This window comes from Euleptes europaea, chromosome 10 (assembly GCF_029931775.1).
Source record: "Euleptes europaea isolate rEulEur1 chromosome 10, rEulEur1.hap1, whole genome shotgun sequence".
Classification (NCBI taxonomy): Eukaryota; Metazoa; Chordata; class Lepidosauria; order Squamata; family Sphaerodactylidae; genus Euleptes; species Euleptes europaea.
In genome coordinates, this window is record NC_079321.1 from 10,013,372 (window position 1) to 10,157,550 (window position 144,179).

Sequence of the window (144,179 nt, forward strand, 5' to 3'; positions counted from 1 at the left end):
TGTAAACAGAAAGTGCGGGAGACGTGTACAGTTCCTGTTAAGCTTGCAACACCCCTGCCCCCGGGTGATTGGTCGTTTTCCAGGGCAGGGAAGGCCCTCATTGGTCAATTTGAAACGACCAATCACCGGGGGCGTGGGGTGTGTGCCAAACTAAACAGGAACTTCATGTCTCCCGCACTTTCTGTTTATATGGATCGATTGGCACAGTTTCATCCCTGCTTTTCAAGGTACTGCGTACAGTTTCCCCCCCAGCCCGGGTAAACTTGATCCTGGCTGAAACGGAATAAAGTGGGTTAAGGGACCATGCGTTTTTGGCCATTTTCTCTGCCATTAATATTATTTTCCCACTATCCACAACTTTTTTTTTTTTTACCATTCTGTTAAGATTACCATGTACTACCTAAGCAGAAATTTACTCAGGGCACAAGCCTGCCAATGATGTGCACTTTTACAGACTTTCACACATGCTGAATGATGCACTTCCAGTCCACTTTCAATGCACTTCAGTGATGGTTTGCAACTGAATTTTCCCGTTTCACACAGTAAAAACAGGTTGCAAAGTGCATTGAAAGTGGATTGAAATTGCATTATTCAACCGGGAAGTTTAGCACATGATTAAATCTCTTGCACAGGATTTGAAAGGAAGTCACATTGGCTGCATCATCATATTTGATCCTATCATACTTTAAATTTTGTATTTCCACTTTTTATCCCCCTCTCAGTTTTAAATTATAATTTTAGATGCCTCCCGGCCATATTTGTATTTCCTCTGTATCTTTGACCAAAGCAGAGGTCTTGCACAAGAGTTTCCATGCTCCGTTAAAAAATTTTTTAAAGGGCCAAACTAGATGTTACAGCAACTGTGGGTGGATGCCATTTTAGAGATGAATTCTGCCATTTAAAAATGTTACAAGAGCCCGATCTTGATTGATCCCATGGTGCGGTGGAAACAGGAGATCCTGTTCCCCCCCCCTACAAATTTTCAAATGCCAAAAAAACTCCTCACACAGGTTGGGCCCATGGACTCCATAATGTCTAGTTTGGCCGTAAGATACAGGCCATTAGGGACATTTTGGGGAAACAAGTTGTTTCTTCTCCAAGCCAGGTTGTAGTAATTTTTTCAATGTCAGCCTTATTTATATATTTAGTGGGAAAATCTAGTTCAGTCAAAGCTTGAATCTGAAGTATTCCAACACTCAAATCGTGCAGTGAGACAAGAGACCTCAGAAATCCTTAAAGATAATATGTTTTGAGACATCAAGAAAAATCACTGGAGGAATCATGATCTTATCAAAAACTCGCAGAAACTATTAAGTGTCTTTTTTAGATGATACAATGCAGAAAAGAGCAACCAAAATGATCAGGGGACTAGAGCAACTGCCCTATGGGGAGTTAAGGGGAGACCTGATAGAGGTCTATAAAATTATGCATGGTATGGAGAAAATGGACAGGGAGACGCTTTTCTCCCTCTCTCATAATACTAGAACGCAGGTTCATCTGTTGAAGCTGGAAGGTGAAAGATTCAAAACAGATAAAAGGAAGTCTTTCTTCACACAACACATAGTTAAATTGTGGAACTCCCTGCCCCAGGATGTGGTGATGGCTGCCAACTTGGAAGGCTTTAAGAGGGGAATGTACATGTTCATGGAGCAGAGGGCTATTCATGGTTTCTAGTAAAAATGGATACTAGTCATGATGCACACCTATTCTCTCCAGGATCAGAGGAGCATGCCTATTATTTTGGGTGCTGTGGAAGACAGGCAGGATGGGATGGTGCTGCAGTCGTCTTGTTTGGGGGCTTCCTAGAGGCACCTGGTTGGCCACTGTGTGAACGGACTACTGGACTTGATGGACCATGGTCTGATCAAGCATGGCCTTTCTTAAATTCTTAACACATAAACACACAGAATTAGGCACAGGTACCCATTTTGCTGCAGAGAGAGATAATAAAACATTTGCCTCTGTACATGTTCTTGTGCTACTAAATACCGTACATCTGAGACCGGGTAATTGGTACTGTACCCAGCATTAAAAGGTGTGGCTGTATTCTGAATTTATGAAGTGACATTATGATACATATTCTGCATTAGAGTCCTTTCCACTAATGCATTCTAACACATTACTAGTCTTTTTATGTGCCACCATATATATATATAAATTGCTGATAATGACTCAAGAGTTCTCGTTTGTAAGTAGAAATGGCCAAAAGAGAAGCCAGAATTGTAAATACAAGAGAGTGCATTTCCCCTTAATGGGTAGTACTTTGCTTCTAAAATTAAATTTCATCTATCATTTTCAAGTTTTGAAGGTCCCAAGATCAAATAAAAGATGATGCTCTGTCTCCCAACTGGAAATATAAAAATCTGTAGGAGATTGTAAGTCAAGTTTTGTGGAGTTTTGTTTCTAGGGTGATTGCAGAGAATATAGTCCCCTTCTTCATTTACCACATGCTTACCCTGGGAAGGAACTACGTCATGGAGTTCTTGGTCTTTTTCCTTCATGGAGAATAGGGTCGTTTCATTCTGAGAACCTTGTTTCTCTTTGTTGGACCTGTATATCAATTCTTTCCTAGATTCTTGTAACCATGAACTGCAACTCAAACAATGAAGATACGCTTGAATGGCAGGTGACCAGCTGTATCATGGCAGATCCATAACTCCCAAACATGGTGCTGTGAGAGATAAGTGCATTTTAAGACTTCAGGGGGCCTAATGTACCAACCCACAGTGGTGGCTTCCCACTGTATCTGTGCATGAGGTACTTTGGGGGCCTTGTTTCTGGCAGTTAGCTTCTGCTGAGGATGGCAATTCCAGGGTAGGGTTGCCAACCTTCAGGTGGTAGCTGGAAATCTCTATTACAACTGATCTCCAGGCGACAGAGATCAGTTCACCTGGAGAAAATGGCTGCTTTGGAAGGTGGACACTATGGCATTATTCCCCACTGAAGTCCCTTCCCTCCGCAACCCCTGCCCTCCTCAGTCTCCACCCCGCAGATTCTTCAGGTATTTCCCAACCTGAAGTTGGCAAGACTATTCCGGGGAGCAATTGGTGTTGCATTTCTGCATTGAGGTGAAGGGATCATCCAATTAATCCTTTTGCAGAGATGTGGCAGAATTACGTCTTCCTCCGAGGAAGCCTCTTGTGTAAGTTATTGCTCCAGGATTGCCTCCTTCCAATTCAGAAACACACCAAGAGCAGACTTAAGCAGTAACAGTAGTGGAGGGAGAAGAGAATGTGGCAATATTATAATACTGTAGGGTTTGAATACAGGCGTAATATTTTTTTAAAGGGTGCATAAGGAAAAAATTTAATTCGAAAGAAATGTAAGATGTTTAAAGCAGGAGTTTGAGTAGAGGAAGGGAGTGAAAGGGCTTGCTTTCCATTGGATAACAATGACCAATCAAAAAGGAGCTTGGAGCTGATTGGATAGAATGGAACAGAGACCCCTCCTTTTGTCTGCCCATGCTGGGAACCTCTGCAGTCACTTTGAGTTTCATGATGTTGCTTTCTCAATGGCCTTTGTGCCCAAGCAAGAAAGGGTCCCATGCACAGCAATGGCAAAAGGCACCAGTGACTCTTCGTTTCATTCATTTTATTAACCTGAAGGGGCTAACTAAGGCAAGATGTGAGAATTCCTTTTCTGAAGTCTTAAATGTTACAAATCGGCCAACAGTGGAGACAAGTCAAGTCAAATTGTGGAACTCCTTGCCCCAGGATGTGGTGATGGTGCCCACTTGGAAAGCTTTAAGAGGGTGACTGGACATGTTCATGGAGGAGAGGGCTATCCATGGCTACTAGTCAAAATGGATACTAGTCATGATGCGTACCTATTCTCTCCAGTCTCAGAGGAGCATGCCTATTTTATAAGGTGCTGTGGAACACAGCCAGGATAAAGCAGCTGCAGTCGTCTTGCTTGTGGACTTCCTAGAGGCACCTGGTTGGCCACTGTGTGAACAGACTGCTGGACTTGACGGGCCTTGGTCTAATCCAGCATGGCTTTCCTTATGTTATTATGTTCAGATCTATAATGCAGTGCAATCCCACCTATGTTTACTCCAAAGTAAGTCTCGCTGACTTCAATGAGGCTTACTCGCTGGTAGCATTGCAGCCAGATCCTATGCTTTCTCAAAATTAAGTTCCCTAGAGTTCAGCAGGACAAATGCTCATAGGACCACAGTATTCATTTTGCACATGAAGATTTATGGGAGGATTGTGTAAGAGACATGTCACTGCCAAGCAAACAACTTCCTTGAAGATCGACTAAGCTGCAATTCAGCCTCTCTGAGCCAACACCACTCTTTTAAAAATACTTTTACCATTTGGTTCCAAACTATTTTGTTTACTTAAAAAAATGTCTTCTGCTAATGCTCTCCTATGACTGTCAAAGCACAGCTAGAAGAGGCCACAGACACAACTTATTTCTAGAACGGGTCACATCTCGTTGATGACACTTCTGACAAGGAAGTAAACAGGAAGACAGGGTTTGCTTGGGCTCCAGGAAGACGGAAGAGAAAGGCTCCATTTCCAATGGGAGAGGACAAAGTCGGTACAGAAAAGCCAACTTTATTTTCAGCTTTGCTGAGAAGGAAAAACAAAGAGTCAAAACACAGCTCTAAGTTCACTTCTGTGCCACCAATATAGCTCTAGAGCTTTATGAAATGTGATTCTTCTTGTACTGTGTTTGACCATACAGGCTCTGTCGATCGGTTAATACAAACCGGCTTACAATCACCTTCCCTTCTCCCGACACCTTGTGAGGTAGGTGGGGCTGAGAGAGCTTTAAGAGAGCTGTGACTAGCCCAAGGTCACCCAGCTGGCTTCATGTGGAGGAGTGGGGAAACCAACCCAGTTCACCAGATTAGGCTCCACCGCTCATGTGCAGGAGTGAGGAATCAAACCCGGTTCTCCAGATTAGAGCCCACCGCTCCAAACCACCACTCTTAACCATTAGACCACGCTGGCTCCCATCCAAACAATAACCAGGGCCGACCCTGCTTGGCTTCCAAGATCTGATGAGATTGGGCCATCCTGGGCCATCCAGGTCAAAGCAAGAGATGAGCAGAAGTGGTTTGCCATTTGCTTGCCTCTGTGTAGCAAAATTGGACTTTCTTGGTGGTCTCCCATCCAAATGCTAACCAGGCTGACCCTGCTTAGCTTCTGAGATCTGATGAGATTGGTTTAGCCTGGGCCATCATTACTCTTTCACACTGAAGTCAATGGGACTTGAAAATTCTGAGATTCTATTGGACGAACTGGTCTTTTAATATATTTTATTCAATTTATACCCCACCCTACCCTGACACAATTCGGGCTTAGGGCAAACCTAAGCAGGCCCACTTAGAATCCTATTCAAGCCTACTCAGCGGGACTTACTCCCAGGTAAAGCGTTCTTAGGTGGGCACTATTATAGTTTCTAAACAAATTTGGGGAGCTGGAGGTCACCTTTAGAGGGCACCTGGATATCAAAGCCTTCAATGTCCATCAATTTCAGGGTGTCCTTGGAAATATATTGTTGAATCGTCAAAGAGGAAGGCGGCGAGGGGGTCAGGAATAGCCTAACCATATGAAAACAATAATCACATAATATTTATTGTCTGAGATTGAAATGTTTCAAGTAACTCGACGTAATAAAATGTCAGGAAAAAGCTAGACTTGCGGATGCAAAACAGCAATAAATTTCTCCGTTCACCAGGCACAAGGTAGGAAAAAGGCAGAGATGTTTTATGATAAGCAAAAAATAATAATAATAAAGATCTCTAAATTAAAGCTGTACGTAACCCTCAGAGGGCACAACAGACTTACCTTTGGGAGTCTGAAGGAAACATAATGGAAGCCAAGTGCACAATCCATGTCTAATAAAATACTAGGAAGTTTCCGATACAATTTTAGCAAGCCATGAGGTATTTCTTCTGCATACACCGGCTACAACAACTTTTCTTTTCAGTATGGGGGTGATAAAAATACCAAACAATTGCCCTCACTGCATAGGTCAGCAAACTTTCCCGAGTTCTTTCTTATCTTTGATTTTCAAATCATTTTATTCAATTGTCTTTTAAATGCACCCATTTATTTCTTGTAAACCTTTTTAATACCACAGGGTAACTTTGACTCTTGACTCCTGCACAAGAAGCCAGCTGGGTGACCCCTGGGCTAGTCACAGCTCTCTTAGAGCTCCCTCAGCCCCACCTACCTCACAGGGTGTCTGTTGTGCGGAGGGGAAGGGAATTGTAAACTGGATTGATTCTTCCTTGAGTGGTACCGAAAGTTGGCATATAAAAACCAACTACTCTTCTTCTTCTTCTTCTTCTTCTTCTTCTTCTTCTTCTTCTTCTTCTTCTTCTTCTTCTTCTTCTAACGTACACAGTGCTGTGAAAGGAATCATAATACTCCACAACAGCCTTCAACCAACAACTGTGAGCGTGATATTTGGCTCATCAGACTCGGGATGTATTTCAAGGTTGTGCCTGTATTGCAGAGATATATATGCCAACAGTATGTCACAGTTTTTTTTTGTGGCAAGGCCAGGATTGATATTTTTGTGTCTTGGATGACCCATATTCTGTAGGTTACACCTGCTCTTCCGATAAATGTATTCCAAGAATCACCTAGACCTACGTAATCCTCCAAGAAATTATTGGCCTCCCTAGCGGAAGGATGAAAGAATCCCACTCACACAGCAGAACCATCAGCGAGAATGGAACACAACGATGCAACATTTCCCCAAATTTAAACGTAGTACAATGCCAGTCACTGGAGAAAAACAAACCAGAGGACCAGGAGGCAGGGGTTGGCAGGAGGCCACCGTTCTGCGCTTATCAGAAAATTGGAATGACAAACGCACTTACAGTGCAACCCTAAAGAGAGTTACTTCAGTCTCAGCTTGTTCATTTCAATGGGCTTAGACTGGAGTAACTGCATAGGATTGCGCTGTTGCTATCAAAAACTATATCAGTTTTTGTAAAAATCAGGGAGGTTAGCTCCTGTGCGCTGGTTCAGTTTCTGAAGAAAAACCATCTATACTGTCAGCCTGTCTTGTGCCGTCTTTTCCTCATCAGTTGCATAGGTTTCAGGGACTGAAATAAAGAGTTGAAACATGTTTATATTCAACCCACCTTGACACGTTACAGAAGATGATTGTATAACCTCTGTGTGAGCGGTACTACAACATAAGATTCCCAATGCTCATCCTCCATGCTCATATTTATGCTGCCGTACTTAGGGAGAGCCAGCATGGTATAGTGGTTAAGAGGGGTGGTTTGGAGCAGTGGACTCTGATCTAGAGAACCGGGTTTGATTCCCCACTCCTCCACATGAAGCCAGCTGGGTGACCTAGGGCTAGTCACAGAATCTCTCCGAGCTCTTTCAGCCCCACCTACCTCACAAGGTGTCTGTTGTGGGGAAGGGAAGGTGATTGTAAGCTGGTTTGATTCTTCCTTAAGTGGTGGAGAAAGTTGGCATACAAAAAACAATTCTTCTATCTCATTTATGCTTCACAATGTCATAGTTAAGCATCATAGAAATGAAGGCAGCACTTCCGACTACATCAAAATATAACCTCTCCCTTGCTATCTAGCCCTTTCCTTTTTTCTGCTTTTCTAATCTCACCCCACCCACTTCTAGCAACCAAGCAAAATCAGTCCCTGCTATACAGAGAGGGCGATTGAGGCTCACTAGTACTGTGCAAAAAAATTATTTGGTAAATTTCGGGTTTGGGTTTATTGGACCCGGAGAAAAATTGGGTCTATTTTAAAGGTAAAGGAAGTCCCCTGTGCAAGCACCGGGTCATTCCTGACCCATGGGATGATGTCACATCCCAATGTTTAATAGGCAGACTATGTTTATGGGGTGGTTTGCCAGTGCCTTCCCCAGTCAACTACACTTTACCCCCAGCAAGCTGGGTACTCACTTTACTGACCTTGGAAGGATGGAAGGCTGAGTCAACCTTGAGCCGGTTAGCTGAAACCGACTTCCATCGGGATCGAACTCAGATCATGAGCAGAGCTTTTGACTGCAGTACTCCAGCTTACCGCTCTGTGCCATGGGGCTCTTATGCATCCATTGTAGCCTATGGGAATTTTTTTCCAAAGCTCCTGGGGGTGGCATTTTTAGAGGTAGAGTTTCTAAATTTTCAAGGTAGCTGCAAGGGACACTCCTTGCATGAATCTCAAAGTTTGGTAAAGTTTGTGACAGGGGTCTAATGTTATGGGGCTCCGAAGGGGTCGCCCCCTCCTCTGAAATGTCTTTTTGGGGGTTTATTTTCAGGTCGGTAAACTCGATATGCACAGCCCTAATGCTCCCTCCTTGTGGATAATAGCATCCCTAGGAATAAGACTGATGGCTTCCTCTGAATATGGAATCCTCTGCCTTTTTAAAGGTTGCTTCCATCGCCAACACGTCCATGATTTATGAGCGTTCACGTATCCGATTCTTGCCTTCCCACAACTTATATATATATATGGGCTTTTAAAAAAAGCATCATTATCTTAAGAGACCATTTAAAAAGTGGCGTTAGAAGACCTGCCCTTAAAAACAAAACAAAAAACCCAAACATAACTATCCTCATTGGTTTTAAAAGCCATCTGGCCTTACTTAAAGCCACCAAATGTACATTCGATTCCTCCAGGGATGGTTTTGTTGCATAACGCTGGCTTGTTGCTCTCTGAAAAAGTCAAGGATTTAATGCATGCCACCGAGTTTCCCTAGCTGTACTTCTGTTCTATACAGACATACTGGTGGGGTTTTAAAAGCCTAACCTGGTCCCTGGACTTTAAAAAAAAAAAAACCCTAAGAAGATTCACTTAGGCAATAAACTGTAACAGAATAGTCTTCATCTCGGGGCAAGACCTGTGACAAATGTCACTATCTATTTATCCTTAAATTATCTGTGGAAGTGTTTATGTACTATGAAACATTCCGCATGAGCTAGACAGGAAGCTATAAAATATTTTATGAGAGCTGCACATGGCTGACGGCAGAGTTTTAAATGCAAACGTGGTCCCATCTAAAACCAAGGAGCGCCAGAAAAGAATTCTTTCCACTGAAATCCTGCTTTGGCCCAAGGTGCCCAATTGCCAAAGGTTATTAATTCCAAGGCCTGACCGTGCAAGCTGAGGTAAAGTACCATCCTCTCGGACAGCCTGAAAGGGGAGAACATTGCAGACCTGCGATCCAGCAGGGAGAGAAGTATGCTCCCATCACATAAGTACAGGAATGTTTAATCTAGAATTCATACTGGCGGCTGTCAGTTCGAGCTGCTGATAATGCCTAAAGCCCTAATGCCCTAGCATGAAAAACAGTGGCCATTTATGCAGGGTCGATTCTGCTCCTCGCTCAATGCTGATTTTTTAAATCCGACCTTTAAAATGACTATTCATGGTCCCCATGCAAGAGGAGAAAGTCAAACAAATTCCACCCCCGCTCGCCTGCTCCTTCGTTTGCATAGCCATTAGCAATAATCGTTTGCATAACTAAGCCAAGGCTGGGATTCTGCATACATCCTTCAGCGAATGCTTCGGGGCGGAGCAAATACAAAAGGTTGCATTAAAGGGGCTCTTAAGAAATGCGAAGCCGGTATGTGCCGGCTTCGCAGTGACGTCTGGAATGATGGTTCAGTGTGAAGAAATAAATAAAAATATGGGAGGCACTTCAGCCTGGAACGCGCTGCTAATTACCAACCATAAACGGCCTGTGCCTCTTAAGCACAGTTAGGATTCTTATATGCATGGGAAGTTGTCTTGGATTTGCAGCACTCTAGATACAAATTTTCCCCATCCAAATTCTCAAAATTCTGAATTTTGAGAATTCGGATGGGGAAAATGTGCATCTATTGAGTGGCAAATCCAAGGCAAAATCTCCCATGCATAAATGACTTATATGTTTTAAACTTGTGGATGTGTTGCTTATTTTGCAAGAGAGCATGCTGAAGCATAGGCAAGCCGGTTGTAGGCACAGTTGGTCTCCTTCAGTCCTATTATCTAGGCACAGAGAAGGACATCTTGAGTACAAATTAACTTTGGCAGAACCACTAGAACTGAATTCATGACCAACTTCTATTGAAGAAGAAGAAGAAGAAGAAGAAGAAGAAGAAGAAGAAGAAGAAGAAGAAGTTGAGGAGGAGGAGTTGGAGGAGTTGGTTTGGCTCATGTGGAGGAATGGGGAATCAAATTCGGTTCTCTAGATCAGAGTCCACCACTCCAAACCACTGCTCTTAACCACTACACCACAAACAGACAAAAACATGGCTTGCTCATTGTGCATGAATGCTGCCTCCCTTCCTCTCCTTGCTCATGGAATGTGAATGAAAACTTCAACAAGCAAAAACCGGTGAATATACAACAGGGTTATTAGTATTCCTCCAACCCTTCTATCATGTATAGCGAATGACCCATCTGTGATAAAGTAGAAGAGCCACAAAGAGCCAGTGTGGTGTAGCAGGCAAGAATGGTGGACTCTAATCTGGAGAACCAGGTTTGAATCCCCACTCCTCCACATTAGTGGGGGACTCTAATCTAATGAACCAGGTTGGTTTCTCTACTCCTCCACAAGAAGCCTTCTGGGTGAGTTTGGGCTAGTCACAGAGCTCTCTCAGCCCCACCTCATAAGGTATCTGTTGTGGGGAGACGAAGGGAAGGTAATTGAAAGCCAGAGTGAGACTCCTTAAAGGCAGAGAAAATTGGGGTATAAAAACCAACTCCTTCTCCTCCTCTTCTTCTTCTTCATCTGCTTGGCATGTAGAAGGTTATAAGAATATAAGAAAGGCCACGCTGGATCAGACCAAGGCCCATCAAGTCCAGCAGTCTGTTCACACAGTGGCCAACCAGGTGCCTCTAGGAAGCCCACAAGCAAGACGACTGCGGCAGCATCATCCTGCCTGTGTTCCACAGCACCTAATATCATAGGCCTGCTCCTCTGGTCCTGGAGGTCCCCGATTCAATCCGCCGAAAGCTCCAGCTAAAAGGACCAGGCAGCAGCTGATGTGAAAGACCTTCACCCAAGGCCTTGGAGAGCTGTTGCCAGTCTGCTGTAGCCCAGACTGACCTTGATGGACCAATGGTCTGATTCAGTGGAAGGCAGCTCTGTATGTACATATATGTAAATATATGATGTGGCAGTGAGTCCCGAAACAATTTTTGTTATTCCAGCCCCTCAATGTTTAAAGGATCTGGGGATAAGGATAAAGGTTTGTGATGAGGTGATACAGCAAATGTGAAAGGTTCAAAGAATGTTCCATTCACCCATTATGCAAATACATACTGGCTGGTCCAAGATAGTAAGACAAAGCGGAGCTTGTTTTCCTTATAATTTTTGCTTCTTGGCTTATGGAGAGAAGAGAAAGGTTATTATATGGGTTTACTGGGCAAACCTAGATTTTATAAATAATTGCCTGTCAGAATGTTCGAGATAGACAAATATACAGCAGACCAACAAAAACATGATCTGTCACATTTCTGAGAGAAATATATATTGAGTCTTCATTCTTTAGGACTGTAAGTGTACCAGCAAGAAAGAAATGCCAGAGCTTTTCCTGCTCATGATTTTGTAAAAATGTAAAATCTGGGAGAGACAGCTAGAGAAGGAATTTTTATTCCAGTTCTTCTGCCCTGTGTGCCTGCAGATCGAAACCAAATACAATAAATGCTGGTGTCCTTTTTAAAAAGTCTGGATGTTTACGGCAAGTGTATAATTTTCCATCATTACGGATGCCAAGGAAAATAAGAAATGATGATAAAAAGAAAACTTTAATCATACATTTCAACAAGCACAGACAGATCCGAAAAGTTTCTCTCGCTTTTTAATATGCTGTACTGCACATGATATTTTTATTTCGTTAACATGCAGATTAGATCCAGAAGAATGGCGTTCCAAAGCAGATTTTCTAAAGTAGAAGAAAGCCACTATGGACAGTCGAAAGTCATTGAGTAGACTGACTGCCAGGTTTCACAAAAACGGGAGCCACAATTTCAGATTTGAAAGTTGTCCTGAAAGGATGTTGGAGATTACACCATGGTCATTTGTGCATGGGAGTTTTACCTGAGGTTCATTGCTCGCTGGACCCACACTTTCCTGTTGGGAATCTCTGGACCGGCAGTCTCCAAGCCCAAATCAAGTCCCGCCCCTTTAAATGCTGCTTTTTAATTGGCTTACTTGTAGTGCTTACTGTGAGAGAAAATCCCCCCACCAACCCAATCGCCACATAAAAAAGCATTTTAAGAACAACAACATAAAAAACGGAGCAATCTGAAAGGAAGGGGGGGTTGAAATCCAAGCCTTTGTTTTAAAAAGATTTTCTTCTGCTCAGAAAGAGCTCCGAGGAAGCAGGAAGCAGGAAGCATTTCAATCCCCACCTCTGGACATGCTGCTTTGTAATTGGCTGTAAGCGAAACCAAGCTTGTGTGCCCCGCACTTTGCCTTCTGCATGGGGATTACACCCAGGCTTTGCTCAGGGAAATTGGAAGAGTCGAGTTAACAGAGGAATGGGAAGACCTGGACATTGCGAGGGCTGGGCACAAGGTCATCTCTAATGGACAGAAAACTCATACATAACTCCAAGGAACAACTGAGACAGACTGGAGGTGAAAGTGAGTGAAAGTACCCATGCATAAACGACCCATGAGTGATGGCTCTCAGTTGACTGTAAATGTCCCGGGTTGAATTCTTTACATCTGGGGCCTGGGTTATTAATTCTACTGCAGGTGCATTTGTCCATGGGTCACTATTGGTTTTTTTTAAATAGTTTCTGGTCCAGAATTACAGCCGGAGTTTTTCCCTGTTCCCCATAGAACTTGTGCTTCATTGCTACAGCCTTGGCATAGAAGAAAGAGAATCCTGTAGGGAAAACACAAATGGAATAGAAAGAAAGGCAATACATGAGATTGTCCGGGGAAGAGACCAGGTAGCACCAACTGAAAAGATACAAATACACGGTCTTTAGTAGAGCATAACTGGGATGGGATGGAGGTTTGATTCAAGGAAAAAAGAGAAGGGGAATGAGACCCAACCTGAAAAATAGATGCTGGGTACCCAAGGTTGGGTGGGATACATAAAATAAATAGATAAAGAAAATATCATTTATTTAAGGCGCTATGTTAGGATAAAAATTAGAAGAGTTGGTTTTTATATGCTGACTTTCTCTACCACTTAAGAGAGACTCAAACTGGCTTACAATCACCTTCCCTTCCCCACAATAGACACCCTGTGAGGTAGGTGGGGCTGAAAGAGCTCTAACAGAACTGTGACTAGCCCACGGTCAGGTCACCCAGCTGGCTTCATGTGGAGGAGTGGGGAATCAAACCCGGTTCTCCAGATCAGACTCCACCACTCCAACCACCGCTCTTAACCACTACACCAGCACAATGGCATATCAACATATTTAGATACCAACTAGTTGATAACTGCACACACATTTTATATGGGAGACGTATACAGCCCAATATAACAACTTGTAGACAATCTAACCAGATTGTCAAAGGCTTTCACGGTCAGAGTTCATTGGTTCTTGTAGGTTATCCGGGCTATGTGACCGTGGTCTTGGTATTTTCTTTCTTGACGTTTCGCCAGCTGCTGTGGCAGGCATCTTCAGAGGAGTAACACTGAGAGACACTGTCCTTCAGTGTTACTCCTCTGAAGATGCCTGCCACAGCGGCTGGCGAAACGTCAGGAAAGAAAATAATTGGAATAATTGCATAATTGGAAATATATCAATTGACCACTGAGGAAGACCAAACAGACCAAAACGCGTCTGGCATGTGGTTACAGTACATCAACCTAGGATATTCCTCAGTGGTCAATTGATACCCATGTAAAACATACTCATAGCTGAGACTTTCATCTGCTACTTCTGGGCTCATTACTTCTGTGCTTAACCACTGCACTTGTTTTTGTTTTTTAATTACACTGAACAACTAACTGCCTTCTTAGCTTGGCTGAAACAGCAAACGTGGTAATGAAAAAGCCCTCCAAAATTCTTCACTTGATTAGAAAAAAAGCAAGGACCATAGTCGGTTTCATGAACAACACAAATAACATCCTGGCTTTTAGGGGTGGGTGGGTGGTCCTAAATCTGCTTTATAAAAGGACATTTCAAAAAGGATGTGGGCAGAATCGAATGGGTGCAGAGGAGAGCGACAGGGATGATCGGGGCCTGGAGACCAAGCCCTATGATAGAAGGGAACTTTTAGTCTGGGGAAGAGGAGGTTAAGGGGGGACATGATGGCTCTCTTTAAGTATTTGAAGGGCTGTCACTTAAGAGGAGGGCAGGGAGCTGTTCCTGTTGGCACCAGAGGACAGGACTCACAAGAATGGGTTGAAACTGAGGGCGGAGAGGTACCGGCTGGATATTAGGAAAAATCTTTTGACAGTAAGAGTTGTTTGAGAGCAGAATCAGCTACCTAGGGAGGTGGGTGAGCTCCCCCTCCCTGGCAGTCTTTAAGCAGAGGCTGGACAAGCACTTGTCAGGGATGCTCTAGGCTGATCCTGCATGAAGCAGGGGGGTTGGACTGGATGGCCTGTACGGCCCCTTCCAACTCTATGATTCTATGGCATGTAGCAACAAACAAACCCCCCAAAAAGGCATATAAGTTGAAATGTGTGGGCTGTCAGCAATAAATCTATTGGAAAACTGGAAACTGTATGACCTGCTTTCTCATCCACCTACACAATATCCCAAACATCCGGTCGTTAATTAGCCGAGCGTTCCATCCAGAAAACATGAGCTGGGGCTGAGGGGGCCGAGAAGGAGAGAGTCAGCTAGTTGACAGTCACCAAAAACACACATACACACACACGCACAGGCGGTGGAGGGTTTTCATTATTATTTATTCCCCCCCTCCGTGAAGGGGACAAGGGGGGGGGAAATCACCTTAATATAACTCTGCCTTTCCGGTTGCTCTGGCCACATCCACATTAGCAAGCGAGAAAAGTCATCCCGTTTCTGCGGTAGGCGCTCTGTCAAAGAAAGAGAAAAATCTGCAATGAATTATCACGTCGACTTAAACAAGGGAAAGGGGGCAGAGAGCAGAGTGAGGCTTTTCTTCCTGTTTTGGAGACTCTTCTGGCTGCAATCTAATAGCGAGCTTAATCTGAACATTTCTGGTGGGGAAGTATTAGGCAACCGCTTTTTCTATTAAAAGATCCGTGTGGTTAAGCCAGCGGCTGGTGATTCTATTTCAACATGTGCAAATATACGACTTCCTATTTTGTTAATTACCTAATATATAAATAAATGGGGGTGTTTAAAATCACTATTATAGAATAGAATCATACTATCATAGCGTTGGAAGGTTCCACCAGGGTCATCTAGTCCAACCCCTGCACAATGCAGGAAATTCCGAACTACCCCCCACACCCCCAGTGACCCCTACTCCACGCCCAGAAGATGGCCAAGATGCCCTCCCTCTCATCATCTGCCTAAGGCCACAGAATCAGCATTGTTGACAGATGGCCATTTAACCTCTTCTTAAAAACTTCCAGGGAAGGAGAGCTCACCACCTCCCAAGGAAGCCTGTTCCACTGAGGAACCGCTCTAACCATTAGAAAATTTTTCCTAATGTCTAGACAGAAACTTTTGATTTAATTTCAACCCGTTGGTTCTGGTCCGACCTTCTGGGGCAACAGAAAACAACTCGGCACCCTCCTCTATATGGCAGCCCTTCAAGAACTTGAAGATGGTTATCGTATCACCTAATCTGTTCTTTATAAACTCGTGTGGTTTCTCTACCGTATACAAGATTCACTTCTGCCCGGAGCTACTTGGCTATTTTAGATTTCTCGCACAGTAATTTCACAATCTGGGATAATCTTTCAGTTATATAAACAATCCTCAGCAGCAGGACAATACCCATGCAGTCACCCATCACATAATCCACAAGACAGCAGCTTCTCCATGGTATCATAGTTTCTGACTTTTGATTTGTGTCGGGCACTTTGGAGAATGGGCAGAGGTGACCTCCAAAGACACTGCTACGGTGTGAAAAAGGCATACAATCACAACAATTACTGAGCTGTATTGGTTCATGGAAGGAGCCTTCTTGGTGTCTGTCATTCTTTTTAATACTGGGAAAGACATTCTGAGCTATTATCACACCATCAATATGCTATGTTTCATTGTAAGGTTGCCAGTCTCCAGGTACTGGGGGGAAAATTAGACACCACTGTACATATATCAAGAGATTTGGAAATTAGTACAGGAGCGAAAATACTATTAAACAAAGTGCAAAACTTTATAACTAGCTACGTGCAATGACATACCGTGTAGGACAATATATACAAAGGACCTACAACAATTGTTTACAAATATTCATATTCTCAATTGTCCCAAAGCTGAGTACAAAAATTCTTCTTATGCAGATAATGATCATGTAGTATGATGGATGCCACTAGTGGCAATTGTTGTAGGTCTCCAGGTACTAGCTGGGGAACTCCTGCTATTACAATTGATCTCCACGCGACAGAGATCAGTTCCCCTAGAGAAAATGGGTGCTTGGGCAATTGGATTCTATGGCACTGAAGTTCCTCCCCTCCCCAAACTCTGCCCTCCTCAGGCTCCGCCCCAAATATCTCCTGGTATTTCCCATCCTAGGGCTGGCAACCCTATTTCTTTGGTATCCCTGAGATAAAGCGGTGGAAAGACGGGAGAAGCTGGGAGAAATGATTTTCTTTAAACCAGATACACTGGGATTACTGTTCAACCGAGAGTTTTGAATAAACCTAAACCAGTTTTAGTTTGCCAAACTAAAACAAAACAAAACAATGCAACATGTCTATAATTCACAGCCAAAACAGATATGATGGGAAAGATTTTTAATTAAGATTTACTGTCTTTTTCCTTTAAAGAATAGCTAAATAGCAGCCCTGCTGGGGCTGCCAGGAAGATATGAGAAGGGTTGCTGGCTGGGAAGGCATTTAACCCTTTCCTCCAAGGCCTAATTCATTTTATGAAAAAAGTGCAGCACGCCATCATTATGGCTGTTTCACATCAATGTCTGGTTTAGCCCACAGAGCTGCAGGCAAGCAGGGGCTTCCAGTTCCGGTTTATAAGAAATACTTGGTACATCAAATAGAAAACGTCTCAGAAAGGATACAGCATTTCTTTTGGATCCAGCCAGTGTGGTGTAGTGGTTAAGAGAGGTGGTTTGGCGTGGTGGACTCTGATCTGGAGAACTGGGTTTGATTCCCCACTCCTTCTCATGAGCGGTGGGTGCTAATCTGGTGAACCGGGTTGGTTTCCCCACTCCTACACATGAAGCCAGCTGGGTGACCTTGGGCTAGTCACAGCTCTCTTAGAGCTCTCTCAGCCCCACCTACCTCACAGGGTGTCTGTTGTGGGGAGGGGAAGGGAAGGTCATTGTAAGCCAGTTTGATTCTTCCTTAAGTGGTAGAGAAAGTCGGCATATAAAAACCAACTCTTCTTCCCCTTCTCCTTCTTCTCACAGACAGGAAAGCAGAGACTGGGGGCCAAATGACACAATATGCCCAACATGTGCTGGGTCACGAGAGCGCAACTGCACTCAGCAGTCTGACATGGTGTAGTGGCTAAGAGTGGTGGTTAGGTGCGGTGGACTCTAATCTGGAGAACCGGGTTTGATTCCCTACTCCTCCACATGTGCTGCAGACACTAATCTGGTGAACTGGGTTGGTTTCTCTACACCTCCACATGAAGCCAGCTGGGTGACCTTGGGCTAGTCACAGTTCTCTTAGCCTCCCCCTCAACTTCCCCCACACCTCACAAGGTGTCTGTTATGGGGAGGGGAAGGGAAGGTGGTCGTAAACCAGTTTGATTCTTCCTTAAGTGGTCGAGAAAGTTGGCATATAAAAACCAACTCTTCTTCATCAGGGGAACTCACATTAGAAAGTGCTTGTTGGCTTGATGTGGGGAGGGGGGGAGCAGGAACATCCAGTTTCCCTCCTACCCTACTTTCGCCAGTTGAAAGGGTGGCAGGGGGGCTTTTTGCCCCCTTTCAATGGTGAAAGCAGGGAGGGAGAGAAACACTGTGCCAAGAGAAGTGCTTTTTAAGGTGAGTTCCCCCGATGTACGTCTGACTGTCGGTCTGGTTGGCAACTGTGACCTAACATGTGCCAGGCGTATCATGTAGTTATGCCCTGAGTGAGGATCCATAAATCACCACTAACATTTCCTCATAACCCAAAGCACATTCTGTGGAGGGGCTGTGGCTCAGCAGTAGAGCATCTGCTTGGCATGCAGAAGGTCCCAGGTTCAATCCCTGGCATCTCCAGTTAAAGGGACCAGGCAAGTAGGTGATGTGAAAGACCTCCGCCTGAGACCCTGGAGAGCCGCAGCCGGTCTGAGTAGACAGTACTGACTTTGATGGACCAAGGGTCTGATTCAGTAGAAGACAGCTTCATGTGTTCACATGTCCAATCAAGAAAAACAAACAGGTACTGGAATGATCTGTGCATATTTGCCCCCATGGGGCAAATGGCAACTTGTGTGTGTGTAGAGCGTTTCTGAGTCTACATAAGGAAAATGGGGCTAAAAACTCCTCTTGCACCCCCAAGTAGGTGCTCTGACCCAAAAGCAGAACAACAGTCTAGTTTATTAATTACTATGAGTTAAAGAATATAAGCTTGAACATACAGAGCACTTCAAATGGGGAGGGGGGAATGGAGACAATGTCATAAAACAAGGTTTTATAGCCTAGAGAGAACTATTCAAAGTTAGGTCAGACATTAACCATGTAAAAGAGATCCGCTCCACCACAACAACCACAAGTCCAACGATGTCAGAGCTTCGTAGCTGGCCCAAGCTATTAGAGCTCACATTTTGAATTTCATACAAAAATAATGCATTTACCTTCTTGACCTTGGGGTTTTAACAGTTTTATAACCACAGCGACAACCTTGAAAACACAAATACGACGCGTCTAAAGCTACTGTGCAGTTTATATTGAGATAAATGGACCCGGAGTATAAACTTGGATTCAGATTAAAGATAAATGGTTGAATTCTCCACTGTTCAGGAACGGATGTTTGGCTGCAACGGGCCCTCAAGTTTGATTCAAGTAACCTAGGAAACAATCAAGTCTGTTTCTCCAATATGTGAAACGGAGTGGCCTGTCTTCTAGGAGAGGGAAACACCTCCTCAAGTCATTCTATTTTACTGTATTTTGAAGCGGTTTTTTTCCTGTTTTGGTAACAGAGAAACAGCATAGCGCCAGGCTGCCCTTCAATTCTATATCATTGAAATGTGTGTGTGTTAAGTACCGTCAAGTTGCTTCCGACTCATGGCCACCCTATGAATCAAAGTCCTCCAAAATGTCCCATCTTTGACAGCCTTGCTCAGAAATGGCAAATTGAGAGCTGGGGCTTCCTTTATTGAGTCAGTCCATCTCTTGTTGGGTCTTCCTCTTTTCCTGCTGCCCTCAACTTTTCCTAGCATGACTGTCTTTTCCAGTGAGTCTTGCCTTCTCATGACGTGACCAACATACGATAGCCTCAGTTTAGTCATTTTAGCTTCTAGGGTCAGTTCAGGCTTGATTTGATATAAAACCCACTGATTTGTTTTTTGGGCGGTCCAGGGTATCCGTAACACTCTCCTCCATCACCACATTTCAAAGGAATCTACTTTCTTTTTATCAGGTTTCTTCAAAGTCCAGCTTTCACACCCATACATAGTAACAGTAATCATTGAAATACCACCTCAAAAAGATCTGGAACAAAAACTATTCCGATGGCAGACTTATGATGCAATTTCTGGAGAAAAGTTGGATTCGGGAATTGATCTAAATGAAGTAAAATCTGATGTATCTCTTGAATGGGCTACAAATATCATTGCCAGGCCTTCAGCCATTGCAGGAGACATCCCGGCAACCTTGTTCTTTGCCCGCAGGGGGGAACGGACGGGGGCGTGAGCTGGGATTGCACCGGTGTGCCAGTCCCTGCCCCCTCATTGCTCCCGGGGGGTGCCGGGTGCCACCTGGCAACCCTAGCTACAGCAAACAAAAGCTTTCGCTACAATAACTCTTATTAGTTTTCGAAATACTGCTGGCTTTTATTTGCTTCTACCATAACACACTCATGTGGCCTCCCCCATGGGCACTGGAAGGCATGCTCGGGCATGTATTGGGCCTCAGGCCAATTGAAGCAAGGGTCCTGATCCAATAAAAAAAATACGCTGAGCCTACTAGATTACTTCTTAGAGCCAGTGTGGTGTAGTGGTTAAGAGCGGTGGACTCTAATCTGGAGAACCAGGTTTGATTCCCCACTCCTCCACACGAGTGGCGGACTCTTATCTGGTGAACCAGGTTTGTTCTCCTGCTCTTCCACATGAAGCCAGCTGGGTGATCTTGGGCTAGTCACAGTTCTCTCTGAACTCTCTCAGCCCCACATACCTCACAGAGTGTCTGTTGTGGGGAGAGGAAGGCAAGTCGGTTTGATTCTTTTTAAAAGGTAGAGAAAATCAGCACATAAAAACCAACTCTTCTTCTTCTTCTTGATGTGGAGCAGTGGGGAATCAAACCCAGTCTCCAGAGACCACTGCTCTTAACCACTGCATCACATTGGCTCTCCAGGTTCAGAAGAGGGGTTAGAGCTGAGAAGCAACAGAGTCGAGAGGAGCTTCTTGCTTTCCCCGAGTGGCTTTTCTGCTGCAAATTCACCCCAAGCCGATTGTGCCCCCTGTAGGGTTACAGACCCTGACCAAGCCGGCTGAGGCCAGCCTGATCTCATCAGATCTCAGAAGCTAAGCAGGGTCAGTCCTGGTTAGTATTTGGATGGGAAGACAACCAAGGAAGTCCAGGGTCACGAAGCAGAGGCAGGCAATGGCAAACCACCTCTGAACATCTCTTGCCTTGAAAACCCCAAGGGGGTCACCATAATTTGGATGCGACTTGACAGCAAAGGGGGGGGGAAGGATTGCAGAGGCAAGCATGCACTTGGAACCTCATGGGAAAGAGCGGTTAGTGGGAGGGGGCAATTTTAAACACCCAGCAGCCCACAGTGAAAGCATTAAGGATCCCCCTCCCCACGGCACCTCTGCTCCAAATCACTCTCCAGAAGGAGTTCGGGTGGACTGTAATTAAATATGAGCAGCCAATGCGATGCAGCGACAAAAAAGGCTAATGCGATCTTGTGGTGCATCAACAGAGGCATAACATACAAATCTCAAGAGGTCATAGTCCCACTGTACACTGCATTGATCAGGCCGCACCTGGAGTATTGTGTGCAGTTCTGGAGGCCTCACTTCAAAAAGGATGTGGACAGAATGGAGCAGGTGCAGCGGAGAGCGACGAGGATGATCAGGGGCGTGGAGACCAAGCCCTACGAGGAAAGGCTGAGGAAGTTGGGAATGTTTCATTTAGAGAAGTGGAGGTTGAGGGGGGGACATGATTGCTCTCTTTAAGTAATTGAAGAGCTGTCCCTTAGAGGAGTGCAGGGAGCTGTTTCTGTTGGCAGCAGAGGATAGAACTCACAATAATGGGTTTAAATTGAGGGCGGAAAGGTACCGGCTGGATATTAGGAAAAGTTTTTTTTACAGTAAGAGTGGCTACGTAGGGTGGTGGTGAGCTCCCCCTCACTAGCCGTCTTTAAGTAGAGGCTGGAGAAGCACTTGTCAGGGATGCTCTAGGCTGATCCTGCATTGAGCAGGGGGTTGGACTAGATGCCCTTTATGGTCCCTTCCAACTCTATGATTCAATTATTCTATTCAGCCTGATCTTTATAACTGGGCCCTTTGGCACTCCGCTCTTTCCTCACCATCAGGCATTTCTATGGGTTGATAATAGAAAATCTGGAGGACAGACTTTGTTGCTCTTCTTACAAAGGGAAGGAATGCAATAGAAAGAGAGAGACCACTTGAGTCCTGGATAAATATTTCTGTTAACTGTAATCTCAATTCGAGTACATTTATTTTGTGTCACACAGAAGCCCCAAACGCCAAATTGCACTTCCTTTCTGAACAATGCCGCTCATTCTTCATCATCATTTAACTGTAGCGTAACTTCATTTCTCTATAAATTGACACTTCTTGAGTGTGGTTTGACCAAGAAGGCCAGGGGAAGTAACAGCGGTAACTTATGAAACGCTTTTAGGGGGAGGTGACATTCTGTATGTACAAGCAGGCTATGAATCTGTCCACAATAACTTGTTTGATATGAAGAGGGTTTACGAAATCCAGAGTCAATGTTCCGAAGTAAAATGGAAAGAAGAAGCTGAGAGAGAGGAGGGTGTTTGTAGGTTCCGGAGTATTTGGAATGGAATGAAAGAGTGAAAGCAACATCCCTTTCCCGGCCTGCTAGTGTTTCATCCAAAAAATGGCTCCAGTATAACGGGCAAGATGCCCTCCTCTGCTTTTAAAGGAAATTTATTTTTCCCAGGGCTGCTTGCAAATAAGTTGTTCAGGTATACCATTTGTACTTTTGGTTTAACTCTGTACCCCATAAATGTCTCAGTTTAGCCAGAACAACCCCATGTTTCAGGGGGGAAGCCACGCTTTCCAATATATGTCTTGATTTTAAAGCAATGGTATAGTTTGTTTGCATGCACTAAAGATTCATCACATCAGTATTGCATCCATCCGTCTCTCTCCCCCTCTCTCTCACTGCCTCCCAAACGTAGAGTATTTAATTATGTGATGTAAAGAGCCTCCAAAATCAATGGCCACGTTCCATGTGCACACGACTGTAGAGCAAATTTGTTTCTTCTGATTGTTGTTTAAAGTTTACATTTTAATAGTTCTTATGGCCTTCTGCATGCCAAGCAGATATTGAAGAACAAGAAGAAGAAAAAGAAGAAGAAGAGGAAGAGGAAGAGTAGTTGGTTTTTATACCCCAATTTCCTCTAACTATAAGGAGTCTCAAACTGGCTTACAATCTCCTTCCCTTCCTCTCCCCACAACAGACACCTTGTGAGGTAGGTGAGGCTGAGAGAGCGCTAAGAGAACTGTGACTAGCCCAAGGTCACCCAGCTGGCTTCAGGTGTAGGAGTAGGGGAAACCAACCCGGTTCAGCTGAAACAAAAAAGTCTTCCGTGCATTCCTGAGGGGGGCAGTGCTCCTCCACTAGTGCAGTCTCCCCGTGGTGCAGACCACGGCGGAGACTAGCGGTGCCGGTGTGTGTGTGTGTGGGGGGCATTCCCAGGGCAGGCTGGGGGGGAGGAGCTGCCGGTAGGCAATTTCCTCTCCCTTTTGCCCCATTATGCCGGCGCCAAGAACAGCGTTGCTGCACATGCTTTTTAGCAGGCACAGCCTTGCTGTTCTCTATGGGGTGAAATGCCCCATATAACAAAAACAAAATACGCGAAAAGGCTTTTTTGTGTTTTTCAGCATAGGGTGAACAGTTTTAGGAGGCGGCTTGCCTGCACCTTCTCCCCGCCGTTCCCGTACGCCGAATCTCGGGAATGCACGGTTAATCTGCCAGCAGAAGACAGTGACAGCAGGGGACAGATTAATTTCCCTGGGGAGGGAATTCCATAATTTTGGTGCCACAACTGAGAAGGCCCTTACTTGGGTTATCACCCACTCAGAGGACAGGGTCACCTCAAACAGAGCCCCAGAAGGTGATTGTAATGTTCGTATGGGTTTGTATGGGAGTAGGTGGTCCTTAAGGTATGGAACCGTGTGCAGATACTTTGCACGCAGTGAGACTGTATTGCACTAATGGAACCATATGCCAGGGAGGGGGTGTTAACATATAGGGACGCATAGGCCATTAATGTTCGCTGTTTTGTCCGGGGAAACTCCCGGGCATGCAGCGAATTGACCATGTCAACACGCATGGCGATCTCTGGCCTGCACGTTCGACCCAGCCCATCCCGGAGCTTCCCCGAGTTTTAAGTTGCTCTGATATTGCAACTTTAACCCAAACTCCGCTACAAATGCGAGAACTTGCCAGAGCATATAGCTTCCGGGTCGACTCCCTGCCACCTTTGTCCGCCTTCCCACTGCCTGCTTCCCCTCACCTCCAGTAGGCCGGCATGCTGTGCGGAGTGCGGAGCTGTGCCGCCGCCTCCACCCAACCCTGGACACCGTGCCTCTCTCTCTCCCCAGCAGTGTGCCTTATTGGTCCATGTGTTCAATTTTTTGAATGTGTGATCGATAGGGGCACTACAGAGGTGGGACAAACAATACAAAAATGGACCATGCATTAATGGCCCCCAACAGATGCAATCACAACATTTTTGGGAGGAGGGGAATCACTGCTCTTTCTGCAGAGTTCCTGTTAGCAGCTACTATGTCTTCTGCTCAACCATGAGACAATCTCTGGCCTCAGTCAGTCCTTGGAGGCCAGCTTCAGAGCAAGTCTAGCCTAATTCTCCTTCCCGATCCTCTGCTTCCTTTGCCTGGCGTTGCATCAAAAGCATTTCGCAAACGTTGTTCCCAGGGCTTGGTCCAGTATCATCGCGAAGAAGAAAAACAAACCAACAAGACCATGGCATCTGCTCCAGTAAAAAAACCGAGGTGCGGGAAGAAAGCCTCCACATTTGCCAAAAGGAGAGAGAAGAAAAACGGGGAGGGAAAGAACGGTCATTTTAAAATTTCTCAGAGGCTACTGTAAACAATGGCGAGAGAGTCTTAAAAAAATATGGAGCTATAAAACAATACTTGGCAGTCGCTTCTGCAAAACAAACAGATTGATGCAAAGTTCTCCCCACCACTGCCACAAATTTTAATAGACTTATTTTTCTGAGGAAGAGAACTTCTGGAAATAAAGTTAAGCTGGAAGCCTTAAGGGAGACATACAGTGAAAGAACGCGACGGCAAGGTTGCGTTTTATGCAAAAATCAAGGAACTGCATAAAAATTCAGACATGGACTCTGCTAACACAAGACCTCCCACTGAGTACAGCCAAAGATTATTCCGTACAGCGCGTCACGGCCTGATCAGGCCCTTTGTGAAATGCAGCTGCTTCAGTTTTCAGCAAGCTTACAAACATTTATTTGGGGTTGCTGCTCCAGCCAGGGCCAGACAAATGAACCTGTGTCCTCGATATTGTTATTCCTGACAAATTTGGTCGAGGGTTTTAAGGCAATTTGCTCGGGAAAGAAACAGCGTGGTTCAGAAAACCGAGCCCAGGAAGGGGGAGGCCTGCAACAGCCAAAAGATGCTAGGATTTAACATTCGCTTCGCTGTGTGGCCTCAGAAAGACCACTTACCCCTTGACGATGTTTCAGTTCCCCTGTCTTTAAAAAGGTGATTCTGTTACTTTCCAAGGGTGTTTCGCCAGATTACAAGGAGCATGTTTGTTTAATGCTTTCAAAATGCAGCATGTCGTATAACGATTATTTGCATCGGGCTGTGTTTCTCTCCCCCCCCCCCCACCATTGTTTCTTATGGCCAACTCCCAGGATTACTGAAGAGGATGTCGAAATAGGCCGCTACTGGGTTACAGGAGTGGAAATTTTCACGTAAGCAACTGAAAGAGGCTGGAGAGAAACAGATATCTTCCGTTAGATGCTACAGTTTACTGGGGCAAAGATTTTCATTCTCTTTTCTATCATCACAGCATTCATGCATACATGATTAAAGCAAATATTCCAGGGCTCTGGCTCAGTGGAAGAGCCTCTGCTTTGGACGCAGAAGGTCCCAGGTTCAATCTCCCCATCTCCAGCTAAAAGGATCAGGTTGTAGGTGATATGAAAGACCTCTGCCTGAGATCCCGGAGAGCCAATGCCAGTCTGATGAGACTGTATGGACTTTGACAGACCAAAGGTCTGATTCAGTATAAGGCAGCTTCACATAAGTATTGTGTTCAGTTTGAGGCACTACAGTTTAAGAAGGATGTAGACAAGCTGGAATGTGTCCAGAGGAGGGCAATAAAGATGGTGAGGGGTCTGGAGACCAAGTCTTATGAGGATAGGTTGAAGGAGCTGGGTATGTTTACCCTGGAGAGGAGATGACTGAGAGATGATATGATAACCATCTTCAAGTACTTGAAGGGCTGTCATATAGAGGATGGGGCCGTGTTGTTTTCTGTTGCCCCAGAAGGTCAGACCAGAACCAATGGGTTGAAATTAAATCAAAGTGTTTCCGTCTAAACATCAGGAAGAACTTTCTAACCATTAGAGCAGATCCTCAGTGGAACAGGCTTCCTCGGAAGGTAGTGAGCTCTCCTTCCCTGGAGGTTTTTAAGCAGAGGGTAGATGGCCACCTGTCAGCAATGCTGATTCTATGACCTTAGGCAGAAGATGAGAGGGAGGGCATCTTGGCCATCTTCTGGCCATGGAGTAGGGGTCACTGGGTGTGTGTAGAGGAGGTAGTTGTGAATCCCCTGCATTGTGCAGGGGGTTGGACAAGATGACCCTGGTGGTCCCTTCCAACTCTATGATGTGTTCATTGTGTATATAATTCATTCTTGGGATGTTCTGATCTTATAAAAGGTGTGCTCAGTTTATCATATGTTCATTCTTACTTTCTCTTTAATCTGAGAAGTCTTGCTTGTTGGGAAAAGAAACCCCCTTCCAGTACTTCTGGCATAGAAAACTGTTCTGCAAATGGAGAGATTTTCTCAGGCTCGAAGGCCCTTCACTGGCAGAGGCTGTGGGTGTGGCCAGTTCTATTACTGACTGATGTGCTCAGTTTCCAGTGAGACTCTCATTCACCAAAACAGTGGGAGGTAAGAGGAGTTAAGGTAATGTATCACTGGTTGCCAGTGGTGGAGATGGGAAGTAGTTTTTTAAAAAAAGCAAAAAGCAAAAGGAATATACTATTTCAATCAAAGTCTGAAATTTGTAGAAGTGGTTTTGGTCTCAATATAGAAAAAATATTTATCCAAGAAACTCCTACTCGGGTGCGAACATCCTACTTCTACTGGGATTTTGTTTGGCAAAGCACTGGGAAAGAGTGGAAGCGAATACAGAACATGTCTATAAACAAATATATTTTTTTAGTACAGACTGACACATTCGCGAGAGCGTTGCTGTGACCGTTAGGGTAAAACTATTTCCGAGATGGATTTCCTTTTGTGAGTCTTCTAATTTACTCAATCCACCCCATTTTTTCCATGTGCTGAGGGGTTTGGGTACTATTTCAATCAGTCCTGGGGAGGCAGGGGTTTGATGGCCTGTATCCCCCCCACACTTTTCACAACCACCTTCTGGTCAAGTCACTTCCACTCTCTGAAAAGCAGGGTGGTGCTGAATGGGCCAGAGGTACTTTTTAAAAATAAAAATGCTACCTGCATGATGCGGGAGTGTTATCCTGTTAAGAGTGCAAACAGCAGTACCACTCAAGCAGGCTATTTCAAGGCCTTCTTGCTGAACCCTTGAAAATGTTTGTTTTTAAAACCAGGATAGATTTTGTGAGTGTGTGTGCCGTCAAGTCACAGCTGACTTATGGTGACCCCGTAGAGTTTTCACGGCAAGAGACGTTCGGAGGTGGTTTGCCACTGCCTGCCTCTGCGTCACGACCCTGGTGTCTCTTGGAGGTTGCCCATCCAAATTCTAACCAGGGCCGACTCTGCTTAGCTTCTGAGATCTGGGGCTATTCAGGTCAGGGTTCAGGATAGATTACAGAGCAATTGGTCAAGTCAAGTTTATTAATACTGTCTATTTGACGAGCTAGAAGTTAGTTTATCATATTGTCCAACTTGATAAAACTGTAAAAACTGTTACAAATTACAAAAAATTGATTTAAAAAATCTGGTATTAATATGATATACAAAATTAGTGCATGACACAAAAGTGACATGCCAATTTAAGATTACTAAAAATATAAAAGTAGAAAAGAGTTTAACCGTTTTTTCCACCCTATTTTTGCAAATTTTAATTGCAATGGCACAGAATTTAGCAGTTGATTGGATCGAAAATATGATCAATTAGATTTAATTCCGGATGGACGATTTTTTACCACAACTAAAAGAACACAAAAGAAATCAGCCAATGCTAGGGTTGAAAGGAACTCCTTGCTGAACTGCATGAAAATTACGTATCCAAAGTCTGCTTTGTAACAAATGTCAATCCCACACCTTCCCTGCTGTCATGAGCGAAAACATACGAGGCTCAAATGGGACTAGGCCCCCAAAACCGCTACGGCGGCACCCACTGGTCCGAAGACGCAGCTCTCATCTTGCTCATTTACTTTCGATTGCAAAGCAGTTTGTGGTAAGTCTTGAATGTCGTATTTTTAGTCCTACAGTAGCTCCCAAACTGCCGCGGGTTTGTGGGTTTTAAAACAGACTCTTAACATCACTGATGTGGCATTTCATTTTCGGTAATTGATATTAATTTTCAGGTTGTGCTGTTGGCTTGAATCTGAAGAGCTCTCTGAGGACTGCATCTAAAAGGTCCACAGTAAAATGGTATCATTTTGTTTCCTTTTATTTTTGTCTTTTTTTGGGGAGGGAGGGGGAAATTTAAGCCGCCATTGACTCTCCCCCCCCTCCTTGTTCCTCTTGCATTCAATTTTGACCCAGCACAATACGAAGCATTAACGTCTGTCTGGCTGAAACAATTATTTGGGCATTTCGGCAAGTGGCCGAGGTCTGGAAATCTGGTGATAATCAACATCTCCACAAACTCAAGTTGATACATTGGACCTGTATTACACACTTTAAAGTGACTATGAAAACAGCAGCACATTTATTTATGGGGAGATGCTATGCCAACAGAAGATGCTTTCCATATGTAGAGCAGAAGGCCACAAGCAACCCCTTCACCATTGTTCTCGCCGTAGAAATCATCCAGAGAGGACTGCCTCCCCTTCCATTGTGCAGCAGAGGAACAAACCAGTTCTCATAAGGTGAGGAGGAAAATGCACACGCGCACCATATTCACAGTGGCATTTCCAGGATTATTTAGAAAGCTGTGCTTAGAAACACTGAAAGACACATAAAAATCAGGGATTTCTACTCATGTGCTGGTAGAAGTTTAGGCTAGGGTTGCCAGCTCCAGGTTGGGAAATACCTGGGGATTTTGGGGGTGGAGCTTGAGGAGGGCATGGTTTGGAGAGGGGAGGGATTTCAATGCCATAGAGCCCAATGGCCAAAGCGGCCATTTTCTCCAGGGGAACTGATCTCTATCGGCTGGAGATCAGTTGTAATAGCAGGAGATCTCCAGCCACCACCTTAGGGTTGCCAACCTCCAGGTACTAGCTGGAGATCTCCTGCTATTACAACTGATCTCTAGACAATAGAGATCAGTTCCCCTGGAGAAAATGGTCGTTCTGGCCACTGGATTCTATGGCATCGAAGTCCCTCCCCAAATGCCGCCCTCCTCAGGCTCCGCCCATAAAATCTCCCGCCGGTGGCGAAGAGGGACCTTGCAACCCTATACCACCTGGAGTCTGGGAACCCATGTTTAGGTGTAGAACTCAAACACATTATGTATATGTGATGTTTCCTTACAACCACAGGGGTCAGAATTTGTAGAGATTTTCCTTTTATCATTCTGGCAACTCATGGAACTGGGTATGAAAATGTCTTGCGACCAAAAGACACAGGCAATACAGTTATCAGGAGCTACCAATTGTCCTTTTGCAGAGGTTTTCATAAACACTGCTAAGACCGCTGAAGACAAGCCAACTTCATTTTGAGACGGCAGCAAAAAAAAAAAATGTTTTAGTCCAGCAGAGCAGCAGGATATGGGAAACCAATGCTCAATGGGAAATCACTAGATCTCAGCCTGACATTTCAAAAGTTAAGCGGTGTTTGCTTGATTCAAATAACGTGTTTCGTACTCTGAAAAGTGCTTAAATATTCAAGATCATCTTGTGACCACTGGCTCTTCAGCGTTAGTGGCGCAGAAAAGAAAGTGCACCCCCATTAAGTTTGTAAACAGTTTACACAAGACAAAAATTCCAGGTTTCATGTTTTCTTTATAATCCATCCCAAACAGCGAGTATACCAAGCGAGTGATATTTTGCTGCTATTTTGGTCAAGACAGATAGGGAGAACCTTGGCTGGGTTTCCAAAAAACCTATGCAGTTTGGGACAAGGACTGAGATATCGCTGAATTCCAGAATGTAAGCAGGGGCAGGACGAGCATGTACCCACAGACGCAATTAAAACATTCTTAGACATGACACATTTGTTGCTGTGCAGTGCATACTCACAAAAAAATGCAAGAATAGCCTTGTTCTGCTGGGGAGAAAAACGAAAAGGGAAAAAAATGGCCAACAAAGGTCAATAACTGTATGCGCTAGGAAAAGCATGCTTTGACGATTGTATAAATAGCTTGTGAACAGTTAGTATCTTTGCGCATATGTTTGTTTTAAACTTTTCCAGGCCTGGAGTTTTCATCACAGAACCTCTGGACCAAGAGCATGACTTTGTTATAAGAACAAACTAATTCACAAATTATACATGATTGCAATCATCTATTTGTCTTTCACTAAACTGTCTGTGCCGTTTCTCCTTAGTTCCCTACTGCCATAAGTCAAAGGGGACTGCTTGATTAAGGCTATAGTCCTAAACATAATAAGACTTGCAGCCAAGTAAATACTTTTAACCTTGGGGAATGAAGTCTACTGAGCGGTCCTCGTGAACCAAGACCTCGCATATGACAGGCGAAATCCACCTCTGAGAATAGCATGAGAACAGAAATTCTAAGAAGGTCTGCTCAAAACCAACATGGTGTAATGGTTAAAGAGGACTCTAATCTGGAGAACCGGGTTCGATTTCCCTCCATAGGAGCAGCAGACTCCAATCTGGAGAGCTGGGTTTGATTCCCCACTCCTACACATGAAGCTTGCTGGGGGACCTTGGGCCGGTCACCGTTCTCTTGGAACTCTCTCAGCCCCACCTATCTCACAAGGTGCCTGTTGTGGAGGGTTGGGACGGGAAGGTGACTGTAAGCTGCTTTGAGACTCTTTATGGTAGAGAAAAGTGGGGTATAAAAATAAACTCTTCTTCTTCTATTCAGGCTTATTCAATAGAGCTTATTCCCAGAAAAATGTTCTTTGAACTGCACTACAGATTCAGAAGGGGGGGGGTTGGGCTAGATGGTCTGTAAATCCCCTTCTAAATCTAGTATTCCATAACAGCAAAATGCCAGGATCTCATGTAATCATGAAAACTGAGTTTTTGATGAACATAAAACATTGATCACAGAAGCAGAGGAAGCATTTTGATTATTTCACAAAAATCACTGTTTTGGCACACATCAGTTTCTTCACTTTGCGAGTCTGAAAAGTCTGTGAACCCTGGGAGGATTACAGTTCTGTAGCAATCATTCCAGAGGGGACAGCCTTATTTTTTTCTTCCTTTCCTTCAACGGTCGACTCATTTGACCAAAGGTCTCAAATCAGGCCATACAAAATTATTCCTGTTATTAGTTCAAGGGGACAGCCACATTAATCTGTGGCAGCAAAGCTAAAGAGGGGTCTTGTATCACCTTAAAAACTGATCAGATTTTATTCCTGCAAATGCTTCTGTGGGCTCCACAAAAACTGATGCTGGAATAAAACCTTGTTCCTCAAGGAGGAGGAGGAGGAGGAGAGTTGGTTTTTATATGCTGACTTTCTCTACCACTTAAGGAAGAATCAAACTGGCTTACAATCGCCTTCCCTTCCCCTCCCCACAACAGACACCCTTTGAGGTAGGTGGGGCTGAGAGAGCTCTAAGAGAGCTGTAACTAGCCCAAGATCACCCAGCTGGCTTCATGTGGAGGAGTGGGGAAATCAACCTGGTTCACCTGATTAGAGTCTGACGCTCATGTGGAGGAGAAGGGAATCAAACCCGGTTCATCAGATTAGCGTCCATCGCTCATGTTGAGGAGTGGGAAATCAAACCCAGTTCTCCAGATCAGAGTCCACCGCTCCAAACCACTACTCTTAACCACTACATCACGCTGACTCAAGATTCCTGGACTCCCCATCCCAAGAATTCAGGTTTCTCTTATCTTTTTTTTTTTGTTCCAATATGATGATTGTGACTTCTGAACTTACCGGAAGACCCTGCTGCATACTCCTGGGTCCACTGAAATACACCATGCCATGAGCAAGTGAAGTGCCATAGAGAATGGACAGGGCTATACCCATCCTTCCCTCTCTTGGTGGAGCAGCTGTAGTTCCAAGTGGGGTTTCCAAGCAATGAATGGAAAATCAGTCGTTTCCTGACAATAGATGCCTGAGACCCTGGAGAGCCGCTGCCGGTCTGAGTAGACATTACTGACTTTGATGGACCAAGGGTCTGATTCAGTATAAGGCAGCTTCATGTGTTCATGTGTTCTCCCATCATTGTGTTGCCAAGCCCCAGGGGTTTGTGTGCATTTCAGCATCTATGAATAACTCACTTCAGAAATGAATACGTGGAATAAGAACAGTTATTTTTAAGTTTAGAAACTTTTGCCTACTTATCATGAACACATTCCCAAAACAAACATGCTGTTTAAGAGTTTGGGGGGCATATAAAATAGAGAAAGGGGCCATAGGAATAACATTGAGATGTGAACTCTTGGGGGCAGGTCAGGCTCCAGTGTATAATGGCATTCAGGTTCTGGAGTAACCCAGTAATTCTTTTCTAAGATCTTTTCTAAGATCACCACCCCTTAAGTTATTCTTTACCATTTTAAGCACTGTTCGATACATACAGCCATAGTAACTAAAAGGAGCCTTCATAAAATGAGGAAAGGTCATTACTAAAAACAACGTTATCCATGAATCAGCTTGGAAAGTTACTTATTTTCTGGGAGCTTGGCAGAGGATTAGGAATACCTTAAAGTGGTGAAATCTTGAAAAAGATCTGCCCTCTAAATTATACCTTTCCTTCTCTGGCATACTTTCTATCATGGTAGCCAAAAGAGAATTTCTTTCAAGATTTGAACACATGGAGTTGCCTTATACTGAATCAGACCATTGGTCCCTCAAAGTCAGTATTGTCTACTCAGACTGGCAGCTACTCTTCAGCGTCTCAGGTAGTCTTACACATTAACTATTACCTGGAGATGCTACGGATTAAACCTGAGACCTCCTGCATGCCAAGCAGATGCTCAGCCTCTGAGCCTGGGCCCCTTTAGATCTGAAAAGCATGCTTCACATGAGCCGGGGGGTATCTTGAGTGAGAAAAGCTTGGTGGAGTTTGGAACACTTGTGATTTGGGGACTTCCTCCAGTATGTCTAGCCTGAAATAGTCCTATTGTGTAAACAAGGTTGCATTCCTTAAATGGAAACTGACATGTCACAAATTCGTGGGTGGTTCATACCAGTGCCTTAGGTGTACTGGAATCATTTGCACATCCTAGGTAAATGCCTGAGAAAGAATATGACAGAAGATTTGTGAAGCGAATACAACCAGAGTGGGATCTCTTGATTGATGAGGAGCAAAACCCAGAAATTTTGAATTTAGAAGAAGAAGAAGAAGAAGAAGAAGAAGAAGAAGAAGAAGAAGAAGAAGAGTTGGTTTTTATATGCCGACTTTCTCTACCACTTAAGGGAGACTCCAACCGGATTACAATCACCTTCCCTTCCCCTCCCCACAACAGACACCCTGCAAGGTGGGTGGGGCTGAGAGAGTGTGACTGGCCCAAGGTCACCCAGCTGGCTTCATGTGGAGGAGTGGGGAATCAAACCCGGTTCTCCAGATCAGAATCCACCGCACCAAACCACCGCTCTTAACCACTACACCAGAGAGCACCAGTGCACTATAATTGACAGACCAGCTAGTTTGAATTGTAGAGATCAAGGTTCAATGTCTAGATCACATATGAAACTCACGGAGTTACCATAGGCCAAACCCTCTCATAGAGATATTATATCGCTGGATTGTTATGAGGATAAACGAGGATAACTCTATGAGCTCCTTGGAGAAAGGACACATTTGATAGATGGCTAGATGTATGAAGGCCCTTAAAGACATTTTATTAATTATTGTCATACTTAGATAACTACCAACTTTATGCATCAGTCTTTATACTAATGCCACCAAAAGTGAAAAAACCCAACCCAAACAATAATTTTTGATTCACACTTTGATTCACACAAACACTAAGTTTTGACTCATCTTATTTCACTGCTCTGTATTGCTGCTCTAACTGTTCTGTTTTGTTGCTGCTCTTTTATTATTATAGCCATGTTCCTAAACTTGGGTTCAGGGCTGTTTAGGTATCAGTCAGTTTAATGGTCTGATAGTCTTTGCCTTTATATCCATTTTCATGAGCAATAGTGGGGCATTCTTAGGGATGGAGAGGAGGAATATAATATCTTAAAGCAAACAAACAAAATGCAAGCAAAGAGGCAAACACCTGCTACTCTGAAGTAGCCTAAATGCTGAAAGAATCAGACTAAGAAACAAAACCATCGGATCTAAGGGTAGTTTTACACAATCGTGTCCCCAATTCTCATTTTAACAGCCAAAATGTCACATTTTAATCTGAAAGCAAAACAACAGACTCTCCGCTATCTGAAACTTGGTTTCAAAGAATTCCATGCTCTCTTAATCAACTTGGAGAACAACCTGTGCCCAACTATGCTTCTGTCTGGTTCCCATCATTTCAAAGAAGCTTATGTAGAAGAAAGTCCCAGCGGGTTTTGCTCTTGAGGTTCATCTTCAACGCAGCTCCCTAAGTAGGGAAATGCTGGGCAAATGTCACTTCCCCATTTCCCGAGATCATTTTGATGTTCTGAATGCCCCCAAAGCCATTCATGGCAGCATAGCATAACACTATCCATTTCAGAAAAACAAAACACATCTCGCCGCAAAATGTTCAACTCCGTTCCCCCAAACTGAACATTTCAAATAAGCGAGCCCTCTGCCTAACAGGCACTTACCGAATTTAGGGGTGATCAAATGTTTGAGGTTTCCTTTAAGTGGAGAGATGTGGAGCTCTCTGCAGACAGCCACTACAAAGAAAAACCAGTGCTGCCTTAAAATAAGCTACCCCAGCAAGGTGCTAAAACGTAAAGGAAATGGAAAATCTACTATCGCCAAAGGTCATCTACAAAGTATTTGACCTCCGAAATTTCATGGAGCATTCGTTTAACATCAGGTAATCACCGTTGTAAACAATCCTTTAGGACTGGGCTTTTCCATCAGAGTGCAGTTCTACTTGACAAATCATGACTGACAATATTGACTGCAACTCTTTGGAAAAAGAACCATGCTTCATTCTACACCGAACGTTTTTTGAAACCACAGAGGGATAACCTTCCATCCTAAATATACTTCCTAGGTAGTGTAAACTTATAGATCATTCTTCCTGGGGAAAGGAGGGCTCCTTTACAACCTGCTGGGTTGCATAGTCTATCGGTGCCTTCCCTCCAGCTCCTTCCTCTGCTGCTTCTGGTGCCAATATTCACAACAAGATCCAGGTTGCTGATATAACTTTTTCTCCCTCAACCAGGGATCTTCTTCCTGAATTGAGTAACAGTTGCTGGTGCTAGAATGACTATTGCTGCAAGGTAGGGTTGGCAAACTCCAGGTGGGGCTTGGAGATGTCCCAGAATTACAGCTGATCAGATGACAGACATCAGTTCCCCTGGAGAAAATGGCTGCTTTGGAGGGTGGACTCTATGGCATTATACTCCACGGACGTCCCTACCCTCCCCAAACTTTGCCCTCCCCAGGCCTTTCTTCCTTTCTCTCTCTCTCTCTCTCTCTCTCTCTCTCCTTCAAGTATTTGACGGGCTGACATATAGAGGATAATGCCAAGTTGTTTTGTGTTGTCCCAGAAGGTTGGACCAGAACCAATGGGTTGAAATTAAATCAAAAGAGTTTCTGGCTAAACATCAGGAAGAACTTTCGGACAGAAAGCGGTTCCTCAGTGGAACAGGCTTCCTCGGGAGGTGGTAACCTCTCCTTCCCTGGTTTTGAAGCGGATGTTAGATGGCCATCTGTCAGCAATGCTGATTCTGTGAACTTAGGCAAATCATGAAAGGGAGGGCAGGAAGGGTTGCACCAGTGCTTGGCTCTCGTGGCCCTTTCTTGCATGGCCAGGGTAGTGCCAGTCACCACTTTGGGGTCAGGAAGTAATTTTTCCTCCAGGCCAGATTGGCCAGGGATCTTGGAGGGGTTTTTTGTTTTGTTTTTTGCCATCTTCTGGGCATCGAGTAGGAGTTATTGTCTGGAGCAGGGATGCCCAATATGATGCACATGGGCACAATGATGCCTGCCAACACCTTTCCTGTTGCCCACCAAGTGTTTTTAGAAAGCAGGTGGAGAAGGGTTGCCAACCTCCAGGTACTAGCTGGAGATCTCCTGCTATTACAACTGATTTCCAGCCAATAGAGATCATTTCACCTTGAGAAAATGGCCGCTTTGGCAACTGGATTCTATGGCAGTGAAGTCCCTCCCCTCCCCAAAACCCACCTGTAATGTATTTAGTTGGTGAAAGGACTATGCTGAACTACTGAACTGTTGAACTCAGTTGTGCTGAACTGTGTTGAGCTTGAGGCTCTGCTCCAGGTTCCATCATCTTTCTCCTATTGGACGGTGGACTTGGGCCGTCCAACCACGGACTGGGGGGTGGCTCCGGGTGGTTGGGAACTCTATATAAGTTGGTTCGTTTTGCAGTTACGTTAGTTCTCTCTTCCCTGTTAACTGAATAAAGTGGTTGCTGTTGGAACTCTGTCTCCGGCCTTGTGCGTAACCTTAAAGCACCGGGTCATTCCTGACCCATGGGGTGACATCACATCCCGACGTTTACTAGGCAGACTTCGTTTATGGGGTGGTTTTCCAGTGCCTTCCCCAGTCATCTACACTTTACCCCCAGCAAGCTGGGTACTCATTTGACCGACCTCGGAAGGATGGAAGGCTGAGTCAACCTTGAGCCGGCTACCTGAAACCAACTTCCGTCGGGATCGAACTCAGATCATGAGAAGATTGGACTGCAGCTTACCACTCTGCGCCACAGGGATCATGCCTGTAACCTACGCATACATAATACCGCCCTCCTCAGGCTTCGCCCCAAAAACCTCCTGCCAGTGGCGAAGAGGGACCTGACAATGTTAGGGTGGAGCCATGTGCGGCTGTTGATTCGCTATTGGAGATTTGATGGGCGGTGCAGATTTTTGAAAACATTGGTTTGGCGGCAGCAGTTACCACAGCACGAGGATATTCCTAGTGTGACTGACGGTAAGCCATGACAGCCATTTTGTGTTGGGCTCAGCCTCCTGTGGCAGCCATTGTGTGGCTACGCCCATCATGCTGTGCCCGAATTCCAAAGATGCCCGCGGGCTCAAAAAGGTTGGGGGCTGCTGGTCTTGAGCACGGAAATGTAAAACTCCTGACTCAAATTTGTGAAGATTCAATTCAGAAGATATTTGTAGTACTCCAGAAATCAATTCATTTCTGGGGAATCTGCACAGCCCATCATGGGTTTGGTAAATTTCACTGTTGGTGTTTCAAGAATTAAAATACCCCAGGCTCAACCATGCCAGAACTACAGTAATTATATTTTCTTGCTCTGTGCTGGCTTAACTCTTTTAGTTGTTTGTTTTATTTTTCCCCCCAAACCTCCACCAAGGGCACATATGGCTGCCCAAAAGCAGGAAAGCACTTCTGCCAAAATTATTCTCCTTTAGTAACAAGACCACAAAAGACTGAAACATACAACCCTGTCAGCCACCACCCTGTTCTAGATGATTGTATTTTAATAGCTACAATAAAATCCATGCGAGGAAATTATATTCCACATTTTTTACTCTCCAGGGCAGAATACGGACAATCCTCGAGGAAAGCGGGTCTTAGATGTATCTGCTACTTTATGACTCAAACAGGAAGCTCCGTCCCCCTTTTCATTTGTACTTTTTGACTTCTGAAACCCTGCCCCAGTTTCAAGTTCACATGAAGCAAAGTTATTAATGTCAGAAAGCCAAGATTTTTCTTTTGCTAGGATCTGTAGAATGAGGAAGAAAACCGATGGTTTGTACTCAACAGTCCTTTGCTTCTCTAGTTCAAATTGCAGCCCAAAGCAGCAGAAAGATAAACATAAAAAGGATGATTCTCTTTTTTAAAAAATCACAATGTGAAATAATAAGTGAAAAAAGATGATTATCCTACTTAACAAAATCACAGTGTCCTACCACTGCATCTTTAAGATAGATAGTCTCCTCTCGGGAAGACGACAAGCTAATTATAGTGTTCCTGCCAGAGGGAACTCACACATGCAAACCATTATGTAAAATATAAGGGTTTTTTTCCCCCCTTCAAGAATGCTCAAGATCATTAGACATGGTTTTCTCAATGCTAGAAAATCAAGCCAAAAAATGAAAATAAACAGTTTCAAGTATATGCAACATAATTCCCTCAACATTTATGGAAATATAGTAAAAAGAGCCCTGCAAAAATGTGGCTTGACATTTCATAAGTTTTTAGGTTTTTTCACCTCCGCTTGCAAGCGTAGGTCTTCTTGCCCTGTATCTTTCCCAACTCGATTCCATTTTTGCAGAGGGAGGAGGGCGGCAGCTGCGGCCATTCACTGGCCCACGTTTCAGCCCAATTTTGGCTAATAAGCAGCCCGGGAAAGCAGAACTAGCAACCGCTCAAGAAAACACGACTCCTTGTAAAGAAAAGAGCCACTCTAATAAAGGTGAGCGATGCAAGGCATGGAAGACCCTAGTGAAAGGACAAGGGAGTCACAGCGAGGCTTCCTCAGGGAGGAGCTGTGGCTCAGAGGTAGAGCATCTGCTTGGCATGCAGAAGGTCCCAGGTTCAATCCCCGGCAGCTTCAGTTAAAGGGACTAGGCAAGCAGGTGATATGAAAGACCCCTGCCTGAGACCCTGGAGAGCTGTTGCCGGTCAGAGTAGACAATACTGACTTTGATGGACCAAGGGTCGGATTCAGTATAAGGCAGCCTTATGTGTTCCTCACGGCAGCTGCAATAACTAGTCACAAAGGTGATGGATCTGTTGACTGAACGACTAAGCATGGGAGCTCTCGTAAATTCTGCTGTAAGTTATGAGCATACCAACAGCAAGCTGTCCATAGAAACAGCTGTAGGGAAACAAAATTTTGGTTCAATGAATGAGGTCAATGAAAATGTGAATTTTTTTAAGCTGAAAGAGAAGAAGAAGAATTGGTTTTTATATGCCAACTTTCTCTACCATTTAAAGAAGACTCAAACCGGCTTATAATCACCTTCCCTTCTCCTCCCCCACAACAGACACCCTGTGAGGGAGGTGGGGCTGAGAGAGTTCGGAGAGAGTTGTGACTAGCCCAAGGTCACCCAACTGGCTTCATATGGAGTGGGGAAACCAACCCAGTTCACCAGATTAGCCTCTGCCGCTCATGTGGAGGAGTGGGGAATCAAACCTGGTTCTCCAGATCAGAGTCCACCACTCCAAACCACTGATCTTAACCTGCTTAGCATGGCACGGTCCTGGCTCCCAGCAGGTACAAACATTACTACCCTTTAACTCAATATGGTCCAGAGCTCACCAGGAGGAACATCTACAAACAGCCCCCATCTGCTTTTTGAATGCTGCACCCATTTTTTCTTCCCATAGTGGGCCAATTGAAATGTAGCATTGGGATATCTGTGATGAGGCTCTCCTACCTTAAAAAAAAAAAAATCTCAAAGCTTGCATTTGCATTTATTTATATCCTGCTTTTCTCCCCAGTTGGGACTCAAAGCAGCTTAGAACTTCGTTCTCCCCTCCTCCATTTTCACACAACAGCAGCCCTGTGGGGTAGGCCAGGCTGAGAGTTTGTGATGGGCCCAAGGTCACCCAGCAAGATTCCATGGCAGAAGTGGGTCACCCAGGGGCCAGGTCCACCACTCTATCCACTACACCACACTGGTAGTCACAGGAGGGCGGCTGAATTGGGTTGGAGGGGTGTTGATGAACCATTCCTACCAAAAGGGGTCCAAGAAGATTTACATAAAATATTCTATTTGTTTGTTTGTTTATTCGATTTCTTGCCCGCCCTCCCCAGCTTAGGGCCAGGCTCAGGGCGGGTCACATCATTTAAAAAATATATCAACCATAAAAATTTTAAACAATCGAACAATATCATTTTAGCTAAAACCAAGCAAGTCTCAAGATGATGCTCCAGTTCTATTGACTTGACCAAGCAGACAGGCAGGCTGCCCCCTCAGATGGATTCCAGCATATAATACAGAAGGGGGGGATAGGGAGGCCAGCTAGGGTTGCCAGGTCCCTCTTCACCATTGGCGGGAGGTTTTTGGGGCGGAGCCTGCATAGGGCGCGTTTTGGGGAGGGGAGGGACTTCAATGCCAAATTGAATTCCCAGTGCCAAATTTTCTCCAGGTGAACTGACCTCTGTCGGCCGGAGATCAGTTGTAACAGCAGGAGATCTCCAGCCACCACCTGGAGGTTGGCAACCCTAAGGCCCTGGCTCTCATTGAGGACAACCACACACTCTTAGGGCCAGGGACCACCAGTAGATTATTATCAGCAGATTGTAATGTTCTTCAGGGGTGGGGGTATACCAGGAGAGGCGGCCCCGGAGAGACGAAGGTCCCACACCATGTAAGGCTTTAAAGGTCAAAAGGTTATGCACGGTGACTTTTTGGGTGGTTTAGAACAGGGAAATGGCAAGGGGGGAGCTCCAAGCTCTTGCCCCCAGCACTACTTCCCCCAACCCACAGCTGTTTGGAACTTGGGGGGGGGGGGAAGCGGGACACCCTGATCATTAACTTCCCAGCGCCAGGTCTGGTTTGATCCGAAAACTGTAATCTTCCGCTGCTGAGCGCTGGTGTCCTACCCACAAGGATAGCGCTGTAACCAGCGAGCAAACCCCGGGCTCTGGCTGCCAAACCATTATTCATCAAGCAGCAGCAACAGCGGGCTTGCCGCTCAGGATGCCTTTGGTGAGAGAATCTAATCCAAAAGGAAATAACAGTCATCTCACTGAATTTATTTTCAGCTTCAGCTGGGAAAGGATTCAATCTACCGTTGCTTCCAGTGCGGAACTTGTTACTTTAATCCCAATGTGGAAAGAATTTGCCATCAGGCTAAAATGCAAGGGTTATGTTATTTTGGAGATGAATTAAATGCTGCCATTATATCAAGGCGATCTTTTATTTTTGAAGGGCTTTCAAGACATATATAACATATGCACACATTCCCTCTTCAGATAATATATCTCTGCATATTTGGCCCCCTTTAGGTAAGCATTACAGAGCCAGCATGGTGTAGTGGTTAAGATGTTGGACTAGGACCTGGGAAACCCAGGTTCAAATCTCTACTCACGCCGTGGAAGCTTGCTGGGTGGCCTTGGGCCAGACACACACTCTCAGCCCTGACCCTGGCTAGTGGTATAGTGGTTAAGAGCGGTGGCTTGGAGCAGCGGACTCTGATCTGGAGAACCGGGTTTGATTCCCCACTCCTCCACATGAGCTGCGGGGGCTGATCTGGTGAACTGGATTTGTTTTCCCACTCCTATACATGAAGCCAGCTGGGTGACCTTGGGCTAGTCACAGCTCTCTTAAAGCTCTCTCAGCCCCACCTCCCTCACAAGGTGTCTGCTGTGGGGAGGGGAAGGGAATTGTAAGCTGGTATGATTCTTCCTTAAGTGGTAGAGAAAGCCAGCATATAAAAACCAACTCTTCTTCTTCATGAACAGACAGAAGTTTGTCATGAATTCAGTTCTAGTGGTTCTGCCAGCGTGCCGTGGAAGCTTGCTGGGTGACCTTGGGCCAGACACACTCTCAGCCCTGACCCTGGCTAGTATTTGGATGGGAGACCTGCAAGGAATACCAGGGATGTGACGCAGAGGCAGGCAATGGCAAACCACCTCCAAATGTCTCAGTGTGTGTCGATAGTTATCTGAGAAACAAACCAGATTATTAAGCATTACTTAGCTAAATAACAAAAACGGCCCATTAATCTTACGAAAGAGAAAAAATATGAAGGAAATAAAATTTAGCTTTTTCAGTAAACCATGCTTAAATGACAGACAACTTCTACTTATTCTACCCCCATGGTTCTGTGGGGGACTCTCTGTCTTCTGGTCACATTTTTATCCGGCCCTTCCTCCGAAAAGCTCACGATGACAGACTTTGCTCTCTGTGAGGTAGGCTAGGCGAGAGGAGGGTGACCGGCCCATGGTCAGCCAGGCAGCTTCATGACTGAGTAGTCGGTCTTCCATGCCCTAACCCAACCACTGCACCACACCAGCCTACTGAGGAAAGTTTGAGGACTGAATCACTCTGGTTAGGGTATATTTTATATATCTTACTAATTTTTTAATGCTTGATATAATATGTATTTTATTTACATTCCTTCATTTTCTCCCCAATTTGGACCCGAAATGGCTGAGGACATTCTCCCCTTCTTCCTTTCATTCTCACAACAACCCTGTGAGGTAGGCTGAGAGTGTGTGACTGGCCCATGGTTTCCCAGCCAGCTTCCATGGCAGAGTGGAGATTTGAACCTGGGTCTGCCAGATTGCAGTTTGGCACTCTACCCACTACACCACACTGGCTTTCCACAGTGGGAACATTTAATATCACTTTGATCCATATGTGAAAAGCAGATTCTGATTTCTTAAGTAATAAACGAACATTCATAAATTAAATCCACACAGGAGCTTTAAAATCTGACCATCTTTTTAAAAAAATCCCTGCAAAAGATAATATTTTCGACTATGGTGGGAGTCAGAAAAAGGTTAAACACCGTTACAGCTAGGTTTTTCCTCGGTTTTAACTCACATGTGATGACATAAAGCTTAGGGAAAAAACCAGTTTGGAGTCGAAAATTATTTCAATTTGCCAAACGTTGAGCTTTTCTGGAAGCTCGCCAGGCTTAATTTGGACTTTGGCGTTTCAAAGTTTGCACAACTCTAACTTTAACCTGCTGCAGCCTAAAAGAGTGGACAGGGTAATGGATGTGAAAATATTCCATAGAAATCCTGCACAACCGGCAGTCTGTTCCCAAGATAGCCAAGCGCACAACGAGAAGGCTTTGGTTGTCTCTCGCCGGGAGAGGGTGGTGGCTGTACTGTGACACTCTGAGGAAGAGGACCGGTGACAGAAATACCAGAGGGGATGAATTTCCAGCTCTAGATAAAGATAATGAGAGCAAGAGGGAAGAAGGCAGGTTTTCTGGCAGAGGACGTTTTCACTGCGGTGCCTGTCATGCCTATTTGCAAGTTTCTAAATTCGGCCATTTTCTTCACTTCACCTCATCAATTTCTTGCCTTCGTAAACTTACAGAAGGAAAGCTGAAGTAAATGATGGGCAAGCCTGGTCCCTGAAAGAGGGAGGAGGAGGAGGAGGAGGAGGAGGAGGAGAGTTGGTTTTTATATGCCGACTTTCTCTACCACTTAAGGAAGAATCAAACCGGCTTACAATCACCTTCCCTTCCTCTCCCAACAACAGACACCCTGTGAGGTAGGTGGGGCTGAGAAAGCTCTAAGAGAGCTGTGACTAGCCCAAGGTCACCCAGCTGGCTTCATGTGTAGGAGTGGGGAAAGCAACCTGGTTCCCCAGATTAGCCTCTGCCATTCATGGAGAACAGGTCTCATGGAGGATAGGCTTCATGGAACCTCCACAATTCAGAGGCATTAAGCCTCTGGCTACCAATGCCAGGAGGCCACATCAGGGGAAGGCCTCGGCCTCTGAGCCCTGTTGTTGGACCTCCAGAGGAACTGGTTGGGCACTGGTGAGACAGGATGCTGGACCAGACGGACCCCTGGTCTGATCCTGCAGGGATCTTCTTATGTTCTTGTTATTTGGTTAAAAAGGTTGACTTCTCCCCTCATCAGTAACACAGCTGGATTTCAAACCAGCACTAGAAGTCAAGGCAACAGTTTCACTAAAGAAAATTCGTGTCTGCTATATAAGTGCAAGAGAGGATTTTAGAAGACTTCAAAATATTGGTAGAACAGTAAGTGTTATCTTCCAAGTTAAGACAAATGTAAGTAAATCTGACTTTGTGCCTGGATTTTTTTTTTTTTAAAAAAAACATGTTTGGACCCATAGGAAAACAGGGAAAACCACAAAACAACAAAATAGTATTTAAAATAATTCTTCATGAGAAAATATCTCAAAGATGACCTTGAAGTCGGGGGGAAAACTGTTTACCATCTCTCCCTCTCCCTCTTTGTGTAATTTTTTGTTATGAACATTCTATCTCAAAAAGTTATTTTAAGACATGAGCCTTGGTGAAGAGTCATCCATAAGATACCTTATCACAAGGAGATGAAGCAACAGAAATATCAGTAAAAGTCTAGTATCCATGATACTCCTTCACAGAAAAACAATTAGTACCCTTAAAAAAAAAGCTTTATACAATAGTAGAGCCTCTGTTTGGCATGCAGAAGGTCCCACATTCAATCCCCGGCATCTCCAGCTAAAGGGTCTAGGCAAGTAGGTGATGTGAAAGACCTCAGCCTGAGACCCTGGAGTAGGCAATACTGGAGTAGACCAGTCTGAGTAGGCAATACTGACTTTGATGGACCAAGCATCTGATTCAGCATAAGGCAGCTTCATGTGTTCATTTCATCAGTGAACAAGCCATAGTAACATGATGATTCCAGTTTTATAAAATATTGTCCCTTTCAAAGTACACAACATCGGATTTTGTGAGGTTTTTTAAAAAAATCCCAATATTAGTCCTTAATTATTAAGGCGATAAGTGCACTGTGGTGGTCTTGCTTCGGTTTGTGTGAAACATGTAGTGCCATGCACAAGTCATGACATTCCAGAGCAAGCACCTCTCCACTGTTCAGAAAGATATGGGAGCAGATCCAGCAGCTTGAGAGTATCCAAATGTAAGAACATTCCAAGATGTTTTTACAATAGACAGGAGGCCTGGTGGAGTTGTCCACCAGTCCAAAACAAAGGAACAAGACTGCTATCAAATCAAATCATCTTGGGCCCAAACAAAGGATCAATGAAAAAGACTGTGGGAGTGATTCATCTTCCCAAACTGAAACTCTGACTACTGTTACCAAAGTTTTCTATTTGTCTGTTCTCCACTTCCCCTAAAGAATGAAATGAAAGGTATTATTTTAAGGCAGAACATGCATTAAAGTAGAAGAAGAAGAAGAAGGAGGAGGAGGAGGAGGAGGAGGAGGAGGGTATTTGGGGTGGACATGAGGCAGAATATCATATGAACATTGAACAATTCTCACTAACTATTCACTCCCATACCTAAGGCAAAATGCTGGTTGTGTCCTCTAAATTTAAAGGTCTGCCAGTCCCGTGTTGTCCCTCACTCTTTATCTCAGGTCCTGCTCAAGGTCCCGCCCTCCACCCCATCTTCTGAAGTGAGGATGTGTCCATGAAGGGCAATGCCTTTTCGAGGGCTAGTGCCTTCTCCCTGAGTCTAGCACCATTGTTATCCATCTTTCAGTTCCCAACCAAGACATTTATATTTCCCCTTAATTGACTGACTGATGTTTGTTCTCTGATGTTGGTTTGAATTTGGTTTGAAGTGGCTGCTATGGTTTTCGTTTTGATTCGTTTTAATTGGCTGCTGTGGAGTTTTGTTAATTACGGCTGTTTTAGTTGCTGTTGTAGGTTGTCAGTTTTTGGAATTTGTTATATTTTTAGGGTTGAAGGGATTATACCGTCTTTTGAGACATGTTCTATAAACCGCTTCAACCACATGGGTGGAGAGGCAGAATAAACATATTTTAAATAAAACAATGGAAACACATGTGTGTAGAGGAAGAGGGAGAATAACCTTCGGTCAACTTTGTATGTTAAAATTTCCCAATTTCCAGACAAATAATGATTTTATTTAATCACACAGAACTACAGGTATGCCTCATTTTATTGTGCACTGCTTTATTGTGCACTGAAGATATTGTGGTTTTTTTCAGTCAGCAGTCATCAACATCTAGGCAAGACCATCAGCAAAAACATTACATCTCGCTGAAGACTTAGATGATGGTTAGCATTTTTTAGCAATAAAGTATTTTTAATCATAGAATCATAGAGTTGGAAGGGACCATCAGGATCATCTAGTCCAACCCTCTGCACAATGCAGGAAATTCTGAACTACCCCCCCCACACACACACACCCAGGAACCTTTTACTCCATGCCCAGAAGATGGCCAAGATGCCCTTCCTCTCATGAGCTGCCTAAGGTCATAGGATCAGCATTGCTGACAGATGGCCATCTAGCTTCTTCTTAAAACCCTCCAGGGAAGGAGCGCTTACCACCTCCTGAGGAAGCCTGATCCACTGAGGAACCGCTCTGTTAGAAAAATTAATTAAGGTATGTACATTGTTTTTAAGACATAATGCTATTGCACACTTAATAGACTGCAGCATAGTGTAAAACATAAGTTTTATATGCACTGGGAAACCCAAAGATTCGTGTGACTTGCTTTATTGCGACATTTGCTTTAATGAGGCGATCTGGAACCAAACCTAAAAAAAAAATCCTAAAATGTAGTGTTTCCAAAAAAAATCAGGATAATAAAAACAGTGCCTTAATTTTAGATCCGAAATAATTTTTTGGAAGTACACCCAGGATTGCTGAATCATGTGCCTTCTCCCAACCACCTGTCAGAACCAGATATTTTCAAACTCTATGTTATTTCATTGTTCATCTGTTTGCTGTTCTGATAGCTTGAAGCTTCTTGGCAATCTTATAGAACTTGACACCACACACGAAATCTTCCTGGAAGCCTCATGGCAATCCCTTCAGTTCGGGCTTAATTACCGCTAACAACCTATGCCACATTTCGCCCTTTTGATACATTTTTGCACGGGCTCCAATGCAAGTTGAATAGGACAACAGAAGAAGCCGGACAAACACGGTTATTGAGAAAGGCACTGGAGAGGAATTAGTGTGAAATCCTGAACTGTCGTCAGTTTGTTTGAGTACACAGTCCAATAAGTAAAGCAAATAAAAAGGGGACCAGAATATCACCCTGTAAAACAGTGGTAGCCATAGTAAAAGTAATAAGAAAGCACTGTATGGGGTACTTGGCCATGCTGATCAATTACTGCCACGGCTGTGTTCATCTGTGGTCAAATAACCAGCCGCCCCTATGAATATGGATGCATCGCACAGAGCACCTAATTATTTTAATTACATAAACCGTCCACAATTTATTAAGCGTGGCCAATGGTCAAAACAAGTTATCACACCAGCAGTGTACACACCGTTAAACGAGAATGCTAAAAAATATTCACTTCTGCCAAATTAGAATGTCCTAGGTTTTTACCATTTAAAGCTTGACTCCAAAGTGGGAAATCGTGCTAAAGATCAAGCATTCTACACCGAGCAATGATTAAATTTATACAGTCAGAGACAGAACTTGCTTGGGGGTAAATGTAGATGACTGGGGAAGTAAAGTGTAGATGACTGGGGAAGTGTAGACGACTGGGGAAGCCAGCGTGGTGTAGTGGTGAAGAATGGTGGTTTGGAGCCGTAGACTCTGATCTGGAGAACCAGGTTTGATTCCCCACTCCGCCACATGAGCAGTGGAGGCTAATCTGATGAACTGGATTTGTTTCCCCACTCCTCCACACAAAGCCAGCTGGGTGACTTTGGGCAAGTTACAGCTCTGTTAGAGCTCTCTCAGCCCCACCTACCTCACAGGGTGTCTGTTGTGGGGAGGGGAAGGGAAGGTGATTGTAAGCCGGTTTGAGTCTCCCTTAAGTGGTAGAGAAAGTCGGCATATAAAAACCAACTCTTCTTCTTCTACTGGGCTGCTTGGTCTTATCTATTGACGGGTCTGTTGATGATATTTCAGTTTTGTTTCTTCTTCTCCTTCTTCTTCTTCTCCTCCTCCTCCTCCTGCAAACCAGACCGTAAACATAGCCTGCTTAGTATAACATCAGGATGTGATGTCACCCCATGGGTCAGTAATGACCCAGTGCTTGCACAGGGGACTAACTTTACCTTTACCTATATCCTACCACTCTATTCAGTCAAGTTTGCTGGCTTCCTCTGGTCCTTGGAAGAGGGTTTTCCAAATCTGTTCCCTTGGACAAAAGCTCCTTGGGCAGGAGAAAGACTCAAGATAAGCCACAGTTGCTAGACTCTGGATGAAGATGTGCAATAGGGTTTAAGACAATTTAAGACAACTGATGAGGGCATGAACAGAGGTATTCTGAGTTTGGGCTTAAGCGCTTGTTCCCTTTGCCCCACTGTCCTCTCTGGGCAAACAGGTATCACAGGATTTTGAAGCACTACCAAAAACCCGTAAGACCTGCAAACATGACCTATAACTGGCATCATCCTAACTTTACTTCTTTGGGGGGGAGGAATGTGCTCTTCTCCAGCCTATGTCAAATGCCTTTCCTACAGACACCTACAGCCCCACTTCAAAAAGGATGTGGACAGAAGCGGGTGCAGAGGAGAGCGATGAGGATAATCGGGGCCTGGAGCCCATGCCCTATGAGGAAAGGTTGAGGGACTTGGGAATGCTCAGTCTGGAGAAGAGGAGGTTGAAGGGGGACATGATTGCTCTCTTTAAATATTTGAAGGGCTCATTGGTTATTGTAGGTTATCCGGGCTGTGTAACCGTGGTCTTGGTATTTTCTTTCCTGACATTTCGCCAGCAGCTGCCTGCCACAGCTGCTGGCGAAACGTCAGGAAAGAAAATACCAAGACCACGGTTACACAGCCCGGATAACCTACAAGAACCAATGAACTCAGACCGTGAAAGCCTTCGACAATAATTTGAAGGGCTGTCACTTAGAGGAGGGTAGGGAGCTGTTCCTGTTCGTAGCAGAGGCTAGGACTCGCAATAATGGGCTTAAATTGAGGGAGGAAAGGTACCGACTTTAGGTGTTTTGTTTTTTTTACATTAAGAGTGGAATTGGCTTCCTAGGGAGGTGGTGAGCTCCCCCTCACTGGCAGTCTTTAAGCAGAGGCTGGACAAGCACTTGTCAGGGATGCTCTAGGCTGATCCTGCATTGATCAGGGGGTTGGGCTAGATGGCCTATATGGCCCTTTCCAACTCTTATGATTCTATTATTCTAACCACACATCCATCTCCCATTTCAAATATACTAGGAGGTGTTGAGGAAGCAGTGGCAACAATTAACTCTCCTTTGGAATGGCAAAAATATGGCACCGGGGTTTTCCATCCTTCAGGACTGCAAGAAACAGCAGCCATCTACCAAGCATTGTTAGGATCCATGGAAGAGGCAAGTCTGAAAACCATACAAAGCTGAAGAGTTTGGCATTAGAACAGAAAAGGGACAAACTCTCTGTCTCTGGCTACAGGTTCTGTAAAACCACCATAATGATTGCAACTGGCTTATGTAACCGAATTAGCATGGATGGCTCACTGACATCACTATTGTTCTGACTTTTGTGAGGACAGGGAAGGCCTGTTCTGCCAACACCTTCCCCCAGCCTCTTCGTAGCAGCCAGAACTCATTCTTCTAAAGAATGGCAGCAGTAGGATATGCCAGTAGGAGTAGCAAAAAGCTACTCTCAGAACCACCAAGGAATAGTGGGGCTGCTATGCAGAAGAAGGCAACCTCCTCTGCTCATCTCTTGCCCTGAAACCCCATGGTCCTGGGGCTGCCATGAACACATAAAGCTGAATCAGAGCCTCAGTCCATCAAAGTCAGTATTGTCTACTCAGACCGGCAGCAGCTCTCCAGGGTCTCAGGTAGAGGTTTTTCACATCACCTACTTGCCTAGTCCCTTTAATTGGAGATGCCGGGGATTGAACCTGGGGCCTTCTGCATGCCAAGCAGATGTTCTACCACTGAGCCACAGTCCCTCCCCAGTTAGTGGTTAGTGGAGAGCCAGTGTGGTGTAGTGGTTAGGAGCGGTGGACTCTAATCTGGAGAACTGGGTTTGATTCCCCACTCCTCCACATGAGCGGCAGACTCTAATTTGATTCCCCACTCCTACACATGATGCCAGCTGGGTGACCTTGGGCTAGTCACAGTTTTCTTAGAGCTCTCTCAGCCCCACTTACCTCACAAGGTGTCTGTTGTGGGGAGAGGAAGGGAAGGAAATTGTAAACCGGTTTGATTCTCCTTGAAAGCTAGAGAAAGTCGGCATATAAAAACCAACTCTTCTTCACAGTGCACAGTTATTATTAAAGCAAGGCAAGCCATATCAACTATTTGAAAGGGGAGGAGGTTACACTTTGAACATGAAACTGTTCCTTGGGCCTTTAACTGTTAGATACAGAGATTCTGGCCTTATGGCATTACTAGCCTATGGGTCAAGGTACGTGTATTTTGTACATCTGGATATGTGGTTAAAGAGCATATGCACAGCAGACAGTAGATACTGAGACGCTACCCAAGTCCATAACACACATGCTTTCAGCACATTGAATCCAGACTTCCCTACAGCTGCATGTTGTAATATACATAATTCCATACCTGAATAATAATAAAATATATTAGTTTTCCAAATTAGGCATTTATGACCTAATTTAGAAGAGTATTATATCTTTATTGCTTTTAATAGAGCCATTTTGATAAATAAGCAATACTAGTGGTAACAAGCTCTGTTGGTGCGCTCTTACTTTTAAAGAGGGTATAAAATAATAATCCATTTTATAACTTTTCAAAACAATGTGAAGTATTAAAAATGATATTAAAAACTTGCCCGAACACTTTTTTTATTTTATTTTTCCATTTTGCAAAGTTTTGGTAGTTACTGGATTAGTATTAACTCAGTTTAATAGCGGTGATACCTGGAAATGAGCCAAGGACATCTGAAGGGTGAGCTTGTTCGAGCTGACAGTATGATCTCTGCAGTGACAGATGCAAGCGGTGTACTGCGGCATCTACGACATCTTCGCACCTGATCTGGAGAACCGGGTTTGATTCCATGCTCCCCCGCTTGACCAGCGGAGGCTAATCTGGTGAACTGGACTGGTTTCCCTGCTCCTACAAATGCCGCCAGCTGGGTGCCCTTGGGCTAGTCACACACTCTCAGCCCCACCTCGTTCACAGGGTGTCGGTTGTGGGGAGGGGAAGGGAAGGCGATTGTAAGCCGGTTTGATTCTGCTTTAAGTGGTAGCGAAAGTCAGAATGTAAAAACTAACTCTTCTTCTTCTTCTTCTTCAGGGATGGTGATTGTAAGCTGGTTTGATTCTGCCTTAAGTGGTAGAGAAAGTCGGAATGTAAAAACTAACTCTTCTTCTTCTTCTTCTTCAGGAAAGGTGATTGTAAGCTGGTTTGATTCTGCCTTAAGTGGTAGAGAAAGTCGGAATGTAAAAACTAACTCTTCTTCTTCTTTGCAGTGGATGTGATTATTGTCCACGTGACACAGGAAACCGACTGAAAGGCGAATGCGGCCCATAATAATTATAATGGTGATTCGCTTTAATCTTTTTTCTTTTTTTGCAAGCTTTCCATCTCAGTTTATTTGTTCCACAAATATTATGTCTGCCCTGTTCAATTTTCTGAATCTTAATATGGCTATCATTGCAACTATTTATGCTCAAAAAAAGTATATTCAGTGTATTTAATAGTCATCTCAAGCAAATATTTTCACAGCTGTACAGGAATATAAAAGGGGGGAGGCCTCAAAAATACTAGCATCAGCATTTCTCTGAAATGATGCATGGGATTAAATGGTGACAAGTGCTTATATAAGACATTAACACAAGTGCATTTTCGGGTTGGGCAGCAGTGCCAAAGAAACACACACAAAATCCATATCTAGCACATATTTCATGCATACATTTAAAGGTCAAGTGCCTTGCAGTTCCTATAGCCTGCTGGAAGGAAGTAGAGGCGAGCCAGCGGGGTGTAGTGGTTAAAAGCGGTGGTTTGGACCAGCGGACTTTAATCTGGAGAATTGAGTTTGATTCCCCACTCCTCCAAAAGGGGCGGCAGATGCTAATCTGGTGAACTGGGTTGGTTTCCCCACTCCTCTACATGAAGCCAGCTGGGTGACCTTGGGCCGATTACAGTTCTCTTAGACCTCTCTCAGCCCCAACTACCTCACAGGTTCTCTGTTGTGGGGAGGGGAAGGTGATTGTAAGCCAGTTTGATTCTCCCTTAAGTGGTAGAGAAAGTCGGCATATAAAAACCCACTCTTCTTCTTCCTCCTCCTCTTCTTCCTGATCACTGTACCAGGCGGGGGTCACCTGGGAACACAGCTCAGGAGGACCAATCCTAAGGCATGTCTGTAGATGGCCACTACCATTTCAAGGTTGGTTTTATAGCTTTATTTCACAGGAAGCTAGCTGAGAAGGAGGCACTTTCTTTCTGCAGTGGCTGGCAGGACCAGTCTTGGGGCTATGGCTCAGTGCAAGAGCATCTGCTTGGCACACGGAAGGTTCCTAGTTCAATCCCCAGCGTCTCTACTTGAAAGGATCATATAGTAGGGGATTTGGAAAACCTGTGCCTGAGACCCTGGAGAGCCACTGCCAGTCTGAGCAGACAATACTGACCTTGATAGATCAATGTTCAGATTCAGTATAAGGCAGCTTCAAGTGTGTTCAGGTGCGATCATATTGGCCTCTAAAGCAGGGATGGGGAACCTTTTTCCTGCCAAGGGCCATTTGCACACTTATAACATCATTCGGGGGCCATAACCAGGTGTAGATCTCCCGGCGGGGGGGAGGCTAGGGTTGCCAGATCTCCAGCCACCACCTGGAGGTTGGCAACCCCAGGGGAGGCCACACAGAGAAGGCCTGGAGGGCACCCCTGCTCCTCCTGTCCTCCCCCCCCCCCCCAGGAAGGGCAGCCAGCGGTGGGCCTGAGCAAACGAGGCGCCAGGGGTTGCAGCCCACAGCTGATCCGCAGGGAAGGAAGGGAGGAAGGAAAGAAAACAGAGAAAGAGGAAAAGGGAGGGAGGGGAAAAGAGAGAAAGGGAGAAAGAAATGGAGGGAGGGGGGAGAAAGAAAGAAAAGGATGGAGGGAGACAGACAAAGAGACAGAAAAAGAGGGAGAGAGGGAGAGAAAGGAGAGTGACAGAAAAAGAGGAAGAAAGAAAAGCCTTCCCACACACACATGCACCCGCGCACGCCAGCCCCACACGACCAGGCCCCAGCCTCCACGCCTCCCACACACACCCGGCCCCGAAGCTCCAGAGGGCCACAGAAAATGTCCTCGGGGGCCGCATATGGCTCCCAGGCCTGAGGTTCCCCATCCCTGCTCTAAAGAGTGAGCTGAGCACACTGCAGCTGAAATGGTAGACTCAAGCTTCTTCAAGCCATAGATAAAACCACGCAGAATTAAAACTGGTGCATAAAATGGCACAGCACTGACCGGGGTGGTGGTGGTGATGGTAGGGTTGCCAGGTCCCTCTTTGCAACCGGTGGGAGGTTTTTTTGGGTGGAGCTGGAGGAGGGTGGGGTTTGGGGAGGGGAGGGACTGGGCCCACTGGGACCAAAATCACATCCTCTTCTTTTTGCTTGCTTGGGACTGCAAAAAAGCAGGGGGAGGGGCTCATCCAGAATTGTCCCGTGGCCACAGGACTTTGTTTATGAGCTTCCTAGAGGCACGTGGTTGGCCACTTAGTGAACAAACTATCCGTGCTCCATGAAAATTCACTGATGGTTTTCTGATTTTAAACAACAGCATTTTAAAATCAGTGTTTCTAATGAGAAGAAGAAGAAGAGTTGGCTTTTATTTGCCGACTTTCTCTACCACTTAAGGAAGAATCAAACCGGCTTACAATCACCTTCCCTTCCCCTCCCCATAACAGACACCCTGTGAGGTAGGTGGGGCTGAGAGAGCGCTAAGAGAGCTGTGACTAGCCCAAGGTCACCCAGCTGGCTTCATGTGGAGGAGTGGGGAAACAAATCCAGTTCACCAGATGAGCCTCTGCCGCTCATGTGGAGGAGCGGGGAATCAAACCTGGACACGAGAAAGGACATAGGTTTTGAATTGGTATTGAATGCTAATGGTCAGCCCTAGAATTTGTTCCTGTGAACATGTGCAGAGGTTTTTTTTACACCTCTGTATAATCACAGCTAGCCCCATTGTACATAGGATTGCAAGTAGTGGTTTTCCCACTCCCAAAGCTTAAGAGACTGCAACACCCAGCCAAGAAATTTTTAAGTTGAGAAATCAGGCTCTAAATATCATTTACTCAGGTTTCTGAGTCAGTGTCCTTATTCTAATCCCTTAATTAGTAAAATTTTGTGGAGTACTAATGTGACTCCCAACAGACAATGTTGGAAACCATAGCATAAAGTCACACAGCGTTTTTAACGACCAATAAGCTACTGGAAACCCAAACCAAAAAGATACATCATTGTATCCCAAGCAATGTTAAGCAACGTGTGTTTGGTCTAACGCTGCAGAAACAAGAAACCCATTGAAACTATGAGTCGAAGCCAGTGTACTTTTACATTACTGTAAAGTCACCTGTTTTTCCAAGTCATTCTTGTAAAAAAAAAAAGTCTACATTAATCTTTTTTTAAAAAAAACCTTTGGTTTGATGAGACTACTTAGTTCATAAAAGTTCCTCCTGTCTCTGAAATAAATGCTTAAGTTAAAATATTGTTAAATTTATATTGCTAAATTGTAATTCTATTTTTTTAAAACTAACATGTGTACAAAGCAGACTTCTAGCACAGCCATCCTAAGCAGAGCTAACCCCTTCTAAATCCACTGAAGTCAAGGGGTTTAGAAGGGTGAAGCTCTGCCTCGGATTGCGCTGTCGATCTGTTTTTAAAGCAGTACTTAACGTCGGTTTTAACCCAATTTCGCTCTACAAACCTCGCTTTTTAATATTCATCTTCCAGGTTCCCATTTTCTATATAACTCCACCTCTCTTTTTTGGAGGTAATGAGCCCCTTTCAGAAGGGAGCCGCGTTTGCAAAGAGAAATCCAAATGTCTATAAATCCCAAACCTGTATCATATACCCCATCTCTGCGATTCTATTTCTGCTTACTTTTGTCTCCGCGGTGAGCGACCGCGTTTGAAACAAAGCAGGAGACAACCTGATTCCTCTCGCTCGACAGCTTTGCCGAAATGGTTCCACAGTGAGTCTGGTAAGGACAAACAGTAGGAATGTGTTTCTTATCCGCAGGCAGCCAAAAATGTACCATCTCATCTTGGAATAATTTATCCAACGAGATGATTTAGGGGACAGTTCAGTGGCACCAGTTTTGGAAGGCAAAAGCAGAGGGGAAGGGGATATAAATCCAAGTTGACTGGCAGGTTAAGGATATATGCAGCAATCAGCCAAGCCATGTGCACCCTGGCACCAATTCAACACGATCATTTATAAAAATTTTAAGTCAGGAATACACTAAAGGGGGGGGGTCTGGTGCTAACTAAATCCACAGATAGATTACACGCCACTGAAATAAACACTTCCAGATGCTGGTGTACAAAAACCTTTCACAGAAAGAAATGTTTTCTTTCATAAATTTGAAGGGAGGAACCTTGGGTAAAGGGGAGAGGAGGGGAAAGGACTCCATACGGAGACTCAACTTCCTACTGCTTTTACAGAATCGGTCGTTTTCTCCCCCCAAATACAAAGCGTAATGTACGAAAAGACAATATCATGAAATACAACACTAACTTTGTAACCTTTTTAATATAATCACATTTAGGGAGTGAAAAGAACACCTAGGGGTATTTTTATGAGGCGCTTAGAAACGATGCAGCCCCGTTGACTTCGAGTCCGGCTTGCAGGGATTTCGATGCGGCAAAAAATCTGAATCCCCTGAGGCGTTTTCTCCATCTATGGACACAAATGGCCTTACACATCTGACAAGTGATTCATAAATTATGAACCAATTTTCTAGACTCCAATCCACAAAGGCTGCTCAAACCGGGTGCCGTATAATGCTGCCCTCAACCTACTTTTGAGAAATCGTGAGCATCAAACTTCACGCTCCCTTTCAAATTAATAAAGCTAACTTTCAAGAGACAAGGAAAAGAATATTATTTTTATCTGATGCCTTTTTTATTCCTACATGTGGGTGGCTGATTTCCCCCTACACCCTTTCATGGGCCTAACAGTTCATCACGAGCTAGACAGGGCCGTTTAATGGGCCCGACAACAACGTGCTTCAGCAAGCCTGTTTGCACGTTTTGCAGGAGATGCCATTTTCATTCGGGACAAGTCATCCCAGCGTGATGACAGAGATGGTTGTTCATGGCTGTCAGTCGGAATAGCGTGAGCATCTTCCCTAGCCAGCTGGTATGTCCTCAGCCCTCTTTCTCCGGCACAAAGCAATAAGCATTCAAAGGTCTAAACAGATTCTTCCCGTTCTTTGGACGTCTTCAGATTCAGGTTCAGCAAGTCATGCCCCGAACACCAGCGTGCTTCGGTTCAGTGTGCTGAAAACACATCATGAGCCTTAAAGGGGAACTTCTGGGCAGTCATGGACCCCAAGGGAATAGTTTGGAATTGCCTCTTATTTTTCTGGCCATATGCTGAGCGCACAATATTATTTAAGCCTTAAACTAAGCTGGTAAGTGCATTAACAATGCAGACTCACACTGCCTGCCAAGATCACCATTAAAATACAGACCGTGTATAGGATACACGGTTTAAAATCTGAGAATCGCTGTTCTAAGTGAATGTTCGACATAAAGCAAAAAAAAAACCCCCCAAAAAACCCATGGCAACATGGGGGCATAACACAGCCCTGGGAAGCAGAGAGCACTCACTGGTTTCCCAGTTCCCTTATGTGAATTGTTCATATATTTTGACGCATCTGAAAAAGAGCCGGGGACTTATGAGGGGGGAAAGCACACACACGTAAAAGAAAGCGGCCGTCAGCCCGTAGAAAAGCCCGCAGTAGGCAGCGGAGACAGCCTTAGAGAGAAGGAGGGCCTTCAAAAAAGAAAGAAAAAAGAAAGAACAGAACAATGAGGAAGGTAGCCAATAAGAAGAATTGGCGGCTGGACAGCAAGATCTCCCAACACCCTGTGCAGGAGCGGATGATTTACCACAAATGGAGTAAGGGGAAAGAAAGTTACCGGGAAAGCGTGGCCAAAGAGGAGGAGAAAGAACTTACTATATTATTTTATATGCACAGGGCAGATAGAACTTCCGTTTCTAAGGCCCTACTGGAAACATTTAATTCAGTTCTGGTATAGAATAATGGGCATGTCAAATTATATTAGAGTGTCTTACCATAGCAATCTGCACTCTAAATTTACTTGAGGTACCAAAAAAATGCAACAGGGAATTTCTGCTTTGCAATGTTTCTGGTTGTAAATACTGTATCTACATTCTAATTTATGGACTCTGCTCTACAAATGACCAAGTCTAGTTTTAACATTTTTCCATGAATGTAAGTCCTTTCTAAAACTAATGCTATAGTAATTTACATATAGCAATGAATTTAAAAGTGAGCCCCATGGCACAGAGTGGTAAACTGCAGTACTGCAGTCAAAAGCTCTGCTCACGACCTCAGTTCGATCCCAACGGAAGTCAGTTTCAGGTAGCCGGGCTCAAAGTTGACTCACCCTTCCATCCTTCTGAGGTCGGTAAAATTAGTACCCAGCTTGCTGGGGGTAAAGTGTAGAGGACTGGGGAAGGCAATGGCAAACCACCCCGTAAACATAGTCTGCCTAGTAAATGTTGTGATGTGACATTACCCAATGCGTCAATAATGAGCCGGTGCTTACCTTGTTCATGAGTTTAAAAACTGATATATTTGAATCAGTCACCTGTAAGCCGTTACTCATGCTCCAGAGAAAATAAACCAAAAAGAACTGCTTTCGCTAAAAAGCATCCTCCCGTCATGGGTTGGATCCCATAATCTGTCAGTAGAATGTACTGTTGGCTGCTGGTCTTCCCAGTTCTCCCCTTCCCCAGTGGCCATTTCTGATCCTGGGGGAAGTTTATTCCTGGGGTTGTGGGACTGAGTGTGGAGGAAAGGGCTTTTGAGGTCAGGAGGCTTCAGTGGGGAAGGAGCAAAATGGCTCCATCCTGCCTGTGAGCAGAGTTCTGCTGATGGAGGAGGCAAAAGGGCATATTTTGCCCACTCTCTATCCTAGCCACCTTTCCTCTTACTCTACATGCTTCTCACAACCCCAGGAATAAATTTTTCTGAGATAGGAAATGGCCAATGGGAAGAGGGTCTTGCCAAGAAGATCAGAGATCCTTGTGTGGCTATAACCCCATGGACTGAAGGACTACGGCATGAGGCAGTCCCTACAAAATTACCATTTGGTTGGAACTCAGGCAAATTAGGCCAAGTGTGTTTGTGTCCCCAAGGTCACGACCCACAAGGGTAGCTCTCAAGAAAGTTTTCCTTTCTGTTGCTGGCCCCGGAAAGCTCCCACTGCAGTCTGGACCTTAAGACGGGAGAGCTGCTTAGAACATAAGAAAGGCAATGCTGGATCAGACCAAGGTCCATCAAGTTTGGAGAAGAGAAGGTTGAGAGGAGACATGATAGCCATGTTTAAATGTTTAAATATTTGAAGGGATGTCATGTTGATGAGGGAACTAGCTTGTTCTCTGTTGCTCCAGAGACTAGGACACGGAGGAATGGATTTAAACTAATAGAAAAGCAATTCCACCTAAACATTAGGAAGAACTTTCTGACGGTGAGGGCTGTTCAACGGTGGAATGTGCTGCCTCGGAGGGTGGTGGAGTCCCCGTCTTTGGAGGTCTTTAAGCAGAGGCTAGATGGCCATCTGTCGGGAGTGCTTTGATTGTGGGATCCTGCATGGCAGGGGGAGGGTTGGGGTCACTGGGGATGTGGGGGGATGTAGTTGTTAATTTCCTGCATTGTTCAGGGGGTTGGACTAGATGACCCTGGTGGTCCCTTCCAACTCTATGATTCTAAGTCCAGCAGTCTGTTCCCACAGTGGCCAACCAGGTGCCTCTAGGAAGACCACAAAGAATCCGACTGCAGCAACAACCTGCCTGTGTTCCACAGCACCTGATGTAATAGGCATGCTCCTCTGTGACTGGAGAGAATAGGTATGCATCACGACAAGTATCCATTAGGACTAGTAGCCATGGACAGCCCCATCATCCATAAGAACACGAGGAAAGCCCTGCTGCATCAGACCAAGGTCCATCAAGTCCAGCAGTCTGTTCACATAGTGGCCAACCGGGTGCCTCTAGGAAGCCCACAAACAACACAACTGCAGCAGCATTATCCTGCCTGTGTTCCACAGAACCTAAGATAATAGGCATGCTCCTCTGATCCTGGAGCGAATAGATATGCATCATGAGTAGTATTCATTTTGATTAGTAGCCATGAATACGCCTCTCCTTCATGAACATGTCCACTCCCCTCTTAAAGTCTTCCAAGTTGCTTAAAGGGAAAGTGTAGCTAGTACAACCACACTGTCTTTCAACCAAACCAAGATTCTAGGATTAGGCAGTGATTAGTTTAAAACCACCACTGGTACACATGTAGGATCAGATCCTATGAGCATCTTCCACTGGCGAAAGGGCTCTTCTGCTAAAGGGAGACCTGATCATCCTCGTGGCTGTTGTGTGGAGGCTGCTCTGATAGGGTCGCCAGCCTCCAGGTACTACCAGGAGATCTCCTGCTATTACAACCAATCTCCAGTCGACAAAGATCAGTTCCCCTGGAGGAAACGACCGCTTTGGCGATTGGACTCTATGGCGTTGAGGTCCCTCCCTTCCCCAAAACCTCCAGGGGAACCCTCCTCAGGCTCCACCCCAAAAATCTCCAGGTATTTCCCAACCCGGAGATGTATGGCAGATTTGTATGGAAGCTGCATTTAGATGGCAAGGCATTTGTGTGCGCTGGTACACTTGACATGGGGGTCTCTATTCTGTATTTTGAGTTCCGGGGGTACCACCGCCCAAATAAGCTGATGTGGCTAGAGAATGCCACATAGCCAGCTCCACTTGCAGACAGGGAAGTCAGAAAGCTATTTAACGCGCCCGCTGAGTTGTAGTTGTATTGTGTCCGATTTCCTATTCTGTATTACAGCCTGTATTAAACTGATATGAAATCTAAACTCAGGCAAATGGCCAAGAAGGAAAATACTTTGCAAGCACAGAAGTCTATATATTTCCTTTAAAACGATTTCCATCCCGTAGCAATAAGTTATTCCCAGTAGAAAATGCCAACTTATTTTTCATTTAGAAGATTATTTTTCATTTAGTTTAAAGACACTTTTTGGCCAGTGGCCATAACAGCTTCACCTGAGGTGCTCAATAATCTCTCAGAAATTCACAGCCTGTCATATTTTAATGCTTCAGCATAAAACAACACTGTCTTTTGAATGACTATATTGTCAATGCATGTGGATTAATCTTAAATCAGCAGCACATATGAGAGGCAACTGGACAAAAAAAAAAGCAGAAAAAACCCACCCTCCTTCTGAAACTACAAATTATTCAGTCCACTTTTAAAGGAATAGAGATTTAGAACTAAAATAGGATACAAGTAAAAATAGTAATTCAAAGCAAAGGCAGCTAGCTAATTAAATATTTGTTGGCTATTGACTGATTCAAATAGAAGAACAAGAAGAAGAGTTGGTTTTTATATGCCAACTTTCTCTACCACTTAAGGAGGAATCAAACTAGCTTACAATCACCTTCCCTTCCCCTCCCCACAACAGACACCCTAGGAGGTGGGTGGGGCTCAGAGAACTCTAAGAGAGCTGTGACTAGCCCAAGGTCACCCAGCAGGCTTCATGTGTAGGAGTGGGGAAACCAACTGGGTTCACCAGATTAGTGTCCACCGCTCATCTGGAGGAGTGGGGAATCAAACCCTGTTCTCCAGATTAGCGTCCACGATTCCAAACCAGCGCTCTTAACCACTACACCAAAGCTTTAATAAGATGCTGCTTTTAATGATTCAGGGTTTAATTACTGCTAGTTTTAATGTCAATACTCAATTAATATGCTTTAGTGCTGTTGCTTTGATTTGTTGCTTTAATGTGCGTTGAATTACTTTCAGTGACTTGTGGAGATCTGAAGCTGCAGCTGAAGGATATGGCTAGGAATGCTACCAAATTTTGTGACAACTCTCTATATCCTCTGAAAGTTCAAATTTTGTAACCCTTGGGCCAAAACTGCAGCTGTCTCCTCCCCACCCCATCCTATTAATGAAGTGGGGGACACAGTGCTGTTAAAATTTATATCTGGTTTTGTACCAACTGCATCTACATGGCATTTAAATAGTGTAAAGGGAACAAATGAAAAGGAGAAGTTTGCCGAAGAAAATAGAGCAAATATTTCCTGCCCAATATCCACAAATAATGGGAAGGGCATGTACAGTTGCTGAAATAGACAAGGAAGGCACCAAGGCTAGGAGTCCCATGGATTCATCTTCACATGTAGTGTTTATATCTTAAAACATTATTTAAATTTACACAAAAATATTTTAGATATGTAACAGGCATGAAAACTTACTTTTTTTTAAAAAAAAAAAAAAGAGAGAGAAATAGCCTATAAGAAAAGTCCTTCTGGAGCACACCAAGCATTTGCAGGCTTTTTCCAACAATGCCATGCTAGATGCTTCCAGGAAGCAGGGCATGCCAGTACCAGTCCCCACCTGCTGTTTGCTTCACCTCCCCCTGGTCATTTATGCATGGGTACATGGACTCATGTTTGCCCCCTGTCTGGCTCAGTTGCTCCTAGGAGTTATGCATGAGTTTTCTATTAGAGATGACCCCGCTGCCAGCCCTCACAAATCCCAGGACTTCCCGTTCTTCTGTTAACCCCTCTCCCCTGAGCTCAGCCTGTGACATCTCCGTGCATAGGGCAAAGCACTGGACACAGAAGCTTGGCATCTCTCACAGCCAATCACAAAGAGGCAGGGAGTCAAATGCTTCCTGCTTCCTGGGAGCTCTTTCTGAGCAGAAGAAAGGCTTTTTAAAACCGTGGTTTGGATTTCTCCCCCCCCCCCCCGCCGCCCCTTTCAGATTGCTCCGTTATTTGTTCTTAAAATGCTTTTTTATGTGGCAATTGGGTTTTGGGGGGATTTTCTCTCACAGTGAGCACTGCGAAGTAAGCCAATTACAAAGCAGCTTTTCAAGGGGTGGGGACTTGATTTGAGCTTGGAGACCGCTGGTGCAAAGATTTCCAACTGGAAAGTGTGAATCCAACCAGCAACAAACCCCAGGTAAAACTCCCATGCATATATGACCCCTGTCCTTCCTGGAACTACTCTTCAGAGATGTGGCTCGTTGATCATGGCAATAGCCACTGATAAAATATCCTCCACTGACTGCCTAATCCTTAATTTGATACATGTGTTTTGGACATGTCCAAAATGTAATTAATTTTGCCCCCCTAAAAAGTGATTCAGCTGAAACATGGAATGTTATGCAGCAATATACCACCAGATTCTAAGCTAATTGTACTAGGGTATTTAAAAGCCAGTTCAGATATCAAGTTCTCCGTAATTCTGCTTACAGTTGCTAAAATGGTTATAGCAGCACACTGGAAAAAAGCAGAACCCCCTTCTATAAAAGAATGGTTTAACCATACCTGGAATCTAGCTTTACTAATTAAATTAACACATTGCCAAAAGAATGAAAAAAATAATAATTCACAATGTACAAGTAAGTTTCTTCAATATGGGATACTAGCCTGCAGACCTATATAGTTGACAATGAGGAAATTGAAATTGTTCAAGACTTTCTATTCCTTGGCTCCACCATCAACCAAAAGGGAGACTGCAGCCAAGAAATTAGAAGGAGATTGAGACTGGGAAGGGCAGCCATGAAGGAGCTAGAAAAGATTTTGAAGTGTAAGGATGTGACTCTGGCCACCAAGACTAGATTAATTCATGCCATCATATTCCCTATTACTATGTATGGGTGTGAAAGCTGGACAATGAAGAAAGCTGATAGGAAGAAAATAGATTCCTTTGAAATGTGGTGTTGGAGGAGAGTGTTGCGGATTCCGTGGACTGCCAAAAAAACAAATCAGTGGGTTATAGATCAAATCAAGCCTGAACTGACCCTAGAAGCTAAAATGACTAAACTGAGGCTGTCGTATTTTGGTCACGTCATGAGACGACAAGAGTCACTGGAAAAGACCGTCATGATAGGAAAAGTTGAGGGCAGCAGGAAAAGAGGAAGACCCAACAATAAAGGAAGCCACAGCCTTCAATTTGCAAGATCTGAGCAAGGCTGTCAGAGATAGGACATTTTGGAGGACTTTCATTCATAGGGTCGCCATGAGTCGGAAACGACTTGACGGTACTTAACACACACACACACAGCCTGCAGACCTGTCACTGTTGAGGTTCTGTGTTATATTATCAACACTTTTGCTTTTTGCGTTTGCTCATTATTTGTATCCTGTAATACATGTTTTGCAATTTATTCGCACCTTTGTTGTTACTACTATTTTGTAAAATTTTGCAGTAGCTACAAGTTATTAGATAAACGCCTTGGATGGCACAGGCTAACCTGATCTCGTCAGATCTCAGAAGCTAAGCAGGGTCGGCCCTGGTTAGTATTTGGATGGGAGACCACCAAAGAATACCAGGGTTGCTGTGCAGAGGAAGGCACTGGCAAACCACCTCTGCTAGTCTCTTGCCATGAAAACCCCCGAAAAAGGGGTCGCCATAAGTCGGCTGCGACTTGATGGCACTTTACACACACACAACCTCTGGGGCTTTGCACATTTTTTTTTCTAGGATCTGGGAAACCCAGGTTCAAATCCCTGCTCTACCATGGAAGCTTGCTGGATGACCATGGGCCAGTCACACACTCTCAGTGTACCCTACCTCATAGGGTTGTTGTTGTGAGGATACAATGGAGGCGAGGAGAATGATGCAAGCTGCTTTGGGTCCCCACTGGGGATAAAGGTGGGATATAAATAAATTAAATAAATAAGATCAGAAAACCTACCCATTTTAGCATGCACAGCTCTTCACAGTATTGCAAAACCTGTAATTTTAAGTAGCTACCCCCCCAGACGTTTGCAGAAATCAGGAAGAAAAATTAGGGGAGGGGAAGAATCATTTAAAGGGGAGGGGGCCATGGCTTAGTGGTACAGCATCTGTTGGCAAGCAGAAGTTTCCAAGTTCAGATCCCGGCATCTCCAGTTAAAGGGACTAGGCAAGTAGGTGATGTGAAAAACCTCCACCTGAGACCCTGGAGAGCCGCTGCCAGTCTGAGTAGACAATACTGAGCTTGATGGACTAGTGGTCTGATTCAGTATAAGGCAGCTTCATATGTTCATATGTAGGGAAATAATATTTACAAAAAAACTTACAAATCTTTCCAAAAGGAGACAAGAAAATACTGTCTTATTTCCCGAGGGGATGGTGCCATTTTCTAAAGAAAAATTACAACTCCCGCAAATTGCTCTCAACAATTCCAAAGCTTCTTCATTGACCACTTGAAAAATCAAAGTTCTCTAAGATTATAAATATAGCTTTCGTATAACTCTGTTATTACGTACCGTGAACGGGGAAAGGGGGCCAATCTTGTGGCCGTAGCGCCGAATGGCCTCTCTGATGTGGGCTGGCTGGATAGCATCGCTCTGAGCCTCGGCACCACAAGCGGCCGCGCTCTGCAACGGGGAAACACAGACAACCGGGGGCTAAATCAAAAACACACAACGAGCCGACAGTGCGCTCATGATGGAAAGCAAGGGGCTGGTTTCTGTTTTTCCTGAGGACGCAACCGTTGTCATGTCTTTTCCTTTTAAGCTATTAATTGAAGGGTGTTTTCATATGACCTCTACCCAATGGACTGGGAAAACAATATATTTGCCCTTAAGAGTGCTTAAGTTAGAGGAGTTAGGAACATATCCACAACTTCCCAGTTTTCTTCTTTAAACTGGCCTAGAATCACTCTTTTTACAAGCTGTGTGTGTGTGTAAAGTGCCGTCAAGTCGCAGCCCATTTATGGGGACCCTTCATGGGGTTTTCAAGGCAAGAGATGAGCAGAGGTGGTTTGCCATTGCCTTCCTCTGCACAGCAACCCTGGTATTCCTTGGTGGTCTCCCATCCAAATACTAACCAGGGCTGACCCTGCTTAGCTTCTGAGATCTGACGAGGTCAGGCTAGCCTGGGCCATTCAGGTCAGGGCTTTACAAGATTTGTTTCCCATTAAACACTTAGGGATCACCCTCTCAACACTAGAGCTATTTCCCTTTATAACTGGTTACGGATACTTCTGGATCCCAAACCAAAGTGTGTCTCTCTTGCTACGGAGGAGAATCTTCCAAGGACAGCTTGCAGCTCTCTCAGCGGTGTCCGTTAACAGCTCTCCTTCAACTGCCAGTTCCCAACTGTCAAGTTTTGTAACTGTCAATCGTAGAATCCCATTTGAGCTCCCTGTCAATCAAGCCATTCTATGACTAGAACAACCCAGAATGCAGCTGGCCGCCTCTCTCTATCTCTCTCCTCTCTCCTAACTAAGTTAAATTGTGGTAGATTACATCATTTGTGCTCTATTGAAGGAAGGCTGTGATCACCTTATAGCAGTCTCCTTTGGTTGATCATGACATTCACACTCTGAATGTAATGCCAGCCCAGTCTAGGTATAAATATTATAAGGAAGTTCTATGATTTGGTTTGGGTAATATGCATTTGGCTTGCGTAATATTATAAGGAAGTTCTATGCATTTGGTTTGGGTAATATGTTTTGATTAATTAAATAGCTACATTTGATAGAATTATGTAAACTACACTCCTTGGATGTGTGTTTATACATTTCTAAATATAGTTTAGCAACACTCACTTGGATTGTAAGTAGCCAAAATATTCTTTTAGAATTGGAATGTTTAAAAGTCAAACTGCTTGTAACTCATCTCTGTATTTTTTAATTTATCAGACATCTTATAATACATACCCGGGCTGACACTAAATGATTATATTTGTATTTGAAATTTTATGTGTGCAAAACATGTTGTGTTAGACTACTGAAGAAGGCCTCAGGGCCGAAACGCATTTGGCATGTGGTTTTAGATTATCAAACCTGTATCGGTTGCCTTATGGGCTTGTTTTTAATACATGTATAAGCACTTTATAATAAATATAATGTTTTGAACACATGAAGCTGCCTTATACTGAGCCAGACCCTTGGTCCATCAAAGTCAGTATCTATTCAGACCGGCAGCAGCTCTCAGGGGTCTCCAGCAGGGGTCTTTCACATCACCTACTTGCTTGGTCCCTTTAACTGGAGATGCCGGGGATCAAACCTGGACCTTCTGCATGCCAAGCAGATGCTCTACCACTGAGCCACGGCCCCTCTCCTATTATTTATCTCTGGTTTCACCCAACCTTTTGGGTACCCAACTTCCTTGGTGGTCTCCCATATTCTTATATGTGGCAAAGGCTGGGGCCTTTATCAAGTGGAAAGGAAAGGTTTGTTTATGAGACTCCCTCAGTCTCCAAAGCTGTATTTCCAGAAACTCAGTGGTCTGTGCTGAGAAAGATCTAAGTCTCCAGATTATTAAGGTCCTCCAGAATGTTGAGGAGTAGATCTTATTTTTTTTAAAGCAAAGAAATGAACTCCACAGATTACTTATTGAAGTGTGACATATTTTGTACTTCTGAGGAAGCTGTGACTCTCAAAAGCTTATACCTCAAAAATCTTGTTGGTCTCTAAGGTGCTGTGTGTGTGTGTATGTAAAGTGCCGTCAAGTCGCAGCCGACTTATGGCAACCCCTTTTGGGGTTTTCATGGCAAGAGACTAACAGAGGTGGTTTGCCAGTGCCTTCCTCTGCACAGCAACCCTGTTATTCCTTGGTGGCCTCCCATCCAAATACTAACCAGGGTTGACCCTGCTTAGCTTCTGAGATCTGACGAGATCAGGCTAGCCTGGGCCATCCAGGTTAGCATCTAAGGTGCTACTGGACTCAAATCCAAATTGTATAGCTTCTCACCCAGAGATAAACTACACTTTGTTGTTTAGACAACAAATATTTAGAGAAATATTTAGTACTAGGTAAGAATGATTTTGAGAGCCAGCGTGGTGTAGTGGTTAAGAGCGGTGGACTCTGATCTGGAGAACCAGGTTTCATTCCCTACTCCTCATGAAGCCTGGTGGATGACCTTGGGCTAGTCACAGTTCTCTCAGAACTCTCTTGGCCCACATGGAGGCAAGCAATGGCAAACCACCTCTGAATGTCTCTTGCCTTGAAAACCCTACAGGGTTGCCATAAGTTGGCTGTAATACGACGGCACTTTCTGCCACCACCAAGAACAATTTAGATAATTTTACCTCACTACTATTAGCATTTACTTTGTTTCTCTCAGGTGAGGATTTTTTTTGGGGGGGGGGGAGTTTTCCAAGGTTTCTTTATTCCCTTTCGTACATTTGGAAAAGTCTAATCTGCCCTTCCGTCTTGAAACATAAATCGAGAGCTGAAGCTTAAATTCAGCTTTACTTCCCCTTTCAATATTTCTATTAAACTTTTAACCTGAAGATGTTTTTTTAAAAAGGAAAAAATGCTTATGAACAGCTGTGCAATCTTGCTTAACTGATCTTCCTAACGCCGCTGACAGTCATACCCTGGGCAAAGTCAAGGTGTTGAGACAGCCTAGATAGCTCAATGAAGAATGCTATTCATAGTGCTTTAGGGCCCAGGCCAGCGGAAAATATTTGGGCTTCGTGTTCCCTTTATGGACTTCAGTCAGCAAAGGAAGAGTTAGCCCTCTGCAACATTACTACTGAATGGATGTAGCATGTGTACACATTTCAAGCACTGAACCTTCCTCCCTCTAAAAATAAAGCAGGTCTTTAGCCAGGCTTGGCTCTGGAGTGACAGCATGGAAAGCCCGTGGGCACTCCCTCTGTGTCAGAGCGATGTTTTCATTGGTACGTAGGAAAGTAATTTGAAGTCAGGTGTAAAAACACCTTTTTTCTCATCCGTTTCTGTGACAGACCAATTGCTATACCTGGCTGGGTGTTGAACTTGGATCTTAAGGATTGAGTGGACTCTATGGTCCTTTTTGATGGTTGGAAAAATATCGTTGGATTTCCCTTTTGCCACAATTTTAACTCAGTGGGTCGATCTTGTGAATACACTGTAAGGGCGAAAACGCACAGGAGGTTTTGCCTTGGATTTGCCACTCTTTAAATGCACATTTTCCATGGCCAAATTCTCAAAACTCAAAAATAAGCCCCCATGCAGAGTTCTGAAAATTCAGATGGGGAAAATGTGCATCTAGAGAGCGGCAAATCCAAGGCAATACCTCCAATGCGTTTTCGCCCTAAGTTTGAACAAAGTTGCTAATATTATATCATGTCCTGAAAAATTAAAGAAAAACAGCTTTTTCTAGGATGCGGGATAAGGTAAAACTTACTATGTTGTTGCATGTTTGCAAGATCCATTTCACCCCATAAATATTGCGGGGAGGGAGAATAAGGCAGTACCTAGGTCGCTTAATCCATCAGATATCAAAATCATTTTAAGAAGCTTCTATATGAAACTACACATTCGTCTTGTTTCCCTGCTCCTTAGGGTTGCCAGGTGCTCGCTGTTGGCGGGCAAACCCCCGGTAAAGTGCCCCTCTGCCCGCCGACCACCTGAGGGTCGGTGGGCAATCGTGCACGTGCATGGCCTGAGCGCCAGCAGGGAAGCCTCTCCCTCCCTCCCCGGGGCATGCAGGCTGCCCGCTGCAGCCGCACACAGCAGCCAGGAACCTCCCCTCGCCCTCCCCGGGGTGTACGGGCTGCAGCATGCAGGCACACCCCCTCCTTCCCAGGAACCTCCCGCCGAAGGTAAGAGGGGACCTGGCAACCCTACTGCTCCTCCTACTGAGCAAGCCCTTTCTCTCAAGGAGGCCTTTACACCTGAGGAGTCCTTTGTTCCACAGGGAGCTAACAGTGGTGGGCTTTCCTTCTGACTGCTCCTGTCTTGCTGTTGCCACCCCACGGGGGTCTCCTCCCAGCTCTGCCACTGGGCTGCTGCCCTCCTCAGGGCCTGAACCAGGATCCAATCCTTCTCCCACAGTGGTAGGGAGCTCTGGGCTGTGAAAGAATGCTTTTCTCATCTAAAAAAAAAAATCCTCCTTGAAAGTAAACAAAAAAAAAATCAGAGTAGCATACAAAGAATAAATAATCTAGCCTAGACGCCTGTCTGCTTCTTGGATGTGCTTTCTTTTTTCTTTTCTTTTTTTAAACACAAGACCGCACTCTGAAACGGCACACAATCTGATCTGGTACATTCTATTCCGAGGTCTCGGCCCTGATTCCAAGCTATATGTAGACTAAATCCCAGAGCGGCCTGCATCTTCTCAGAAAAGAGGGGCTCGATTTTGTTGGTGCAATTCATTACATAATTAGCTGAATGAAAGAATAAGACATTGGGTTTTTCCTGCATGGAGTGTTGTTGTTGTTTGTCAGTTCTGGCCCTATACTGCTTTAGTTTATCCCCTTACTTCTGTACACATTTTTTGGGCCTTTAGTTTTTGCTTCTTTTTTTGTTTTGTTTTTTTAACCTGTTGTTCTCTTTTCTGGTTGTCTGGAGACCACTTTTACCCCAATCTTTTACTGGAAGCTGATTTTGAGCCACCTTTTCCCTCATTGTAATGTTTACATTCAGGTTTTTTTGCCCCACCCACTCCCACCAACCTCCAACCCACATTTTGATTATCAGACTTTCATAATTGTCAAACCACTCTCTCTCCTCCCCACCCGTTTTTAAGTCCCTAAAATATAGTCATACTGTTGTATTGATAGGCTAAGCAGGTTCTCTGAATTCCCAGTTTAAATTTTTAAAAAGTAAGTCTCTAGCCTCTTCTTTAATGGAGATCTAACAAAAAAAGTCATATTTCTACAAGAGAAAGAGCTAGAGACTTACTTACTTTCCAAAATGAAAGCTGGCCATTCAGAGAATCTGCTTAACCTATCATTACAATGGCAAATCAATATATCAATATTTTAGGGGCACTCTTTAGCAAATGGAGGGTGCTGTGATGCCAATGATGGCGACACCAATGAAAACAGCAGCCTCCCTCGAAAATCCCGATTATGTAAGGCACATGCAGAAGAAAATAAACTGACTCCACAACTGTAAAAATGCAGAGGGAGGGCAGAGGTGCAAAAGAACTGCGCCCAAAGTGATTCCAATGCTTGTGGATCGACGGCCAAGAAAATCAGGAGTAAACAGAGCGTGCAGAAAAGCCCTAAGCGAAAATGACAATTATAACATTTCCACAGGGGCTATTCCAAAGTATAAAATGGGAGACCTAGGTGCAAATCTCAGCTCAGCCACAAAGATCACTAGGCAACCTTTAGCCAGTCACTCACCCTCCACATGGCCTATTTTTCTGGGGTCCTATGGTGATAAGGGGAGGGGACTATATATGTTGCCCTAAGGAAGGGTGGGATAAAACAGGATGGATAGATGGAGATGGAGAGAGAGATGGATGGGTAGAGGTGAAATCCTAGGTCCCTGCATTGTCATCTAAACCCACCTTTTTCCTTTTTCGCTGTTTGGCTTTGGACGAGTCTTGTGCAACGTTGCCGTTCCCCATCGTTCCGGACTGCGTCTTCCCAAGGTGCTGAGGGACAGAGGTGGGAGGAGTGGGTGTAGCTGGGGGCGTGTTCTCAGGAGAATCTGGGCTGCTCTTCATACTTCCAGTCTGCCCTAAAGCATGCATCTAAAAGAAAAAAGCAACAACGATATAGAAAACATAATGGTTTAACCAGTTCAGGTGATATCCAAGAATATGCTCTAAGCACCGGCAAGTTTGGGAACACTAGTGAAAGCATGAACCTAGAATATTCTAGGACACAGTCAGAAGCCAAGGGGCTCCAAGTAAAAGAACAGCAATGCAGCGTCTTTTTCTTAAAGAAGCTGTCCCCTGGGTATGCCAAATGGCCGGACCTAATCTGGATAGTGATCGTCGTCCACAGGAAACTAAAGAAACTATCTGCTGCACAATTGTTCAGAGACAGGTCCAGGAAGAAGAATGTGCCCTTGCTCGCTTGATCCCCTACAATCAACCACTTGGTATTTACAGGCCACCTGAAATCCTCAGGAAAGGGCTCTGTTGTTCTTGCTTTCCTCTGAAGCAAAAGAAGAAGAAGAAGAGTTGGTTTTTATATGCCAATTTTCTCTACCTTTTAAGGAGAATCAAACCGGCTTACAATGTAGGATTTTAGGTGATTTCTGCAACAAGGCTTCACAATGTGTAGATAAAATCAATCGGGCCAAATTAAAAATAAAACACAAAAGATTACATGAATCTCTCCCCACATTTTGCTGGAAGCTAAACTTCATCTCATTTTCTATTTGCTACTTGTTGGCAAGCAAGCTTTAGTATTTTTGATACTAAAGGCAGGAAAGAAGTGAAAATGACCCTGGAGAAAGCAAAGCTGGGCGACCCCTGCATTTAGAAGAAGAAGAGTTGGTTTTTATATGCTGACTCTCTACCTTTTAAGGAGAATCAAATTGGCTTACAGTCTCCTTCCCTTCCTCTCCCTACAAAAGACACCCTGTGAGGTAGGTGGGGCTGAGACAGTTCTGAGAGAACTGTGACTAGCCCAAGGTCACCCACCTACCTCACAGGATGTCTGTTGTGGGGAGGGGAAGGGAAGATGACTGTAACCTGGTTTGATTCTTCCTTAAATGGTAGAGAAAATTGCCGCATAAAAACTCTTCTTCTTCTTCTAAACAAACAACCATCACTAAGATTTATAAGGCAAACTCAACAGAATGTGTCTCTTACTTTTCTGGGAAGAAAGTGTCTTGGGAAGAGACAAGCACAACAATTACCAAAAGATTTTTCCCTACTGCCTGGAATTTGAGGGAGGAAAGGAGATCAGACTGATATACAGCCCAGTAATTTTTTTTTGTCTTTCTAATTATTTTTCCCCAGCCCACTTCTTATGAGAAAATAAATAACCCGAGAAGACAGAAATATACATTTACCTCAGTAGGGTTGTGATACTGAATGAAAGTAGCAGATATTGCGTGACTGAAAGGATCGCCTGCTTTGGGAGCCATGTCCTGCTTGACTAAAAGAGCCAGATCCACCAGCTAAGGAAACAAAGGCAAGAAAAAGAGAAAAGGTTAAAGCAGTGGAAGTAGCACTTCAACAGTGCCCACCAAAACAGAGTTGTGCCCTTCAGTGACTTCAACAGACTTAGATGGGCATCTTGGCCATCTTAGAAGGGCATCTTGGCCATCTTCTGGGCATGGAGTAGGGGTCACTGGGGGTGTGGGGGGGAGGTAGTTGTGAATCTCCTGCATTGTACAGGGGGTTGGACTAGATGACCCTGGTGGTCCCTTCCAACTCTATGATTCTATGAACTCTTCTTAGGATACCACTGCTGGTTACTTTATTCCCAAAGATCTGAGATGATGGAGGAAACTATCTTGCCACCTTTTAAGATTTAGGTATCAGTTCAGTCCTGGGAAATACTGTAGCCAGTATATGGGTCCCATCCCCAAGATATCTCATTGTGTATATGCAAAAATTCCAAAATATCCCAATATACGGAAAGATCTGAAATACGGACCACTTCTGGTCCCAAGCAATCTGAATAAGGGATTCTCAACCTGTATGACATAAGCTGGTGAACTGAACAGCATGTTGGGCTGTAGCTATCATACCACAGTACCAGTTTTTACTCCACAGGAAACAGCGCAGCACAGAATGCATGCCCAGACTTATATATGAAAATGATACATTTCATTTTTTTGGGGGGGGGGAGTGTAATAAAAGGGCAAACTTTTTCACAAACCATTTGGTTGATACATGTAGTTACCTGTGCGACAGTCTCATAGGCTAAATAAGCCAAGATCTCCATGGCAATTGCATTTGGTTTTATTTCCATGCTACTGCAGTCCAGCCAGTCTCGGAACTTGGAAGCTTTCTTAGCTGGCAGATAAAACACAAGAAAGGCATAAGGTTGTTCCTTTTTTGGTTTTGTCATCGGGGAAAAAGAGCAAAAGCTGATAACTCTTTGCTCTACATATCAGAGAGGTTAATATGACATTCTACTCTCTTGTTTAGGTGTGTGTGAATTTCCAACCATAAGCGTTATGGATATATTGACTTTTGAAACACTCTAAAGGTTTAATTCAAATTTAGTTTAAAACTTTTTTTAAAAATGAGACTCTAAATACCCTTCTTGATTACATTTAGGTGCCCCCTTTTAAAAAAATGACTGTTACTGCAAGTCAAATGTGGAGAGGGCACCACCTTGCCTGTTCTGATAATTTTAAAGACCCACACCATTTCCAGTTCAACCCAGGTCCCTCCTAAACCGTTATGAACACATGAACACATGAAGCTGCCTTATACTGAATCAGACCCTTGGTCCATGAAAGTCAATATTGTCTACTCAGACTGGCAGCGGCTCTCCAGGGTCTCTGGCAGGGGTCTTTCACATCACCTACTTGCCTAGTCCCTTTAACTGGAGATCCCAGGGATTGAACCTGGGACCTTCTGCATGCCAAGCAGATGCTCTACCATTGAGCCACAGCCCCTCCCCATTATGGAATGGCATGTAAAGCTACCTGCAGTGGTTACGATGTCTGACCAAAGCCTCCATCAGTTTAACTCAGCCCGCTTGGGTTTTTAACAGGTTCCTTTGCAAAAGCACTCAATTCTTTATTAAGCAAAGTTTGTGGGGCTCTTCTCATATCAGCATCTTTGCAATCAGATTGTGAAAAATCTTACCGCTATTCCCCCCTCACCGTTTCTTGGGCGGTGGCCACCTCTAAGCTGTTGCCGAGCCTCAAAGAACGCTATGCCCATATTTTAAAAACACTCCTCGAGTTCAAGAGACTCCCATACGATTAATCTCTCTGTTGCAGCTTTACATTGGTGGGGTCTTGATTATAATTATTAGGTGCAAAAATCTGACTTCATTGTGAGCCGCTCGGATGTTGAAATGAATTTAATCTGAAGCGTCATCTGCTTAACCACTTGCAGATGTCGGGCTCTGGCCGAAGAGAGCTTTCTCTCTCTCTATCTCAAGAAAAGTAGAAAAGCACACCAAACTGGAAAAGAGACCACTTCCAAACCAACTTTCCTCAGTGTTTGACATTTACAGAGGACGCTATTGGATGTGTCATTTTATTTTTCATGCTGTGATTCGCAAGTGAATCAGTCGTTTCTCCAAATCAAACGCTTGTTAGGGGAAACAAGATAAATGCCTTTCATTTAGATATGCCGCTGTGCTTTCATTTATTACGGCAATGTCATGTGCTGTATTTCATGCTTTTTAGAGGGCTCACTCACTGCCCTCTCTTTCCCTGCCCAATTTTTAACCTTAATCGTCATTTACACGCTTCCATGGTGAGAAGAAGAAGAAGAAGAAGAAGAAGAGGAGGAGGAGGAGGAGGAGTTGGTTTTTATATGCCGACTTTCTCTACCACTTCAGGAAAATCAAACCGGCTTACAATCACCTTCCCTTCCCCTCCCCACAACAGACATAACTGATCTCCAGCCGGTAGAGATCAGTTTGCCTGGAGAAAATGGCCGCTTTGGCCATTGGACTCTATGGCATGGAAGTCCCTCCCCAAACCACGCCCTCCTCAGGCTCCGCCCCCAAAACCTCCCACAGGTTGCAAAGAGGGACCTGGCAACCTTACTTGGAATATTTCAGCCTGTTAACACGCAACTTTGCCACCATCCCATCCCCACACCCCGGGCCTGCTGCAACCTCCTCATGCAGTGAAATCAGAAGTACATTTCAAGATCACATTCTCCCCCAGGGGTTCCTCTGCTTTGGGATCTATTCATGCCAGCATCACCTTCCAACAAGGTGAGGAGAACAATAGCACAGATTCAAGACATATTCATGTTCTCAGTAGAGTATGCCAGAAATAGGGAGGGGCTTTGGCTTTTGAAGCCAGACAGAACACTTACAGAAGCTCAGTTGACGACTTTCACAAAATTCTGTATATTGTGCTGAGTCCATCATTCGGGTTTGTCTTTCTGCTCTCTGGAAAACAGTATTTGTTATTCAAATGCAATTCAAAACATAAGAACTTAAGAACAGCCCTGCTGGATCAAACCAAGGCCCAACAAGTCCAGCAGTCTGTTCACACAGTGGCCAACCGGATGCCTCTAGGAAGCCCACAAACAAGCCCACAGCAGCAATGTCCTGCCTGTGTTCCAAAGCACCAAATATAATAGGCACGGTCCTCTGATCCTGGAGAGAATAGACATACATCATGACCAGTGGAATCTACAATGACCAGTGGAATCATGACCAGTGGAATCTACAACCAATGGAAGCTACAAAAATCTCATGGTGATAGGTGACTGAACACCAAAGTGATGCTTCTATCCAAGGCATTTACATTTATGGGGATTATATTGTACTGATCGCATTCCCTCAAAAATGTTGGGCCACATGCCTATCAAAAGATCAGGACAGCGTTGCTTTGCTGATCTCACTTGGGCATGCTGCTTTTTCTCCAAGGAGCTCAAGTTGACCTCTCCACATCAAATGCATCAACAGGTGGTGTTTGATTGAAACTGTTCATTAAGGTAGTCCAAGTCAATGTTAACATACGAACATAAGGAAGGCCATGCTGGATCAGACCAAGGCCCATCAAGTCCAGCAGTCTGTTTACACAGTGGCCAATCAGGTGCCTCTAGGAAGCCAACAAACAAGACAACTGCACCATTAAAATAACCCCCCTCACAAACACACTTCATTAATACAACATTAAAAAGAGTTAAAAAAACAGAGCTAGAATACACATAAAAAATAAAACATTGGTTAGAAAGGAGGGATCATTGAGGGAATGAAAGAAAACGTCTTCACCCTCTGGCAGAAGAAGGCAACGGAAAAGGGTTTGCTTGTTTTGATGTTGCAGATGAGCAACATAACAAAACAAAAAAATAGGGGAGGTTGCCTAGAAGTAAAGGTTTGGAAAAGGTTAATTTTGTTTTTACTTCCCTTTGAGCACATATTCTATAAATATTACTCTGGGAGAACCGCAGATTAGGATGTTATGAGTTTCATTGTGGTAAATCTGGTAAAGAGAAATCCTAAAATCTGTGTGTGAGGGGAATTCAGGAGAGGAGGATTTCACAGGAGACCTTTTATCTAAGAACGCATCCCTACATTTGCTACTTGTGCTTTATGAGGCAAGACCAACATATGAGTTTGCTCAAATTTTCTTTAAATTGGCAACTTTCCAGATACCTGACACACAAAAGTCACAAGAGACCTACAAGTGGTGGGGGGGAACCCAGAGAAAGCAGATAACTGGGGATGCTCTGGAAGGAAGGAAAGGCTAAATATGGTCTAACTGCAGTCTCTGCCTAAGAGCCAATGCATTGGATGTATTTAAACACATTTCTGGGGGGAAATTAACTAGCCGAAGGAGAAGGAGAAGGAGAAGGAGAAGGAGAAGGAGAAGAAGAATTGGTTTTATATGGCAACTTTCTTTACCACTTAAGGGAGATTCAAACCGGCTTACACTCACCTTCCCTTCCCCTCCCCACAACAGACACCCTGTGAGGTAAGTGGGGCTGAGAGAGCTCTAAGAGAGCTGTGACTAGCCCAAGGTCACCCAGCTGGCTTCATGTGGAGGAGTGAGGAATCAAACCCGGCTCTCCAGATCAGACTCCACCACTCCAAACCTCCGCTCTTAACCACGACACCATGCTGGCTCTGGTTTTAATGGCATGGCCACCCTCCACCCACCCAAAAAGTCGCAGCTGCTTCTTAGAGCTACTTTCCATTTTCTTTGCCTTCATTGTCCTTGGCATCATATGCCCAGATTGCTCTTTAACCCATTGGCCGTGGCAACCCATGTGATTTTGTTCACAGATACCCTTGCTGCAGAACATGAGGCATAGCTGGCTGCATCCAAAGCACGGCCAGCAGAGTGGTATGGGACGTCCACCAATCACTTCTTTTGCTGTAGCCCATTGAGCTGCCCATCAATTCTACTTCGGGGTTGGGGAGGTCAAAGAACTGTCAGGGACAATATGGGGGAGGGGGGGTTAAAGTGGGAGAAGGAAACGGGCAAAAGTCACACCTGTTTCATTAGCTTCTAGAGGGTGTGCTCAGTAGAAAGGGGAGGCTGCCTTAGGAATGAAGTCCACACAAGGTTTATTGCTTTAGAAAAGGAATGGATGTCCTTAATTTTAAGGAACTCCATACTAGGATAGGAAAGGAAGGATATGCATTCCAGTTATTGTTCTAAGGTAGGATGGAGAAAGGTGCTGCGATCATGAGGCGAAGAAGAATTGGTTTTTATACACCGACTTTCTCTACCTCTTAAGGGAGAATCCCCTTCCCCTCCCCACAACAGACACCCTATGAGGTAGGTGGGGCTGAGAGAGTGTGACTAGCCCAAGGTCACCCAGCTGGCTTCATGTGGAGGAGTGGGGAAACCAACCCAGTTCACCAGATTCGCCTCCGCTGCTCATGTGGGGGAGGGGGGAATCAAACCGGTTCTCCAGATCAGAGTCCACCGCTCCAAACCACTGCTCTTAACCACTACACCATGCTGGCGAGAAGATAGCCAGAAGGAAGGAAGTCCTTGAGAACAGTATTTTGGGTAGACAGGGTTGCCAGCCAGGAGTGTTGGTAAGGTGGGAGTACTTGGGCAGCTGAGACTGGGGAAAGAGTGTCATATCACGGTACAACTCTAGGAATCCCCCCAATCTCTATGGTAAAACCATAGATATTAGGGGAATTCCTAGAGAGTCACAAGATGCTGTCCCCCCTCCATTTTGCATCCCCTGTCCTAATGAACAAGGACATCGGCCAGAGCAGTGGAGGTCATGGCGGGCAACCTGTTAAGTCTAGTAAACAAGGAGACAGCAACAGAACAAACAAGAGGAAGGATAAAGAGGAAACTGACCTCTCCACCTTAGTAGCTCTGCTGCCCCCCTCTTGATCACTGGTGTGCTGAGTACAAAGAGACATTGTACAGTTCTTCACTTCCAACATTCTCCACTGGCTCAAGTGCCATTACACCAGCAGACAGTATGTCTGGATCAACTCAGTGTCATGGGATCAACACAAGTACACAGGTTACTGCTCCCGATCCAATTAAATAGATGGGCAGGAAAATCAAAGGAAAAACAGGAGGCAGTTTTAACACTCTCAAACATTCACAGGCAATGAGGCAAGGGATTTCAGCTGACCCCTAATCAGAACACCTTTGATGCAGACCAACAGTCCAAGCAGATATTTAGCACTGGCGTGTGAGCTACTGGAGGGAAGGCAGTATGGTACAGCCCGATCTCCTCAGATCTCAGAAGCTAAGCAGGGCTGACATTTGGATGGGGGACCACCAAGGAAGACTCTGCAGAGGAAGGTGATGGCAAACCACTTCTTCTCCTCACTTGAACACATGAACAGATGAAGCTGCCTTATACCGAATCGGACCCTTAGTCCATCAAAGTCAGTATTGTCTACTCAGACCGGCAGCGGCTCTCCAGGGTCTCAGGCAGAGGTTTTTCACATCACCTACTTGCCTGGTCCCTTTAACTGGAGATGCCAGGGATTGAACCTGGGACCTTCTGCATGCCAAGCAGATGCTCTAGTGTTACCTGTCAGGATCTAAAGAAATCCAGACAGCAGAAAGAAGCATTTACTAATGCTGCTCGATTTAGCTTTTGGGGAAAATGATAAAAGAAACATTTATATGAAAAATAATTATTTCCCATAGAGGTATAGCTGGAACCATTCTTATGTTCATCTAGTCTACTTCTGACACTACTTCTCCATACCCAAACTGTGCTAGATTTATTTTGTCAAATTAAAGAATGAAGTCTGTGTTAAAAGTGGATCTCTTAAAAAATACCACCACCCTATGTCCTGGAACAGAAGTTCCTAATGAAGAAATACTGTGCCCCAAACAGCAATGGAAATCTCTTTCATCCAGGTGATTTTTTCCAACGGAAAGCTAATGACCATTTCATGCCCCATTAAAAAAACATCTTTCTGGACGGGACCATGCTGAACAAACGGGAGGGGCACGCCTTTAATAACAGGTTGACAAATTTTACTTTGGGCCCCAAAGCACTGAGTGATGTGGGACTGTACCAACAGCTTAGCTAAGGAGGGGGGTGTCTAATGTAGTGCCAATCTTCTTAATGGCATTACCATACATTCTAAGTGTTTAAACAGCTGAACTGTGTAGGTTAAAGATACTCCTCGCACCATATTGAAAGATGCAATATTTATTTATTTATCTATTTATGGGTTTATATCCCACTCTATTCTGGCCAAAGCTGAGCTCAGAGCAAATTATGTCGTAACAGCACATTATACGTTATAAGATGCATAATAGATAATTTAACACTCAAAACCCTTAATTCTAAAATTGACTCTAAAATCCAATGACGCCCATTTCATGGGCACAGTCGTCTTCAGCTTTCAAAAGTGGTTTGCATCGTATCTTTCTTTTTAGCGTGGGACACTGAAAAAGACAACCAGAGCAAGGCCTACTTTCCAGTGTGAACAAAAAAACCCACTTTGGTTTTTCACCCTTGACACATAATGTCTTCGTGCAAGGATGTGGACAGAATCAAGCAGGTGCAGAGGAGAGCAACAAGGATCATCAGGGGCCTGGAGACCAAGCCCTACGAGGAAAGGCTAAGTAGGAAGTAAAAGGCCAAAGGGGACTGGAATCAAATGTGGGGCTGCACCGATACCGAAGATGAACAGTTAGATCCCGCTTCTCAGAAATCTAGAACCTCCACCCTGGGGTTATGCATACACTTTCCAAACAGTAGTCTGCTGAAGGGTGTAAAGAACCTTCACTGCAACCGTCGGTTCCCACCGGTTAACTGATCTCAACAAGAGCTGCGTTTAATTCACAGAAAAACAACAACAAAAGGTACTATAGCGTTGCAAATTCCATTAAAAATCCCAGTATTTTGAATATATTGTTAAAACTGAATAATTTAAATATGTTAAGACACTGCTCCAGAAGTCCATTAGTGTGGTGGTGGGACACTATTTTAAAGTGGGTGGTGGGTTTTAAGGGTATTTTGAATAATGTAAGATTACTGTATCGCGAAGTTTTATTAATTTGTATGTACCCTTTTGTATTGTTTCATTTTTTTGTTTTGTTTTTTGTTATAAAAATAAAATAAAAATTTATAAATTAAAAAAAAATCCCAGTTGCCTTAAACCTTATCATGGCACTTCCATTTATACATTTTAACTGACTTGTTCTTCTTAAATTCACTTTTAACTTGAGTGGCAACCAAAGTAGTGGGGGGAAATGGCAGGAGCACGCATAATCCACCTTAAAGATTAGATGCACTTTGGGCCTTCGGCTGAGGCCAACAGAACATTTTATGACAGATTGATGGATGCCATGATAAAAGTGCACCTCTGTACGTGAAGAACAGATTCACAGGCAATTCTTTGTTATCTTACTTATCCTTGCATTACGAAGCAGACTGCTCGCTTCTGTCCTTTCCGTTAGCTTGAACGAGTATGTAAGAAGCAACAGTCTTTGAAGTCCTGCAGCTGGTTTATACACCCACATTGTCCAGAATCCTTCCCACATAAGAGGAAGTCTTGTTCCTGCCAAGGCCGGGTAGGATTCTCAGCTGGAAAGGGCCTGAAGAGAAAGTTGGAACACCAGAGGATTTATACTTTACTCTTCCACCTAAAATCATTTCTTGTTGCAGAGTTTTACCTGGTTTAAAAACTTTACCTGGTTTTCCTCTTACAGAAACCTGCAAGAGCCCAGAAAGCAGTAGATTATTCAGCCAGGTGAGCCAGCGTGGTGTAGTGGTTAAGAGCTGTGGTTTGGAGCAATGGACTCTGATCTGGAGAACCGGGTTCGATTCCCCACTTCTCCATATGAGCAGCGGAGGCTAATCTGGTGAACCGAGTTGGTTTCCCTACTCCTACGCATGAAGCCAGCTGAGAGCTCACCACCTCCTGAGGAAGCCTGTTCCACTGAGGAACCACTCTAACTGTTAGAAAGTTCTTCCTAATGTTTAGCCGGAAACTTTTAATTTAATTTCAACCCGTTGGTTCTGGTCTGACCTTCTGGGGCAACAGAAAACAACTCCGTGCCATCCTCTGTATGACAGCCCTTCAAGTACTTGAAGATGATTATCATATCACACCTCAGTCTTCTCCTCTCCAGGCTAATTGTGGCAAACTATATGTATATCCCTAGTGTACCTGCTGCATAAAGTGTGGAGGTCAAGATATTTTAAATTTACATCAAAAACTGGATTCTGGAAGTACTACAATACGAGCATGTAGAGTGTGCTCACCTCTAACAACATAAGAACATAAGAAAGGCCCTGCTGGATCAGACCAAGGCCCATCAAGGCCAGCAGTCGGTTCACACAGTGGCCAACCAGGGGCCTCTAGGAAGCCACTAACAAGACTAGTGCAGCAGCACCATCCTGCCTGTGTTCCACCGCACCCAAAATAATAGGCATGCTCCTCTGATACTAGAGAGAATAGGTATGCAGCATGACTAGTATCCATTTTAACTAGTAGCCATGAATACCCCTCTCCTCCATGAATATGTCCACTCCCCTCTTAAAGCCCTCCAAGCTGGCAGCCATCACCACATCCTGGGGCAGGGAGTTCCACAATTTAACTATGCGTTGTGTGAAAAAATACTTCCTTTTATCTGTTTTGAATCTCTCACCCTCCAGTTTATATTTTCCGGAGATGAGAAGGCAGTGCGACCATTCTAGCATAAACAGAAAGCAATGAATCCCGTGACACTCCTTTCCTCACATTCATATAATTTAATTGTATTATTGCTAAATACGTTCAGCACATTTGCCTGCAAAACTGTTTCAAGCAAAATCACAATAAAACCTCCAAAGGTAAACATATGAAGCCCTCTCACATAAAAGCAGAAAATATCACATGGTCTGGGCACCCAAACAAAGAATAAGAGTAATAGTTCCCAGATTAGTTTCTAGCAAGCCAAATGCTTGCTTGACTCGCAGGGTTGCCAACTTCCAGGTTTGGCCTGCGGTTCTCCCAGAATTACAACTGATCTCCAGATTACAAAGATCATTTCCCCAGGAGGAAATGCCACCTTTATGTTGGAAGTGAAGGCCTTTGCACTGTGTCTTGGTCTCAGACTCCAGAGGGGGATTATAGAGAGCCAGAGTGATAGATAAGTCAGGCCCTGTGCATCCCCCTTTCCTACTGTTCTGATGCCTTTCTTGGTCTGATCCCTTTCTTGGTCTGTCTCTGCCAGCACAGCTCCCATCAGTGTATATGTGAAGTTGGGATTTTTTGTCCCAATATGCATCACTTTACACTTACTCACACTGAATCTCAATTGCCATTTTAATGCCCATTCTTCCAGTATGCAGAGATCCTTCTGGAGCTCTTCACAGTCCAATTTTGTTTTAACCACCCTAAATAATTTGGTGTCATCTGCAAACTTGGCTACTTCACTGTTTAACCCCAACTCCAGGTCATTGATGAACAGGTTGAAAAGCACCAGTCCCAACACAGATCCCTGAGGCACCCCACTGCTCACATCCCGCCATTGTGAGAACTGACCATTGATTCCTACTCTCAGCTTCCTATTTTTCAGCCAGCTCTCAATCCATAAGAGGACTTGTCCTCTTATCCCGTGACTATGAAGTTTGCTTAGCAGTCTTTGGTGGGGGACTTTGTCAAAAGCTTGCCGCAATCTCTCCCAATGTATTTTGATTTTTTGATAATCCTGCGATACAGATGACTATTTATGTTGGCTAGGTTGAATGCCATCCCATCAGGGGAGTAATAGGTCATTTAAACAGGGCACACTGTGAGAGAGTATGTCAATGTGGTTCTGGCCAAATAGACACTCTTCAGCATTCCTTGTTTAGCTGTGACTTGCTCAACGAGGCTAGAGACAGATGGATAAAGCCTTTTATTCGGGAATCTGTCTCTAAACTGGATAATCTGAGGGTCCTTTAGGGAGGGGTGGATTTTAATATTACATTGGCAGTCGCCAAACGTCTTCCCCAGTCAATTAAGATTTTAAAAATACCAATTTCCTTATGGGCTATTCAGATAGTTCCTTTTTTCTTCCTTTTTATTTTGGTCTCAGTGTGACATTGCTCAGGACCGAATTGGCCATATGAACAATATCATTAACGTAAGTAAGTAACTTACATCTGATCTCCAACACCTCTGCTGGTTATCTATTTGCTTCTGAACCCAGTTTAGTGTGCCGGTTCTTATTCTGAAAGTCATTCATGACCCAGAGCCCCATACCTCTAGGAACACATTTCTCGTTATGAACCCATGTACCAACTACATTCCTCGAAGTGTTTCCTGCTCACTGAGCCATCCCCCACATGGGTCCACATGGGTCCACTCCTCGTCCCATTCCGGAGCATTTCTGGTCACTGGGCAAATGTTGTGGAATGATCTACCTCAGGTAGTTCAGAGGTCCCCTTCACTCTACATGTTGAGAAAGGTTTGTAGAAGTCTTTTATTTTGGAAAGATGGCCAACTTGGGTGGGAGAGACTTCCTGGTGGTCTTGCGATAGCTACTTCAGCCTTCTTGATGCTGATTGGTATTAATAGTATCTATTTCATTGCAATTTGTACCTGAGGCACCTAGTTAATAGTTTTGAGTCCCTAGAGACATGGAGGCCACACATATTTTAATTAAATGATTAATGTACATATGCATGTATGTATAATTGTATGTATGTATAATATATATGCAAGTGTGTATAATTGTATTTATGAGAGCCAGCATGGTGTAGCGGTTAAGAGTGGTGGTTTGGAGCGGTGGACTCTAATCTAGAGAACTAGGTTTGATTCCCCACTCCTCCATATGAGCAGCGGATGCCAATCTAGAGAAACGAGTTGGTTTCCCCACTCCTCCACATGAAGCCAGCTGGGTGACTTTAGGATAGTCACAGCTCTCTCAGAGCTCTCTCAGCCCCACCTCCCTCACAGGGTGTCTGTTGTAGGGAGGGGAAGGGAAGGTGATAGTAAGCCGGTTTGATTCTTCCTTAAGTGGTAGAGAAAGTTGGCATATAAAAACCAACTCTTCTTCTTCTTCCCTCTCCCCAGCTCCCTTTTCCCAATCTGAAATGGCCCCAGGGATCTGGTCCTCCCATCATAATTCTTACCTGGTTGAAGACTCGTCTCTTCCAGCACTTCAAGGATAACTATTTCCAAACCAGCAGGTTTTTTTTTTTCTGTTTTACTGAACATTCCCACACAAACTAAGTCTATTGAAAATATTTACTCAATCCCTTCCTTGTTTTGATGAGCCCTTCTCACCCCATGGAATTGTAACTCCAAGCATCTGTGACAGAAGTTCCAAACTGGGAGAAAACGGTTGTTAGGGGTGAGGTTGAAGAATACTAATTTTGAGGGTTAGTTCAAAGCTGAAATGCAAAGTGAAACCCACTGAAAAACAAACCTGGGCAAACCAGAAACCGAGAAGAAAGCTGTAAAGTTGCTCGCAGGCTGCTGTGTCCATAATTATCCTACCTCCTTCCAAATATCCCTGAAACGACTCTATCCTGCATACAAAGCTGCAGTTCTGAAAACAACCAAGGAACTTGCCTAAATTTGAAAGTCAGCAAAGGCCTCCTGATGAGGCCACAGAAGCATTACCTCCCAATTTTAGCCAAAATTTGGAACCTAGAGTAGGGTTGCCAGGTCCCTCTTTGCTATTGGCAGGAGGTTTTGGGGGCAGAGCCTGAGGTGGGTGGGGTTTGAGAGGGGAGGGACTTCAATGCCATTGAGTCCAATTGCCAATTTTCTCCAGGTGAGCTGTCTCTGTCGGCTGGAGATCAGTTGTAATAGCAGGAGATCTCCAGCTAGTACCTGGAGGCTGGTAACCCTAACCTAGAGCGACTTAGCAGCAATTTAAAGCACAGATAAAATATAGTAGGAGTTGTTGAGCAGCTTGAATACAGATAAAAGGAAGTATTTCTTCACACAACACATAGTTAAATTGTGGAACTCCCTGCCCCATGATGTGGTGATGGCTGCCAACTTGGAACGTTTTAAGAAGGGAGTGGACATGTTCAAGGAGGCGAGGGCTATTCATGGCTACTAGTCAAAATGGATACTAGTCATGATGCATACCTATTCTCTCCACGATCAGAGGAGCATGCTTATTACATTATGTGCTGTGGAACACAGGCAGGACAATGCTGCTGTAGTTGTTTGGTTTGTGGGCTTCCTAGAGGCACCTGGTTGGGCACCATGCGAACAGACTGCTGGACTTGATGGACCTTGGTCTGATCCAACCTGGCCTTTCTTATGTTCTTATGTTCATGGACTAGTGGTTAAGAGTGGCGGACTCTAATCCGGACAACCGGCTTGTTTCCCCACTCCTCCACATGAAGCCTGCTATGCGGCCTTGGGCCAGTCAAAGTTCTCTCAGAACTCTCTCAGCCCACACAGAGGCAGGCAATGGCAAACCACCTCTGAACATCTCTTGCCTTGAAAACCCTATATGGTCGCCATGAGTCAGCTGTGACTTGACAGCACTTTTCACCATCACCATGATGGAAGAACCACTGGACTGTGATGAAAGGGGGCCTGGCTGTTCCCTCTGACCTCAAGATTGGAAACTGGTAACACTATATAAAACTAAGATTCGTATATGGGTAAAATAATGCAATAGTCCAGCCATTTCTTGACAGTCCCTCGTCTCTCTAGAGCCTTCTTTCTAGCCAGATCAAACATTAACACTCCTATTATAATGCAAGGCAGAATTTTGAATTTACCATATTCAGGAGGAGATTGAGACTGGGGAGGGCAGCCATGAAGGAGCTAGAAAAGATTCTGAACTGTAAGGATGTGTCACTGGCCACCAAGATTAAGTTAATTCATGCCATCGTATTCCCTATTACTATGTATGGGTGTGAAAGCTGGACATTGAAGAAAGCTGATAGGAAGAAAGTAGATTGCTTTGAAATGTGTTGTTGGAGGAGAGAGTTACGGATACCGTGGACTGCCAAAAAAAAAAAATCAGTGGATTATAGATCAAATCAAGCCTAGAAGCTAAAATGTCTAAACTGAGGCTGTCGTATTTTGGTCACATTATGAGAAGACAAGAGTCACTAGAAAAGACAGTCATGCTAGGAAAAGTTGAGGGCAGTAGGAAAAGAGGAAGACCCAACAAGAGATGGATTCACTCAATAAAGGAAGCCACAGCCCTCACTTTGCAAGACCTGAGCAAGGCTGTCAAAAATAGGACATTTTGGAGGACTTTGATTCATAGGGTTGCCATGAGTCGGAAGCGACTTGATGGCACTTAACACACACACACACACACACTCAGAAAGAACTTGTCCCTGTGCTTCTGGCTCTATAACTCATTAGCTCATGTGCTCTCGGAATGTTTCTACGAGGATCTTAGAGCATGATATATTTCTCCTCTTTTAATACATAAACCCAATGCCTCTGTGCCTGATATAAAAGCCTTTTTTATTAAGTGATAGGGACCCCAAGGCTACATTGGCAGTGGCAAGATTTATTTCAGTCCTTATATCCCTCAAACATCAGATTTAAAACTATGCTGCTCAAGATCAATGGACGAAGGAGCTTCTAAGGGATAAAGGAAAGGAATAGCCCAGTGAGCATTTTCCTTGGGATGTAGGGGGGAACCCAACAGGATTAAAAGGGGAGGGCAGCGCAAAGACCGTCAACTATATGTGGATTCATTAGCATGAGCTTTACTGATAATTTATCCTGTTTCCTAATGAAAGCAGAAAAAAAACCCACCGTGTCTCTATTAAAAAGCAATCAGATTTGGTATGTTGGTGACACTTTAAAGAGCGCATTATGTGGGAAAACAAAATAAACATTTACCTTGGCAAATGAAAGTAGGCTTGGGGTTTTGACATACTTGGCAGGCAGGCGGAATTATATTCACATCAAGCATACAGAAAAGCTAATTTAATATTTAAATATTTGCTTAAGTAATATACTATTTTAAAACAGCACATTAAAAGAGACATTTTTGTCAAGATGGTTTAAAGATTCTGGTAAAAACACACTTCACAGGAGCAATGCATTTGAGGTGAGATCATGGATTTTTGTCCTCTTTGTGATAACACAGTGCCCGCTTTCAAGAAGATGAGACAGTTGTCTCAATACCAACTCCTTCCAACTGCTGCAGCAAAGAATATTTCCAAACCACTTTCCAACTTTCTATGGAAGCAACCTACATAAAGCTTAATGTTAAAATGTTGGTATGTTTCAATGCTGACAACACGTTGACCTCTTTAATACAATAATCCTTGGCTCACAAACAAGTCCTATATAGGCCAAATTCCATAAAACGTTGTTTCTTGTTACTCAATTTCAAATTCAGTTGATTCCAGGTGAGAAGATGTCAAGCAATTGATAACCCAAGCACAGGCATAGGAACATAAGAAAAGCTATGCTGGATCAGACAAAGGCCTATCAAGTCCAGCAGTTTGTTCACACAGTGGCCAACCAGGTGCCTCTAGGAAGCCCACAAGCAAGACGACTGCAGCAGCATCTATCCTGCCTGTGTTCCACAGCACCTAATGCAATTGGTGTGCTCCTCTGATCCTGGAGAGAATAGGTATGCATCATGATTAGTATTCATTTTGACTAGTAGCCTTCCTTCCTCCCTCATGGTCGATTACAAAGTTGCTGTTAATTATGGGAAACTGAGTTTTCCCACACTTGCAATGGCCCCTTGCTTCCTTCCTTAAGAATTCAATTTCCCATAATTAACAGCAACCTGGCAATCGACCATGAGGGAATGAAGGAAGTAGACCAGCGGCCATTACTGACAACAAGTCTAAAAAGGTAAGTACTTTTATAATTCTCCTGGGAGGCTTTTTTGGAGGTAGAGCCCCCAAATTCACAGTGTAGCTTGAAGGGACTCTCCTTGCACGACCCCCAAAGTTTGGTGAAGATTAGGTCAGGGGGTCCAATTTTATGGGGTCCGGAAGAGGCTGTCCCTTCTCCATACACAATCATTGCAAACCCCATAAAATTAGACCCCCTGACCCAATCATCACCAAACTTTGGGGTTTGTGCGAGGACAGTTCCTTCAAGCTATGCTGTGAATTTGGGGGCTCTATCTTGAAAAATGACCCTCCCCCGGGACAAAAATTTTCAGGAAACCTGAAAATAAGCCGAATGCCCATATTTACCAGTTATGGGTATTCACTTATTTCAGGTTTCCTGAAAAAAATTGGGCCCAATAAACCTGAAACTAAATTTTTTTGCACAATTAAAAGTGTACGATTGCAATTAAAACTTCCAACTGACCCCGCTGCGCTTTGTTTTCATCATTGTTTTTATGTCTTTATATGTATTTTAGCACTGGTTTTGTTTTAATGATGTGTTGTTGATTGTTGGTTTTAATGGTTTTAAAATGTATGTCTATTTATGTATGTATGTGTATTTATTATTATGTGTATTTTAATTTGATGGCTCTTATGCGGGCAGAAAGGCGGGACATAAATGTGAAATAAAAACACTTCTAAAGTTCTTCTGTAAAAACAGAATATGGCATATTAACATGTTGCCTAGTTTATTTGAAACTTGAGAATGGGGAGGAGAGAAGCTGCAAGGTGAGCTCCTGTATGCTTAACAGTGCCTCCTTGGTGGTGGCTCTACATCCAAACACTATGGAATGAAACTGTGTTAATATGTGTTGGCAAGCAAGGAGCATTGAGTTGGATTGAAAGGTGATTTTCTTCAGTCCGTCCACTTCTGCCACATTTTCCTCCCTTCTCTGTCCTGCTGCACCCCATCGAACTCCCCAAAATGCTGCTCTGGCGGTACCAGGGACCCTCAGGAAGCACATGAGGGGTGAATTGGGGGTTTTCAGTGAAAGGAAGGAATCGGTTAAAATGGCCTCCTCTTCCACTGGCAGAAAAATGCCTTTGGATACACACCCACTGAAACTGCAGGAGTGAGATTTTTTTTTTTTTTTGATAAAAGGGTTTTTTTATTTATATATTTGGGAGGGTACAGAAAGGAAAAAAAAGGGAAAGGTAAAACGTTATATATATAAAAACAATACAATATAGCATTTTATAGATTTTTTGTTTTGTTTTGTTTTGCACAGACACATGGTGTGTTATATACTAGATTAAGCTAATGGTGCTCTTTTAAAAGAGATTTTTGTTATAGGGTCAGATTTTACCAGAAATGCACTGGGATCTTATATGACACTGCTTGCATTGAATTGTAAATTCTGAACTGCTTGTATTCAATTACCTAAGATTGTATGTAGCATGTAAATGATCTAACATTACAACGACAAGACAAAATATTTTGGTGTCTTGGGGTAAAAATAACCCACAAGACATTTTTCTTTTTCCTATCCATTTCAATGAAGTGGGAAACTATCATATTCCAGTAATCACCTTATTTTTTTTAACAAAAATCAAAACTGGAGTGGGGAATAAACTAGAGGGACACAATTGACCCCACAGAAGGCATATAAAGCAATACAGGTTTGCTAAAAAGGATTTTATCTTTCTTGAATATCTCAGATATTTTTATTGTAAGTTTGGGATAAAAATATTTTAAATAAATATGTTAAAGTACATTTCTGGAATACCATACAGCCCTTCTGATGGAGTAGGGTTAAATGTAGATGCCTCATCACTGCTCAGATGATACGGGATTCCGAAGGGCATCTTTTTCAAAGACACAGATCCGCCGACCATTTTTGACCCTTCCTAGACCAGGCTGAGATCTGGCCATGGGGATCCACGCCACAGTATCTTCAAGGATACACTACTACAGTGGTTCCCAAACTTTTCAGGACACCACCCCTTTGGTTCCACAAACTGAACCCCAGCTCCCCCTACCCTACCCAACAACACAGTTGAAGGGGCCCACCTCTAGCGTCCCCCTACTGCCCCCTTGCCTCTTAGTGCCCCCCTAGGTAATCCCACCGCTCCCCAGAGGTTGGTACTGCCCACTTTGGGAACCACTGAAGTACTAGAATGCACTCTACGTGTGCCTGCCCTCGAAAACAACCTGGACATTCCAGCTGCTACGAAATGCCACAGCTTGATTCCCATTGGAAGCTAGGCGGATTATGCATATTATTTATTTATTTAGAATATTTCCATGCTGCCTCTCGAGGTGGCTTACAACTGTACAAAAACAAACCGTTACAACTGTTCTGGAGTCACTCTGTTGGTTGCAGGGTTGCTAACCTCCAGGTTGTGACTAGAGATCTGCTATTACATCTGATCTCCAGGCGACAGATATCACCTGGAGAGAATGGTCGCTTTGGAAGGTGGACTCTACGGCTTTATAACCCATTGAAGACCCTCGCCTCCCCAACCCCACCCTTTTCAGGCTCCACCCCCCAAATCTCCAGGTGTTTCCCAATCCGGAGCTGGCAACCCTCGTGGGTTACCATTTAGTTTCCAGGTTCTGTTTGAGATTCTGAGTATCATCTACAAAATTTCCGGATCTGAGAGCCAGCATGGTGTAGTGGTTAAAAGCGGTGGTTTGGAGCTGTGGACTTTAATCTGGAGAACCGGGTTTGATTCCCCACTCCTCCACATGAGCGGCAGACGCTAATCAGGTGAACTGGATTTGTTTCCCTACTTCTACACACAAAGCCTTCTGGGTGACCTTGGGCTACTCACAGCTCTCTTAGAACTCTCTCAGTCCCACCTACCTCACAGGGTATCTGATGTGGGGAGAGGAAGGGAAGGTGATTGTAAGCCGGTTTGAGTCTCCCTTAAGTGGCAGAGAAACCAACTCTTCTTCTTTTTCATCTATTAAACCCAAACCCAAAAAATACCAGAAAAAATGGTGCACACCCGTAATAGAGAGATTCATAGTTATACATTTGGGAATTTGCTTAATTACCCTATCCCTTAAGACAGGCATTACAATTACTGGATGTAAGGCCATTAGCATCTGTATGAACCGACATAGCTGGCATATATAAATAGTTTTAATTATTTTAAAGCGGATGTCATGTGCGCATCCTTTTTCTTTTCCCCCAACATTGTTTGATTTGGTTTTTTCGGCAGGGCTTAGAACTATTAGCAGATGCTGCGAGTAGCATAATGTTTTCTCTGCAGATGTCTGCAGCCTATGAGAATCTACGAGCGCTTTGAATAACACCCCCACTAGAGCGGTCCTCTTGTCATCGGTGCTGTATATTATAGCACATGAATCCCACACAAGTGGATGAACAGACTTTAACTAATACCATCTGACAATGATAGGGAGAGAAATAAGTTAGAAGCCTGACAAAGTCCTGGAAATGGTTGTTAGCCTTGGGAAATAAAATCCAGGCCACAGAAAAGGGCTCATCCTCCCTTTGTTTGATCAGACCAAAACTTGACTTTTAATGAGCACTTCCTACAATTCACAGGAAACTGTTTTACATGGAGGTACTGCCTGGGATGTTATTATTTTTCGTTTCTTTTAAAAATGTAGGTCACAATCACATGCTTTGTGAAGACAGTAGGCGGCACGGCTCCCATTTAAGGGTGCTTCATGCATTGTAGGAGGCGTCCTAAAACAGTTGTGTGTGAGGTACTTATTTATTTTGGTACAAGAAAGTACCCTGAAAGTGGCATATGTCTCAATCTTAATACACAAACCAAAAAATATTAAAACAAATGAGAAAATATCAAAGACTCGTTAGCATCAAAGACTCATTTGGACTAATCCACAGGGCTGACAAATTGGAAAAAGGAAACTGTTTCAACTTACCGTGCGTTTCCATTCTTGGTGGTTCTGAGGTGGAGCTGTTTCATGCTGCTGGGAAAGCCCTGCCCGTGGCTTTGATGGTGCCACCCACCCCACAAGCGGCAGGGCCTTCCCTGCCAACCCCCAGTCCATAGATTGGAAAAGCCACTCTGGAAAGGAACGCTAAGCATAGGAACCAACCTGAACTGAGCCAACTAGGCAGAGACATCAGACTCAAAATGCCTAAGTTTGTGATGATACACATGGGCTGTCCCTAAAGAGCACCTCAGGGTTTTCAACCCTGTATTCTAATGCACCAAACTATGACATTACAGGAAAGGAGGAGAAGACCTCCGCACCCCAGAACCACCATGCATGGAATCTTATGGTCTCTGCCACTTCTTTGTGCAGTGAATTTAACATGGTGCCTCCTTGGTGACTGCTACAAGCTTCTGAAGACACATTGTCTGTGAATAAGAATGTTCTTTTCCTTCATCTTGGAAGGCCAGGACTCCCAACCAGGTGTCCCAGACTCATGGAGGTCTATGAGTGTCTACTATCCAGGATGACTAAAGGGAACTTCCAGTTTCAGAGGCAGTGAACCTCTGAATACCAGTGCCAGGAGGCAACACCAGGGGAATGCCTCGGCCTCTATGCCCTGTTGTTGGACTTCCAGAGGAACTGGCTGGCCACTGTGTGAGACAGGATGCTGGACTAGATGGACCACTGGTCTGCTCCAGCAGGGCTCTTCTGATGTTCTTACGAAGGCCCTCTCCTCCATGAACATGTCCACTCCTCTCTTAAAGCCTTCCAACTTGGCAGCCATTCCAAGTTGACATTCAGGGCATCATAAAATTTTCAGATGGCTTCTTCATTTGGCACATTCCGCACAATCACAGATTACCACTATTAAGTAGGGTTGCCAAACTCCAGATGGTAATCACTGAACAATTGGTATGTGTGCTGAATAACGTTAGTTGAGAATAATAAACAGCACCACAGCTCAATATAAGTAGAAATAGAAATCTATTTAGTAATAATCAAGCATAAATCAACAAGGTATAGGTCAAGCACTAAATATGGCCTTAAAGTAATAACGCAAATATGACAAACATAACACAAGCCAATATAATAAAGTCCGTGCTGAAAGGAAAAAAATACCGGTTCCTTCACCGTGGTAGTCCAGATAAGGTAAGTCTCATAATGTGGTTAATCCACCGTCGTTCCAAGGAAAACAAAAATTAAAATCCAAATAAGGTAAGTTCCACAATGCGGTTACTCCACCGTTGCTTCAAAAAAATGTGTACAGAAGACAAAACGACACTCCCGGATCTCGTGATTGTTTCGCAATGGCTTCTTCAGTAGTAAATTAATTCATTCATACATATTCGATTCACGTAGTGGTTCATATACGGTACAAAAGACCTCAATTTCTGACCAGCAACCCAAAGGGCTTCTTACTATCTCTGATAGCTGGTCAGAGATAGTAAGAAGCCCTTCGGGTCGCTGGTCAGAAATTGAAGTCTTTTGTACCGTATATGAACCACTACGTGAATCGAATATGTATGAATGAATTAATTTAAAACTCCAGATGGTGGCTTGAGATCTCCTGGGATTACAACTGATCTCCAGGAGACAGAGGTCAGTTCCCCTGGAGAAAATGGATGTTTTGGAAGGGGAACTCTATGGTATTATACCCCACTGAAGTCCCTCCCTTCCCCAAACTCTGCAGGCTCCACCCCCAAAATCTCCAGGTATTTCCCAACCAGGAGCTGGCAACAATACTACCAAGAAACTGCTCATATCTTACTTATTTTAATGACTGTGTAATCTAACCATGACAAATCAGTATTGCTCCTAATTACCGTTGCATTAAGACATACTGGAGCATCAGTGCAATGTAATACATTTAGTAAAAGGTTTTTTTTTAAGAACATGAAGACTTAAGTCTATCCATGTTATTCGATATCTGGCCATTCATCATTTCTGAGAATACTGTATTCCACTTTCCAAAAGTACAAAAGCCCTTAAAATCCAGTCATCAGGGCAACAAAAGGCAGAATGTAAAAGCACAGATTTGTCTTGATTTTTTTTTTTAAAAAGCAAACATTGTTAAAAATATTTCCAAAAGTCACTTAGAGGAGAAAAACCCAACCAGGCCCCTCAGCAAATCACAGAAGTGTGCGATGTGAGCTACAGTCTTCTAAATCCCCATCTTTATGTCTGAGAGTCAAGCAGCTGGTAAAGAAAAGTAACCCATGGAAGCATCAGTTTAGGGATCTCTGGTCGTTTATGCATGGGTACTTTCACTCACGTTTGTCCCTAGTCTGAATCGGTTGTTATGCATGAGTTTTCCGTCCATTAGTGATGACCTCACTGCCAGCCCGTGCAAATCCTGGGACTTCCCATCCCTCTGTTAACCCAACTCTTCTCTCTTCCCTGAGCAAAGCCCAGGTGAAATCCCCATGCAGAAGGCAAAGTGTGAGACATGCAAGCTTGGTTTCACTCACAGTCAATTACAAAGCAGCATGTCCAGAGGCGGGGATTCAAATACTTCCTGCTTCCTCGGAGCTCCTGAGCAGAAGAAAAGCTTTTCAAAACCGAGGCTTGGATTCCCTCCCCTTTCAGATGACTCCGTTTTTTGTTCTTAAAATGCTTTTTTATGTGGCAATTGGGTTTTTTGGGGGGGGTTTCTCTTACAGTAAGCTCTACAAAGTAAGCCAATTACAAAGCAGCATTTAAAGGAGCGGGACTGGATTTGAGCTTGGAGACTGCTGGTGCATAGATGCCCAACAGGAAAGCGTCGGTCCAGCCAGCAACGAACCTCAGGTAAAACTCCCATGCATAAACGGCCTCTGTTCTATATGCAGAAGAGTCCCCTTCCCCGGTTCTAAGTGTTGAAGCTCTGGCAAACCTGGTTTCCACCTCATATTGGCAATGTTAGCAGAACTCGAAATCCCACTCCAATTAGCCTTAGAGCTCCTTTACGATATTTCTTTATTTCATTTCATTTATACCTTACCTTTCTCCCCAAGGGGGTCCCAAAGCAGTTTACATGGTTCTCCTCCATTTTATCCACAAAACAACCCTGCAAGGTGAGGCTAGCAGTGTGTGACTGTCCCAAGGTCTCCCAGCGAGCTTCCGTGGCAGAGTAGGGATTCAAACCTAGCTCTACCAGATCCTATTCTGACACTCTACACCACACTGGGTGGCTGCACTCTTTCACGTGCCCACAGTTATAATTATAGTTACAAAATCCAATCCATGTAGGCAGGGTCATACCTTGCACTCTCAAAAACAAACACACAAACACTGCATTCTGGGCAAGGATATATAGAACTGATTAAAAGTTCTGCAGATTTTTCATGGAGTTGCTGCCCATACTTTTGCTTACACGCCCAGGTGGAATGCCCCACCCCGCAAGCAGCAGAGGCATAGATGAAAGGCACAGGTGGCTACGGAACGGGCTTTAGGCATGCTTAGGTATGACCTTATTTCCTGCTTACAACTCCAGACTTTATGAATACTCTTTGACTATGAGATAGTGATAATTGTATTTATGGATGCAATATTACATCCCCTCATTTAAGAGGGATACATACACAAGGATTCGTTTTCTGGTGGAATAAGCCTGGTGGAATAGTCTTCCCAGTGACATCAGGGTCCTGCAGGACCTTAAAGAGTTCAGCAGGGCCTGCAAGACGGAACTATTCCGCCAGGCCTCGAGGGCAGCCGCGGGTTGTCCATCATTGCTGGCCTACCCCATCTCCCTCCCACTTCTGTTATCTGTGAGGGTGCAATCTCTGCTTGCCCAGTTCCATAGTGGCTACCACCGTTGTATCTGAATGCCATCTTGTTTCATAGTTGTTTAATAATTGTTATGACTGCTGTGGTTTAATCTTGATGTGTTATGGTTTTATGTGGGTTTAGACGTTGTTACCCGCCCTGAGCCCAGTTTGACTGGGAATGAGGGCAGGCTATATATGTGAAAAGTAAGTAAATAAATAAATAAAAAAGAGGAAGAAGGGTTGCAGTTTTATATTTTAAATGTTACTTTGCAATAACAGCACACACATAGTCATAAAGATTTTTTAATATATTGGAATGTTGATTGCTTAGACCACTGAAGAAGGCTGTATAGCCGAAACGCATATAGCCAGAGTCTAATTGTGTTATTTTATGTCTTACTATGTTATATGAGCATGTCAATTTGGTAGGCTATTGCAATCCCCTGAATGTGTTATATGTGGCATTAGATTTTATCCTGAAATAAACGTATACATATTTTGTACTCACATAATTTTTAGAGTGCATAACCTTGGGCCTTGGATTTTTACTTTTATTTATATTTTCTTGACCTTTGGGGTAAATTCTGGTGTTTAGGGTTAAATTTTCCCCCTTTTGTTGTTGGTGTAATATAAATAGGAACAGGTAGCTACGCACAACACAAGCTGAGCCCTTGACAATCTACCCTTTAAGAGGCTGCCTGCGCTTCACACAGTTGTAAAATGATGACATTCAACAGACAACATTTTAGAAGGGGAAGGAAAGCCCTGGGAATTATGGGTGGAGTTGTCTTTACAGTGAACATCTCTCTCGCCTCGGTCCTTCCTGTTGCCTCTCCTGAAAAGCTGTGCACGTGGGCTGGGAAGCTCTCAAGTACAACACGAGATGCAACGCTGGAATCTGCAGCTGGGGGCAAGAAACCCACAGGGATTATGGGATCACCCCGCGCAAGTGGAAGTTCAGCTGTCCCAGGAAGGAATTTTACCAATGACTCTTATTTGAGGTTTTTACCTTCCCCATGGCAAACAGGATATTCTCTGTCTGTAAAATTGTTGTATTAAATCAGCACAAGTGTCAAAACCGACTGCTGATATTTAGAAGAGTTGGTTTTTATACCCCACTTTTCTCCATGGACATGTCCACTCCCCTCTTAAAGCCTTCCAAGTTGGCAGCTGCCACCACATCCTGGGGCAGGGAGTTCCACAATTTAACTATGCGTTGTGTGAAGAAATACTTCCTTTGATCTGTTTTGAATCTCTCACCCTCCAGCTTCAGCAGATGACCCCGCGTTCTGGTATTATGAGAGAGGAAGAAAAGCAATCGGCCCTTGGGGGTATCAAAAGCTTCCAGTCCCATAAGCAAACAATACATTTGAAATCACTTATTTGTGCTGCTAGCAGAAGAGCGGTCTTCAAGTAATGAGCTTAGAATTCATTCTTCGTACCACCTTATGGCAAATTTTGCAGGATGAAGTTGCGCATTTTGTTATCCGGCTATCCCCAAACGGTACAGAGCACCAACTTTGTTTGGCATGTAGCCTGTTTGGGGGCGGGGGGGACGGGGGACTCTGTTCTCTTCTGTTCAGCTTACTGTTTATTCAAACATGAAATGTACTATGAAAGCATTATGGTGCCTGTTGCTGCTGAATTATTGCTGTGTAACACCCAAGAGTTGGAAATATATCCCTAAACTAGCAGGCAGAGTGACAGATGAATGGTGTTCCTTTTAATCCACTGGGAATAACAACTGAAATGCAGCATTCACAGAGTGCGATATTGTTTGCATTCCAGTTCAGATTTCTGATGGGAAGGCCTTTTTTCCTGTGGAGGGAGGGGTGGAGAAGGATCCCCATTATGAAACAAATGACAGCAAGTAATTTTATATAAACGGACTGGAGAGAGAAAGAGAGAGAGAGAGAGAGAGAGAGAGAGAGAGAGAGAGAGAGAGAGAGAGAGAGAGAGAGAGAGAGAGAGACTTTCTACAGTAAAGCCCATTTGTAAAATGGTTCTTTTTTTCCCCCCTCCCAAAATACTTTAACCTAAAATGTTGCGTTTAAAAATATTTTTTCTTGATCGCATCGTAACGCAGAAATCTTATATCGGACAAAGAACCTTTCATATGAAAAAGCTACATCAGAACTGTACACTGGAGGATCTCGGTGACGTTCAATGAGACTTTGTGCGTGAATGCATTGGGGCCTCCTAAATTTCTCTGGCCTGTGATAATTGTGTATCAGTGTTGTACCACGAGCCAGACCAAATCAATGCACAACACAGCAGCGCATGGTGGGCGTCATCCTTTGCCTGAGGAGCCTTTGGCCTAAGCGGTTAAATGCTAAGGACGCCAGCCCATTTGGGTTCACCAGCCCATTTGGGTTCATTCAGATGGTGCCAGGGATGGGCTAAGTTTCATTAGCACAGGCTCTCCGCTGCAAGATAATATGTGGAGCTGCAAAAGAGAGGGGTGTGGCTTCAACACCAGTCCATGCTCATAGAGCACCGTTGGATTCCTTATCATTTTATAACGAGTAACCTCACGGCTGAATACATGAACTGACTTCATTGCAAAATGCGGCTCTAGAAATTAGGTGACATGAAAGTTTACTCGCCGGGGGCTGATCCCCAATTCCTCATCTGTGCATGTAAATCAGGAGGGAGGATTATTATTATTATTATCATTGCTGCTGCTATCAATTCACAGTTTACTTATGGCAACCCTGAAGTGTTTTCAAGGAAAGAGACATTCAGAGGTAGTTTGCCATTGCCTGCCTCTGTGTAGCAAACCTGGACTTCCTTGGTGGTCTCCCATCCAAACACAAACCAGGGCTGACCCTGATTAGCTTTTGAGGTCTGATGAGATCAGGCTAGCATGGGCTATCCAAGTTAGGGCAGAGGAGATTATGCCTGAGGAAATTAGCCCTGATTTTGAAGACAGGGGTTTGGATCCAAAGTAGGGTTGCCAGGTCCCTCTTCGCCACCGGCAGGAGATTTTTGAGGTGGAGCCTGAGGAGGGCGGGGTTTGGGAAGGGGAGGGGCTTCAATGCCATATAGTTCAATTACCAAAGCGGCCATTTTTCTCCAGGTGAACTGATCTCTGTCAGCTGGAGATCAGTTCAATTAGCAGGGGATCTCCTGCTACCACCTGGCAGTTGGCAACCCTAATCCAGAGGTTGTCTTCTGCGGACATACACTCATTTCACAAAGTAATTACCCCTTCCCACTGCAAACTTCCCATGTCTTCTCCACTGCTCCTGAGACCCCCCTCACTAAAAGCAGGATACTGGGGCGTTCAGTGGGCTTTGGGGGGGGGATGCTTCTGTTCTCCAACGGAGCTCTCCGTTGAGAGTACTTTGCACTGAGCCCGTCAGTGTGACATGGAATTCAGCATAACATAAGGACAAAGTCCAGGCTTAGTAGAAAGACTGTCTTAAATCATTTCAACAGATTTGGCTTCTTTGTTTATTTTAGTGCACTTCTGAGTTGAGAGCTTGTTAAAGTAGAAGCAGGCTGAAGTTCAGAACGGCACTTTTTCCTGCTGTCGAGAGTCCAGAAGTATCTGGCATATTTTGTTGCTGATACGTTTCTGGTTAGTAGCTGAGCCCAGCGTTAGAGATCATTAGGGCTTCTGGCTTGGAATACAAGGCATTTGTCAAATTGCTAAGCCAGATCTCGTTGTGGTACACCTCTCTCCCAACGCCGCTTATGGCTGGTATTTAAAATGTAAATCAATAGGACCTAAATTCAACCTAAGCACAAGACCTTAAATCAACACTAAACGTCTCCTGTTGTTCTCGGTCGCTTTTATACCTCTGAATGCTACCGATGCTTGAATTTTGTTTATTCCCATAGAGATTTGCATCCCTGTAGCAGCAAATCTCCTTAATCTTAGATGAAAGCTAACAGTAATGTATCCTGCCCAACGTACCCCAATGGGCTACGGTGATATTTTCCAATCAAAATAAGTTATTCTGGTTTGCTAATATTTTAGAGTCCTCGCGGCACATTTAGGCATGTCAACGATGCAACTACATGATGTATCTTGTAGAAGCCAAAACACATCATTCAGTTTGAACGACAATTTATGATTTCAGCTCCCCTCCTCCCACCCAAATAAAAAGGTTTTAAAGAAATACAGCGCAAACAATATTTGCTTTCTGTATAATTCATTGTAAGTGAAACCATACCGCTAAACAATCATATCCTGTTTGGGCCATAATGACATCAGAAATACATGTTTATCATCTGCTTTGGACAACTTAGCATGTTTTTGGCCCAGGGCAAAGTGGAACTGAAACCATTTGCAGTTGGCCAAACCAAGATAACCACACATTTCTGAGGTAATTGATACCTAAAAGGAACATAGCCCTTAGATCACAGTTCATGATTTAAGCACACTAATTCTTTAAAGAAGGTTGTTAAAGATTTTAAAGAGCACACTGGACTTTCTCCAAAACTTCGCATGCAAAAACTATATTCTACTAAACAGGGTAAATAGGATATACTATACCACTATACATACTACCATCTTCTTTTGGGGAACGGAGTACATTTCCTGCAATGCTTTCAGCCCTTCTCTTCTTTTTAAAGATCCCAGGTCAAAGTTTTTTTTTTAAACAAAACATTACAATAACAGAATCCCTTCTTGACCAACCAACTTTTGAGAAAGTATTGCCCACGCTTTCCATTTTTTTTCCAGCCACTTGTATATTTTCATACAACCCTTTTAAAAAGAATCAATAGCATATGTACTTTGGAAATTGAATGTTTGTTGTAGTTATTGTTTTTGCTTGCCAACTATGATGACCAGTTTGGGTCAGATAGCATGTCACTATATGCATCCATAGCATAAATTCAGAGTCAATAAGATATTCAACAAGATACCAAAATACAAGAAGTAGCCTGAATCCTATCCAAACCCTTCTTTTGCCTCTCATTCAGTACAGAAATAACACTACTGATTTCTTAAGTATAATTCAGAAATCAGAAAGAGAATATGGTCTTGTGCATTCTGTCCCCTTTCCCTCTCTGGCACCCCCACCTTCTCTCTTGTAGATCTTAATCAGGGGTTAGCATGCTCTCTGTACCAATACCCAATCAGATACTACCTGAATCAAGGATTGCAAGCAATTTGCAAACCTGGTTAACAGTGAACTTTGCTAGTGTTCACCAAAGCTTGCATTAGAACAAATGGAATGCTATAGCCTGGTTTAAACCAGGGCTTCTTAAATTTTTTCCACTTGTGACCCTTTTCGCTCGAGAAATTTTTACATGACCCCGGATATATAGGTATATAAAATAGGTATACAAATCAAACATTTACTGATAATAAATCATAAAGAAATTTATTTTAAAGCAATTATTTGGTATATATATAATTTTCCCATTTATGGTTGCCAAATTTTTCGTGACCCCCACATTCTCCAGCTAGTACCTGGAGGTTGGCAACCCTAACTTCGGAGCATTCCACAAGATGCCAAGGAAAAAAGATCAACCACTGATTTTCTTTGGCAGTAAAGAAATAGAATACGAGCAAAAACACCAGTGACAAAATATAAAAGAATTAAGAAAATCTGATTTGGCCATTTTCACCGTTTGCTAATTTTAGCTTCCACTTATGGTAAGTGCAATTCGCAGTAAAAATCACTGTGTCAGAGCATACAATACAACTTTCAAAAAATGGTGGGGGGCGCATTTAAAAAACACCACAGGGCAAATGATCTCATTAAGGTAGAGGAATATGCAGGACATGGTGTTGCACAAAATTGAAAGTTTTATCAATTTTTCCCCACTCCTCTGGGTCAATATGACCCCACTTCGTGGTTGAGGGTTTTAAAATGTTAGCTAAAATTAGATACTCATCCGATATGCTAGAAAACCGGTAGGTTTTAATTAAGTGATATAAGAAACATAATGCAGCCATTAATGATTTCCTTTCTGCCACAAGGGACTTTCTATGTACCTGCCTAATCTTTAGTACAACAACCCTATCAGAAAGTAGAACAAGGCACTAAGGGATGAATTGGCTTAATTTATACTTCCTTTGTTTTTTAAATGATATGATTTCATTGATCATACCTCTCCTCCAGGCTTAAGGCTATGCTAAGAGTACAGGGACTGGCTGGTGTGTGTGTGTGTGTTAAGTGCCGTCAAGTCGCTTCCGACTCATGGCGACCCTATGAATGAAAGTCCTCCAAAATGTCCTATCTTTGACAGCCTGGTATCTATCTTTGACTGGCTGGTATGCAACAGTAATGGGAAAAAATGCCTTCTTTCATAATAAGAGTTGGATGATCCTATTAAAAATCTAACTTTTCAGTCAGTGATTTAGGCTGGTCCTATATACAAATCGAAGCTGGCATGTGGGGACTGCACCACCTCATCTTTTACTTTCACAGAGCAGGAAACTAGAGTAAATGTCCTCTGGTTAATTCGATGATGTCAAATTGTCCTCTACTCTGTTTATGCATGAGTAGGATGAAGCCCAGAACGTACCTCCATTCTCTCTTGTTTCACATCATCAACCTCATCGTCGTCAAACAAAGACAAGAGTTCTCCCGTCTGATCAATAGAGATAAGGAAGTCTTGAGCGATTTTCTGACGTTTGTTGATGCTGCCACTGCCGAGTTTGTCTGAGAGAAACGTGAAGGGAAAGCAATTGTCGATAGGATTTTGGTGCAACTGCTAAAAATTGTCAGAAAATTTCATTTGCAAGTGTGAATGGACACAGCAGACCAATATATCTATACATGCAGAGACATTTTAAGATGTTAAACGTTATCCCGTAGTGCAGTTGCAAACTTGGGGCGATATTTTTTACCTGCATTGGTGCAGATAATCCAGTGCCAGAGTAGTCCATCTGGGCCAAATGACCTTATGGAAAATCCATTCCGCATTTTCTTTGCAGCTGTTTTTGTGCTGTAATGTATTTCAATGGAGCCCATGCAAGTCAATTGGCATTCCTGTTTCCCCTTATCTTCAATGGGTGTTCCTGCTTCTCCCATTGTTTCCAATAGGCAAGCCTATCATTCCTTTTACTACATCCTTTGCAGACTACAATCAATTACAAAGCAGCATTGTCAAAAGGCAGAGACTCAGACACTCCGGATTTTTGCTGGTGATTCTGCAGTACAAAAACTTACTCTTGATACTCCAGGACTTTCTTTGGGGCAAACAACCACCATGCATAGGATTTTGAGAATTCGGATCAGAAAAGTGTGGGTCAAGGGAGCGTCGAACCCAAGGCATAATTCCCCCTTCTACACTAAGACAATTTTACCGTGCTCTGCCTCTAAGGAGCTCAAGGATGTCAAAGGGGGAAAACATCTTCTAAGATAACTTGGCCAGAGAAAACAAGTTGTCTCTTTTCATGCAAACAGAATATCAAGCACAGAAAAACGGCATCTTTGAAAGAGTAATGCTGCGGGTTCAGTCAGTGAAGATCTGCCCTGAGATTAGAAATCCTGTGACTAACTCAGAAAATGGGAGAAAGAAAGGTCCTTTCAATATATCCTGGCTGCTTAAAATTTCAGGCACCTCCTGGCCGTATATCAGAATTAGGTGAACGTAGATTATAGTCGCTTCGTAAAATATGTCTGATTCTTTGATAATAAATTAACAAAATGTCTCTTCAAATGAATTCTGAAGCCAAACACCTCCCCACCCACCCACCCAGTGTAGGCGTAGGCTGCCTCATGTAAATTACACATGCTGAAATCAATTAAGTCTTATAATCAGCACCAGTTCCTTACTTCAACACAGTTCTTGAAGCTAAGCAGCCCTACTTATCACTGGGTTGCCGGACTGACAGACTGCACTTTTACGAGTAATCTGGACGGGAAAGCACAAGGTTATATGGAGTTCCCAACTAAGTCAATATTTTTGGATGTCTAAAGCTATCTACATGAGGAATATATTTTCCATTTGGTACGCACTGTGCACATGTTGAATATTCCCCATAGAAAGGCAAATTATTTCAAAGTTTCTCTACCTTCCAGAAGATCATCTTCTTCAATGCCTTTGACGATTTTAGATTTGTAGTCTCGGAAAAACATATATTTAAGTAGCCTTCTGAGCTTTTTCTAGGAGGGGGGGGGAGGAGGAGAATACAGACATCAATAAGAATTTACGCAGACGTTGCCCGCCTGCCTTAAGAACCACTGCAGGAACCTATTTCTTAGACTATACATACAGGATTATACACTCACAATCATAGACAAAATCCTGTTTCAACATTCAAGCCTCGTCAGAGTTAAGAAATTACCAAATTAAGGCTGTCAATAATCAGAAAAAAATTACACCTTCCCTCCCCCCCAGTGCATATAAATTTTAATTCTAGTCTTCATTATGCATTTCATACTGTTTTTTCAGCTGCAACCTCCTCTGCTTTTGTGCTTTAGGTGGAAGGTAGCCAGTACGCAAACCAGACTGCCCAATTAGGGTTGCCAAGTCCCTCTTCGCCACCGGCGGGAGGTTTTTTTGGGTGGAGCCTGAGGAGGGCAGGGTTTGGGGAGGGGAGGGACTTCAATGCCCTAGAGTCTAATTGCCAAGGCTGCCATTTTCTCCAGGGGAACTGATCTCTATCGGCTGGAGAGCAGTTGTAATAGCGGGAGATGCCCAGCTACTACCTGGAGGTTGGTAACCCTATGCCCAATGAGGAATTCCTCTGTTTATTGCAGAGGTAGGTATGTGAGTGGATAGAGAGGGGTGGCAAAGAGAATGGCTCACATTCTGGGTTAAGCACACTTTATTCCTCCTTGGAAACTGTGCGATAGACTTGCCTTTATTTCAGAGCAAGATAATTGCCCCAAAGCACTTTGGTATTGATTGAATTCAGCCTGAGAGCTTTGTGCAAAGTCAGTCAGTCATCTATGATTTTTTACAGTTCAGAATATAGATTGAATGGCCCTCTCTATTTCAAAAAAAGGAAGACCAACCCTCTGTTATTGTAAGCCCCTTCACCAAATATTTTTACACGTGTCAACATTCGCACAGCAAGGCAACGCCTGCCAATCAGGTCAAATTGATGGCCTTAAGAGAGCCAGCATAGTATAGTGGTTAAGAGTGGTGGTTTGGAGTGGTGGACTCTGATCTGGAGAACCGGGTTCGATTCCCCACTCCTCCACATGAGCGGCGGAGTGTAATCTGGTGAGCTGGATTTGTTTCCCCACTCCTACACATGAAGTCAGCTGGGTGACCTTGGGCTAATCACAGCTCTCTCAGCCCTACTTACCTAGAATCAAAGAGTTGGAAGGGACCACCAGGCTCATCTAGTCCAACCCCCTGCACAATGCTGGAAATTTTAAGTGTCTATTGTGGGGAGGGGAAGGGAAGAAGATTGTAAGCCAGTTTGGTTCTTTCTTAAGTGGTAGAGAAAGTCGGTATACAAAAACCAACTCTTCTCCTTCTTCTTAATGGAGGGACCAGGCACTAGTTTGTTATAACTTTGATAACTTTGTTATAACTGTTATAACTTTGATTTCACTGGGTCTAGGGTTTGCGGAGGGGAGGGACTTCAAAGCCATAGAAAGGGTTGCCAACCTCTAGGTATTAGCTGGAGATCTCCCTCCCCTCCCCAAACCCCGCCCCTCAGGCTACACCCCCCAAAACTTCCTGGTATTTCCCAATCTGGAGCTGGCAACCCTACCCCCTACTCAAAAGCCCGTGGCGAAGAGGGACCTGGCAACCCTAACTGGGTCCCACGTTTGCCTGCATGCAAGCAACAGAGCACCAGGTTAGGGCTGGTGTACGTGTTTTGCCATTGTTAAATCAAGGTCCACACAGCCTCTACAAGACTTGGAGAAGACTGAGAGGTGACATGATAACCATCTTCAAATACTTGAAGGGCTGTCATATAGAGGATGGTGCCGAGTTGTTTTCTGTTGCCCCAAAAGGTCGGACCAGAACCAAGGGGTTGAAATTAAATCAAAGCAGTTCCTCAGTGGAACAGGCTTCCTCGGGAGGTGTTAAGCTCTCCTTCCCTGGAGGTTTTTAGGCAGAGGCTTGATGGCCATCTGTCAGCAATGCTGATTCTATGACCTGAGGCAGATCATGAGAGGGAGGGCATCTTGGCCTTCTTCTGGGCATGGAGTAGGGGTCACTGGAGGTGTGTGTGTGTGTGGGGGGGGGGGAGATAATTGTGAATTTCCTGCATTGTGCAAGGGGTTGAACTAGATGACCCTGGTGGTCCCTTCCAACTCTATGATTCTATGTCAGACCAGACTAAGCTGGGCAGCAACTTGACAGGCATTTGGAAAACCGGGTCTAGATTTCAGACTGAAACTCAGGATTTAACATTTACTATTTTGGCTCTTGTAGGTTATCCGAGCTGTGTGACCGTGGTCTTGGTATTTTCTTTCCTGACGTTTTGCCAGCAGCTGTGGCAGGCATCTTCAGGGGAGTAACACTGACAAGTTTCTCCTCTGAAGATGCCTGCCACAGCTGCTGGCAAAACGTCAGGAAAGAAAATACCAAGACCGCGGTCGCACAGCCCAGATAACCTACAAGAACCAATGAACTCTGACCGTGAAAGCCTTCGACAATATTTACTATTTCATTTATTTACTATCTTTATACCCTACCTTCCTTCACTCAAGGCCACCAAGGCAGCTAACCCATTGGAAACATACATAATAAAAACACATCTTAAAATACCATCAAAACCAAGCCAAAACACATCGTTCAAACAAGTAAAATCCAAGTTAAAATACACATACGTTACAATAAAATTCGCATACACATACATAAAGACAACAATTAAAAACTGGGCAGGAAGGTGGCATGCCAGATGAAACAAAACGCAGGCAGGTTATTTTATTTAGAGTATTTCTGTGCTGCCTCTTCAGAGTCCTCCTTGAGGCCCTTTACAATTAAAATAATATAACAATCCAAAAGCCATTGAAAACAAGCCGTTGGACATTAACAGCAAAAAATTATCCATAAATCAGACCTCAGACCAGAAGTAGATCATTAATAGTGGTGGTTAAGATAAAAACCCGTACTAGGGTTGCCAGCCTCAAGTTACTAGCTGGAGATCTCTCACTATTACCACTGATCTCCAGCAGATGGTGGCTTTGGCAATTGGACTCTATGGCATTGAAGTCCCTCCCCAAACCCCGCCCTCCTCAGGCTCCATCCCAAAATCCTCCCACCAGTGGCGAAGAGGGACCTGGCAACCCTAGACAGAATTTATAATTTCAAGGTGTTCCTGTATGTTAGTCTAGTGCGCTAATTTGAAGGCCTTCCCTAAGGTCTCATGTTTACATAGGCAGTTCAGTTAGATGAGAGTGCCTTGCATGAACCTGTTGGAAGTTGCTCCTTAGATTAAATCTGTTTGAACTACTCCTCATTCTTTTGGTCTCTTATTTTGGAACCCAGAAACATTACACTTTTGTTCAATAGCTTGCTTGAAAGAAACTAGGAAGCTACATGAGTTGATTGCACAACCTGCAGAATATCGCATCTACAATACACTTTTGCCCCGTACCTTATCTTTGCGCATCAAGAAAAGAAGATCCTCTGCAGAAATGACTCTGGCTCCTCTCATCTGAGAAACCTCAGAGGCCTGCTGTAACTGTAAGCACAGAGGAATAGGGAGATTGGTGTCAGTGCTATACTCCATAGCAGCGTTTCTCAACTAGGGTTCCCCGGAACCTTAGGGTTCTGCGAGAAATCGCTAGGGGTTCTGTGAGAAATGGTGATGAAAAGGCTAATCATATGAAAATCATATGTAAATCATATGTAAGGGTTCCATGAGACATAAATATTATTTCAAGGGTTCTGCAAGGGTAAAAAGGTTAAGAAACACTGCTCCGTAGGAATGTGTTTTCAAACACATCTGTCAAAAATCACTGCAAAACTGAAAAAGAACTTTTTCAATCCCAGGGTAAAAATCCCATGGTAAAAAAACGATACCATTAATCAGAAGCATTCTGGAAGATAAGCATTAAAAGATAAAACACTGGTGAAATTGCAACTTCTGTCTTCACAACACAACTTAGCACTGTCTGTTTTGCTAACCTTATTTTAGCAGCTGCTACGGCAAAAGCACTTTACCTTTAGGTCTTTTCCTCTTAAAATGATATGCCTTTTATAAGGAATTGTGGCGTGTAAAATTTCCTCCCAAATTACAGGAAACAATCTAGTGTTCACATCTAGATTGCAAACAATTGTGTGGGATATTCTACATTTGAAGATTGAAAACCTTTTTCAACCCCAGGGTAAAAATCCCAGGGTAAAAAAATCGATTCCATTAATCAGAAGCATTCTGGAAGATAAGCAGTAAAAGATAAAACACCGGTAAAATTGCAGCCTCTGTCTTCACTACCCAATTTAGCACTTTGTTTTGCTAACCGTATTTTAGCAGCTCCTATGGCAAAAGCACTTTACCTTTAGGTCTTTTCCTCTTAAATTGATATGCCTTTTATAAGGAATTGTGGCATGTAAAATTTCCTCCAAAATTACAGGCAACAATCTAGTGTTCACATCTAGATTGCAAACAATTGTGCGGGATATTCCACAACCCACAGTTCACAACTCTAGTACTGCAATTGAGGGCTAATTTCCCAGTATTTCCCTTCTGGCAATTTGGTCAAGCACTGCTTGAAACTTTAGGGTGGGAAAAGCTGCTCTCAGAGCCATATGTTAGGTCACTGAGATATGTTTCAAATTTATGCTCTTCTTCAAAGGAGAAACTGCTTAGAGAATCCAGCAGTGCATCTTGGCTTTCTAGTTCTGCTTCCATTGTATTGCTGCTGCTGTTGTTAAATATTTTTTTGCTGCCTTTCCACTCAACCGGGGTACTCAAGGCAGCAAACAAACAAAACAACTGAAGCAGGGCCTAAACACGAAGAAGAAGAAGAAGAAGAAGAAGAAGAAGAAGAAGAAGAAGAAGAAGAAGAAGAAGAAGAAGAAGAAGAAGAAGAAGAAGAGTTGGCTTTTATATGCCGACTTTCTCTACCACTTAAGGGAGACTCAAACCAGCTTCCAATCACCCTCCCTCCCCCTCCCCACAACAGACACCCTGTGAGGTAGGTGGGACTGAGAGAGCTCTAAAAGAGCTGTGACTAGCCCAAGGTCACCCATAGCTGGCTTTGTGTGCAGGGGTGTGGAAACAAATCCAGTTCACCAAATTAGCATCCACAGCTCATGGGGAGGAGCGGGGAATCAAACCTGATTCTCCAGATCAGAGTCCGCCGCTCCAAACCACTGCTCTTAACTACCACACCACGCTGACTCTCTCTAACGTGTGCTCTGAAACATCCACCAGTGTGTCAGGAAACGGCAGCACAGAGTAATTCCAGTCTAAGACACTTCAAAAGACTCGACCAGAGTAACTACAAAGGATGGCACTGTAAGTCACCATTAGGTAGAAGCAAGTATATCGTCTTAGCTACGTGCATAGCTGATTCTCAGGAATGGCCGCAGGTGAACATGTATTCTCAGCATAATGGAGACAAACCAGAGCTGGCACATGTCTTATCCTATTCACCACAACACATCTTAGGATACTGCTCCTCCCATTAACACACCCCAGCAAAGTAGGGTATTGGTTGTCTGCAGGATTTGATGCCCAGGATTAACTATTAAAAACAAACAAAGCCACACCTCCCTCCAACAGAACAGCCCACTAACTGGGAAAGGAGGAAGGCATAAAGAAAGAGTTACAAGGGGGCGTGGTGTAGTGGTTAAAAGCGGTGGCTTGGAGTGGTGGAGTCTGATCTGGAGAACCAGGTTTGATTCTCCACTCTTCCACATGAGTGGTGGAGGCTGATCTGGTGAACTGGAATTGTTTCCCCACTCCTACCCACGAAGCCAGCTGGGTGACCTTGGGCTAGTCACAGCTCTCTCAGCCCCACCTCCCCCACAGGGTGTCTGTGGTGGGGTGGGGAAGGGAAGGTGATTGTAAGCCGGTTTGAGTCTCCCTTAAGTGGTAGAGAAAGTCAGCATATAAAAGCCAACTCTTCTTCTTTGGGATACAAAACACCAAAAATGAAGTACTGGTGCAGATACTGGATTGCAAAAAATTAACTTGTATTAAAACTCACAGGCACGTTCAGAACATGAGATGACAAAAAAGACATCTGATTATGTTCTATGCAAAATAAAATAGTTCAAACATTTTCTTACCGTACTCACCTTTCACAAATGCACCTGAAAATAATTTGAAGAAAACCTAACCTCCACGTGCATGCTAGCTATGGTTTTACTCTGTAGTGCTGGTTGAATAAGCATATTATTAATCTGAGATCCCATGCTGGTAGGCCTTGAAATGGGCCTATTCAGGAGTTAAAAAGATCAACAAAAACAGTAGCTGTTTCTAATATGCGGGGGGGTGGGGACTTTCAGTTCTGGCAAGTATTCAGCAGGAAAAAGATTCAGTCAATAAATCATAATACTGGGCTGCATTAATTTTTTAATCACACGCGCACACACAATGTGAACTGCAGCATGTGCAATACAAAACATACTGCATGAAAAAGCGTGACATTTTTTCCCCTTTGAAAAGATCAGGGTCTTTGCAGCTACAAAGACAATGAGAACTTTTCAGGAATCCAGAAGTCACAGTAACATAATCTTACTTGAAACTGAACGGGAAAGCATAAGAATGTGAAAAATGATAGTTCTATTTCTTTGGCACAGGCCAAGTGGCTTCTTATTCTGATTAGTTTAAAGATACACAAGGTACTTATATTTCCAACATAAAATATAGAAAAGCTGGGTAAAATTATAATACAAAGAACAGGATGAATACCTCATTGGTACAATTTGGACGGACCCAGCGGAGTTATATCCAGCATGCATTTACCCAATACATTTAATAAGTGCTTAGAAAATGCCGATAATACAACACATCTTTTTCAGATTTCATGTAGAACTGCAGAGCCCTTTGAGTTGGACAGATAGCGTAATATAAACCTCTTCTGGGTGGGAGGTAACAAAATTTAACACACTATGGCCACAATCCAGCAGAAAGTTGTGTGTGTGTGTGTGTGAAGTGCTGTCAAGTCCCTTTTGACTCATGGCGGTTGGGCTTAAACCAGCAACGTCAACGCACTTGCATACCTGACCGTGACCAGAGGGCACCAAATCTACTGTATTAAAATTGCACGAATTTGGGGCCAATGACTTAAATAGGGTGAGGACTGCATACGTATCAGATGCTTTAACATATGTGTGTGTGTGTCATCAAGTCACAGCTGACGTATGGTGACCCCGTAGGGTTTTCAAGACAAGGGACGTTGAGGTGGTTTTCCAATGCCTGCTTCCGCATGGGCCGAGAGAGTGCTGAGAGAATTGTGGCCGGCCCAAGGTCACCCAGCAGACTTCATGTGGCGGAGTGGGGAATTGAACCTGGTTCTCCAGGTTAACCACGACACATTCTCTCAACCTCACCTACCTCACAGGGTGTCTGTTGTGGGGAGGGGAAGAGAAGGTGATTGTAAGCCAGTTTGATTCTCCCTTAAGTGGTAGAGAAGGTCGGCATATCAAAACCAACTCTTCTTCTTCTTCTTCTTCTTCTTCTTCTTCTTCTTCTTCTTCTTCAGCACACTTATATTTGGGGCACATTCAAACTCTTAGCAATGATTAAGGCTACAGGGAGTGTGATACCTAGGATTGCCAACCTCCAGGTGGGGCCTGGAGATCTCTGCCTATTGCTATTTATTTATTTATTTATTTATTTATTTATTGGGTTTATAGGCCACCCCAGGCTCAGAGTGGCTAACAACCTTATTACACAATTTAAAACCAATCCATAGATATACTGCAATAAAATATACATCTATAAACAGCATTAAAACCAGGCGCCCTTAGCTGTACCAGCAAATAGTGCATCTATAAAACCATAACATAAACAGAATTAACACATATACCATCAGCAGAGGTGAAGAAAGGAGAGGAAGGAAATCTCCAGACAATAGATAACAGTTCCCCTGGAGAAAATGGCTGCTTTGGAGGGTGGATGCTATGGCATTGTACCCTGCTGAAATCCCTCCCCTTGCCAAACCTCACCCACCCAGGGTCCACCTCTACAATCTCTAGGTATTTCCCCAACCCGAACTGCCAACCCTAGCTAGGCCTGCTCTGGAAAAGGGAGCAGGCAATCCCCTTTGACCACCAAAAAGGCTATACGGAGACCTGGCCGGTCAAAAGCCATGTGGGACAGGGGGCTGTAATGAGGAGAGGAATGGGGTAAGATTTAGCGAAAAAGCTGGCTGGATCTGACCAAGAGCATTTTCTAGTATTTTAGAGCATGGTCACTTTAAAGCCATGAAATAGCAGTGGGGTGGGTGGGGAGGAACCAAACCAAACATGGTGAACAGTAGTTTCTTCTTAGCGCCATTGCAAAAATATGAAATGAAATCTATTATGTAATTATAGTTGATCAAACAAGTGGAAGGAAAGGCAATGCTGAAGTCACAACAACCCTGTGAGAATAAATTGTTACACTTCCTTTCGGTACGCTGTAACATATGGACTGGCATTTAAAAAAAAAAACCTCAAACTCAATCTATCTGGGAGCCAGCTTGAGAAGTCTTTTCCAATGTACAAGACATTACATTAAAAGTTCATCAAGCTAACCTCAACATGGGGACATACAACAGCAAGCCCGCTTGATATCTTTGATATTTTAAAACACACTTGGGGGAGGGGAATGCGACAATGCCTTATTGTTGATCCATGAAGGCTTTTAATCTGCTCCACAGCTCTAACCTGGATGACCCAGGCTATCCTGGTCTTGTCAGATCTCAGAAGCTAAGCAGGGTTCGCCCTGGTTAGTAACTTGGATGGGAGACCACCAAGGTAGTACAGGGTCCTTATGCAGAGGCAGGCAATGGTAATGGCAAACCACCTCTGCCCTGACCTGGATGGTCCAGGCTAGCCTGCTCTTGTCAGATCTCGGATGCTAAGCAGGATAGGCCCTGATTAGTAACTTGGATGGGAGACCACCCAGGAAGTTCAGGATCGCTAAGGGGAGGCAGACAATGGCAAACCACCTCTTGCATTGAAAATTCTACAAGGTTGCCATAAGTTGGCTGTGACCTGACAGCACTTTCCACCACCCTAACAATTTACTAGACATCTGAAATCTGTACAATTCAGTGAAATATACAGTTCACCCATGGAGCCAGACTTTAGCAATGTTTGCGTACCACTTACAGCCTGATCCTATCCATGTTTACTCAGGAATGAGCTACACTGAGATCCATGGGGTTAAGGCAAGAGATGTTCAGAGGTGGTTTGCCACTGCCTGCCTCTGCATAGCGACCCTGGACTTCCTTGGAGGTCTCCCATACAAATGCTAACCAGGGCTGATCCTGCTTAGCTTCCGAGATCTCGAGACTGCGTTAGCCTGGGCCACCCTTCTCAATATGAGGGTATGACATCGTATACAGTTTTGTGAATGAGCTAGAAAGATGTAGTATCCTGATTGGCAGGAACTTTTTTGAGATATTGAGGAAATTGAAAGACTGTTCAAATATGCATAGTGCGGATTTCATGCTACTCAAACCAATAAGACTCCATGCTTCATTCCCTTAATTCTATGCCCCTCCTAACAAATATTTAGAAATTCTTTGTCTGTATCAGTCTGTTCTAGATTTCTGTAAGTCTGGTACAGCAGCGACCAAGGAAGATACAACACTGACGATCTCTTAACCATGGTTAAGAGTCGGTTAGTGGGCCACAGTGCCTGATGTTCCTTTTGCACTCTGACGTTAACCATAGTCCAGTAAAGCATCAGTGCTAACCATGGCTATCGCTGAGTAGGCTTCCCTGGAACCAGGGTACAGGAGCTAGCTTAAAACCCTAGTTAGTATTAGCCATGGTTAAAGCATTCCAAGAAGAAGAAGAAGAAGAAGAAGAAGAAGAAGAAGAAGAAGAAGAAGAAGAAGAAGAAGAAGAAGAAGAAGAAGAGTTGGTTTTTATATGCCAACTTTCTCTACCACTTAAGAAAGAATCAAACTTTCCCTTCCCCTCCCCACAACAGACACCTTGTGAGGTAGGTGGGGCTGAGAGAGTGTGACTAGTCTAAGATCACCCAGCTGGCTTCATGTGTAGGAGTGGAGAAACAAATCCAGTTCACCAGATTAGCCTCCGCGCTCATGTGAACGAGTGGGGAATCAAACCCGGTTCTCCAGATCAGAGTCCACAGCTCCAAACCACCGTTCTTAGCCACTACACCATGCTGGCTCTGACTCGACAAAGGATGGGGGTAGAATTTTACATAAAAGGGGAGGAAAGCAGCCCATTCCCAATAATTTTACCACGGTTAAGAGATTAATTGCAAGACTTCTGCGCTGGCTGCTGCATAATCCCCAGGTTATAGTTCATCACTTATATAATTTTTCATATTTATTAACGCCAGGAAATTGATAATTGCTACAGGCTGGAGTAAAAAAATCTGCATCCCTCAAATTCATTTCCCTTCTGTACCCCTCCCTGGTATTCTCGCTCTCAACCTCTAAGGTCCATTGAGGGGGGTGGTTTTTATTTTACCTTTTAAAAAATGTAAAATCCCATATCAGTTCTAGAAGTTAACCAAAAACATGAACAGGGAATACCCACTAATACCTGTGGAATCCGCACAAAGCTACATGAAGGACTGAAATGACAGCAAGTGTATATATTTATCACACATGGAGGAAAAATTAATATTTTATGTCCTTTGTACTCTTTTTCCATTCCCTAAAAGCAGGATATTTAATATCTTCATACTGCCTTTATAGTATTGCCAGAACTGATAAGGGCCTTAATCTCTCCCAGTACTTCAGTATTTGCTTAACAGTACCTAGAAAGTCCGAATGGTTAAATGTCAACCTTTTCATTGCCAGAAAATTGAGATATTAGGACATTATGTAATTTAAGCAGATCTGCATTTGTGACCCCTAATTACACGCGATGAGTTTATGTTAAATTTCAGGGAAGCAGTGCTGGTGAATTTAAAAACTTTCCCCCTCCCAAACCAAGGACTGAGAACACAACTTGAAACAGCGCAAACGTTTCAAGCGGACCACGCACATGGGCTATTTAGATCTCCTTTCCCTACTGGAAGCTGCATACAGTTTGTCTTGCACATGACACTTGGCACAAGAAGTAGACGAAGACGACAAAGACGACGAAGAAGAGTTGGTTTTTATTTGCCGACTTTCTCTACCACTTAAGGCAGAATCAAACCGGCTTACAATCACCTTCCCTTCCCCTCCCCACAACAGACACCCTGTGAGGTAGGTGGGGCTGAGAGAGCTCTAAGAGCTGTGACTAGCCCAAGGTCACCCAGCTGGCTTCATGTGGAGGAGCGGGGAAACAAATCCAGTTCACCAGATTAGCCTCTGCCGCTCATGTGGAGGAGTGGGGAATCAAACCCGGTTCTCCAGATCAGAGTCCACCGCTCCAAACCACTGCTCTTAACCACTACACCATGCTGGCTCAGAGGTCCAGGAGTGAGGTTAATGGGTTTAGAAGGGTGTAACTCTGGGTTTAGAAGGGTGTAACTCTAAGAGCTGTGACTCTTAGAGGTTACCCAGCTGGCTTCATGTGTAGGAGTAGGAAAACAAATCCAGTTCACCAGATTAGCCTCTGCCACTCATGTGGAGGAGTGGGGAATCGAACCTGGTTCTCCACCGCTCCAAACCACCACTCTTAACCACTACACCATGCTGGTTCTTTAAACTACAACAACAAATTAGCAGATGCTTCATTATCTCTGCAACCAAGGCAGAGTTAAGGTTGGGGTAGAGGAAATATGGGAAATTTTACATTCTCCCACAGTTATTGCATACTTCTCTCTGTATTAAGCACTGTTATCAAGCTTCTAGCCTATCTACCTTTGAGTTCACAAATGCCCTTTTGTAGTGCCATCGCAATTTTACCAAAAGCAAAAGCACGGCATCTGAGATGTCCTGTAACAGGTTTTGCACAATTTGTGACCCACCAAAGTGAACATACCCTGACCTGGATGGCCCAGGCTAGCCTGATCTTGTCAGATCTCGAAAGCCAAGCAGGGTTGGTCCTGGTTAGTACTTGGATGGGAGACCACCAAGGAAGACCAGGGTTGCTGTGCAGAGGCAGGCATGAGGGGTCGCCATAAGTCGTCAAGACTTGATGGCACTTTCCACCCCCACCAGAGTGAACATATCCCAAAAGGCACATATGGTGTCCTGCTAAGTGCTTGGCAGGAGCCCTGTGGCGCAGAGTGGTAAGCTGCAATACTGCAGTCCAAGCTCTGCTCACGATCCCGACACAGGTCGGTTTCAGGCAGCCGGCTCAAGGTTGACTCACCCTTCCATCCTTCCGAGGTCGGTCAAATGAGTACCCAGCTTGCTGGGGGTAAAGGGACGATGACGGGGGAAGGCACTGGCAAACCACCCCGTAAACAAAGTCTGCCTAGTAAACGTTGGGAGGTGACGTCACCCCATGGGTCAGGAATGACCCGGTGCTTGCACAGGGGACCTTTACCTTACCTTTTAAGTGCTTGGCAATTCCCCCCTCCCACAACTTTGCAGACCTAGCTAGGCAAAAGAAATGAAGGCTGGGTTCAGCCTTTGGAGTAGGATTACCAACTCCACGTTGGGCAATTCATGGAGATTTGGGGGTGTAGCCTGGGGAGGGCAGGGACCTCAGCGAGGTCTAATGCCATACAGCCCCCCTTTCAAGCAGCCATTTTTTCCAAGAGGAACTGATCTCTGTCGTACTGTACTTTGGTTGGATTTTAGATGTTTGTTATTTGTTTGTTCACTGAAGATCTGTTTTTATTTTTAAGAACATAAGAAAGGCCCTGCTGGATCAGACCAAGGTCCATCAAGTCCAGCAGTCTGTTCCCACAGTGGCCAACCAGGTGCCTCTAGGAAGCCCCCAAACAAGACCACTGCAGCAGCATTGTCCTATCTGCATTCTACAGCACCTAATATCATAGGCATGCTCCTCTGATCCTGGAGAGAATAGGTATGCATCATGACTAGTACCCATTTTGACTAGTAGTCATGGATAGCCCTCTCCTCCATGAACATGTTCACTCATAAGAACATAAGAAAGGCCATGCTGGATCAGAGCAAAGTCCTTCAAGTCCAGCAGTCTTTCCCCATAGTAGCCAACCAGGTGCCTCTAGGAAGCCCACAAACAAGACAACTGCAGCAGCATTGTCCTGCCTGTGTTCCACAGCATCTAATATAATGGACAGGCTCCTCTGGTACTAGGGAGAATGGGCATGCATCATGACTAGCATCCATTTTGACTAGTAGCCATGGATAGCCCTATCCTCCATGAACATGCCCACTCTCCTCTTAAAGCCTTCCAAGTTGGCAGCCATCACCACATCCAGGGGCAGGGAGTTCCACAATTTAACTATGCATTGTGTGAAGTTTTTGTTGTATACTGCCCCTGAGCCCTGCTTTGGCAGGGGAAGGGTGGAATATAAATAAAATATTATTATATTTGTAATTCCGGGAGATATCCAAGGCCCTACCTGGAAGCTGGCAACCCAATTTCAGGAGCACTATCGTATTTAGAGGATGGGCCAGGTTGTCTTGCCAGGGGTGAGCGGAAGGCATCACAGGTTGGGCCCGCCGTCCTCAGACTCAAACCTTTGAGTGGCATAAAATCAAAAATATATTTGGTTAGGTTGACACAACTAATTGTGTTTTGGATAGCTGAACTGGAGCAGCTCCAGGAATTCTTCTGGTGTGTTTACACAGTGCTCAACTGCAAACGAAGTTAGTCAAAACATGTTCCTGAAAAGCAGCAAAGAGTCTCGCGAGGTAGCTTTCCTTGTCATCTCCGGTTTCCACGTGTGCAGGGTTTCTGAAAAATGCCGTTCTTGCAATGCCAATTTCCCCCCATACCTTAGCCTAACTGAATGGTGACCTTTGGGGAAAGAAATTTTTTAAAGTATGTGAAAGAAAGAGGGGTTTTTTTTGTGTGGCTATTTATGCAAGTGAAATATATCGAAAACGGTTACTTCGGCTGAACGCTGTAAGAGAGCTAATGCAGGGACAAAACTGCTAGCTAGCGAGGAAGGAGGAACAGACCTGTCACCTAGGGTTGCCTAGTCCCTCTTCGTCACCGGAGGGAGGTTTTTGGGGCGGAGCCTGAGGAGGGCGGGGTTTGGGGAGGGACTTCAAAGCCATAGAGTCCAATTGCCAAAGCAGCCATTTTCTCCAGGGGAACTGATCTATATGGGCTGGAGATCAGTTGTAACACCAGGAGATCTCCAGCTGGGACCTGGAGGTTGGCAATCCTACTGTCACCTAAACCCTCCAGTACCTGGAGGTTGGCAACCCTACTGTCTGCTCTGTCAGAAGGAAAGAAGCCGTAGGGTTACCAACTGTGGGTAGGAAAATTCTGGGAGATTGGGGAGGGGTGGAGCCTGGGGAGGGCGGGTTTGGGGAAGTGAAAGATCCCAGTAGGGGATAATGCCATAAAGTCCACCCTCCAAAGCAACCATCGACTGGAGATGTTGTAATTCCAGGAGAACTCCAGGAAGTTGGCAATCCTAAGAAGCCACTGTTTCTGATTGGTAGCTATGGGGCAAGGGAGGGGAGAGGATCACTCACAGAGACATAGACGATGGGAAGCTTCCAGCTTGCGGAACAGCGGTGGAACCACTAAGGACAACCCCTCCTCTCTGTTCCCTCACAATCATACATTGCCCCCTCCTTCAAAGTGTCTGGGTTCTATTGTGGCAATACCAGCAGAAGCTTTTGTCAGCCTTGGCCCAGTAGTACCTAAGCCTACAGTGACAACGGCAGAGACAGACACCCTTTAGAGGCACCTGTAGGGTTTGTAAGGCAAATGCAGTGCCCTGGAAGATGCTCCAAAAGGTGGAACGATCAGATAGTATTGAGAGCCAGCGTGGTGTAGTGGTTAAGAGCGGTGGTTGGGAGCAGTGGATTCTGATCTGGAGAACTGGGTTTGATTCCCCACTCCTCCACATGAAGCCAGCCGGGTGGCCTTGGGCCAGTCACAGTTCTCTCTGAATTCTCTCAGCTCCACCTACCTCACAGGGTGTCTGTTGTGGGGAAGGGAAGGTGATTGTAAGGTGATTTGATTGGTACTTAAGTTGTAAAGAAAGTTGGCATATAAAAGCCAACTCTTCTTTCTTTCTTTCTTTCTTTCTTTCTTTCTTTCTTTCTTTCTTTCTTTCTTTCTTTCTTTCTTTCTTTCTTTCTTTCTTTCTTTCTTTCTTCTTCTCCTCCTCCTCCTCCTCCTCCTCCTCCTCCTCCATTTGGACACAATAACAGCTCCTCTACTAAAAAGTATGCTGTGAACCTCAGTCACTTTAGCTACTTAAGGCTCTATTGAAGGTCTGACTTTTGGCAATAACGCTTTCTTTGTTACTCTACACTAACTAAATTAACAACAACAACAACAACAACAAAGTGCTGTCAAATTGTAACTAATTTAGGCCACCCTTCGTGGGATTTTCCAGGCAATAGACGAGCAGGGTTGGTTTGCCGTGGCCTTCCTCTGCATAGCAACTCTTACCTTCCTCGGCGGTCTCCCATCCAATCTCCTAATTAAGCGAGGAGCGCAGGAAACATTTGCACCTGTGGCGTTTCTAAGGAATAAAACTTCTAAGGAAACAGTTGGTGACTACATGAGAACATAAGAGCAGCTGTGCTGGATCAAACCAAAGGTCCACCTAGTCCAGCATTCCCTTTCCAGCAGTAGCCACTCAAAAGCACTAAACAGACTTTTTTTTGCCATCAAGTCACAGCTGACTTCTGGCGACCCCGTAGGGTTTTCAAAACAAGAGACGTTCAGAGGTGGTTTGGCATTGCCTGCCTCCGCATCACGATCCTGGTATTCCTTGGAGGTCTCCCATCCAAATACGAGCCAGGGCTGACCCTGCTTAGCTTCTGAGGTCTGACAAGATGAGGCTAGCCTGGGCCATCCAGGTCAGGGCACAGACTACACTTCATATAATAACTTACTTGTGCAATATATATTCTTTCCTTTGCTTAACAAATGATTGAACTGGTACGACCTGCCTTTGATGTTACAACCTTATGTTGGCCAGCTATCAGGCAATGTTAACCACAAGGAAATGATAGGGTTGGCTCTTTGTCAGCTTCCTTCACAAAAACTTGAGCTCTACGGTAAGGAATTTCTGAACGATTTATTTCTGAAGGACGAATACAGCTGAGACATTGGCGGAATCACGTCGCTGTGCCCATAACGGAGCAAGTGGACTCAAGAACATAACCTTACAGTAACAAAACGGTGTGCAAGAACTGTGATCTGTCTGGTAGTCTTGCTAATGCTTCAAGAACATCGGTTGCATCTGTCTCACAGTTCAAGTTATATACCACAGTGACAGTTATTGTAGCATGAGAGCGCCAGCGTGGTGTAGTGGTTAAGAGCAGTGGTTTGGAGCGGTGGACTCTGCTCTGGACAACCGGGTTTGATTCCCCGCTCCTCCACATGAGTGGCGGAGGGTAGTCTGGTGAACTGGGTTGGTTTCTCCACTCCTCCACATGAAGCCAGCTGGGTGACCTTGGGCTAGTCACAGCTCTCTTGGAGCTCTCTCAGCCCCACCTACCTCACAGGGTGTCTGTTGTGGGGAGGGGAAGGGAATGTAAGCCAGTTTGATTCGTCCTTAAGTAGTAGAGAAATATAAAAACCAATTCTTCTTCTACTTCTTCTTACTGCTTTATGAGCTATGTTGAAACATCTAAGGAAGGCATCACATTCAACTATATGTGTAAGCCAGTGGTTCCCAACCTTTTTTTTACCAGGGACCACTAGGACTTTTTTGTTCGGTGCAGGTAGCCCAAGAATCAAAATAAAAATTCCGAGAATTTGAAAATAAACTTTAATCATAACTGTTAGTTAAGCATTAAACTTAGAATAATATTTGAATATATATATATATATTATAATAGAGAACTTTTAATTGAAAATATTAATTTATTATGGGTTTATAACTTTGTTTCGCGGACCTTAATTTAGTTCTCGCGGACCCCTGGGGGTCCACGGACCCCTGGTTGGGAACCAGTGGTGTAAGCAGACAGACTCCTCCTCCCATTAAGGGGTGCCACAAGTCACAGGAGCCAAAGACTGGCATAACAGCAAGATGCCACTTCCCACAAAACTGATGCCTTTCTCGGATCCATGCATGCACCCCGACTTTCATGTGGGTTCTTCCTTTTGCTCCCGGAAATACTGGTTGTTTTCCTTCAGCGCTGCTTTCCCTCAATGTCCCTTCAAGACTGGTAACTATCACCCATCCCTGAAACCCTATCCAACAAGTGGCATAGCAGCAGCCACGTTGAAAAAACAGTGGAAAAGAAGGAGGAGGAGGAGGAAAAGGAGGAGGAGGTGGAGTTGGCTTTTATTTGCCGACTTTCTCTACCACTTAAGGCTTACAATCGCCTTCTCTTTCCCCCAACAGACACACTGTGAGGTAGGTGGGGCTAAGAGAGTGTGACTAGCCCAAGGTCACCCAGCTGGCTTAATGTGTAGGAATGGAGAATCAAACCCGGTTCTCCAGATCAGAGTCCACCGCTCCAAACCACCGCTCTTAACTGCTACACCTCGCTGGCTCTCTGAGGTGTCCCTTTGGCCCCTGAGGTGGATCCAACCATCCTCCAAGGATCCTTCCTCCAGCTAAAGGAACTTTACTCCAATGGAAGGACCACTTAAGTTGGAGGAAGGGTTCCACCTTTGCTTAGTGGAGTGTGGGATAAAGGGTAAGGTCCATCCCATTAACTCCAGCGCAAGTTTTTCCTTTACCAAATTCAGCTTTCCCTCTCAGCTGTTAGAATTTTCCTAAACTTTCCATGTGATCATTAATGCGCTTGCAGGAGAACCGAGGGGAGCGGTGAGCTTTCAGCTTACTGCCATTCACAACCTGTCTTCTAATCTTCTATTTTCAAGCTTTTACAGGACTCCAATTATACGATGCTCTTTCAATCCTACTAATACGTGAAGCCCTGAGCACGAAGAAAAGTAGCATTGCGAGCAGCAATCAAAACGGCTGAAGTGGTCAAGGGCAAAAAAGGCAACATATAAAAGCTTATTCACACCCTGAGTGCTAGAAATAAGTACTACCACCACACTTCATCTAAGTCAACTAATGAGCCCACTTATCAGCGCTGAAACGTACAGTCCCCGAGAGCATCAGAAGATAAACTCTTGTAAATCTCACTTATATGGTACACCGTGTTTGTTAGCTCTCGGACGACAGACCGGCTGACTGCCTCGTGAACACGTCCGTAAGATACCCTATCTGACTAGGCAGGATAGCTTACTAACTGGCAAAATATAAAGCCTCCTTGTTCCAGTGTTTTGAAATTTATTCTCGTACTGTATCATCGACGTTCAAATGGTGCTGCGCATACCAGACTGTTTATTTGACTTAAATTAGCTGCTTCAGCGAAACACACCGGGAGAAAAACACAGTAAAATGAGTTAGAATTTGTTGGAAATAACAGCGAGGCGCATATCAGTGATGAGAAATGCCCTTGGCCGTTTGTCCTTTTTGTTGCTCAAAAGTAAGATCTGGCTTCCCTGAGAGGAGAACGTCTACAACAAGCAACAACATTAATCATTCTCTAAGCATTTTCGGAACTCCAAAATATTTTCTTTTGAGGCTCATGTTTAGCACTTACTGCTTTGAGAGATATGAGTGGGTTTTTTTGTTTTTTTTTAAAAAAAGAGACCGGAACTTGTATACAAGGTTGTGCCGATTTCCACCAATTCTCATCTCAGGACTTGGAAGAACCCTAAAAAAGGTGCTAATACTCAGTATTTGTGAGTCCCATCACACAAAAAGTCCTGTGTATGTGAGTTGTGTGTATATTTATTTTATTTATTCACCCAGATTTTTACCCCACCTTTCTGCACTCATGAAATCTCTTCCCAGCCATTAAAGCCAACACACAAATACATAATTAAAACAAGTTAAAACTAGATCTTAAAATACGTACAAAAATAAAAACAACAGTTAAGACAATGGGCAGGGAGCAGGGATCTCTGGGGGAATTCCAAGCAAAACCAAAAAGTCATCACCTGTTGGTGGAAGACCACAACAGAAGGGGTCAAGCAACGCTCCCTGGGGAAAGAGTTCCAGAGTTTTGGTGCCACTACTGAGAAGGCCCTCTCCCAGGTTACTACCCTACTATCTCAGTACTACCCTGCTATCTCTTACTACTATCTCAGAAGGCAAGGTTATCCTAATCTCCGAAGCACGCCCTCTGAAGATGACCAGGCAGGTTAGGTAGGTCCATAAGGGAGCAGGCAGCCCTTCAGGTACGTTGGTCCAAAACCATGTCAGTACCAGCCTCTTAAATTGTTCCTGGAAACAAACTGGGAGCCAGTGTAGACAGAACAAGTCTGGAGTGATATGGTCCTGACAATCCACTCCAGTGAACATCCTCGAGGCAGCATTCTGCACCAACTGAAGTTTCTGAACATGTTTCAAGGGCAAACCCATGTACGGCGGATTGCACTAATCTAATCTAGATGAAACCAGGGCATGTACTACCGTGTCCAGATCTTTCCTGCTCTGGGAAGGCCACAGCTGGCTAACCAGTCAAAGCTGGTAAAAGGCTCTCCAGGCCCCAGCTGCCACCTGCTTATCCAGCGGTAGGCCTGGGCTCAAGAACACCCCAGACTATGGACCCGTTCCTTCAAGGGGAGTACAACCTTATCCAGAACGGGTAACACCTTAAATCCTGGGTAGGACCTTCTACTCACCAGTAGCACTTCTGTCCAAAGCTGTTTCAGTCCCATAATCAGGCCTAAAAACAGATTGGAAAGGATCTAAATAATTTGCCTCAGCCGAGGTCTCCCAGATCCTAGTCTGACACTCTAACCACTATACCACATTCTGGGTTGCATCTGAAAGGTGAGAGCCAGTGTGGTGCAGTGGTTAAGAGCAGCGGACGCTAATCTGGAGAACCGGGTTCGATTCCCCACTCCTCCACATGAAGCCGGCTGGGTGACCTTGGGGCCAGTCACAGTTCTCTTTGAACTCTCTCAGCCTCACCCACCTCACAAAGTGTCTTGTGATTGTAAGTCGCTTTGGGATTCCTTACGGTACAGAAAAGTGGGGTATAAAAACCAACTCTTTTTCTTCATCATCTATATGAAAGGAAGTATCCATGTTAATATTTACTCTAGCTGAAATAATTAAAGGCCAGTGGTAAATATTGTCATTTCAATTTGGCAGTGAGCACCATCCAGATGCCCCAAAGCATTAGAGAGACAGCATGGTGTAGTGGTTAAGAGCAACAGACTCTAATCTGCTGAACTGGGGTTGTTTCCCCACTCCTACACATGAAACCAGGTGGGTGACCTTGGGCTAGTCACAGCTCTTTTCGAGATCTCTCAGCCCCACCTACTTCACAAGGTGCCTGTTGTGGGGAGGGGAAGGCGATTGTAAGCCGCTTTGAGACTCCTTAAAGGTAGAAAAAAAGCGGGGTATAAAAACCAACTCTTCTTCTTGCATCAATAAATGAACAATCATTTCTCAGTGGTGTGTAAAATCCATAGCGATGTCAGCAGCATTAAATTCCTTTGCTACGTTAGGAAATAGCTACATTTAGTTCAAGTTTTTTTTTTAAAAAAAACCCTATCAATATTATACTAATTTCAATAAGAGGGAAAAGGCTTACTTTATTTTTAGTTCAGACACGCAGTCATGCACTAGGTAACTCAATACTCACTGTAAAAATATGAACTATGAAAATGTTTTACAGCTGGCTTTAATCAGCTTCCTTTGTTTAACATTAGAAGCTAACCTCCAGAAGACATATACAAGCTGCACATCCTTCAGGTAATAGTATCCAGATGGGATGCTCTCACTGAACATCATGCCTAATATCATAAAGAATATACTGTGAAACAAGCACCTTGGCATGGCCCTTGATGCTTGCTTGTTTCTGGTATCACTGCAGGTCTTCAATTCTGGCCTGTATGGAGACAACGCAGAAAACTCCCCATGCGTAGAGCAAAAGGGTTCAAGATTTAAGTGGTTTGTCTGCAGTGGCAAATATTAAATTCATAATGATGTCTTTATTACTCTAGAAGCGAAAACTTTTCGACATTGGAGGGAAGAAGGAGGAGGAGGAGGAGTTGGTTTTTAAATGCTGACTTTCTCTACCACTTCAGGAAGAATCAAACCGGCTTACAATTTCCTTCCCTTCCCCTCCCCACAACAGACACCCTGTGAGGTAGGTGAGGCTGAGAGAGCTCTAAGAGCTGTGACTAGCCCAAGGTCCCCGAACTTGCTTCGTGTGTAGGAGTGGGGAAACCAACCCAGTTCACCAGATTAGCCTCCACTGCTCATGTGGAGGAGTGGAGAATCAAACCTGGTTCTCCAGATCCGAGTCTACCGCTCCAAACCACCGCTCTTAACCACTACAGCACGCTGGCTCCTTTAACAGTTCTGCTGCACCGTAAGCCAAAACATCTTGTGCTTCTTCTTCTGAAATACCAATCAGAACAAGACACCACTGTGAGTCCTGATTACCAGCCCTCTTTGCATAGAGATAGAAGAGAGAACCTGTTAGTCTTTCTAGACCTGTCCCTGGAGCTTGGTCAACATGTTGACAATCCTGGCAATTCCTGCCACTGAATCAATACCTGGGATCAGTCATGGGCGGAATGAGGATCCACACTGTAATGCTGGATTTACGTAAGACAGAGGTGATAAGAGGCAAACTGGACCATGTGGGACATGGAAATTGGCCAGGTCAATATGGGATCATACCCTCTCTGAGCAGGCTGGGACCGTTCATGGATCCAGACAGCAGTGACCCAAAGTGCCTTTTAACGGTAACATCTGGTTTGCTGGCCACACATCCTACTAGAAAATAAGAATTTACCGAAGAGTAAAGATTTGGCAACTGTCATTCATGTGTTGGTAGCCTCCCAAATTAGTTGCTGCACTTGTGGTTACCTCTGAAAGGTGATCAAAAGCAGCAGCAAATGAAAAGTATTACCATAGTCTCCTGATTGGAGTTAACAGCAAGGAACATATCAATGTCATCATATCTATATACTTATAGTGAAGTCGGCCAAATCTTTGGATCCTTAAATACGGTGACTGGAGCTGTGAATGGGCAAGAGAGATCTTTCTACAAACCTGAAAAGGACCCCAAATTTGCAGAAAAATGTAAAATCTAAAAAAACAAAAACCACTGGGGGCTTTAAAGGAACACCTGTAGCTTTAAGCAACAGATTCCCTCAGTGGCTGTTGGTAGGTAACCATAGCATTCCAAGGCTTGGTTCTGCCAGTAAAAGCATGGGGGAGGGGACAGAGCCCATTCCAGGCCTTCTTTGGCCTTTGAGCGAGGGCACATTGGGGCCAGGACTGACTAGGTTTGTCAGCTCCAAGTTGGGAAATTCCTGGAGATTTTGTGGTGGAGTTTGAGGCAGGCAGGGTTTGGGGAGGGGAGAGGCCTTAGCTGTATATAACACCTTAGAGTCCATCTACAAAAGCAGTCATTTTCTCCAGGGGGACAGACCTCTGTCATCTGGAGTTCATTTGTAATTCTGGGAAATCTCCAGATTCCACCTGGAGGTTGGCAACCCTAGGCCTGGCAGCAACCTCTGGGTGACTTGATTCTACCCGACTTCCATGACTCAACCAAGCCTGGCTGCTTGCTACTGTTCAACAGCAGCCACCCTATGAAGAACGGACATGATTGCTACATACTTACCGGTGTGCAAAAGAAACATAGGCCAATGTCTAATTTCTTGCTTTATCAAGTAAATTAATAATAATAATAAAATTAATAAAATACATTATTAACATTAATATTAATAATGAAAGCCATCCATCTCCTTCGGCGCAGCTGTGCTCATGGGAGGGGATCTATATATCTAATTCTGATGTGTGCCCCCAGCCTGTAGATACTGAATTCCGCAGATGGGGGGGCACACTCATCCCCAACAGATGTTTCTGCAGACTTAGAGGACCCCCTAAGGGAGTTAAATCTTTAACACATGAAGCTGCCTTATACTGAATCAGACCCTCAGTCCATCTAAGTCTGTATTGTCTACTCAGACCGGCAGCAGCTCTCCAGGGTCTCAGGCAGAGGGTCTTTCACATCACCTACTTGCCTAGTCCCTTTAACTGGAGATGCTGGGGACTGAACCTGGGACCTTCTGCATGCCAAGCAGAGGCTCTACCACTGAACCACAGCCCCTCCCCTGCAAATTCAGACATGGTTGCACATGAAGCTGCCTTATACTGAATCAGACCATTGGTCCATCAAGGTCAGCAGCTCTCTGGGGTGACAGGTAAAGGTCTTCCCCATCATCTATTTGCCTGGTCCCTTTAACTGGAGATGCTGGGGACTGAACCTGGGACCTTCTGCATGCCAAGCAGATGCTCTACTAATGAGCCTTGCTGCACTCGCCCAGAGCAGCACCAGCCAAGCCGGGATAAATGGGCACTTATGCTGGCGTGGGGTCACGCCGGCTCCTATGCCGATTCACACACCCCTTTCAGGATTGCGCTCACAGTGTGAGAAAGGAGGACAGCAAAGAAAGAAAAATTGAGACTAGAAACCTCTTAATATGGGTTATCACTATCCTGAGTGTATCTTTACTTGTATGTATTCTATTACTGAATATCTATAAAACTCAAAAACTCATAATACTTTGAGCTATCTCATAACAGAGATAACCTTCAATCTTGTGTTAGCTTTCTTATGTAGAAGAAATTAAAGTTTTCTTCATTTTACTTTGTATGCATGTGCTTTTGACACTTGACCTATTTATTTATTTACTTCATTGGGAGGGGGGGCTGTGAAGTCACAGCAGACTTATGGCTACCCCGTAGGATTTTCAAGGTAAGAAACATTTGGAGGTGGTTTGCTACTGGCTGCCTCCACGTCATGCCCCTGGTATTCCTTGGAGGTTTCCCATCCAAATACTAGCCAGGGTCAGAGCTGAGAGTGTGTGACCGGCCCAAGGTCACCCAGCAAGCTTCCATGGTGCGAGTGGGGATTTGAACCTGGTTTCCCAGGTCCTAGTCCGACACCTTAACCACTACACCACAGTGGCTCCACTTCATTTACACCCTGCCTTTCTCCCCAGTGGGGACCCCAAAGCAACTTACTTTGTTTTTATCCTCACAACAACCCTGCAAGGTGGATTATACTGAGTGTGTCCCGAGGTCAGCCAGCAAGCTTCCATGAAAGAGCGGGGATTCGAGCCTGAGTCTCCCAGATTCTAGTTCGACGCTCTAACTACTACACTACATTTAAATTAACATTACTATGAGGAGTTGTTGCTATCCATTTAAACAATTATCTCTAGATCCCACTTCATAGATCGAAAAGCAAAATTATACCTTTGTTACCTACTGTCAGCAGATTTGCTTATAATCTCATAATGTACTAGTCATACAGCCGTGCGGGGGGGTGGGGGAGAAATCAAGGAAAGGAGCTAAGCTATTTTATCTTGATGGTCTATGCCTCAGCCAATAAGAATTTTATTTGACAGCCTGAAAATGCAGTAATTTTTTATAGCAAAAGGAAGAAAAATACTAAAAATAATAAATAATGAAGGGTCTTCTAAGATAAATCTTCAAATATATCCTATGCTTCCTAATATACACTGGTTTAATTGTGTCCCCTTAATTTTAGCAGTTGGTTTGGCTGAACGGTCAAGCATTTGTCCATTTCAAATAAGAAATCGGGATAACATTTCAAATAACTTGGTTAATATCTTTTGGCCGTTACGAAAAACTTTTGCGGGTATCAAATTTTATTGCATTCTCGGCATTTCTGAATTGACGGGCTGCTCGTTTACCTTAGTCGTCGGTTCCAGTTAGCGCCCGCCATGCGCCAGAAGAAAGGCATCGCATTGAACTTGACATGCCACAAGTGAAAGGAAGTTCATCGAGCTGAGAGCCAACCTTCCCTGTCCCCCACCACGAGGTTCATGTGCAAAAGCTGACTAAAATTTGCTGCGGCAGGCAGTTATTTTAAAGCAATTTCTGGTTCAGGGTTTTATCAGGCCCATGAGTAAAATATTCCAAAAGCAACGGCAATTTCACAGATGCGCTTTTTGGAGTCAGCGCTCTGAATTTAAAAAAATAATAAGTGGCCTAACCTAAATGCAGTCGTTCAGTAATGGACAGTAGAACATCTCGGAGCATGTGAAGTAAATTTGAATCCTATAGTTTGTGCTCTTGGAACTCTGATCTGGAGAAAAGGGTTTGATTCTTCACTCCACATGAGCGGTGGACACTAATCTGGTGAACTGGATTTGTTTCCCCGCTCCTACGCATAAAGCTAGCTGGGTGACCTTGGGCTACTCACAGCTCTCTCAGCCCCACCTACCTCACAGGGTGTCTGTTGTGGGGAGGGGAAGGGAAGGTGATTGTAAGCCGGTTTGATCCCCCCTTAAGTGGCACAGAAAGTCGGCATATAAAAACCAACTCTTCTTTTTCTTCTCTTTTCTTTACAACATTGATCTTTCATAATACTGAGCATACATGAAACTAAAGAATGGACATGACTGCTACATACTTACTGGTGTGCAACAGAAACATAGGCCAATGTCTAATTTCTCGCTTTATCAAGTAAATTAATAATAAAACAAAATAAATAATAAAATTATTATTAATAATAATAATATTAATAATGAAAGCCATCCATCTCCTTCGGCACAGCTGTGCTCATGGGAGGGGATCTATATATCTAATTCTGATGTGTGCCCCCAGCCTGCAGATACTGAACGCAGATGGGGGGGCACACTCATCCCCAACAGATGTTTCTGCAGACTTAGGGGACCCCCTAAGGGAGTTAAATCTTTAACACATGAAGCTGCCTTATACTGAATCAGACCCTTGGTCCATCAAAGTCAGTACTGTCTACTCAGACCGGCAGCGGCTCTCCAGGGTCTCAGGTGGAGGTCTTTCACATCACCTACTTGCCTAGTCCCTTTAACTGGAGATGCCGGGGATTGAACCTGAGACCTTCTGCATGCCAAGCAGATGCTCTACTACTGAGCCTTGCTGCACTCGCCCAGAGCAGCACCAGCCAAGCCGGCAAGAGAGCGGGGCTGGAGGGAGGAGGCCTGGAGCCATGAAGGGAGGGAAGATGAGTTCCCCCCCCGCACGAGTTTTGTGGGCCCCCGCTTGAATTCATGTAACTCAATGGAACCCTTTAACCACTGCTCAACATGTGGCCTTCAGAGAGTACATGGCGTTGATCCAACCATCCGCCAAGGAGCCTTACTCCAACTTAAGAAGAAGAAGAGTTGGTTTTTATATGCTGACTTTCTCTACTACTTAAGGAAGAATCAAACTCGCTTACAATCACCTTCCCTCCCCCACCGACCTCACAGGGTGGCTGTTCTGAGGAGGGGACGGGAAGGTGATTGTAAGCCAGTTTGATTCTTCCTTAAGTGGTAGAGAAAGTCGGCATATAAAAACCAACTCTTCTTCTTCTTCTTTTCAAAAGCCTTCTTAATCTGAACAAACAGTAGATTTTTTAAAAGAGCATGACAGTGTACAGGTATTGTTCTAAGAAAGGTCTTGTGTTATCTTTGCCAGCAACTCATTAACAGCAAAATCAAGTATTAGACAGTGCAGAAACAGAGGACACTAGGTATCAGTGTAAGAAATGGAAATATATATATATATATATATATATATATATATATATATATATATATATATATATATATATATATATATATATATATATATATATATATATATATATATATAAATATAAAACCTCTGTTGTTTCCAATCAGGTGGATAAGCTAAAAAACCAGAACCAGCTGTGACTACATCCACTTGTAACTGCATAACACTGTTAACAAGCCAATCTTCCTTAGAAAAACTGACTCTGCACCTATCAGGGTTAGATGAAATCAGGTAAGTTGACTATTAGAAGCAACAATGATTTCTCTTGATTAAATGCCCTCCCCCTACACCCAAGTGGTTGTGAAAATGCATCCAACTTCCTTACAACACTGGGCACTTATTTAATATGTCAATACCTGTCAAAGTCTTATGCAAATAGGAGCGCCCTGATGCAGCGACAGTATTAAACTGAAACAGGGGAGGGAGGAAGAATACTGCTGGGAAGAACAATCTGGCCCAGGCATTCAAGGCTACTTAAGAGCAATGGTTTGGAGTGGTGGACTCTGATCTGGAGAACCGGGTTCAATTCCCCACTCCTCCACAAGAGCAGTGGACGCTATTCTGGTCAACCGGGTTGGTTTCCCCACTCCTCCATATGAAGCCAGCTGGGTGACCTTGAGCTAGTAGCACTCTCTCAGTCCCACCTACCTCACAGGGTGTCCATTGTGGGGAGGGGAAGGAAAGGCGATTGTAAGCCGGTTTGAGTCTCCCTTAAGTGGTAGAGAAAGTCGGCATATAAAAACCAACTCTTCTTCTTCTTCTTCTTCTTGACCCTCTGGAAGTAACACTATCAAGGGTACCATGGTTTGGGGGGGGGGGGCTTTCCAGGACTCATAAGGGGCTGCACCCAAAAGGTGGTAGCATCAGTGCCTCGCACCCTTGCCATGGAAAGCATCTGAAGGTAATGGAACTATATTCCAAAATAATGGGATGGCTACTTGGCAACATTCGCTTTTCCAAGCTCTGTTTTAATCAATGCACAAAATTACGCAATCTGATTTTTTTACGCAAAGTGTGAAATTTTCAATTAGTCAACAAACATGTCTGATGTAAGCAAACTATTTCTACAATGTCAGTTCTTCAACATAAAGAGGAGATGATCACAGGTTGGATCCATCACTCTTCTCTTGCGTGAGTGCCAAGCTCTTCCACTCAAGGGGTGCAGTGTGATGTCTGCCAAAAAACAACAACCCAGGTTTGCCAGCTGCAGGTTGGGAAATACCTGGAGATTTGAGGGGTGGAGCCTGAGGAGGGCGGAGTTTGGACAGGGGAGGGACTTCAGTGCCATAAAGTCCAATTGCCAAAGCGGCCGTTTTCTCTGTCACCTGGAGATCTGTTGTAATTGCGGGAGATCTCCAGCCACCACCTGGAGGCTGGCAACCCTACCCCCCGCCCTCATAGCTACAGCTCCTCATGCAATATCCCAACAAATGTTCAAGGGCCACATGAGGCAGCTTTTCAGGGGTGCACCATGCTGCAGCAGGAGTGGGAAGCAGGAAAGGTCAGTTCCTAACAAGGGGAGTTCTGGCTGCAGTTCTTAAGGATCCAACCCACATGTTATAGAGAACCTTAATACCTACTGCCACCCTCCCCTATTCTGACCAATCTTGTCCAATCTTAACCAGACTCTGTAAAGAATTTTAATTTCTCCCAAATTGGTTCTGCACCAAGACAAGAGTACACACCAGCCAGTGTGGAGTAGTGGTTAAGAGCAGTGGTTTGTAGTGGTGGACTCTGATCTGGAGAACCGGGTTTGATTCCCCACTCCTCCACATGAGCGGCGGAGGCTAATCTGGTGAACTGGATTTGTTTCCCCACTCCTACACATGACGCCAGCCAGGTGACCTTGGGCTAGTCACAGCTCTCTTAGATCTCTCTCAGCCCCACCTACCTCACAAGGTGTCTGTTGTGGGGAGGGGAAGGGAAGGTGATTGTAAGCCCGTTTGATTTTTCCTCAAGTGGGAGAGAAAGTCGGCATATGAAACCCTCCTCCTCCTTTTCTTCTCTTCTTCTTCTTCTTGAGTTTGCAGCAACTGTGCATAGGATGTTTAACGAAATCTATAGTATAACCAGTAGAAAAGAGCAAGTGTCCAGTAGCACCTTAAAGACTAACAAAATTTCTGGCAGGGTATGAGCTTCGTGAGCTGTGGCTCACAAAAGCTCATACTCTGCCAGAAATTTTGTTAGTCTTTAAGGTGCCATTTGACTCTTGCTTTTTTCTACTGCTATTGACAGTCTAACACAGCTACCCATCATGATCTATCTGTATAAAATGACCAGAATGAATACTCCAAGGATTTCCCCAGATGGGTTTTTGGGGTTTTTTTTGGTTGACCTTATCAATTCACATAAACACAAAGTATGTTCTGGTTTGCTGAACTGTATATACACTCTATGACTTTGTACTAAGCCTGCATGTTTAGTTAGCCAGAAGATTGTTTCCATCCTGTGATTCATTAAATCCCTATGGGATCGCCACTTCCTTTATTTTATGTAATCACAAAAGTGTATTAGTTTGTCCTATTTTGATAACCCCACTAATTAATGTCCTGCACAGGAAGCTTTATTACTTCTTTAAACAATCTCATAAAGCAAGGACTTTTCCTGGTACTGGGTTGGCAGTAAGTGACATCTGCAAATAACTTTCTAAAGACAGGATGGAACAGGATTTTCCATGTACTGATGGACACTGGTTAATTTCTCACCAGGACTTTAACACACTGAAGGTTTAAAAATAAAAACTAGGGATGTGCAAACCAAAAGCTCCTATTACTATTTTACACAGATCTGACTTGTATTAAAGTTCTGAACCTTTAGAGATTTCACAGATTACGTTTATATTTCACATGTGAAATACTAATGATATCCTACAGGGATAGAGAAATTTCCAAGGATTTCAAAGCCAGGGCTTCCTTGAAATAAATTTCAAAACAATATTTTGGATCGTGAATGCAGTAACAACTATACATAATGATACTATATGAAAGCAAAAAAGACAGAGATTATTTCAGGGGGGAAAGTGGTGGTTCAGGTTTGAACATTGCTTCCTGTTTTACTTTTTTTACGTGTACACTCCAGAACCGGAACACTCCTAGATTCTTTCATAATGAGTTTGCTCTGACAAACAATTCCAAGTAATAGAGAATCTCAAAAATCAAGGGATATAATATACCGTATATACTCACGTATAAGCCGAGTTTTTCAGCCCAAAAAAAGGACTGAAAAAGCCGAACTCGGCTTATACGCGGGTCAATACAGTAGAGGGAGGGGGGAACTTACCGCCGTCACCGCCGGGCCCGTGCACCTTTCCCCGGCCGGCAGCAGCCTTCCTGGGCCGGCAGGAGGCCCCTGCAGGCCGGGCCGCCGCCGCGCCCGCGCGGCTTCTTTTGGCAGGCAGCGGCCTTCCTGGGCTGGCAGGAGGCCCCTCCAGGCCGGCCCGCCGCCACCGCGCGGCTTCCTGCGGCCGGCAGCGGTCTTCCTGGGCCGGCAGGAGGCCCCTGCAGGCCGGGCCGCCGCACCCGTGCGGCTTCCTCCGGCCAGCAGCAGCCTGGAGGGGCCTCCTGCAGGGGCAGGAAGGCTGCGCCGCTGCCGATTCGCCGCCTCTCCCGGTGAGTAGGGGGTTCAGGGGCTCTTCCCCCTCCCCCCCTTGGATGGCACTGGGGTCGGGGTGGGTCGAGAGGGCCCAGGAGGCCGGCGGAAGGGCGACCTGGGGCAGGGGTGAGATCATCCCTGCGCTCTAAAATGGTGCCCGCCATTTTAGAGCGCAGCATTGCCTGTAAAGGGAATTTCTTATTGACCCTTGGCTTATACGCGGGTCAATAAGAAATTCCCTTTTCTGGCCTTAAATTTGGCTTATACTCGGGTCGGCTTATACCCGAGTATATACGGTACTATATATAACAGGCACAATGCAAACAATCAACAGGAACCTTGAACAGAGACACTCCAAAAAAACATTCATTTAAAGGCATTTAAGGAAAACCTGCTAGATATTTAAGCACTCCACTGCACCCAAGGACATATGACTTTGGAATACTTTGCTCTTAGTAATAAGATATATGCAATTGTGTTGGCCTTGGACATTTCATTACCTTTACAATTCTACAAAATATGGTTTTCTATATAGTAGCATTTTAGTTTTTGCTCCCCTTTTATTCAATTTTATAAAAATCTACTCAAGTTAAAAGCAGAATTAAAGTAAGCATGGCCTCAGAATGTTTTTAAATATATAACTTGCTAATTCTAATTATCATCTTCAGAAGCAGCACTAGTAACAGGAAAACATAGGACTGGCAAATACGAACAAAAGTGGAATGATTTCTGGGGGCAAAGCTACCTCCCACCCCAGAGAGGAGCCAGCATGGTGTAGTGGTAAGAAGAGTGGTGGTAAGAAGAGTTGGTTTTTATATGCCACTTTTCTCTACCACTTAAGGCAGAATCAAACCAGCTTACAATCACCTTCCCTCCCCCTCCCCACAACAGACACCCTGTGAGGTAGGTGGGGCTGAGATTTTGTGACTAGCCCAAGGTCACCCAGCTGGCTTCAAGCGTAGAGTGGGAAAACCAACCCGGTTCACCAGATTAGAGTCCGCCGCTCATGTGGAAGAGTGGGGAATCAAACCTGCTTCTTCAGATCAGGGTCCACTGTTCCAAACCACCACTCTTAACCACTACACCATGCTGGTGTAGTGGGGCAGGGGACAACTATCAGAGTAACAGTGAGTGAGGTGGGTGAGTGGGATCTGTTCTCTGACTTGGAGCATTAGGGGCCAAAATACTCCCTTTATATTAAAGGCACCAGTACATGGGAGATACACATGTTGCCAAATTTGCTGAGTTATTTAGGAAGCCATAACTATTCCTTCTAATACTGAACATGACACAACGATGCACGCTTTTGACTTGTCTACCTCCACTGGAAGATATATTGATGCACGTCATGAAATTGAGGGAAGGAGTCTTGGGACTCATAAATCTCTCTAAAATTAGCCTATGTGTTAACACATGAAGCTGCCTTATACTGGATCAGACCCTTGGTCCATCAAAGTCAGTATTGTCTACTCACACCAACAGTGGCTCTCCAGGGTCTCAGGCAGAGGTCTTTCACATCACCTACTTGCCTGGTCCCTTTAACTGAAGATGCCGGGGATTGAACCTGGGACGTTCTGCATGCCAAACAGATGCTCTACCACTGAGCCACAGCCCCTCCCCCTAACAGAGGCCTTTGGGTGGGAAAAGGATAGCAGAACCTTATAAAGCCATAATCAAAAATCAAATGTAGCATCGATTTGGAATTCAGTACCCGAAACAAACAAAATGAGTTACTTCTCCTCATATTATAGATGCTAGGAAGGCCTACTCCGGAAGAGCCGTTCTGGACATTTGACAAGTCTTTCAAAGACCACCTTCTGTTGCCTCCTTTTTTGTTATTTTGTCATGACAACAAGGACCACCACCCCACACTACCACATTCCCATACCTACAACACATGAAGGTTGGCAGGCTACCTTAACCAGCCTTTTTGATTGTAGTGTCAGCCTGCCCCACCATGCCAACAGCTGGCCTTGAAATTAAATTCTAAGACTGATATTTTGGAGAAAAGGCTCTTCTTACCAAATTAATCAGCTGAGTGTGGACAATATCTTCTACCAATACTGCGGATTCATGGAGAGGTCTGCGAGCGTCCCCCAAGGAAAACCTGAAAGGCAATTATTTTGGAAATTTTACTTAGTGTTAACAAATGTCATTGAAAGAAAGGGGGGATATTCCATCATGAAACAGAATTTGACTACATAGTGCAAGTGAATCATAAGAATAATTGCATTACAAATAAAAAATTTAAAAAATAGGCAACGCACTAGGTTAACCTTGAATTACGGCCCATCAGCTCCCACAATGGGGATTCCAGTATCGTTTTACCTTCTTTCCCTACCCTGAGCAAAATTGTTAATACTTCCTTCAAGTGGATAATAATCAGAATGTGTAGTGGCGATCGTAACCACTCTACAGAAGTACACAGTCACCTTGATGTAAAAATGGAAGCCCAGGTCCGTACCTACCCATAAGTTTACACTGAATGGATGTTTGTTCAGAAAAAGGCACAAGGTCGCTTCAGAAGGTCGGGCCAAAACCAAATGGGTTGAAATTAAATCAAAAGAGTTTCTGTCTAGACGTTAGGAAGAATTTTCTAACAGAGCGGTTCCTCAGTGGAACAGGCTTCCTCGGGAGGTGGTGAGCTCTCCTTCCCTGGAGGTTTTTAAGCAGAGGCTGGATGGCCATCCATCAGCAATGCTGATTCTACGACTTTAAGGCAGATCATGAGAGGGAGGGCATCTTGGCCATCTTCTGGGCGTGGAGTAGGGGAGTCACTGTGGGTGTGAGGTAGTTGTGAATTTCCTGCATTGTGCAGGGGGTTGGACTAGATGAACCTGGTGATATCGTCCAATTCTATGATTCTATCTCATGCTGCTTCCAAAAAAGACTCTCTCTGCATTTCCTTTAAATTAGCCGCACAAGTGTCAAGGGGTGGAAGAGTGTGCAAGAGAGAGAGGAGTACAGTGGGCAGGAGCAGAGCAGAACATGGGATTTCCAATTTGCTAGTTTGTTTTTTTTACTGAGGCAGAAGTTGTGGAATGAGGCTTTGTGGCTTGTGACCACCAGGGAAGACTTGGAAGCCAGATATAGTTTGGCTGATAAGACTGGAGGGCAGGTAGCAGCCTGGGGGAAGTAGATTAGATGATGGCTTGGTAGCTACCAGGGTGTACTGCTAGGAAAAGTTGAGGGCAGCAGGAAAAGAGGCAGGCCCAACACGAGATGGATTGACTCAACAAAGGAAGCCACAGCCCTCAGTTTGCAAGACCTGAGCAAAACTGTCAATTATAGAACATTAAAAATAGGGTTGTCCATTCAGTTCGTCCCGAACCGAAAAACAGCTGAATTTCTCCCGATTCAGCGGTTTTCGGTTCGGATGGAACCGAATTTTAAAAAAGGTGGGAAAACAACGAGCCGAATTCGGCGAGTTCGGGGTGATCGCAGAATAAATTCGGCAAATTCAGGGGCTCCAGATCAGCAGCATAACCGTCAGTTAGTAAGCAACCAGCAGCATTCTCCCGTGGCCAATGGTGGCTAAGCCGGGTCTTCTTCTGGCCAATCAGTCACAGTTGAGTGCTTGAGCCCAGCTGCTGCGCGGCCGGGGAGAGAAAGAGAGTGTGTCTGTTTGTGTGTGAGAGAGATCCCCGTGGGGTGCGTGTGCACATTCGCGCCTTTCCATGGCTCTGGGGGGGGCATGTTTGGAGGTAGAGGTCCCACCCTTTCAGTGTAGCTTGAGGGGACCCTTCTTGCAAGAACCCGCAGGTTTTGTGAAGATTGGGTCAGGGGCCCCCGCGTTATGGGGCCCGGAAGGAGTCCCCCCATCTGCCCATTGCAATAAAGCCATTACAAACACATTCGCTGCTTTCCGCAGCTCCAGGGGGGCGCATTTTTGGAGGGAGAGGTCCCACAGTTTCATTGTAGCTTGAGGGGACCCTTCTTGCAAGAACCCCCAAGTTTTGTGAAGATTGGGTCAGGGGGTCCCCCCACCCATTGGAATACAGCCTTTAAAAACACATTCGCGTTGGGCCGTACCATTACCCCAGCCCGGGGGTCTGGTTGCCTCGGCAGTTGGGCCGTACCATTAACCCAGCGCGGGGGTCTGACTAAAAGGCAATTAATCCCAAGTTATGGGGTTCCCCTCAACCACCAATTGGAATGAATGGGAGCAGGCAATCCTTAATGTGCATCTAGAGAGCGGCAAATCCAAGACAAAACCTCCCGTGCCAGAGAGTGTGTGTGTGTGAGTCTGCTAGAATCGTATTTGATTACTCCTGAGTCCTGACTCCCAGTCCCTGCTCCTGATGGAAGAGAAGAAGACATCCACAGTAAGACCCATTTGGGGGCTTTTCTCTATAATTCTCTATAATTTTTTCCTGTGTGTGTGTATGTGTGTGGGGGGGGGAGATTCATTCTCTCTCTCTCTCTCTCTCTCTCTCTCTCTGTGTGTGTGTGTGTGTGTGTGTGTGTGTGTGTGTGAGAGAGAGAGAGAGAGAGAGAGAGGGGGGGAAGCCAAAGGGGGGTGGGTTTACCTGTTCTGCTGGGGGGTGGGCTTGATTGCCTCTGTGTGGGACTGTGCTTTCTACTGTTTTCACGGGTTGCCAACTTCGTGTGGAGTTAACTGTGGGTCAGTGAGTCTCTCTCTGGCTGGTTCCTATTGTTTCCAATGGGCTGTGCAGCCGCTCCTGTTGTTTCGAATGGGCTAGCCTGTCATTCGTTTTAGTACATCCCCTGTAATGTATTTCAGTGGAGTCAATGCAAGTCAACCGCCATTCCCCTCTCCCATTATCTTCAATGGGCTGGGCAGCCTCTCCCATTGCTTCCAATGGACTGACTTGTCATTCGTTTTAGTACATCCCTTTTAATGGCTTTATTCCAATGGGCAGATGGGGGGACCCCTTCTGGGCCCCATAACTCAGGGGCCCCTGACCCAATCTTTACAAAACTTGGGGGTTCTTGCAAGAAGGGTCACCTCAAGCTACACTGTAAGTGTGGGACCTCTATCTCCAAAAATGCCCTCGGGAGCCGCGGAAAGCCACAAATGTGTTTGTAATGGCTTTACTGCAAAGGGCAGACGGGGGGACCCCTTCTGGGCCCCATAACTTGGGGGCCCCTGACCCAATCTTTACAAAACTTGGGGGTTCTTGCAAGAAGGGTCCCCTCAAGCTACACTGAAAGGGTGGGACCTCTACTTCCAAACATGCCCCGCTGCCGTGTTTTTAATGGCTTTATTCAGCCAATTTTTTTTCCAAACTCCGAACTTAGTGCCGAATTCCACGGATCCAAATCGGGGGAGTTCGGACTTCAACATTTCCCAAATCAAAACAGGCCAAATTTTGCTGAATCCAAATTTTACCGAATTTTTTTTTCAACAGCCCTAATTAAATAGAACAGTTGTTTTTTATATGCTGACTTTCTCTACCACTTAAGGAAGACTCAAACCAGCTTACAATCACCTTCCCTTTCCCTCCCACATCAGACAAACTGTGAGGTAGGTGGCGCTGAGAGAGTGTAACTAGCCCAAGGTCACCCAGATGGCTTCATGTGTACGAATGGGGAAACAAATCCAGTTCACCCGATTAGCCTCTCATTTTGGAGTTCATTCATTCTCTCTCTTTTTTTTCTTTCTTTCTTGCCATCAAGTCACAGCCGACTTATGGCAAAGCAAGAAACGTTCGGAGGTGGTCTGCCGTTGCCTGCCTCCGCGGCACAACCCCGGTATTCCTTGGAGGTCTCCCATTCAAATACCTACCAGGGTTGAACCTGCTTCGCTTCTGAGATATGATGAGATCAGGCCAGCCTGGGGCTATCCGGGTCAGGGAAGTCGCTATAAATTGGAAGCGAATTGATGGCACTTACACAGAGAGAGACACACACACAAGGGCCTACACACTTGGTTGTTAGGAGCTGAACTGGTGCTAGCAAAAACATTATGGGAGAAAAAAAATGTAGTAGTAGTGTACTGCGAATGACTGGTGATATTATTAAATTAAACTACCTCTCTCCCCGCAGCTGGCATAAACTGGTAGTCTGCTAAGTGGTCCTCCAACTGTATTTAGTTTTATTACCCTGCCCAAAACTTTCCCCCTAGGAACATCTTGAAGAAGCTCTTAACATATAAACACACCCTTTGTTTAAGGGTCACATATGAAACTGGGTTGTTAAAAGAGAAAGGTAATGGGGCCTAAATGATGACAAGTGCTATTGGTCGGAATAAATTTACCAAAATAAAATGCAAAATGTCCTACTCTATGAAGTGTATTCTGGTATAGTGGTTAAGAGTGGTGGTTAGAAGCGGTGGAGTCCAATCTGGAGAACTGGGTTCGACTCCCCACTCCTCCACATGAGTGGCGGAGGCTAATCTGGTGAACTGAGTTGGTTTCCCCACTCACTCTTACACATGAAGCCAGCTGGATGACCTTGGGCTAGTCACAGCTCTCTTAGAGTTCTCTCAGCCCCACCTACCTCACAGGGTGTCTGTTGTGGGGAGGGGAAGGTGATTGTAAGCCGGTTTGATTGTTCTTTAAGTGGTAGAGAAAATTGGCATATAAAAACCAACTCTTCTTCTTCTAACCACTAATGAATATTGGAAGGCTCTCCAGAAGAGAAAGTGTGATCGTACAGATAAGCCCTGTTTGAAGAACACTGATTATGGCCAGGCATTGACAGAAAAAAGCAATGGGGAAAAGTGCATTTCAGGTCAGAGTCTCTGGGAATCCAGTCATAGCAGCTGAAATGGAATGAATGACTTAAGAGATCATCACTGCTTCTGAATGTACTTAGAGTAGTTACTTCCACACTCTCGTCATAGTACTCTGCAGAGTGATTGTTTTTCTCTTCTGTATACAAACCGATGTACCAGCATTTAAAGTTTCTTATATTTAATCAAAATGTTTGTGTTATTGTCTTTTTAACTCTAAAAAGCTTCCAGATGGAACTCTTCTAGAGGCAAAGAAAGCACTTCCTACGCATCTATGATATGAAACTTGAAACGCGTTTTCTACAACGTGTTGTATTTTCATACCCTCCCACTGTTCCCTTATGCAAAAGTACTACTCGGGCAGCCATGTTGCAACATAGAGCGATTATTGCTAAGGGGGAACACCATTTTGCCAGTTGTGTCAACAGCTTTCCCCAAACATAAAAAAATGACAGTGAAATAAAATAATGAAAGCCCCTGTATTCAGGCACTGACAGTCTACATTAGGAATAGGCAACTGGTAACTTGCCCTGACTTGGGTGGTCCAGGCTGAGAGCTCAAAAGCTAAGCAGGGTCGGTCCTGGTTAGCATTTGGACAGGAGACCACCATGGAAGTCCTGAGTTGCTATACAGAGGCAGGCAATGGCAAGCCACCTCTGAACGTCTCTTGCCCTACGGGGTCACCCTTAGTTAGCTGCAACTTGATTCTTCCTTAAGTGATAAAGTCGGCATATAAAAACCAACTCTTCTTCTTCTTAAAATATGGTTTTGCTACACTGAATTCTTTTTTAATTTCTCTTGATTGACAATGCTTAGTGGAAGTAGGGCACAACAATGTCGTTACTCTGTACACTCTGGAATGACTGTTCACAGTAGCGATTAACGTGGCTGGGTTTTTTAAGACAAAAGCTGCAAACTTTGCTCTAAGCATGTTGAACACATGAAGTTGCCTTCTACTGAATCAGACCCTTGGTCCATCCAAGTCAGTATTGTCTACTCAAGACTGGCAGTGGCTCTCCAGGGTGTCAGGCAGAGGTCTTTCACATCACCTACTCCCTTTACCTGGAGATGGTGGGGATTGAACCTGGAACCTTCTGCATGCCAAGCAGATGCTCTACCCTACAAAAAGGTTCCTGACTTTTAGGTCACATGGACTCCGTCCTGGTTTTGATCCATCTGTTCACTGTAGGATTGCAGCGCAACCTGCTCTGAGTCCGGCTTGCCGGGAATGAGAGCGGGATATAAATGCAAATAATAAATAAAAATAAAATGAATAAATCCACAGAGATCAATGAACGAGCTTACTAGTGAGCGAAACCAGAGTCCTACACATCAAAACTGAGGAACTCTAAGCTGCCATGACCTAATGCAGGCGGTTAATCTCGATCTTTACCACTTTACTCCATTAATATATTCAGAAGGCAAAATCAATTACGACCACTGGAAATCTCAGGAGTCAGTATTACCTTTAAAATAATTTGCCTTTAAAGCAGACCAGGATTTTCGTTTCTCTTCCCTGTTTTCCCCACATTACTTTGCCATTCCCTTCTCCGTACTCAGCCTGACACAGATGCTGGCAGGAAAGAAATTAAAACCACCACTCATAACCACAGCCACTGTTTCCTTCCTTGCAATATATGCTGATTTTTAAGCTCTTAATAAATGGTTGAATCTTCTGCCACTTTTTTCACTGCAATCTTGAGTTTCACTAATGGAGTCTTCCTACTTACAAATTTGAATTCTGACCTCATATTATCAAATGCAGGAACCCAGATTCCTGCAGTGCTACTATTTTGGCCAACTGTATTTAAAAAAAAAATCATTTTAAACTACTCCAAAACTACCTTCTAAGATATTATTTCTCAGAATATACAGAGGGGTCTTATGGAGATTCTCAAATCTTCCAAATTGGTAATTATAGTATGCTGTTGAGAATATCAGATACCTTTCATCTTTTTCAAAGTCAGTTCCCAACTGAACGTGTTTTTACCTCCAAGAGCCACAGATATGTTTAGAGGTTAGTAGAGGGAGAACTATGGGAGTTAGTAGCTATGCTTGAACACCTGCTGGTTTGGCTCATTTCCTGTTCGCTGGTTGCGAGGGTACAGCCAAGAGTTCAGCAAGCTGTTCAGGTGTTTCTGAATGAATTCAGATGTGCCTGTTTGCATGATTATGACTGCTTCCATGCAAGACGGGCCTCTCCCCCACGGCTTCAACATTTCCAGAAATTTTTCATCTCTTGGAATACAAAAGGCTCACCCCTACTCTCACTAATTCATATCAAGTCCCCCTGTTTGTTTAAAAAGATTTTATCTATTCTAATTTTTTACACCCATCACTACATACTTCAAGATTTTATCTTTATCGCTCATAGCCAACAGCTCAATCATATTGTTATACAAGTAAGGATTATGTTTCATTTTGAGAGGCAGCGTGGTGTAGTGGTTAGGAGCGGTGGTTTGGAGTGGGGGACTCTGATCTGGAGAACCGGGTTTGATTCCCCCACTCCTCCACATGAGTGGCGGAGGCTAATTGGGTGAACTGGATTTGTTTCCCCACTCCTACACACAAAGCCTGCTGGGTGACCTTGGGCTAGTCACAGCTCTCTGAGAGAGCTCTCAGCCCCACCTTCCTCACAGGGTGTCTTTTGTGGGGAGGGGAAGGTGATTGTAAGCCGGTTTGATTCTTCCCTGGTAGAGAAAGTCGGCATACAAAAACCAACTCTTCTTCTTCTTCTTCAATGGCACGTGGAGAGGCTTCTCCTGCCAGGAATGGGGTCTTCGCCCGGTCTTCCCCAGGCCACTAGCCGGCTTCCTGGTTTTGCCTGCCTGTGGGGCACGGTTGCTGTAGTCCTGAGACAGGAGACTGGCACCGTGGCTCGGGACAACCACCTACTCCCATATGAACCGACCCAACCACACTTACCTTCAGGAGCCCTTCTTTCGGTGCCCTCCCCATGAGGCTAGATGGGTGACAACCCTAGATAGGGCCTTCTTGGTCTTGGCACCAAAATTATGGAATTCCCTCCCCAGGGAGATTAATCTACCCCCCGCCCCCATCATAGGGACAGAGAATATGAGAATAAAAGTTTTGAGATGACCTCAAAATATTTATATTTTGAGCTGGGTATGTTTAGGAAGTGACTTGACGGCACTTAACACACACACACATATATATACACACACACATGTTTAGCCTGAAGAAGAGAAGACTGAGAGGGATTATGATAACCATCTTCAAGTACTTGAAGGGCTGTCATATGGAGGTAGGTGCCGAGTTGTTTTCTGTTGCCCCAGAAGGTCAGACCAGAACCAACCGGTTGAAATTAAATCAAAAGAGTTTCCATCTAGACATTAGGAAGAATTTTCTAACAGTTCGAGCGGTTCCTCAGTAGAACACGCTTCCTTGGGAGGTGGTAAGCGCTCCTGCCCTGGAGGTTTTTAAGCAGAGGCTAGATGGCCATCTGTCAGCAATGATAATTCTATGACCTTAAGCAGAAGATGAGAGGGAATGCATCTTGGTCATCTTCTGGGCATGTAGTGAGGGGGTCACTCGGGGGGTAGTTGTGAATTTCCTGCATTGTGCAGGGGGTTGGCCAAGATGACCCTGGTGGTCCCTTCCAACTCTATGATTCTATGATTCTATTGTTGATGATGGCGTGCTTTGACAGCTCAGAGAAGCATTCAGATTATTTAAAACTGTCTTGAGGTTTTAATTTAGATTGAAAATAGCCAGGGATTTCCACGTTTAGTTAACACTTGCAGTGTATATATACAGTGGTATTATGTTTTGACTTACTCTTCTCTTCATCACTTTTTCATCCTGTTCCTTTGGGGAAGGACATTCGGATATTCATCTCTTCTGGGCCTTGCTAAATTCCTTTTATCATCGGATGGTATTGTTGAGACTGAAACAAACTTATTCCTTCTTTTTACCAAGAACAGAAATGATTGATCACAGTCCAGTTTGCGTACCCTAGAAAGACTGTTGTCTCATTTCTTTCTTGATCCAGACTGAAGCTCTCTGCGCCAAATGGAACATATTAGGTCCTAGCAACTGGCTTGAATTAAGTTATATGTTTCTTTCTTTTGTCAATCAGAGGATTTATACAGTTAATTTACACTGAAAGTGCTTAACTTGAAATGTAACAATTTGGGGAGCAACTGAGGTGCTGCTTTAGGTTGGTGTAAACCAAACCAAGGAGATGGAATTATTTAACATGAGCATAGCTGAACTTGGCTTGGTAATGGAGTTTAGCAAAAGATAAGAAAAAATAGATATTGGTCCCTGCAGCAGCAGGATACTACCCACAAAAGGACAATAAAACTGATAGTATTGTGGAATTAT

General features: G+C 44.3%; 1 protein-coding gene across 1 annotated transcript; it reads right to left on the minus strand.

Moving 5' to 3' along the window:
• Positions 1 to 14,841: 14,841 nt before the first annotated feature.
• SUPT3H (SPT3 homolog, SAGA and STAGA complex component) lies at positions 14,842 to 106,501 on the minus strand. Its single transcript, XM_056856380.1, has 9 exons — positions 106,415 to 106,501; positions 102,920 to 103,010; positions 101,425 to 101,561; positions 74,401 to 74,476; positions 72,290 to 72,402; positions 71,451 to 71,558; positions 69,991 to 70,176; positions 64,020 to 64,130; positions 14,842 to 14,942 (listed from the first exon to the last, which is right to left on the minus strand). The coding sequence occupies exons 1-9, from the start codon at positions 106,472 to 106,474 to the stop codon at positions 14,901 to 14,903; spliced, it is 924 nt and encodes a 307-aa protein (XP_056712358.1). The 5' UTR covers positions 106,475 to 106,501; the 3' UTR covers positions 14,842 to 14,900.
• Between the last annotated feature and the right edge of the window lie 37,678 nt (positions 106,502 to 144,179).

Bases quoted from the DNA above. Each gene is read 5' to 3' on its own strand.
- SUPT3H (XM_056856380.1), bottom strand. From the start codon at position 106,474: ATGAGAGGAGCCAGAGTCATTTCTGCAGAGGATCTTCTTTTCTTGATG. The intron at 71,559-72,289 runs GTAACTACATGT...TTGTTTCCTTAG, and splicing joins CCTATGAGACTGTCGCACAG to CTGGTGGATCTGGCTCTTTT. The intron at 14,943-64,019 runs GTACGTAATAAC...TTTCTTTGACAG, and splicing joins GCCCCCTTTCCCCGTTCACG to AGCGCCTACCGCAGAAACGG.